The sequence below is a fragment of the Leguminivora glycinivorella genome, chromosome Z (assembly GCF_023078275.1).
Source record: "Leguminivora glycinivorella isolate SPB_JAAS2020 chromosome Z, LegGlyc_1.1, whole genome shotgun sequence".
Taxonomy (NCBI): Eukaryota; Metazoa; Arthropoda; class Insecta; order Lepidoptera; family Tortricidae; genus Leguminivora; species Leguminivora glycinivorella.
The window spans coordinates 41,579,418-41,681,455 of NC_062998.1; the positions used below are offsets into that span (position 1 = coordinate 41,579,418).

Sequence of the window (102,038 nt, forward strand, 5' to 3'; positions counted from 1 at the left end):
GGTTGTAAGTAACCGAAGTTTAATATGAAAACTTGACTTCTTTTGTTGCTCTGCTAAGTAGCTCTCGCTCTCGGTCGGCGCAGTCACACATTCGTTCTCGATCCAAACCGCTCGCGCTCGCCGATCCTATACTGAACTAAATGAGCAAAGACCGATTCTCAGACCACGGAAAGATTCAGTTCATTTCGGTCATTGATGGGATTTTATTCCTAATTAACAGACCTAATAGTTCATAGTTCGTGAACGACATAAGCCTAACGGACAATATTTACCTATAGTCCCCTGCTTCCCTCGTGGAACTACGCACTATAGGAAAATAACGTCTGACAAACGTGTTTCCGCTCCAGTTCTCACTCTCGCTCTATTAACTGGTTGGGGAACGCGTCAGCTTCGTCGTCATTGTAAAAACTCCGTAAATACAAGTTTACGTACCCGTCGAATAGGCTTTCCCTTCACTCCCCGCGCACCCCCGCTACAACTGGCAGCCCAACGTTAGGCGTAGCGAGCTGCTCACGCATAGTGCAGGAGGTGCTGTGACATGAAGAACAAAGCCAAGGACGTCGTTCACCACTTGCTGGGATAACTACACCTGCGGAACCAGAAGCCAGCCGAACGGCCCAAGTCAACCAGGAATATGGACCCTTATACAGGATTGATCTTGCGCCAGTCAAGCGCAAAACATACGACGAACGGAACGTCGTCGCATTCGACGGGCACCAACTGATAGAAGATGCCCTTTTCGAGGACGCGTGCCGCCAGATCGAAGAACAACAGGTTACGCTGTCTCCTGACTCAGCGAACTTGTTCCCGAACTCCTCGATCTGCGAACTCGACATCTCCTCTGAAACACAAGTCCAAGCACTCATCGAAGCCATGGAGCACTTAACGCTCTCGTAGGCTCTTCCCCTGTAAAGCCCGGCCAGGAATTCAACCACCTCAACTCAGACCACATTTCGGTTCTCTTCGCCGGGTCGCCTTCAGGAACCGAGGGGGAGTCTGTAACACCAACAAAGCATGCAGCGAACGCAGACCTACTAGCACTAGCGTCCAAGACGCCGAGCGGAGACACCGGTTTAGTTACCAAAAAACCCGCTAGATGGCGCTGACCGCATCCCATAGAATTCGTACATCGCGGTATTAAGATTTTTCCCGATTTGGTTAGGCTCGCCGGTTGAAACTTGATATGTATCGAATCATAGATACGGACAAACGTGCTTCCGCTCCAGTTCTCACTCTCGCTCTAACTGGTCGGGGAACGCGTCAGCTTCGTCGTCATTGTAAAAACTCCGTAAATACAAGTTTACGTACCCGTCGAATTGGCTTTCCCTTCACTCCCCGCCGCGCACCCCCGCTACACTATTTACTTCTCGTGTGTTAAAAAACTCGCAAGTTCAGGATTCTATTCTCGAACCAATCGCTTCGCTCGTGGTTCAACTATAGAATCCTTTCACTTGCTCGTTTTTCAATTCCACACACGGCGTTAAAATACAAATGCCCCCTTGTATAACAAATAACTATTATTCTGATAACACTGTCTAGCTCTACAAACATACTAGCGTGTTTTAGATCTTTATTATTTTATTAAAACCTGACAAATTAAACGACATTAGGTACATTATATGACTCCTACCGGTACTCTATTCATTTCCAAGAAAAATTAGGCAGACCACTCATTAGGTATACTATACCTATACCTATATCCCTTTTATCCCTATTATGAATATGTTGTCAATTTTCTTTCAGAAATATTGAAGTGAATTGTTGTTTCAGTACATTCCTTTATTTTCTCCTCTCCCTGAAGTGGTTTCCGCGTTAGAGTTCCGGCGCCGCGTGGCGGTTTTCCCACGAAGTTCCCGAGGGAACGCGCCTAAGCCATTATTTACCAATTACGCTTTCCAGCCAAGTGTTCGTACAGATATTTTCATTCATTCGCAAGACAGCGCGTAGTGCACGAAAACTAAGAATAAGAAACTTGCCTGGAGAAAAAGAGAAGAAAAGGAAAACTTATCATTCGCGTATGTAAGTTACTTAATAGTTGTCACGATATCGCCCCTATTCATTTCTACTGTTTTTTTGCCAGGCTGTACTGTACCTAGTTACTTAAATTAGAATATTTGCTTGAATTATATTTCAGAATTTCAGAACACTTTACGATTTAAAAACTCTTATTCAATGATATGTTAAGTATGTATGTAATAAATAAAAAACCAGAAGTAATTACCTACTTATTTTATTTACCAAACAATTAAATAAAATTCTAATCGCTCACCATTCCTACAACGATTTAGGACACAGAATTACTGTAATACTGAAATGTATGGAACTGTAGTTTCGTTTTTAGTACTATCGAATAAAAATGCTGGATGAAGAAAAAGTGATCTAATTTACCAGCCTCTATTAAAATAATATATGGTGCATTAGATATCGTTTTGTGTCATGGCATTTTAATAACAATGGTTTCGGGAATATCATATGGCGTGCGCCAGTCACGCGTCACTATTTAGTGTCATAATCATATCGATATCGGAATATCGTTCGTAACTAATTGTCAGCGAAATGTTAACATGTTTTCGTAAACGTAGCGTGACTTTAGCCCACAATTACGCCGTATGTGATGAATTGCGGTAAAATACAACCCTAATGTCTTATCACAGTCGTGTCAAAGTTCCAACCCCATTGACATAAAGTCGATTACCGCTTGATCTAGGACAGAGATAGGCGGTACAGTGTTCGGTGGTTCGAGATAATTATCTATTCATGTGACGCGTGGCGGGCCGAAAATCAGGTGAATGACGGAAAATAAAGGAAATGATAGATTGCGGGATTGCCGTATGGTCGAATATCTGTACTGTTCGATTCATATTATACATTTACATGAGCTTGGTGATTCAGGAGACATGAGCAGGATTAAGCAAGCAATTTTATTTTATTTACAAAATGCATGGTCACGTCACGGCACCCTAACTGTTATTAAAATACTTCCGTCAAATACTTTTGACAAGTGACGCTTATTCTGAACCACTCGCTACGCTGGTAGTTCAATATGGGAACATTCGTTGCTCGGGTATCAATTCAATTGATATTGGTACGTGCGGTTAACCAATAACTTTGCCTCCTTGTATACCTATGTTATATTTAGAGCATAATTTCTCATTTAAATTATCAGGAAATACATAGCAAAATATAAAACTGAAGTAATTACGGACACTCAGACGATAAGCAAGCAAAGCGTAATTAGGTAGTAGGTACAAGAGAACACTTGCCAAGTTGCCAGCAATTAGTAACGTAACGTACCAACCACAATTAGGGCTCGTCTAGCAAACATATTGTCGGAGTTATTAAATCGCTGCACCTATTATTATGGGAAGGGTCCCTCGCGTGAGGGCGAAGTCAAAGGGCGATCGAGCGGCTGTGACATTAAGGTTGAACCCCGACCCTAACGCCACAAGCCTATGGAGAGGTAAACTAAACACAGACTGTGCAAGCAAGAGAAGGTGCTGTCATATTATGCAGGTTGTTATACTTTGACATTTCGCCTACGATACCTATCTTCACCAGGGTGGCTAGCCGAATGGCACAATCGCTCACGAAACGCTCACGAAACGAAGCGCTAGTAGATATCTATCTCTATCGCGCTTGCGTATTGGCGCGACAGAGCCAGCGGCGTATCGCTTTCGTTTGGCGTCGGAGAAATGCCATTCGGCTACGGGGCCTGGCCTTTTAAATGTTGAAAATATCGTTACCGCCAAGCCAGGTTCCGCAAAAACTACTAATTCAATTTAGTAGTAATAGCGTATATTATATAGAATTTACAGTCTCCATACTAAGAATCGTACCTAATTTTTTTAGCGCCACCTATTAAATACTATCATAACTATAAGTACCTACACTGATGATGCCTACAATATATTTTTTTTTCAAAATGTGTATTGACGTGATATTATGATATTAAAAAGTAATGAAGCATGTCATTTGTTCTTATAAAAAATAAAAACACTCAAAAAGATTTCGGGAAAATAAGATTTTGGCTGGCAGCGAACAGCGCCACCTAGTTTTAAGCCTAAAAGACCCATACATTTCAGGGGTACGCTTCTTTGTATGCGCTTTGTCAGTCCCGTATGGTCCTTGGTAATAGTATCACACCTTCAGTTGTCAAGTGTTCGTAGACACTTTTCGCTACACACATTTTTCCCTGCGGTATCGGTTACGCTCGTAAGCGCGTAACATGCGCTGGCAGATAACGTCGTATTTGGGCCATTTTTTCAAAGTTGTCCACCCCACTTTTTTTTGTATTTGGAAAGTTTTATGTGGTTTCCACTCAGAATCGCGAGCTCTTTCAATTCTAATAGGAGAAAAAAAGTGTCCCAAGGTTTTTTCCCATTCCGTTACCATTGTTTCATTCATTTTGTAAGGCGGTCACGGAATGGAAGGTTCGAAATAATGTATGGAAATCTTGGGACATTCTTGTTCTATCAGGATCGAAAGAGCGCGCGTTTTTTAGTATTAATCGCGTAAAAATACCCATGTTACAAAAAAAGTGGGGTGGACACTTTGAAAAAAAATTACCCATTTATTACATTTTGCAGAACCTGCACTAAAATCTAGGCAGTCTTAACTCAACATCGTACGCAACGCAGAGTTGCGGATTCTTTCAATCCGTTTTACTCCTAGCATACCTACTGCGCTCCATGGCTCTTTGGCAAACCTTCAATTTGGTCTTTCGCGCCTCGGTGAGTGACCGTGTTTGAGCACCATAGGTTAGGACAGGCAGGATGTACATGTCGACGAGTTTCCGTTTTAAGGTGAGAGCAAGGTCGCACTTCATCAGTTCCTTTATAGACCAATAGCTCCTCCACGCGTTTCGGATCCGTCTTTCGACTTGTTTGTCCTGTCTAAATTACTAATTTCTAATTTGTATGTATTGAAAATTTGTTTTTATACAAATTACCAAGGCTTTTTCTAACTGTGACAATAATAAAATTCAAACTATGAATATAGATATTATACTATACATATATAAATATTGTAGTAGTCATTACATGGGGGTAAAGTAAAGTTCCATGTCAATATTGATTATTGATGCCCAAACAAGCGAAAGATTCCAATAGTGACCCGCGACCGTAGCGAGTGGTTCAGAATGTGGAATCTTGAGCGGCGCGAGGGTTTCAAGGCAGGTTAAACAAATTTTGCCACGGAGTGAAACACAATTTTTTTACGAGAAAAATATTGACTGTAAAACATCAAACTAAATCAAATTCCGAATTTACTTTATTGATTAAATATTATTGATTAAAAATCATCATTTAAATGTCAATCCTAATAGTCAGCTTGAAGTTAAAATCTGTACCTACTTGAGATTACTTGCCCTTTTGTGGATGCAATGTATCTAAGTGCGTTTTCACATTATCTGATCCGATATCGGATGTCGGGCCGATATCCCATACATTACAGGCGCCGCCATCTTGAATTTTTTCCATTGAAATCCTTCCGACGTCCGATATAGGATCGGATAATGTAAAAACGCACTAATAGTCACTTTGCTATTCGTTTTTGAAGTATTAGGTATCAAGAGACCCTTAATTTAGTTACCAGTTGGTGAAAACAAAATGTTATACACAGTGTCTGAAATAATCACATTACGTTGGTACAGTTGGTTAAAATATTTTTGTCCTTTAATTACTCGAAAAAGTATATATTTTTTAACAAAGATTACATTTCATATTTGTTTTGTCTTCTTACTTTAGAACCAGGCGATTTCAAAAGAAGACACAATATTTTTCACGTTTGGAGCGATTATTTTCAAAAGTAGGTACTTATTCCCAGAATCAAAAAACGTTACAACAACAACCTTAACAAAGTGTTAAAGACCTATAGATTTGCTAGCTATTGTATTTAGAGCATATAAAGTGAATAAATATGTTTTTATAAATTTATATATATAAACCCTACTAGCAGAAAACAAAATACATGTTAAGTTAACATTTTCGTTAACCAAACTGAAATGGTATCTACCATACAATTGGCAAGGACCATATAATACGGGACAGCAAAGCCCGTACAAAAAAGCGTAGGTACCCCCGAAATGTATGGACCTTTTAGGCTTAAAACTAGATGGCGCTGTTTCGCAGCCAGGAAGTGACCAAAATCATATTTTCCCCAAATATTTTTGTGTGTTTTTAATTTTTATAAGAACATCATGACATGCTTCTTTATTTTAATATCATGATATCACGTCAATACACATTTTGAAAAAAAAAAATTGTGGGCATCATCAGTGTAGTTACTGATAGTATTTAATAGATGGCGCTGAAAAATGGAGGTACGATTCTTAGTATGAAGATTGTAAACCCTATATAAATATTCCTTTAATAATAGCAATCAAGCTAGCAATGTACAAGTTGGGTGAATCAACTTTTTCTTGCCTGTTATTGTCATGGTTACGGTCCCCTGAGTCACGCTGGTTTTATGCAAAGTTATGCTACCTACTTAAACTATGCAAACATGCATTTTTCTGGTGTTAACAAGCCCTTTCCTTAATTTGCCACCTATAAACATGAACTACATGTATGCTTGCATAATTTCAGTAGCATAATTTTGCATAAAACCAGCGTGACTCAGGGGACCGTAACCATGGCAATAACAGGCAAGAAAAAGTTGATTCACCCAGTTGCACAACACTCAAAATTTCCGTGAATTACTGGAAATTTCCATGAGAATATTCTCATGTACGTTGCGATTGAGAACATTCCCTTTAAGATTAGGATGCTCAACAGTTGACGATAGCTTAATTTTATGTTTGAGTTACACACTATTAAGTATACCTATACGTAATTGTAGGTATGTGATTCAAAACTATAACCAAAAATAACCAACTTTAGATACCTACCTACATTACATAGGTAGGTAATGCCTACTTGGTACAAATGTGGATAAAATACAAAGTTGTCATCAGTTTTCAAGTATCTAGAGAGGCTTTCCCATTCTATATAACTAGTTCTACCGAAATTTCAATTATTACTCGCGTGCAAGAAGGCAAGTACGGAGACCGGAACGACAAAATGGCCAACAACATGGCCAACATTTTAGGTTTCATTATTTGACAATTTAGATATCTAATATTGTTAAATGCTATGGTTAAATGTTAGATACATGTCAAATTTAGTTTATGAAAAAAAAAACCGGCCAAGTGCGAGTCGGACTCGCCCACCGAGGGTTCCGTACAAACTTTCAATAGTTGAATAATCAAATGTTAATTCATATAACTCTACAGACTTGACTAAATCCCTCAAGACACAATTTCCCCCATAACAAGTAATATTTAATATACAATTTTATTACTAAACAACGTCCAAAGAAAATCAAGACAATTCGACTTCAATAGTTTACGTTACAACATTGTACTCAGGACGCTCCTGATCCTGACTGACCCGACCCGGAAAACTATTGAAGTCGCAATGGGGTCGCATTATAATGTATCAGGAAAAACGCGATGTAGGAAATAAGCGCTCAACGTACAGCGACATCTACCGGCAAATTAAGTAAACTAATGCGCGCGAGCTTAAATATGGAAAATGATTTTTATGGGATAATGATTTATCGCATGAACCGATTTTAATAATTTTTCCTCTATTTGAAAGCAGGTACTTTTATTATTATTCTGTATACATTACAGGTACAATAAACACCCGCAAGGGTGGTGAAATTGAAAATGAAAATCTGAAAAGTTTTTTATAAATTAAAAAAAAAGTTTTCAAGATACGTATACGATTTTATTTTTCCTGTAATAATAGCCATATTTGGTAAAAATTTCATAAATTTTCTTTGGTAAACTTCGGGGGGGACGGTATTTTTTTACATTTTACTTCAAAAAACGATTTTTTCCGCAACAAAAAAATATAAATAGTTTTGATATGTACAGTTTGAGCTCTTTCTAACGATACCCCCTCAACCTAGTAACTTGACATTTATAGTTTGCCCCCCTTTCATTTTAGCCATTTTCTATAATTAATATTAATAAATTAAAAGAAATAATTATTTCAGACTGTAGAGGTTCACCATGTTCATAAATATTCCGAAGTTCAAGTCGATATCATAAGTAGTCCTCGCGATCTGCTCGCGATATTTAGAAATGTGACAGACAGACAGACAGACGGACAGAGCGTCGCCATAAGGGTACCTTTTGTACCTTTTTGGTACGGAACCCTAAAAATGAAGTTGAGTTCTCAGTATGATATTATGACCATAGTATAGGTCATATCGGTCGGTCCCAAGATACGTTTGTAACGATTTTCACAGCCTCGCCAGTGCAGATGTTTTTTTAAATGTCAAACTTTGATGAAATTATGACGTTTACTTAACCCTTGCAGAGGCCCATTCAAATCTTTGCAGACTTATCTTGGGCGGACTCTATAAAATAACACGTCGGTATAAATCAAAAAGAAATTCCGACGTTTTTCCAACATTCGAGACTTCATATACTTATATACTCGTATTTTATATTAGTTGTAATACATTGAATTGTATAAATAATTCGTTTAAATAGTACCAAAAACAACTAAGGTTCCAGATTTGTAAGTTCACATTTTTGACACATTTGTTTTGAAGTATGTTGCGATGTGGCTAAGACCAAATACTATATAAACTCTAGAGTTAATACGTGCAGCTTCTGACGTTTCCCATACAATTGAGCGGCAACAATTTTACTAGCGCCATCTAGCGGTTCGAGTTGATCAAAGTAGTTGTTCAGACTTTTATTTGAGTAAATTAAAATAGAAAATGCTATTACTTGATCTACTTTAACATTTTTAGACGGAATAAAACAAAAAAATAAGAATTTGTAATTTTTTTAAATTTTATGCTGTATGAAACTAAACTATTTTGATCAACTCATGCCGCTAGGAGCGCTGGTGTGCATGTTGCCAACTTTGGCACCGAGCTGCACGTATTAACTCGTAGAGTTTACATAGTATTTGCTAAGACGTATCGTATCGTAGACGTATCGGTTGCGCGAGTTTACGTATTGTGGACGCTGTCATGTGTCAAAAAGAGGTTCTTACAAATCTGGGACCAATAGTTGGTAATACACGAAATAGGTACCTATTACATAAAACTCACGTTCTGCTCATAATTAATTATACAATTACTATTTACAGCGAAAATTATTAGTTTTTTAAAATACTTACCAATTAGGTGTCCTCTATGAAGGTAGAATTTCACACGAATGTACCCTTAACCGAATGGAGACTCAATGTGGGTGGCCAGGGTAGTGGGCGGAGCATCCGCTCACCCCGTAGCGGCGGTTATCATTGGCTTCCTTTCGCCGGTAGGCGTGGTCCACTTTTTACTTTTACCACTCAGTAATACTCAAGTGATCAAACAGCCTGGCCAAAAAGAGTAGATATTAAACAGTAACAACCTTGTAGTGCCGTCCTGTTTTTCTACACAGTCATATTAATTTGAAAGAGACACTGCAATATTGCCACTCTTTAAAGCCAGACTGTTGATTAGTGTTTCGACGGAATTTTATAGATTATAATAACATAAGTAACTCTGTTATCGAGTCTGCTATGACAAGGCGAGACTAGTTAGGTCGCTGTGATTTACCGACAATTGATTTGATGACGTAAATTGAGCGAAAAATGCTCAAATAATAGAAATTGCAGGCCTTGATTGTTCTTAGATTTTGCAGAAAAGAGAAAAATCCAAACGAGTGAGTCGAGTGACGATAATAAGCACGACCGAAGGTTTAGATCGACTCGACTATTAATTAATGTAAGTATAGTACATTACGATACAAGTGCGTAAAAAAAACACGTATCACTACTTTTTTCAGTACAGATGGCCCTCCGAAGTTTCGACCTGACATATAATGAACCACTTCTCTCATAGTGCCTAAAAAGTAGGTACCATCTGTCCTACTGAAAAACGTCATATGTGCGATACACGTGCGAAAAGGAAATTCGTAACTCGTGTCAATTTAAAACACTCCCTTCGGTCGAATCGACACCGACAGAATTTATCACCACTCGTTTCGAATTTGCTTTTTTCCGCACTTGTAACATAATGTAGGTATTTCAGTACAGATGGTGCTTTATTTATTACAGTACTTAGGTACGGTGTTTTTTCTGGTATTAGTACTAGTTCACAAAGTAGTACATACGTATGTGGTACATTTTTAAAGTGGTTAGCGCTTGCATAAAGATTTGTTTTTTTTTGTGGTTTATTAGCACTATAGAATTTGATTGCGGCATCTGTACAGACGTAGTGCGGAAAGAGTTTCCCTCGTATTTTCCGGAAACGTTCGTATTTGTCATGCTAGTTCAGGCAATGTCAGGACATCTTGTACTGAGACCGACTGAAATAAATAGCATGACACGTTCGTACGTTTTCGTAACAATACGAAAGCAAATCTTTTCGCTGCTTTTCGCACTACTATATATATACAGATGTATCTTATACCCAAGATTAGACCATAGATTAAATACTTAGACCCTAGACAGACTCGTCTGTTCGTAAGTTGGTAAGATAAGTCGAGCAGCTGGCTGATATTTTTTTTTTTCATCATAGCATAAACTTCAATCAGTTCATTTAAAATTAATGTCATCACCAGAATTTTTTATTCTTGAACTTTTAGATGATTAAAAACAAGTTGGAAGTGAAAAATTTATAAATCATCATTGTGTAATATGTAATTATTACTATTTTCGATATCATCGCTAGAGTAGGTTCACCGGTATAGCCAGTTTCCTACGATGTCCTCCTCGTATTTATGACAAATAAATTTACTGTCTTGTGGATGTACGGTTTAGAGGGAGCCAATTGTTTTGTATTGGCCGACTTGTCTGGTAAGAATAGTACCTACCTATGTTATTATTACTTATTAAGACTCTATTTCGGTCATCATATAGATACATGAGTGGTTATTTACAATTTAAACTTATATTACTGTTAGTATTATCAAAGAGGATAGAGTATTATAGAGAGTTACTGTCGAAGTAAAATGTGTAATCACAGTGCAATAGACGGCCATGGTCAAATATTAATATTAGCGCCATCTCAGCTGAGCGTACCCCAAAGGTGTAATGCCGTCTAGGTCACCGTACCCTTTTCTGTATGGTACTGAGGTACGTTTTTTTCTTAGACTTTATCTGTCTATACGGAGTTATATATGTCTTTGGTATTATTTAGTATTTATACTTATATTAATTCATTACCTCGTGTTGTGCCAGCAATATTCATATTAATTTTATTGGTAATAAATAAATTACTTAACATGTCAATTACAAATACAATCGCAAATAAGTATAGGAACTAGGTATCAGTAAAGAAAGAATTATTTTCAGTACATATGGTGTTTTTTTACGCACTAGTGCGAGAAGTGGTTCAAAAAAAGCGCTGGTAGCCTAGTGGTAAGAGCGTGCGTCTTTCGATCCGGAGGTCGCGGGTTCGAACCCCGGCTCGTACCAATGAGTTTTTCGGAACATATGTGCGAAATGTCATTTGATATTTGCCAGTCGCTTTTCGGTGAAGGAAAACATCGTGATGAAACCGGACTAATTCCAATAAGGCCTAGTTACCCTTCGGGTTGGAAGGTCAGATGGCAGTCACTGTCGTAAAACTAGTGTCTACGCCAAATCTTGGGATTAGTTGTCAGAGCGGACCCCAGGCTCCCCTGAGCCGTGGCAAATGCCGGGATAACGCAAGGAGGATGATGATAGTGCGAGAAGTGGTTCATTAATTTCATTATATGTCAGGTCGAAACTTCGGAGGGCCATCTGTACGGAAAAACGTCGTACGATACACGTGCGAAAAGGAAATTCGTAACTCGTGTCATTTATCGCCACTCCTTTCGAACTTCCTTTTTTACGCACTTGTATCGTAATGTACTATTGTAATCGTAGAACGTCTGCTCTATAAGCCTATTTTTAAACCTATAATAAGGTGTAATATTTTCATTTATAATTAGTTGATCATTCGTCGAGCCAAATATATACAAGGTGCTCGCGAGGAACCCGCATAACTTGAACCACGCGTTTCTGAGGCCAAAAGAAAGAAAAAATGTTATATGAATTTTAAAATTTTTCGCAAATTTTTTTTTTTTTTACTTTTTTGGACGTATTTTCACATATAAAGTAATTTTTATCCATGAAGTTGGCAATTAAAATGAGTTCCTTAATTTATTTTTCTAAAAACCAAATTTTTTGGAAGTTTTTCTTGTCACATTTTGACATCTATCATCTATCAATGACTACTGTGAGACTAAGCTCCACAACTGCGCATCAGCGCCGTTAAGAAGACCTTTTCTGAGTAACAATACGGAAATGTTTTTTTTTAATTGGCAATAACTCTGAAACTAGACGAAATCTAGAAAAGTTTATATGACATTTTAGTCTTAAAATGTGACCAAGAATATGCCGTTAAAGTTATATGGGTTCCTCGCGAGCACCTTGTATACTTATATACAGTTCTCTAAGACAATGATAATAAGGACGTGTACTAAATTGTTTTGAAATTTTGTTTGTAAAGATGTTCGTGTATCATGGACTGTTCAAGAACTAAGCCACTGGTCCCGGATATAAAAAGGAACAAAAGATAAGCACTCCCGTGCAAATAAGAGAGACACGGCGATATTGATAGCTCACAGCTGGGCGAGTAACTATGAACATCGCCGTCTCTTTTATTTACGCGGGGGTGATTATATTTTGTTCGTTTTTATAGCTGATAGCTAATATTACTAGCACGCAGTGGGACTAGTGCCTTAGTATTTAGAATCATGCACACCTTTTTGTTGCTTTACAATTTTTTTAATCTTTCTGTAATTATTTTACTCTGAATCATAGTCTTAGGCACAGTATAATAAAGAGTACTATCGTACAGTATGGCCACTCCCGCTCCCCGCTGAAAGTGCCGCCCACCCCCTCTCGGTTACCTCACAGTTACCGCCTGTCAAAAACGCGAACAGTCGACCTGTCATATTTCACACATACAAGCATAGTACGCGTTCACCTACACGAGCTTAGACTGTGTGCTAGGAACGCACTCATTCATTGATCACCTTAATAGGTGAGGTCTTAGGCTACATGGAATTCAAGAAATGAGTCCCTAATAATACCTTGTATTAAGCCGGGGTTACATTAGAGCCACGCCGCGTGTCGCAACTAGTGATATGCAAGTTGCGGGCGGAAACTTTCCAAAAAAATCTTAAATTTCTTGAAAAATTCACGAAAATAAAGGGAATTTAAATTTATGAAATGGAAAGTTTCCATCCAGACAATTGTCCATACAAAGTATGGAATGTTTCCGAAGTTTTCCTATGTGAAAGTTTCAGGATTTTGGAAACTTTCCGTCGGCACATCAGTAGTCGCAACGCAATCGGTTACATACATTTAGTATGAACTGGGTTACATTAGCTCAGTCCCGCGTGTCGCCGAGCGGCCGTATAGCCGAATACAATCCCACGCGTTGCGACACGCGGCGTGGCTCTAATGTAACCCCGGCTTTACTAGTACAACACAGACCTATCATTTCTCTTAATTTCGCTTATTCTGCCTACTTCTATGAGGCACATATAGATAGGTACATACCTATATTATGGTTTAACACATTTACTGCCATAAGATAATTACCAACATACAAAGTAACTCTGGCCAGTCTGGCCAATGTGAAAATTAATTGCGTTTCGTTCGCTGTGGAGAGTAGCCGATTGACACGTTGTACAGGCCTCCGCGGAAGTTGATTGCTTTAATATCACATTATTTGATTTGATGTAATTTTCAATATTTTTTGTACATACTTCGGGATTAACTTACTAGAAATAAATTGGGCTTTTTCCAAAATAAATCCCGAATATCGAATTTCACCAGATCTGGACGTGTCTGTGTCTGGGCTCATTCTTCTCAGAATTACGAGCTGATTCGATCCTGACGATAAAAAATGTGTCCTCAGTTTTTTTCCTTTACGTCACGATTTTAGTATGAACTTACTACGAGCGTCACGTATTGGAAACTCGAATTTTGTATGGAAAATTTGTGACACATTTTTTTATCGTCGGGATCGAATCAGCTCGTGATTCTGAGAAGAATGAGCCCAAACACGTCCAGATCTGCCGAAATTAGATTTTCGGTATTTATTTTGGAAAAAACCACCTTCCTAACACATTATTTTTATTTTTCGTAGGATCTTAGTAGTCTTCATATCGGATCACGTGAAATGAAGGTAAATATACTTATATGACAAGTGTTGAATAAGAATTTCCTTTTAGTTGGGGATATTAAGCTACGCCTTGTGATTAACCTGCCTAGCCAACTTGCGAATTGTTTACAGTCTTTTAAAATAGTGTATTTGATATATTGGTATTTGTTGGTATTATTGAAATTATTGTGAGTAGGTACCCAAAAGGGTATTAAAGTGCCAGTAACTACCCCCTTCCAATAACTGCAATCGCATGGCTGCCTACACTAATAGTAATAAACTCTGTATTATTGGTAAACAGATATCGTCACTACTTTAAAAAAAACTTGTATCTTCGTCTGTCAATGAAAAGAAAATGCAAAATGTCAATGAATTGAAGTATGTATGGAATGCATATAGACTTACTGCGTTTTAACTTTGAGAAACAGCGTGAGATACGAGATTTTTTAAAAGTAGTGACGACATGGATAGTAATAAATAGTTTATTTATTTAAACTTTATTGCACAATTTTTAAAAAGTACAAATTAAGCGGACTTAGTGCCTTCTTAAGGCATTCTCATTTCTCTACCAGTCAACCATAGGGCAAAAGGGAAATTCACTTATGTGGGTGCAGAGAGAAAAATAAACTCTATGGGTGAAGAATTGAAGATAATTCAATTTAGGCATAGGGTGCAGGCCAGTTCTTGGCCGCTGGTCAGTTACTGGCAATTTAGCCTATGTATAGGTAAAGCAATTAGTTAGGTAAATAAATAATAAAATAATGTGGATTAATTTATTAGGCACTTTTAGTATCATTCATGTCTTCGCAGTCTATCTACTTATATTGCGTTCTAGTACCTATGTCCACAAAATTTTAAGATTTGTAGATGTATAGTTTTATTTCTAACAGATTTGTTTATTTTATAAGAGAAAAATAAATCTTTTTCATTTACAGTAATAACAATGTCAGGAAATTTAAGCACTGGAAGGTATTGTAAACATGAAAATACAACAAAAAAGTTTCTTGAGGAAACCAGTACTTTGATAGAACTTTGCAATTTTATGGAGAATGTAAGACTTGGAAAGATAAAACTTTGCAATCCTTGCATTTATAATGAGAATATTGAGACATGTAAGAATGAAGAGCAGGCTGACAAGCGCGCCTTCGCCGCGTTGCTGCAGTCGGACGCTCGGCGGCAGCTGCCCCGCCGACTCAGAGCCGCTTCGAGCCGCTCGCGCGCCGCTGAACGTATAACAAAAACCAATGAAGCGAAACCACGACAAACATTCGATTTAAAATGTCTGCACTCAGAGGTCAAAGATACTAATTTAAAACGAGAACCAATACAATGTTCCCCTATAAGACATAGTTCACCACCATCTTCCAAAAAGGACAAATACGTATCTACTAAATCCAAAGAAACACGAATGAAAAGACAAATAGAAGCATCTAATATAGACACCGCCAAGTGTTTGCAGTACCTTCTAAAAAAAATATCAAGCCATGAAAAAGCTGGAAAAACGTCAATTGCTCTATTACCGAAGAAATATTACTCAACGCGCAGCTTAAATACTTGGAAGAGCTTTAGCTCTATTTCAGACACATTTTTGTTTAGTAAAGCATGTATGAAACAAAAATCTAACAAGAGAGATACACTCAGAGAAAGACAACTTATAAAAGACGCTGACTCAAACCCGTCGCTAAAATTAAAAATGAACTCAAAACCGTCACTGCGATTAAAAATGAACTCAAAACCGTCACTACAATTAAAAATGAATATTCAACTAAACTCAAACTCTAACAGCGTGAATTTTAAAATCAGGGGCTGGTCGAGTTCAATGGTAACTGATCGATCAGCATCAACTCCCTCGGCGCAGACCTCAAACGACCGAGAAATACATCTTCTGAAGCCATATGCGAAAACGCATGCTGTGTATGTTTGCGCATGTGAGCGACCTTACGGTAAGATGAAAGGCATTAGGTCGCATGTAACTTTCAACGTCAATATCGGCGGGTCCCCACCGCAAACCCCACGAAGTATGCATTCAGACGAAGCGCGCCCGTTGACTGCACCTCCATCTGCTAGATTAGTAGGCCGTCGTCAAGCTCTCTACAATACTAAAGTCAATTTTGATAGGGGATCCACTTCCTTGCAACAATCTTTTTCATTGGGTAGGAGCGGTCCCCAGTCAGAGAGTCCTTATGAAACAGACAATTTTTCACGTGGCTACTGTGAGTGTGCTAATAGTGATCGTACCAGTGTGGCGGACACGCAACAAGTCCCGATATGTGAACATCCATGCTGTCAAGCAAACACGCTTCAACGAACCAGGCAACGAATTATGGATCGAGTCGGAACCGACCCTTATAGAGGCTCAACAACTTTTTCACCGTTCGGATTTCTCAAAAAATGTTATGATAAATACATTTGCAATAAGGAAGAAGAGCAAACAAGAAGTGTGGGGAGTTGCACCTGCAGTCCTTTCATGGAGACTGATAAATTTAGTGTTGAAGAAGCAGATGTTAATCCTGATTGTTCTTTTCTCAAGCGGATGTTTGGCCAGTTACTTTACAACGACAAGTGTATAGTATGCACTCAAGAAAAAAGGGTGGGTACAAAATACCACCATTTAAAACCTTATGAGTGTGAACCGGGCACATGTGAAGAAAAAAAGGACCTCTTCGCTTGTATCAAAAAGTATTGTGATAAGTGGAAAGCCAAAAAAGCTAAGGAAAAAAAGGCTAAGGAAAAGAAAAAGAAGAAAGAGCAACGTTTAAAACAGATAAAGAAGAAGAAGGAACAAAGACAGCGTGAAAAACTACAAGGTACAAGGCGTTCGAGTTTTATTACTTCAATATTTAAGAGCCAAGAAGAAGATGACGATAGACAAATGTTGTTGCCCGATGAAGGTAAGCTTTTTAATCCGCTGCATTAAAACGTGCCTTGCATACAAGTACCTATTTATACAGTTTATTTAGAGTAAGGTCAATATGAGTAAGTGCATCATACTTTTAAAAAAGTTAACTTGAAACAGATAATAAACTGAAACAAATCAAAAAATATCTCATAAAATAATTTTATTTGTTCCCTACATAGAAACAGACAAATCAAGATCATAAAGTTGTATTTCGAGACGTGTGTTACCTAAAGCACCATACAGTTAATATTTAACTTTAGCTAGAAACCATCTTTTTTTATGTTATTTGATACTCGTAAGTAAGAGATGGTATTTTATGTCCTAAATTAAAATAGCGTTAGTCACACTTAAATGGAGTACTTAAAAGTGTAACTTCATTGTAAATGAACGCTAGGCAGACATTTAAAATTTTATGATGTCATAATCTCGATAGGTACTAAACGAGGATAATTCCATATTTTGTACCTATAAGATCTAATGTACTTAAATAAATAAATAAATAATAATAAATATTATAGGACATTGTTACACAGATTGACTGAGTCCCACAGTAAGCTCAAGAAAGCTTGTGTTATGGGTACTCAGACAACGCTATATATAATACTCGTATACAAATGAAGGCATGTTTACAAAAACAACATAACTACACTAGACATGAATTTACAGGAAACGAAAAAAACTAAATGTCTTCTTGTATATTAGCTATTGGACATAAACGTTGTATACGTTATTTAAGTAAGTGGCCATTAGTTCCGAAACACACGATTACACATCTCAAAGACAATTATTTTTGGAAAAAATATGAAAAATAAGTTCGTCAGTTATGGTGTTTTTGTAAAATTTTGTTAGTTATGTTCTTTTTGTTAGAAAATAAAACAAGTTTCTATAGAAATTATGTTTTGTATTCTATCATTTATCTTACTAAACTAGTGGATCTACTTTAATCTTCACATCCGCTGCTGTTGTCATAGTTATCTACCTCCAGAGACGACGATTCTTGACACGTATTATACAAAATTGATTGGTAGAATTGATGGCTCGATGGTTTGACCAAAAACTGCATCAATTTTCTCAAGTCGCCTACTTTGTGAGGATTAAGGGGAAGTGAAGACTCATAAGCACGTTTTAAATTGATGTTCTTGGTCATTTTCTTCCTATTTCTTATATCAATAGTAACCCAAGGTCCCGTAAATGAATAGCGGACCAACACATATTTCGTGTCTTTTTCTATTTTTATCATTCTCACCTGTTTTAATTTCATAGCAGGCTTACTATTGCGTAAAAAGTAACCTGATACTGCATGTTTTATATTATGGAATGATTCATGGGTGATTTTTTTAATCATAAATCGTGATGGGCGTTCGCGAGCATTTGCCATTATAGTATTCCAGTCATCGGGCACTTCTGGAGAACATGTCTTCTTTTTGAAATGTTATTTCCACTCATTTTTAAGATGTGAAAGAAACTTCTGGATAGGTTACGTACATCAAACGCGATAGTTTTGTTTCCATTTTTAGGGTTCCGTAGTCAACTAGGAACCCTTATAGTTTCGCCATGTCTGTCTGTCCGTCCGTCCGTCCGTCCGCGGATAATCTCAGTAACCGTTAGTACTAGAAAGCTGAAATTTGATACCAATATGTATATCAATCACGCCGACAAAGTGAAAAAATAAAAAGTGGAAAAAAATGTTTTATTAGGGTAACCCCCCCTACATGTAAAGTGGGGGCTGATATTTTTTTTCATTCCAACCCCAACGTGTGATATATTGTTGGATAGGTATTTAAAAATGAATAAGGGTTTACTAAGATCGTTTTTTGATAATATCAATATTTTCGGAAATAATCGCTTCTAAAGGAAAAAAAAGTGCATCCCCCCCTCCAGCTTTTGAACCATATGTTTAAAAAATATGAAAAAAATCACAAAAGTAGAACTTTATAAAGACTTTCTAGGAAAATTGTTTTGAACTTGATAGGTTCAGTAGTTTTTGAGAAAAATATAGAAAACTACGGAACCCTACACTGAGCGTGGCCCGACACGCTCTTGGCCAGTTTTTTTACAATCGTACACTTATTTGCCTGTTACATAACCTAAAACGTTACGTAAACTAAAAAGAGTTTGTATATATTTTATTGAAAATTAAGTTTTTTACGTGAACGATATTCAGTTATGTTCCTTTTGTAAAAAACAATGTAGATATGTAGTTTTTGTAAAATGGGTATATTTTTGGGGACTGAGTGTGGACAATTGGAGTCATTTTTGGACACTATCTTTTGCTCTACGTATAGATCCTGCTTAGACGAATGCTATGATACCAAAAACTCAAATCCGCAAAAAATGTTAGTTATGTTGTTTTTGTAAACATGCCTTCAAATACTTAAATACATAGAAAACATCCATGACTCAGGAACAAATATCTGTGCTCATCACACAAATAAATGCCCTTACCGGGATTCGAACCCGGGACCGCGGCGCAGCAGGCAGGGTCACTACCGACTAGGCCAAACCGGTCGTCGTTGTAGTATCTATCTACCTAGTTATGATAATTTATGATACTTATGCAGCATATATCTTCGTAGCCAGGGCGGAAAACCTTTTTTAGTAAAAATACATTTATGCATTAGGGCTTAGAACAAAACAAGGACAAAAAAAAACCAAATGTATTCTGTAGTTACATCTATATTGAAGGGCTCCCTTTCTACAAGAAAGCTTTAGAAACTACATTTTTTTGTGAATGTCTGACGTGATAGTGCTATTAATTAGCCGAAGTCATAAACGTACTCTAAAGTTATCAAGCCGATATAGTTAGTTCGTCCCTTTCCTACGGTTTGGTGTAATAGAAAAGGACAAACGAACTTTATCGGCTTGATAACTTTAGACTACGTTTATGAATAAGGGGGTTAGTATTTATCAACCCACAAGGAACAAAATTTAATAATTTCCTTTTTTTGTACCTCGAAACGAAAATCCTTTTAAAATTTAAACTTGACGTAAAACCTAATCAAAATATTATACAGTTTTCAAAATTACGATAGTTTCTGAATTGCTTGAAAATGTTACTTGAAGTTACCAAATTAGAATAAACTTTTTTTTATTAAGTCATGACGGCAGATCATATCAGTATTGAATTATCAATTAGTTAACGTAACAAGAAGGTTAAGTTACATTTATCCCGTCGCAACACTTACCCGTATTGACCTTACCTGCATACGACTCTATTAAGAGTAGGTACTTATATCAAATAATACCGTCATATTACGAGTAGGTACATATGTCAAATAATAATTGGGTAAATTGTCTAGTACTGGTTACCTTCTCATAGCTGGACATCATGTAACTACCTACTGGCTGGATAAGATATCTATTTATTTCTTTACACAATTCAAGTAAGCCAAATAACTCTTATGTACTACTGAATATTTTCTTGAATTGTGTAATTACTAAACGTAGGTTTTTTAGTAAAGGTATCCAGCTATTGCAATGTGGCCAGTAATAAACGATTGACCCCAGTTACAATAATTCGAGTTGAAAGCGTAACAACGTTTAAGTACTTAATTTAAAAAGCTTACTTTATATTTTTACTTGGTCATTTTTCACATGGTAGATGGTATCATACGTAATTCAAACTCCTGTCAAAAATAATCTACCTACGAAAAATTTTAAAAAGTAGGTACTACATACACCTACTTACGAGAAAACGATGATTAAATCTGTCACCGCTAGATGAATCAGAAAAAAAGCACATTACTACTTAGACTTAACTCCAACAGACTTTTTTTGTGGTGTTAGGTATTTGAAAAGGAAGGTGTACTCAAATAATCCGGCTACCACAGCATTATTAAATGAGAACATTCGCCAACAATTCCGACACATGTCTTTCAAAATTTACAAGCAAGGCTGGAAGAGTGCCGCAACCGCCATGGACAACATCTTGATGATTTAATTTTTAAAACGTAAAATTTATTTTCTCAAACATGGTATGCAATATTGATGTTATGTGCCTTATAATTGGCAGTGAAGTATGACGTTGCAGGTGCGGCTAGGACGATTGATAGATAATGGAATTTCATACAAACCTTGCAGGCCAAGGCCGGCAAAGTCCTCTTTTTAGGGTTCCGTAGTCAACTAGGAACCCTTATAGTTTCGCCATGTCTGTCTGTCCGTCCGTCCGTCCGTCCGTCCGTCCGTCCGTCCGTCCGTCCGTCCGCGGATAATCTCAGTAACCGTTAGCACTAGAAAGCTGAAATTTGGTACCAATATGTATTTCAATCACGCCGACAAAGTGCAAAAATAAAAAATGGAAAAAAATGTTTTATTAGGGTACCCCCTACATGTAAAGTGGGGGCTGATATTTTTTTTCATTCCAACCCCAACGTGTGATATATTGTTGGATAGGTATTTAAAAATGAATAAGGGTTTACTAAGATGGTTTTTTGATAATATTAGTATTTTCGGAAATAATCGCTCCTAAAGGAAAAAAAAGTGCGTCCCCCCCCCTCTAACTTTTGAACCGTATGTTTAAAAAATATGAAAAAAATCACAAAAGTAGAACTTTATAAAGACTTTCTAGGAAAATTGTTTTGAACTTGATAGGTTCAGTAGTTTTTGAGAAAAATACGGAAAACTACGGAACCCTACACTGAGCGTGGCCCGACACGCTCTTGGCCGGTTTTTAATTTCCAAACACAGATGATTGTGACATAACATCCAGGTATTTAGCCAATTAAAAAAAAACTATGAGGGGCTTTATAGACGTGCCGACTGCAACTGGTACGGGCCCTAGACAATATTTGATTTTGGGTGCGTTTTCATACAAAAAAAATTTTTTTCGTTTTTTTTTTAACTTTTTGTTTTTTTATAAGCTTATACGGGATATCAAAGGGGAACGAAAATTCGATTATTTTTGCGCTACGACGCACCGTTTAGGAGATACAGCCATCCAAAGTTACTATTTTCAGTAGACTTTATTTATTTCATACCATGTTTGAGAAAAGCACTATACATACCTCGACGGGAAATGGGGTTGCCCGCCTCAGACCTATCCGTCTTCTATATGTCTTCGGCCGGCAACCCCCTTTGTCCCGGCCTCTGTAGTAATGTACTATTATTTGACATACTTTCTAAATATACTTTTTATATCAAAACACATTGAATTTTTAGGGTTCCGTACCTCAAAAAGGAAAAAGGGAATCCTTATAGGATCACTCGTGCGTCTCTCTGTCTGTCAGTCACAGGGTCACAACCAATGTTCTCCGAAACTACTGAACCGGTTAACTTGAAAATTAAAATTTATTCTTATAAAGCGCCTTCAGAAGTGGAGGCGCTTAAGCCCTTCTTGTGATGTACGGAAAACTTGCAACGCGAGTACGACTCGCACTTGGCTGGTTTTTTTTAATGCATTTATCATTGGCCCACCTCCACATCTATCCTCGTAGATTGACCATCGTTTTCTCCACTATTTAAAAAAAGTTAAATATTACTATGAATTGGCGTACAATTTTTTTTATTTGAGTTCCGTACGATAGAGGCACCGTGTTAGAAGATAAATATAAAACACAATTTCCTATTTTCCATAAGTACTTAGGTACCTATATCAGAAATTGATAATCGTGAAACCAACTGTGTCACTTAACTTCAAACCTGCACGGGAAGCATGGTCGCGTGATAAATGATAAAAACATCTGGCCGTCCCTATCGCACTTACTAATAATGCGATAGGGACGGCCTGATATTTTATCGTCTATCGCGCGACCATGCTTCCCGTGCAGGGTAAATCCATTCTGCTTTAAGGTTGAATATATAAAAAATATAATATGATCTGAAAGATAATCAACCTTGTAGCAGAATGGATTTACCTACTTTTGAAGTTAAGCGACACAACTATGCTCCAGTGAAGTTTTAACAGATGTTTAAAATTGTGGTTAAACGGAAATTTACGAATGTTATACTATTTCATTTCAGTGTACTGAGTTAAGGTGCGACCACACCGCTCTTAATAACAAAATTAAAATTTTGAAAAAACCCCCGAACGCGACATAGTGGACCGATTTTCATGAAACATCCCCGAAGAACACTCCCGACTAACTCAGCTTTCAGACAAAAAAAACTAAATCAAAATCGGTTCATCCGTTAGAGAGCTACGATGCCACAGACGGACACACACACAGACAGACACAGACAGACAGACAAACAGACAGACAGACAGACAGACAGACAGACAGACAGACAGACAGACAGACAGACAGACAGACAGACAGACATACACACAGACAGACACGTCAAACTTATAACACCCCGTCGTTTTTGCGTCGGGGGTTAAAAAACGGCGAAGTACGGAATCGCAGTAACGCATCGTATCTGTACCGTACCTATTTACCGCATGCTCCCCACACCGCTGCTCAAAAACGGCGACGGTACGCGCACGAGCACGACGTGTCCCATACGAAAGTCACTGCGTTTCCGCACAGAATAAGTAATAGGCTTTAATGTTGAGATTAAACAGAAAAAAAAAATTGTGGACAATCTATAGTCATTTTGTTATTATACTTATTACATTGTGGACATTTTGAATTCGTTATCGTTAGCATGCGGTAAAAACGGTACGGATACGATGCGTCACTGCGATTCCGTACCGTCACCGTTTTTAAGCAGCAGTGTGGTCGCACCCAAAGGCCGGCAACAGACAGTCTTATTTCATAATCTTAAAAAATCATAATCTTATGAAATCAGATTGAGTGCACGGATTCCCATACAATTTCGCAACTGTCCACACACAGTCTTATTTTTTAAGATTATAATTTTTTTCAGATTGATCTGACAGATTGCGAATAATTTGAATTTTAAGAATGTGTGTGGCAACGCAGTCAATCTTATTTTATAAAAATATGATTTTTTATGATTATGAAAATTGACTGTCTGTTGCCGGCCAAAGAGTATTGAATCACTATGCCGCACCTTCACTCAATACTCGTAAGGTCGTAACGTTTCCGAGAAAATATCAAGTTAAATGTCGTTTTGTATTACAGAAGGTTTCTTATGCTTCATGTTAAATAAGGCCATTAACAACTGAAATAGTGTTACAATGATCTTTACTGCACATAAAGCTTAAGGGACGTTTCTACGATGAAAAGCCCATAAAGATAAATGCACTATGAGGTACAACTTCGTAATACAGCTATATTTTTTATTTTTAGTAAAAAAAAGGAAACAGAAAGATAGGGACGAAAAAGAAGGAAAAGGGAAAGATCGAAAAGGGAAAGGGAGGGATGAGGGCACATCGGAGCTTGGAGATAAGGCAAAGAAAACATTCGCTGTTACAAGACGTGGTTATAGGAGGCTTACCAGAAGAATTAGAGAGAGATACTATCGTAATAAGAAAATGGCTGAGGAGCAAAAAGGCCAATATTCATGCGATTTCTATTTGATGTCGCTGAGAACCAAACCATGTTTGTGGGTGTATTACATGTGTCCTGTATGCTACCCGTACTGTTTGCAAGTGTTGAATGTTTGGAGACAAGTGTCGGACCTTCTGCTGTTCTTCGTGGCTATCGTAGTGTGGAGCCCGTGCATCTTGTGCGCCGAGTGCCTGAAGGTAATAGTCTGTAACATAGCCGTGGTGTAACTAAATTGTCCCTTAGTTTTTAAATAAATTTGGTGATTTTTTTTATATGTTTGCAGTTTTATTTGTCTTTCCTGCATTCGTGTCATTACAAATATATACGTTATGTATGTCACAGTTTCAAGACCCGTAGAGGTATGTTAGGTATCCCCGAATGGCCGAAGGCCAAACTGCACAGAATAAGGCTTTAAAGTTAAGAGTAAACAGAAAAAAAATATTGTGGACAATCTATAGTCATTTTGTTATTATACTTATTAGGTATGTCATTTCAACATTGTGGACATTTTGAATTCGTTATTTTATGTGCGTTCCTATTGAGTCCACGTTAGAATTTCGAGCTTTTGAATGTGTCAGTCTTTAGTAAAAGTTCTCAAACGATTGTAAATTCAACCAATAATTTGTAAAAGTAGGCACTCAAAAGTTACATTCGGTTAAAGGTGGACCCTCAGTTGTGCATATCAGGTATCCATATTTCGAGGGTTTACTGGTGAAACAAGATAAATCGAGATAATTTGTCCTCGAAATAACAACATTGTGGAAATTACACATAGTTCGAATTTCCAAAACCAACAATTGACAACGTTTCAAAATTTTCAATGTCCCTAAATTGAAAACCATTTCGAGGTATACGCCTGTAGATCACAAAAATATATTTTTAAATATTTTTTTTCCTTAATTTTAGTAAAAAATTCTTAAAAAAAAAAACATTCAGTTGAATTGAGAACCTCCTCCTTTTTTTGAAGTCGGTTAAAATAGTAAATTTATACAATCGTGATATAATACAAAGCTTTTCAGTCGAGTACCACGAAGCTTGCTGAGTGGACTAATAGTACGGTACGAGAGTGAAAAGCTTAATTATATCACTATTGTATACAATATTTTTCTACGAGTCATCATCTTCATCATCAATGGATGGAAATTCATGCAAGTTAAAATTCAATCAATCAATCAATCAATCAAAATATTCTTTATTCAAATAGGCTTACAATAAGCACTTTTAAATTGTCAACAGTGTACAATATTCATCTTATTCTAAATATCAGAGCAATTTATTGGTGCAATAAACAATATTGTTTTAAAACTACATTGATTTAATAAAATGATATCAATCTAAATTGTATAAAAAAATACTAGTATAAAAACTTCTAGAATAAATTCTAAATGTCAAAAAATTGTGTAAAAATACATTGAATTATCAATATCATCATTAATAAGCTATATAATTAATGGTTTTCAGCAATACTTGTATCCCACAGTGTTTCATCATTCATGTAGTCTTGTGTGCTATAGTAGGCTTTAGAGATCAGTATACGCTTTACATAATGTTTAAATCGATTAAAAGACAGTTCAGTGATGGCATTAGGAAGTTTGTTATAAAATCTTACACAATTACCCATGAATGATTTTTTAATTTTATGGAGCCGAGTGAAGGGCACTGCAAGCTTATGCTTATTTCTAGTGTTTATATTATGTACATCACAGTTTTTCTTAAATTTACAAATGTTTTTATGTACATACATAATATTCTCATAAATATATTGACAATGCACTGTCATTATATTAATGTCCTTAAACTTATCTCTAAGTGAGTCTCTATGGTTCATTTTGTATATTGCTCGAATAGCCCTCTTCTGCAGAACAAATATGGTATTTATCTCTGAAGCACTGCCCCATAGTAAAATACCATATGACATAATGCTGTGAAAGTAACTAAAATAAACTAATCGAGCTGTTTCCACGTCTGTTAACTGACGGATCTTGCTCACTGCAAATGCTGCAGAGCTCAGTCTATTCGAGAGGGTAGCAATATGGGGACCCCACTGAAGTTTAGAATCTAAAGTTATGCCAAGAAAAACTGTACTATCTACCAGTTCCAATTCCTCATCCTTCACAACGACACTTGCTTGTTCATTTTTAGCATTACTCGTTACAAACTTAATACATTTAGTCTTTTTCTCATTTAACAATAAGTTATTAACACTAAACCAATTAACTACTTCGGAAATAGCATTGTTTACATTTTCACAAGTTTGTTGCTGACGTTTGACTTTGAAAATAAGGGAAGTATCATCTGCAAACAATACTATATCATGGTGGGTCTTTACAAGATATGGCAGGTCATTAATGTAGATAAGGAACAGGAAAGGCCCCAATATTGATCCCTGCGGTACACCCATAGAGACTAGTGACCCCGGTGAGCGCTGTCCATTCACGTCGACCCTTTGTATTCTATCGTGTAAGTAAGATTTGACTAAATTCAGTGCCGATCCTCTCACTCCATAGTAGTGCAATTTCCTGATCAGTGTTTCATGACAGACGCAATCGAAAGCCTTAGATAAATCACAGAAGATACCCAAGGCATCCTGTGACCCCTCCCAGGCATCGAAAATCTGTTTGATTAGCTCAACACCAGCGTCGGTTGTTGAGCGACCCCGTGTAAAACCAAATTGTTTATTGTGCATTAGATTATTGATGTTAAAATGTTGCAATAGCTGAAATAACACTAACTTTTCAAAAATTTTGCTGAATGTCGGTAACACTGATATCGGTCTAAAATTAGTGGGGTCGGATGTGCTACCAGATTTAAATAATGGAATGACTTTACTGTGTTTCATAAGATCAGGAAACTCACCACAATCAACACTGTTATTAAAGATAACTACCAAGTCAGGCGCTACAATTTCTATTAAAGATTTAACACCATGGACAGAGACTCCCCAAAGGTCACAAGTTTTTTTAACATTAATTGATTGAAATGCCTTAATTATATCTGAGGTACTAACATGTTCAAATACAAGGTCTCTACTACATTCTGTGACATTATCTTCTAACAATGTAACGGCAGATGCAGGTGATGAATTTAAGTGCCTAGTTGTGGAAACTGGTATATCAGTGAAGAACTTTTCAAATTCTGTTGCTACTTCTAAATTGGAATCTACAATTTTGCCATCAATTTTTAATTTCAGTTCATTTGTTCTTTGCTTTGATCGACCAGTCTCCACGTTAATTACTTTCCACGTTGCTTTAATTATATCGGAACTACTTTTAATTTTCTTGCTTAAATAATTACGTTTAGCGGTATGACAATCTAATTTAAACTGTTTCGAAAATTGTTTGACATGTTCTTTAAATTCATCACTCGTATTAAACCGCCGTTCCTCATACAAGGCATACAATGCACGTCTTCGTTGATGTAACTCTGCAGTTGCCCACTCACTAAAAACTGATGCATCACTAACCGTGACCGTTTTTGTTGTAAATATCGTATTATAATTTTCCATATATGTGTGAAAGAATGAATTATACATATCATTAGGACTCATGTTTGGAGACAGAACGGGTAGCGCCTGAACTAAACTCTGTTTCATTCTTTCCACGCGGTCCGAGGTTACTGGTACAAAAGTTAACTGTTTTTTCAAGGTATTTTTCCTAGCAGCTTCAAATACCATTAATTGACCTAAATGGTCGGACTCTAAATTGCTGATTACATTTTTTGTAATAGGAAAAATATCTGTGAAAATATTATCTATACAGGTTGCACTAGTAGCAGTCACTCTAGTAGGCTCCATAAAAATGTGGTTCAGATTACATGATTTGAAAAATTCAACAGCCTACAACTTAATGTCGAATTTTCTAAAATATTTACATTAAAGTCGCCGCAAATAAGTAATTTCTTGCTGGAAGGCGATATTTTCAGTAGCACAGATTCCATTATGCTTTCAAATAATTCAAAATTACTTAATGGCGGCCTATACACGCACACAACAATAAATTGCTCCAATTCTACTGCACTTAGTTCTATAGTCCGTTCAACAGACATGGACACAATATCCTTGCGTTCCTTAAATTTTAACTGATTATTTATTATAATTAACGACCCACCATGTATGGAACTATGCCTGGTGAACGAACTTCCTACCTGGTGATTAATAAATTGAGGCATTAATTCATTATTTTTTAACCAGTGTTCAGTAATACATAAAATATCTATATAAAAATCCTTCATAAAAAGTTCAATTTGTAAATCTTTACCTCTAATACATTGAATATTTTGATGCACCAGGTGGATATACTTCCCTTGCTTACAGTTTTTTTCCTTATATTTACTTAAGTCTAGATTGCCAGAGACAGAATCTTTTGTCTTAAAAGCTAGTTTAAATCATTGGTTATGACTGGAACCAATTCCAAGTTCATACTTTGCTGCTCAATAGGAGCAGAATTGTCTGCCAAATTTTTGGCAGAAATGTCAAGTAAATAGGATAGCGATAATGCTATTTGTCTTTTGTAATAATTTGAAAGGTAACAATTACCTTTAGTCAAAAATACCATAGGCATATGGTATTTACTAACAAATTTGTTAGTGTCAATTATGCTAACCTTACTACTATATGTACAAAGATTATATAAAGCTATATTTAACTTATGTCTAGTGTTATTTTCTGCCTCTGACATTTGGGAACAGTAGGGGAATGTGAAAAAAATAATTTTATGCACTGCCATTGAGTTTAACTGTTCAAAGTATTTGACCAAATTATTTTTGTTCACATTGCCCCTATTTCCCATAAAGATAAGCAGTGTCGTCTGAGAATGAATATCACTGTCATTTAAAATTTGTTTTAAAATATTTTCAAAACTACTATGAGGCAAACAATGGTTGATTGTACTAAGTCCCTTTAAGTAAAAGTTTAGAAATGAGCTCATATCGCTTCCAATTTCATCACAGTACATAATAACATTAGGCTTAGGTATACATTTTAGAGAAGTGTCGAAAGAGCTACTACCACTTATATGCTGTTGTTGTAAACTGTCATACAGGCTTGGGTAGAGTGTGCTGGTTGACAAATCCCCGGTCACCTGCTTACATGCACATGACTGGGCATTGGTCAACGACTCAAAGCGGTCTGAATTATGCTTTATCTGGGATATTAAGTCATCCATAGCCAAAGAATATTCATTAATAACTTTTTTGAACTTTCATTTATGCCTTCCAAAGATTTTATTGAATCCTCCAAAGTCTGAATTTTTGATTTTAACGCCTGTGTGTCAGTTTCATACTGTAATTTACTATTTTCTAACTGAGCAGAATACAAATCCAACTTATCCACTAAGCCTATATTAACTTTACAATATTTTAATTTTTTAAAAAACAATTTATTTATTTTTGACAGTTTTTCTTTTTTTCTAATGACTTTATTCAATTTAATATATTTCTTTAGTTTGTTTCCGCTGCAATTTACTAACCTTGGTGTGGTGGTATCATTGGCTAAATCTGTAGTGACCAAAGGGATTTCAATTGCTGCGGTAACCAACTGGGAGTCAGGCCGGACCAGTTCCTCGAACAAGGTCTGAGTGTGTGCCGCAGCTGCTTGGTTTTGGGCCTCCCGTAGCTCGTAGATTTGTTCGTGGGCGTCGTGCAGTGCTCTCTCCAATGAGTCGATGTCTTTCAGGGCCTGTTCATATGCAGCATTGCACTCCATAAACCTGTCAACCGTCTCCTGAAGCCGGGCCCGCTCTGAATTTACATTATTGTAATCACTCTCTAATGAACACAGTTCCTTTTTCAACTTATCGTTCCTATCAATTACTAATAATAGCTCTTTCTCACTGTCTTCTCTTTCACTGAGCAATTGAGCACTAAATTCCTTGGATTGTTTTAATTCCAGCAAGGTAAGTTGGAGCTTATCACACTTTTCAGGCTCCTGCTGGAGAGCCGCTGCTGCGGCTGCTGCAGCTGCTCTGCGTGTTTGCATTGTAGATGGGTTTTTAATGTACTAAACACTAAAACAAAGCAAGAAATTGCTTACTCAAGCTCAGCGGTTGCAGGTAGGTACTTACATGAAATAATGACGCTTAACTATGTCTACACTTGTTCTAGCCTTGTACACACGTTAACACTGAATTGAAAAACACAATTAACAATAACTAGTGACAATACGACCTAGAAAGTGTACAAAGGCGAACAGATATTTCAAATTTATAACCTATAACGGCTACAAACCTGATACATCAAAGACACTGGTAAACGTCACTAAAACACTTCACTTATTATATTTATACAAAACTTAATGTTAAATCTACTTAGTTTACACTTAAAATAGTAATTATTACACAAAATATCCTTAAAAAATAATTATTTTAAAGGGACCTAGCAAAATCAGCTGCTTATCGTTTGACAGCCGGGGTTGACATTAATGTTAATAGAGTCGTTCACCGGGTTTATTAAATTAGTTTACCCTTCGGGTTGGAAGGTCAGATGGCAGTCGCTTTCGTAAAAACTAGTGCCTACGCCAAATCTTGGGATTAGTTGTCAAAGCGGACCCCAGGCTCCCATGAGCCGTGGCAAATGCCGGGATAACGCGAGGAGGATGATGAGAGTCGTTCACCGTTGTAACAACATAGAATTACCTAGCAACCAATTGTTTGTAATAACCGTCTCTGATTGGCCGATAACGCGACAGATAAAAAAAAATGAAGATAAAAAGAAATGAAAAAAACCGGCCAAGTGCGAGTCGGGCTCGCGCACAAAGGGTTCCGTAGCAGCAAATATAATAAACTTATTATGTCAATTTATACACCTGCCAAAATTACAGTTAAATCAAACTATCTCAAAAACTATAAGAGATACTTTGATCAAACCAAAAATCGTTGAAAGAGTTAATTAGCATGCATCACCTCTATTTTTTTTAGAATTTTATACCCCGTAGTTATAAAAATAGAGGGGGGGGGACATACTTTTTACGACTTTGAGAGCTGATATCTCAAAAACCGTTCACTTTAAGAAAAATGTTTTTTAGAAAACTTTATATCATTTTAAAAGACCTTTCCATTGATACCCCACACGGGTATGTACATCGAAAAAAAAAATTTTCATCCCTCAGTTACATGTATGGGGGCCCCACCCCCAATTCTTTTTTTTTACTATTTAGTGTCATAATTTTGTAGCGGTTCATACAACACATATTCCCATCAAATTTCATCACTGTAGTACTTATAGTTTCCGAGTAAATCGGCTGTGACAGACGGACAGACGGACAGACGGACAGACGGACAGACGGACATGACGAAACTATAAGGGTTCCGTTTTTGCCATTTTGGCTACGGAACCCTAAAAAGATGCAGGAAAATTTGCCAGGTATCGCAAATTAATGTAGAAATTGTATGAAGTTCTATTTTTGAAATTATTACAGTTAACTAAAGTCAACTATAATGAGCTTATTATAATTGAGTCGGAACTGCCATAGAGTATCCAACACTGAAAAGTTAGCACTTATAGTTTAGTCTGTGGTGTCTTAATTGACAGATTACAGTCGACAAGTAGAAAAAAATAGTTTAAAGGGGAAGTGACGTTACATAGTTGAGTCAGACTATTCAGAGCTGCCACTATAACCAAAAAAATCTTCCGGTTGGGTTGGGATATCAGTTGAGTTTCACTATGACACTTATCATCGCTAGTAGTATGGAGATTAGAGGTAAGGAGCGAAAGCTTTAAGTTTCAGAAGTGCAGATATAAAACCAGGTGGCGCTGCATATGGTACTATTTTTTTCGTTTAATTAGACAGTAATTAATAATATAAGACATACTTTGAAAAAGGGTCAAGTAGCCTATTGCAGGTACATAACACTGAAATAGGAAACCTATGGAAGTGAAACATCAACAAAAAACGCGTGCCAGTGTGACGTCATCCGGCCGCTAAACATGGCGGTTTTAGTGCTGCACATAACATTTTACTGTAATTAGGATTTATCGATAAATCGATAAACTTTGTAACGTTCTCGGCTGATTTCACATACTATTCATTCTTTATAGAATTAATATTTTAATGGAAGTAAGTTATTGAACTGGAAGTATCCATTTAAATATTAATTACATAAGTTTATTGCTGATGTTGCCGAACGTAACAGCCCGCACCCTCGTTAAGCTCTGGCAACCTTACTCACCGACAAAATACGTTTAAATTATTAATTTAAGATATTTTTTTGGTTTTAAGCGGAGTAGCATGATGAAATAAGAAAATGGTAATAAGCAATCATAGAAAATCGATATCAAAGTCGATAAAAAATGTACAACCCTAGCTGAAATGTTTACATTATTTAAGCCTAAAAATATAGTAAAATAAGTCACATCTCTTCATAACTTATAGCTGCACATAACAACCTTACTAATTATAATGTAATACATTCTTCAATTTACCAGCAACATTAACAATAATCAATATTTTTGATGTAAATCATAGCGTACCTGTGTAAGGTCAAAAATGACTGATTTGGTGTCTTTCTTATGCCGCAGCCTAACACACTACACACTGGCATATTTTCACCGTAATTATTTACATTTGACTGCAAATATATTCAGTTATCACGCAAAATATTTAAAGATAATTAAATTATTTAAATTTTCCCGCGACGTTTTGACGGGACATATACCGTCTGAACTCACTGACAATGACATTCAGGCCGCTAAACATGGCGGATTTTCGGCCGCATTAGGTATTTACGCATATTCATGTTACACTTTTTGTACGTACTGAAATACTGTCATATTCTTTTGTCATCGGTTATAGTGCTGAGTTAAAACGAGATAGCGATATGTTTATGCGTTCAACGTCAAAATGGGTGCTATTTATATAAGCAATTGTATGTACAGAACAACATGTCTTGTCCCTATATATAGGTCCATGGTACATAAGGGTTTGACACGTCATTTTCGACTGTTCTACTTTGACAGATTTTTCTCCTTATACTTCTACATTCCATAGCTCGTAAACTAAAATCCATAATCCTACGGACCAAATTGACAAGTAAGTGTGAACAAATGTTGCCACAATTTGGCTAGTGTCGTTCTTATCGATATTAAAATTGGCAATTTGATCTTTTAATCAATATACCAACTTTTTCTGTGATTTCGACAGATCAAAAGGTCTGTAGACCCCTAATTAGATATAAAATGTTAATTTCAAACCAGCAATAATGTAAATGATATTTATTATGATAGTTTATTGAATCTTTACAAATGAATTATTACAATTATTGTGTTACAGCCGAAAGATGAAAAGATTGTGTAAATCACATAATAAAAACCGAGGACAAAATGTTACAACTCGACCATTTAGTGGACAATGTCTCGGATCGTTTTATTGTAAATGTAACTGATGATGATGATGATGATGAAGATGACGATATAACGGTGCCTGGGAATGAATAATATTTTATAATAAAGACTACTTATCGTCGGACAACATATTTTTTTTACTTACCGGTTCGGATACCTTTTTATGCTGTAAAACTAGTGGGTAAAACGCATTTTATCCATCCACTACCTCGAAAACCGAACAAACCAAAATTTTTACCTTTTATTTAAAAGTATCATACGTATTTTTGATTTAAACTAGTCTGTTATTTGTACTTTACAACTTGTCGATATATTGTTATCGACATATACCCTTCACTATTTTTATTTCACTGTTCCTGGTAACATTTCATCTGTCAGTCATTTGTCAATTTAGTCCGCAGGATTATGAAGTTTGGTTTAGTTATTCAATATTTGTTGATAGTGACACTTGACAGTCAGACATCTCGGACTGTTTAAGCTGACTGTTAAAACTTTTTAGGAATGATTTTGTCGTTTTCTTAGGTGTATGAAACAACACATGTGACGTCATAAAGCTGTGTTTTGACGTTTGTAACTTACGCTCTTTCTGTTCGAAGTAGTAATAAAAAGGGATTTTCGCATTAAAATAGCAGTTTTTGGGAAAAATAAAAAAATACGTGTATCTTTAAATATTGAATTCTTTCAAACCAAACAATAATAAGTAGTAGTCACCACCAGTAAACCCTCGATTTGAGCAATTCCCGAAAAGTTTATACCAGATTTCTATACATTTTCGGTAACAAAAAGGAAAGTTTCATACAAACAACCTAGGACATTTTGGGAAACCTAGTGGATCTTGCTCAGCATCATCGACTATCAGCCTACCAATTTTTATCAAAATCCGAGACGTGATCCAAATGTACAAACTTTTCGGGAATTGCTGATTTCATAATCCACTTCAAATTTACAACTTCTGTAAATGACTACTCTTAGTAAAATATTTGTAAAACTAATTTCATTAATTGTGACTCCTTTTCGCCAACTCAATACGAAAAAAACCGGTCAAGTGCGAGTCGGACTCGCTCACCGAGGGTTCCGTACAAACTTTCAATAGTTGAATCATCAAAATGTTATTCAAGACTCAATTTCCCATAACGAGTAATATTTTAATATACAGTTTTATTGTTAGACAACGTCCAAATAAAATCAAGACTATTCGACTTCAATGATTTACGACATGTCGCAAGGACGCTCCTGAACCGACCTCATTATATCAGGAAAAACGCGATGTAGGAAATGAGCGTTCAACGTACAGCGACATCTATCGGCAAATTGAGTAAACTAATGCGCGCGAGCTAGTATGGAAGATGATTTTTATGGGATAATTGTTTATTGCGTGAACCGATTGTAACAAAGCATTTGAAAGCAGGTAATTTCAGTGTTATTTTGTTAAAACATACAGGTACAATAAACATCTGCAAGAGTGTTGAAATTGAAAACGTAAATCTGAAAGGTTTTTATAAATGTTTTTATTTTTATAAATAACAAAAAAGTTTTCAAGACACGTGTACGATTTTATTTTTCCTGTAATATTCATTATAATAGGCATGTTTGGTGAAAATTTAATAATTTATGTTGGTAAACTTCGGAGCGGACTTTTTTTACATTTTCCTTCACAAAACATTTTTTTTCCTAAACCAAAAAATTATAAAAAATAGTTTTGATATCTACAGTCTGAGCTCTTTCTAACGATACTTCACTTGACCTAGTTACTTGAAATTTACAGTTTGCCCCCCCTTTCATTTTGGCCATTTTCTGTAATTAATATTAATAAATAAAATAAAAAAATACCTTCAATTTGTAGAGGTTAACGATGTTCATAAGTATTCCAAATTTCAAAGCAAATTTCTAGACAGACAGACAGACGGACAGAGCGGCGTCATAAGGGTTCCTTTTGTACCTTTTTGGTACGGAACCCTAAAAATGGCATGCAGAATGTGGTCCCTCAATCGATCGCGATAAGTTCACATTAAGTATTTAAAATATAGGTGAGACTGAGAGTTAGTAAAAATACTCGAATCATTGTAAATTCAAGCTTTAGTTTGTAAAAGATGCTATTCAAAAGTTTCAATCGATTAAAGGTGGTCCCTCAATTGAAACGTTTGTCATAAAAATAAATCAATTGACGTAACATTTGGTTGTTAAATAAACAATTGCTATTGGCTACGTGCACGACAATTACGCCCACTACCATGTGAACCTGAAGTGGAAAATGTCAAAAAATGACATGTAAACAAACATTATATTTTAACGATTTTTCGTTAATTTTAAATACATCGAATTGGCAGGGTGCAAAGCGGGTGGAGGGGGTAGCTAAAACGATCACAGCGCGCACTACGGCCAAAATTGACATCTTGGTCGCTGACTTACGCTGTCAAATCCATATTGCAGTGAACATTTTCATATCGTTTTTGAAATAAATTTAATATGGACCTAGTAAAATTTGTTATGGTGAATTGCAATAACTCCAAGAAAAATAGCGGCTAAATTCTAGCAATTTCCAAGACCGTGGTGGAAACGAAACCACCGTTTAAGTGGATAATTGCCGTAAGAAGAAAAGTGTCATCTCACCTCTGAAGTTTTATTTAAAGTGCGTGATCATTTTATACAAGTATTGAATTTAATTTACGATGAATGTGAGCGTCAGAATGGCGGGTGTACATCAAGCAATCCTGGTGTGGTATACGTCAGGAGTTAGTGCTAGCAATGTGCCAAATGTGCGCCAAAATTCGAGCAATGTGCTCTTTGAACTCCAGAGATATTTAAGAAATTAATGACACCCGCCATTCTGACGTCAGGTTGGCGGGTGTACTTCCAGTTCTAGCTAAATGGCTGCTTACTCGAGGGTGAAAGTACTGCCTAAGGTTAGTGCTCGCAATGTGCTTCCACATGTATGAAACACACACTAATTCAGAGAGCCGTTGAAGAGTAATATGGGATTGAATAAATATATCTATAACGCCTGCTGAAATAAAATAGCAATGTTCATTGCCTGCAATGCAGCATTAACATGCAGGCGCTTTTCACAAAAAAGTGATACTCATAGATATATTTATTCAATCCCATATTACTCTTCAACGGTTCTCTGAATTAGTTTGTGTTTCATACATGTGGAAGCACATTGCGAGCACTAACCTCAGGCAGTACTTTCACTCTTGAGTAGGCAGCCATTAGCTAGAACTGGAAGTACACCCGCCAACCTGACGTCAGAATGGCGGGTGTCATTAATTTCTTAAATATCTCTGGAGTTCAAAGAGCACATTGCTCGAATTTTGGCGCACATTTGGCACATTGCTAGCACTAACTCCTGACGTATACCACACCAGGATTGCTTGATGTACACCCGCCATTCTGACGCTCACCGATGAATTTGTAGTGCAAACTTTATTGGAGGTAGAAAATCCAATGTGGAAGCCAATCCCATTCCCAAAATTATTTTGGAACATAATTATGTTCCAAAATAATTTGAGTTGTTTTGTCATGTGTGCTCCTGTGTACAAATCGAAACGGATTGACGAAAATGCGTAAATATCGAGGTTTCAATGCGACGAAGGAGCAAGAGAACAATAGAAGTATAAGAAATCCACTGAAGGCTTATCACATTTTAAATAAAATTCCTGAGAACTTAGGTATTTCATCGCATTGATGATTACATATTTGATGTGATATCTGGTAAACCTCCAATATTTTCAAGTAAATGAAACAAGTTTTTGTAATGTATATTATAATTAAAAGTTATTATAGAGTTTGTTTTTATTTTACAATAAACCCTGTACCCTGTAAATGATATTTATAATACCTACAGTTAAGTAGCCTATGAAAATGACATGGCATAGCAGTGAACTCATCAACAATTTCAAAAGCCAATTATTTATTTATATTTTATTGCACATAAGTACAAATGGTGGAATAATGTCTTGAATCTCTAGAAAATGCCCAGATAGCACCAATTTCTTGCATTTATTATCGTCTCTGGTTGGAAAATGATTTCGTGAGTGATGGCACGAAACCCCGGTTTAGTCACCAGTTTGTTAATTTCTCACTGGAAACAACAATTTTAATATTACTGGCGATAATGTTATAACCACCATCATCCAAAATTGTCTAATATAGTAAAATAACACAGAATTTCATTAAATTTTTCACACTGTTTACTTATTTCTCGCTTGACAGCGGCGGCAATATTGTCCATAATGGTCACCTGTCACGTGGCGTTGTCGTCGTGCACGGTCCCAATAACAAGAGCTACTATTTCAAGTGTAATTTAGGTAGATAGATTATAAAGACATGGATATAATACCAAAAATCAGTTTCCAAAGCCATTACTCACGGTATAAACTTCCAACCCCAGACTACAGAAAGAGTCAATAAATTGGTGCTGGCAGGGCATATAAGGAATCTTGAAGAACATAGGAGTAATGGTACAAGTTCTTCGAGCTAGTGATATGGTATTCGCTAAACCTCCGTCCCGTTAATGCCATATAAAACAAATCTAAACGTAAGTATCTAGTCACGTCCGCGGCCGCAGAAATATCCGACACGGGCCTATTCCCAGGCTAGGCCTGAATCTTTAAGCATAATCTTTTACGGTAGGAAAAATACTAATAGCGTATTGAACAATATTAGGTAAACAAAGCTTTAAATATAATTTATTATAATGTTTTGTTTTGACATGTCACTTACGTTTTCTTTTCACCATTTAGTTCTTTGATCCAATTTCCAGTGTGCTCTAAGAAACGCATAGAACGTGCAACGACTATTTATGCCATTATTTTTACAATTAACAACGAAACAACATTGATGCCCCATATCAAACATTACACATTGTATTTTATGAGTTTTGATAGATGACAACCACAATCAGTGTCGATTTTGACCACCGCAAGCACTGCGATCGCTTTGCTTACCCCCTCCATGCACTTTGCACGAAGCCAATAGTCTACAATTACGCATACTTCGACTACATGTGGTCAGAAAATTTAATTTGTATTTAGTGTAATTAGTTTATACTTATTATATTAAAAACAGATATACAAGCTATGCAATACATCATGTTTTTATAGGATTTGCTATTTTATTACTTTATTTCGACTTTTCGAGCAGTGACCCAGTGGACATAGCTGTCCCTCACTTTTGTATGAAAAAAGTGTCTCTTCCACTGGGTCACATATAGATTAAGGGCCAGTTGCATCAACCACATTTGACAGACACATCATCGTCTCGCAACAGACTACTATGGAACTTCCCATACGATAAAATTTAACGAACGCTTTAACAGTGACAGACGGTTTGATGCAACCGGCCCTTAATTGTAAATGTTTTTTTTTTAATTATTCCCTTAATGTAAAATAAAAATAAGGATCTTTATTCACGATGGCCAGGTTAAAACTCACAAAAGTAGAGCTAATAATAAGTATGGGCAGTTCTTGCAAAAAGCAAGAAAAAGTTGATTCACCCATTTATTGTGGTGTAGGTGCACGCTTTAAAAAGGCTAAATCACTAACAATGTGAAAGAAGTCATGTCACAAGAATGAAATCTTTCTCAAAAGGTCGCGCTTTAACTTTGTCGTGACCGTGTATAAGTACAGTAATTTTCAAAGGAGCTGTTGAGCACACATAGAAAGTCTTATCTTGGCTTGAATAGTTAAATGAAAGTATTCACATAATACGTATTCATGACAGTGGAAACCTCAATGTAGAAAAAAAACAAATGTATTCATTTTGTTTCACAAACCTGTATTTGGGATTAAATGAAAGGGCATCATTATCTCTCCACAGAATAAGAAGCGGATCTAGCAAAAAAGCAGTACAAAAGTAGGGTATGCTTTAACTATGACATAATAAAATTATTATTAAAGATAGATCTGTTAACTAATAATACAATAAACTTAACTACATTACGTATGAAAATTTGACTTTCTGAGAAGTAAGTAAACATACAGAACGTGATAGAGTATACATATTGGCATGTAGAGTACATCAAAGGAGCTAAGATTTGTAGAAGATACTTATTTGACCGACTGTCTTGAATTTTACGCCCGCTCTATAGCCTGGTGGCAGTAATATATCACTACTTTGAAAAAATGTCGTATCTCACGCTGATCCTCAAAGTTAAAACGCAGTAAGTCTATATGCATTCCATACATACTTACTACAATTTTCTTTTCATTGACAGACGAAGATACAAGTTTTTTTTTAAAGTAGTGACGATATTACATAACGAAAACCGCAAAAATATCCGACACGATATTATTTGTAGAGCTATAAGAGCGTGTCGCATATTTTTGCGGCTTTCGAAGAATAACATCTTATTGCAGGCGTTGACTCGAGACAGATCAAGATCGAATGTGTAGGTGCAAACGGCTCTATTCTCGTCAGCTCATCACGCTCTTGTCTCGTCTCGCTGGACTAGATTGAGTTTCTCACAGAGTGTGTACAACTGTACAGCCAACGTTATATAGGGCGAACTACAAATAACGGACTTCCCTTCCAATAACTGGTCACCTTGTACTAAAAAAGAACATGGTTTACAGGTAAAGATAATTCATTTTTGGTATAGTACGGCCTGTTATTGGATTGGACGCTGGCCCGTTATCGACAATTTAAGCTAATTGCACTACTTGGTTTGTTATTACTTATTAAGAAAGAACGCGGACACCCGTCATGCTGAAGCTAAAGACTGTATCGTTAAGTATAAATACAACTTAATCCTGGCATCATAAACTATCCAGAGCTTTATAGATCAGTCAATGAATGCTCAAAAGGGGGTCTAGGTGGAATGGCCGAAAGCAGAAAGTTTCACTACGGGATGTTGTTAGGTATAGTTAGGAGACATACATACTAAAAGTACTCGGGCTTTGGACGTGAGCTCGGAGGGGAGGGGGAAGGGGGTCGGTGAAAAAGGTCCCATTTTTGGTTTTTGCTCATATTTCAAAAACTATGCGTCATACGAAATTTTGGTTTACTATACTGGACAAATGGTGAACTGTAAAAGGTAACACGTAACGAAAACTAGCATAAACGGAAGGGGTCAGTGTGGGGGCAGTTCAAACTGCAATTCATAAGTACGGTGAAGACTGTACTTTCAGTGACCGACAACGACCAGGGCAAAAACCAGGTCCATCCAACCCAAAACTGGACCAAAAGATAGTAAAGGCGTGGCATCTAATATATATCTATCTGTTCGAGACATCGCAAAAAAATTGAGAACGAGTATCGGAATGGTCCATCGTGCTACAAAGAGAAATAATTTAGTGATCCAAAAAATAGAATTAACTGAAAAGGAGCGATAAGCGCAATGCATCTGTCAAGAAACATGTCCGGAAGGTGTATGTACTACTCAATTTTGTCTAAAAATCACACCTGTGTTATAATATAATGGATGACGAAACTTACGTAAAACCGGACTACAAGTCTTTGCCAGGTCCCCAGTATTACACAGTTCGCGAAAGAACAGAGGCTTCCCAACCCTGAATTTTAAGTCAATTTGTGTCGAGAAATTTGGAAAAATAAATATGGTTTGGCAGGTCATTTGTGAATGTGGACCGAAATCGAGTGCATTTTTTACTACTTCACCTATTGACGCCGACATCTACAGGAAGGAGTGTCTCTAGAAGCGAGTGTTGCCTATGATAAAAAAGCACTACTGTTAAACTATATTTTGACCTGCCAGCGTCTTGCCATTATGCAGCGAAGGTACTAAAATGGTACAAAGACAATAACGTGCGTTTTGTGGCCAAAGAACTTAATCTGCCAAATTGTCCCGAACTTCGCCCCATCGAGCACTACTGGGCTATAATGAAAGCCAAATTGCGTAAAACAGCCCGCAGTGCCGATACAGAGCAGCAGTTTCGATCAGACTGGACCAAGGTGGCCTATACTTTTGGTCAAGCGGCTGCCGGATCTTTAATGAGCAACATGAGACAATAAGTCAGAAAACTGACCAGAAACTAATCAGTTTTATTTCGTTGTAACATAATTTTTGGTTTGTGTGTTATTTATCTACATAGGCAATTAGATATATTATGAAAAAAAATACAAAGTCGAAAAATATAGCAATTGGTTTTTATATATTTATACTTGGATGCTGATAAGCAATAATGTGTCAACCCACACGCCAACCATTTTGAGAAAATGGCGTCTAAAGATTTTTTCTCATTTTTTTGTGTTTCTCTTAAAAAAAAATTGTTTTTATATAGATTGTTGTGTTTTTCAGCTATAATACGTTCAGTAGTAGTGATTATTGTAGCTTAATTTCAAAACAAACTTCAATTTGACGAAATAATGCCCTTTTCTTTTATTGCGAATTGTTCGACGACGTCAAACTTTTTCAAGACTGTGTTATGATACTTAACCCACTTTTGCTAATTGTTTAAAAATATCTATGAGTCTTAAATAAACATGTTAAAGCACATAAATTGTTGTTGTAAAATACTCTACCTATGCATATTTTTAACTTTATAAGTGTTAAGTAACATATCAGTCATGGTTCACTTATGTTATTAGGTATGTAGGAATCAATACATTTTTTATTAATCAAACCTTTTAATGATTGTTCTACTCCCGAACTGTTATTCGTCATTTACAGGATTGTGCGTATCGAAAAAACTGAAAACGCATTGTTTGGTTCTGTAATCATGGCAACGCATTGCATTAACGATACTGCGTGCGTGCGCGGGAAGGCTTTGGGCAGCTGAGCTGACAGTGCAAACCTTTGCAATACAGGAAACAGTGTGAATTTCGCGAGAATTATTTAAAAAAAAACTATTGAAAACTAAGTGCATGGTCGTTGTAAAAGTATTGTATGCAATGGTGTTTAACTGACTCCAAAATACTCGTGGAAAGTACGCCACTCATATTTCTTGACCTCCTTTAAACCCCTGTTGAATAAAATACTATAAATTAACTATTAGAGTAATGATCATTTCTAGACACATATTTAAATTATCTGTACTTTTTCAACAAAAAATCGTTACAAAAACCAAAAAGTCATCTTTAAAAAAAAATAAACTACTTATCTAAAATATACAACAAAATATTTTTTTACGCTAAGAAATAGACTAAGTCATTTAAATTATGAATAACTCATGACTTGTACAAGAACAAAACATAAAATATCTTTAACAAAATAATAAACTACCATTCAGTAAGTATTCAAAAATCAAACAATATTTTTATGCATACATTAACACGTCTTAATGTAATTAGTAATTATAAAAAAATAGTAGCTTATATTAGATTTTTATATAAACACGTACTACTTGTAAAAAATGTTTGCAAATTATAATAACGAATATGTATATTCATGACTTAAAATGTTCAATTTCGTACTGAATTTACCATTCATGTGCAAAAATATACTAATGGACTAAGTCATAACTTATTCAAACATAAATTAATATGAACAGTTATATTTTACAATAGAGTGTCATGGTACTTACACCAAAAACGAACAATTTATGACCCGAATATAATTTAACAATAATGACTTATGTTTTATAACACGGGTCGTAGCATAAAACAACGAATAAAATATCATTTTGCAATAATCATTCAAGTCTCATAGTGGGTAACTATGTCATTTTTTGCGTTTTGCAAGAATGAGTCAACGGTAACGGTACAGTCTTTAGACTGAATTGTATAAGCATATGATCTCTTGCGCTAACTTTGTCTGTCACTTATAAGCAGGGCCCGTAACTTTCATATCGATGACATCAATTTGACGTCACGCTGCATATAGGATTGATTCAAATAGTTTTACTGTAATAATTAATCATTATTAATTAAATCATGTACAAATAACTTCAAAAGTTAGCTATTCATACGTGGAATGTACATATTATACATATAATACCTACTCGATATGTGAAACGAAAAGGAAACAATTTGTTTTGTTTTTACAATTTATTGAAATAAATGGTAACAAAAGTATTTAATAAAATGTATGTATAAACATATAAACAAATAAATTAATTTACTTTTCACGTATCAAGTACGTTTTAATTATTTCACGTATGAATAAATTAGTTTTGAAGTCGTGATTTAAAACGATTTATGAATAATGATTAATTATTAAATAAACCTCTTGAATCATATTATATGCCTGACGTCAAATTTATTGCATCGGCATGAAAGTTACGGGCCCTGGTTATAAGTCTTATATTATAACAGTTATAAGTGTAATAACAAACCAATAAAATGGAATACTTTTACAATTGAACCAATCAACGGTTTATCTTCGAATTCACGAACTGTACATTTGCCTAAAATGGGCAAAGAACAACTTTACCTCTTGGATTGTTGATCAGAACTATAATATGTATGGTGGCTTCAGTTATACCATTTTCACCGAATCTATGCGGAAAGAGAAGAGTCGTATACGATATGTAAGCATTGACATCCAATAATCTAAAGTTTAAACTTGTATATATAAACTAACTGTTGACGTGTAATGTATCTGTGCATTTACGAAATAAATGGATATGAATATGAATACATTCCGACTATTCTCTTTCCACACATATTCTTTCCATCCATTTCTTTATAAATTTAGGCTTGTTCATTTACTGTATTTAACATCCATACCTATGTTATGTTACATTTAGGCCTGCCTGAGGTTTATTTCTTTTAACTGCGCATGGATGCTTCCAGCTGGTTTAATAATTCTAGTTTTATATAAACAGGTTACATTATTTCCAAAAATATTCACGAAATTGAACTCATCGATCAAACCGAACTGTCCCTGTAGCTTGACGCTATAATAGTATAGTGACACGTGACCAAAAACACATATTTACGAAGAGTGCTTTTAGTAAATCCTAAAAGACGAGAAGGATTTTAAAACTTTTACGTTAAAATCTTCAGCATAGTGATATAGCATAGTGATAGCATACTTCGGAAAGAAAAGCCCTTTTTCGAATAGGTGTTGTAAATAAAATAATACTAAGCCTGTATCTGATTATTGACACGTGTTTTTCGGTCATTTAAATGTACTTAAAATATAAATTAGGTATCAAATCATATAGAAGATACTATTATTTTACACATCAAGCTACGACGTTAGTTTTATTAATTTTAATAAACGGTTTTCACGCCACAAACAAGGTAATACAATATATACCGATCGAGATCCAATAAGACATTGATGTTAATAATCATAATATTCATAATCATTGTCATATACAGTAGAACCCGCTTAAAACGATTCTGAGGGGACCCAGCCAAAAAAGCGTATAATACGGGAAATCGTATTAAACGTGAAAAAATTGTGTTTCATCGTAAACTTTTAATATGGTTACTTTTTCTTGGAGCGATAATGCTTTTCTTCTTATTTTGACATCACTGAACCAAAGATGGGACAAAGAATTCCCAAGAAGAAACCCAACACCGCAGCAGTGATAATGAGCGAAGTGTATGTATGTAGGTACGAACTATCGCACTAACCGCTGAGTTAAGACGACAAATTAGAAATTTATCTTTACGGGTGTCGGTGTCGCCAGAATGGCGTAATTAGTACAGTACAATTAGTTCCGATTTTTGTCACCCGCATAAATAAAGTAGTAAAGTAATCCAAGGTGGGTGGTTTTAGATGGTGTATTAAGCGGGGACGCGAGTCGTATTAACCGTGAAAAAATGTCTGAAAACAAGTCTCAAATTGTAGGGACCGGCGTAAAATGGCGTAATATGCGGAAAATCGTATTAAACGTGATCGTTTTAACCGGGTTTTACTGTACATAAAATGCTAATAATCTTGGTTAAGTGGCACAGATGTGTGATTGGTTATCTTTCCTGGCGGGTGTTTCTGCTATGACACCGTCAAATATTACAACTTTTTCCATTTAACATAGCTTCCCCTTTCTCAAGCAGAATAAATCACAAGGAATCCAATACACGTCCACAGATAATATAGCAATATCGAATAGTTAGCATATCTGTACTTCCGTAACTATTTTTATTAGTAATTTTTACGTTCAGTTATTTACTGAATTGTGTCGCGATTTGCAAATCTATGTTGAAAGGGCAAAGTTGTAAAGTCGTACGGTACTAATAAAAATATATATCGCCACTGCTGAAAGCAGACTAGATTCATTTATACATATTTAGCTACACTACCATGTTAAAACATTTACTGTTCCTGTTTTTTTTATTTCTAACTAATGACTTGTACAAAACATAAATTTGTACATGCAGCCTTTTATAAGTCCTTAGCAATTCCTGGAATATAATGTGTTTCGATTGTATCGTGTTTGTTCCAGTTCAGAAAAAAATGCTTATAACCCGTTGCGGTTGAAATTTATTTTACTCATGCCGAAATTTATAAAAGACAGGCGTACAAAAGTTACCAACAGTATAAATAGTTTTGCAATAAGCATCATACAATCGTTTGTTCAACAGAGGTGTGACTTACACCATCACGCCACGTCAGATCTACGCAAGTTACGCAGGACATGTGGACCGATTGCGGATACCTGAACCTGATATAGGGTCAGTTGGTAAGAGCTTGGACTAATGGAACAATTTAGTATCCGTGTGTCATTCGAAGCTAATCGAATGACACACGGATATTTTCAATCACTAGATTGTTCCATGGCAGCGATTTTGACAGCCCAAGTGCAAATGGTATTTCCAACATTAAAGATGACGTTTACTTAACCCTTGCACAAGCCGATCTATCAAAATTATTGCCAAATTAGCAACTGTCTGCCTTTATTACATTAACTAATGACATGGTGTATCTTGACAGTGCTGACTTGGATGCGATACCTTACCGCAGATTATTTTCAAGTAGATTATTTTCGAGCTAGTAAGCTATGAGCTGTTGACAATAAAAACGAACAAAAGATAAGCACTTTTGATACCTCAACGCTGGGCGAGTAACTATAAACATCGCCGTGTCTCTTTTATTTACACGGGAGTGATTATCTTTGTTCGTTTTTATAGCCGATAGCTTATAGTTTACTAGCATGCGGTGGGACCAGTACCTCAATAACCAACGGTCCACTTGACACTGTCCTAGAGAATTTATACATAATTATATATCCCTGTCTTTAATTTCCTAGCGAATTCGAAAGAAAACGAAAGTTTTTCGTTAAAAACTTAGCTAAATTACCTATAAATCTTTTTGATTTTTATATGCTATCTAACATTGTCTGATATAAATTATAATAATAATTAAAACATTACTTATTAAAAAGAGAAAACTGACAGTCTAGGGCGTGTATTTCTCGAATTACTGACATTAACGCGATACTTGTACTTACGTCGTTACCATTACCACAAGTATTTTTTCTAAAACATAATATTTAAGTAGCTGTCAATTAACTCTTCCTGATTCTGGATAAAACATTGTATATATAATTGGAACATCGAAATCAATTACGTCTTAATTAAGTGATAGCGGAGTTACAAAAGTTTTGTGTACAACTGAATTAAATTAATACTTCAAAACGAATGAGGTATAAAGATGAATAAGAGTTGCGATTTACAGCGTATATTATGTTACATATATAGGTGGGAAAGCCAACAGATACCTGTCGGCCTAGTAAACTTGCCAATCGCTTGCCAAACGATACCCATCTGTTAATATCGCAATCGGACTAAGAGTGATAGAGAGACACGATGTATTTCGATGTCGTAGAGAAAGCGATTGTCAACTTGACTAGACCGTCAGGATATCTGTAGGCACGGAAGAAAGGTTCTCAACATTCATACGATATTTTAATCGTAATCTGCTGCTGACTGTTATTTGATTCGGTAACGGCTTTCGGCATGCTTGGGCTACTTGGAGAGAGCTATGTAAATTCTGCTAACCCGAAAGCCATTGCGGTGCTGTAAGTCGACGATGCTTGCTTCACTTCACCAGTGCACGGTTTCAACTACATTAAATATGTAAGGCAACCAGCGCAACCAGTAAGGCGATTTGTAATTTAAGTTTGAACTTCTCGGCGACTATTTTCTTATCTTTGGCTAAATACCAAGACATTGGTGTTTGTCATATAAATAATTTAATAATACTTACTAAATTATAATACATGATTGGAACTTTTAATTATTTAATCTATACCCTACACTATACAAAGACCGCGAGGCATTGATGACCCCCAAACCCTTAGCACCATTATTTTTAAACAAATACACTTGCAGTCAAGATCACCGGCACCAAAGCAAGCGTGGAATATATTTATTTTTGTACAAAATGGCCTTGTATAGAAAACAATCTTTAATCTCATCTGTTTGCGTGTTTTGGAGATAACAAAATAGTAAGGTAGAAGTATTAGTGCTCGACGCTGCACTAGTATTCGACAGGAGCACTTAACACCAAAGTGACAAGGTTTAAATTCGAATATAGAAACATATTCGATGTTCAAATTTAGCCTTCGTGACCTTGAGATAAAGTGCCCATCGAATATTAATACTTTTATAAGGTAAAAGTCCCAGTGCGTGACAGTGACCCAGAAGAAGCAACTTTAAGTCCTAAGTCACTGTCAATAAATGTGACAGAAGGGTGTCATCTACTGGGCATTAGCGTGTCGAGCACTGGTAATATTAGCTTATTTGTGCCAATCCCCATTATTTATTTATTTTTTTAATTCATCACAAAGGTAAGCACCATAACAAAGTTTTCATCTAAAGTATCAACTGAAATTTAAATATGGATGCCACATTTTTCCAGGGTATAGCCGGGTACACACGAACTATTTTGAACACCTGACTGAGGACCGCCATCTTGCCGAGCAAATTGGCTCCGGTGAGTCAAACGTGCGCGCACGAGCACGGACAAGCGTTAGGGCCTATTTAGACGGTACGAGAACTCGCATACGAGTTTTATTACATTGCGGTATTTGATGGCTGTGCAAACTTGTATGTAACTTTAACAGCCCGCAATGTAATTAAAATCGCGTGCGAGTTCGCACTCAATCCTAATCAACTATTGATATCTGCGCGAAGCCTATTAATGTTTTGTCGTCAAATTGTTCATTAGGTACGGCTGAATTCTGAAAAGAAAAGATAAAAATATATCAGATAATGATTTGACAAGTGAAATGCACGATAAAATAAATAAATAAATAAATATTTGTCCACAATATTCCTTACACAGATCAACTTAGCCCCAAACTAAGCAAAGCTTGTACTATGGGTGCTAAGCGACGATATACATACTTAAATAGATAAATACATACTTATATACATAGAAAACATCCATGACTCAGGAACAAATATCTGTGATCATCACACAAATAAATGCCCTTACCAGGATTCGAACCCAGGACCGCGGCTCAGCAGGCAGGCTCACTACCAACTGAGCCAGACCGGTCGTCAATGAGTTCCAACATGCTTGAAATATTTTATTTGGTCTTGGCAAAAGATTTACGAATTCTTATATTGTAATGCAATGTCGATGAACTGGTTCAATAAAGGCCGAAATTATCTAACACAATCTTGTGTGTTTCAAGTATTTTTGCAGCATTCGAACTGTAACATATTATTACAGGACTGTACAACTTACTACAATATATGTATATAGGGGTCGCTCTGGCCAATATAAACAAATTAACGATACTAACTTATATTCTGACCAAATACTTGGCTATAACCGACAATTTTCTCTTTACTATTCCGACTAAGAATAGATAGGCACTTACCAGATGGAATGTGACCGTCTTGGGCGCGGCGGGTGCTATCGGCGCTTGCGAGTCCGGCAGGCTCTCCAGTCGCGAGGGTCCAACAGCCCGCCGAGTCTTTGCCTATTATCAACAGCCCGCCGAGTCTTCGCCTATAGCCTTGTCATAGAGACTCACCAGATGGAATGTGACCGTCTTGGGAGCGGCGAGTGCCAGCGGCGCCTGCGACTCCAGCAGGCTCTCCAGGTGCGTGGAGATGGGCACAGAGTCGCGCGGGTCCACCAGCCCGGCGCCGATCAGCTCGGCCGCGATGCCCTCCGCGGAGTCCTTGCCCATCACGAACTCGAACCGGATGTCGTTCAGCTCGCGACGGGAATTTCTGCGCGTTTCAAATAAACAATAGGTGGTGCGGTCCAATGAGGGTATTCTGAATAGTTGTTTACGCAAGGCGGCGATATACTAAGGCGTCAGGTCTTTCTGACGGCAAACTCAACATTCAAGCATATTAAATCGAAATTTTTTAATTGATTGGTGGAATTTGAATTTTGTTGTCAGATAAACCTCTGTCTTTTTATAGTTCCTGTGACTAGCGAACACCGATTCAAAACTCGTAAACAAATTTCAAACAAAAAGTACGCGAATCATGGGTAAAAACGATGCGACATATCTAAAAGCAAGTTTAAGCGTATTGGATTGGTTTTCGGCATACAGCCAAAATATTAAATTTAAAACAAGACGAATGATATGTCGTATAATCATATATCAATATTATTATCATCTGTCATTTAAAATGCTTTGAAGTACAACATACGCTTGTATACAAAAGAAAGTGCCAAGGGAATAGTGTTGCTAACTGTACATAAATTAAAGTTACCTGAGCCTCAAAACCAGGTTGATAGTGGGTGGTTCCTCACTAGCGGTCGTGGCCGTGTCGGTGGTAGCCGCTTTAGTCGTTGGCTCCTGCAAGTGATACAATATAATAAATAACTACTTATTAGCTTTTAATAAACTATTTAATAGATAATGATAACTATCTGGGGCTGTACATTTCAATCGCCTTAATTTCCAAAAGCCACTTGTAAAAGGCATGAGAAGTATTTTAGGTAAATTGGCGTCAATTTGAGTGTTGCTACATAAATATTCTATCTATATCTGTCGCAACCAATATTGATCATAATATGTAAGTTCTTCCGTTTCGCTTTTGAATAGAAATAGAAATGAAGTGTCACGTGGATCATTATGGCGGAGTCAAAAGTCAAATACAGTTATTCTCCTCCACTGGAATCACACGGTTGCAGCCGGTTCATGGGCCGCGGATCCGGCGCGAGCGACGACTCGTCCTGACTCACGCGGGTCCCGTTCCCATAGGACACTGACTGAGGACCGGTTGGATCAAACCGGCTGTCACCGTTAAAACGTTCGTTAAATTTCGTGGGAAGTTCCATAAACGTCTGCTGCTTGACGATGATGTGTCTGTCAAATGTGGTTGGCCCTAATCTTCACCTCCTCAGAGTCACTTAATGGGCCGCGGATCCGGCGTGGGCGACGACTCGTTCTAATTCACGCGGGTCCCGATTATAACTCTTACCTCCTCAGAATCGCTGCTGCTAGAGTCAGCCGGCTGCAGCCGGTTCATCGGCGGTCCGGCGTGGGCGACGACTCGTGAGGCGCCGCCTCGTCCACCTTCAGATGTGTCACTAGTAACCTACAGCACACAGACTAAACCTCACCTCCTCAGAGTCGCTGCCGCTAGAATCAGCCGGTTGAAGCCGGTTCATGAGCCGCGGATCCGGCGTGGGCGACGACTCGTTCTAACTCACGCGGGTCCCGCTCCTATAGGACACGGACTAACTCTCACCTCCTCAGAGTCGCTGCCGCTAGAGTCAGCCGGCTGCAGCCGGTTCATAGGCCGGCGGTCCGGCGTGGGCGACGACTCGTCCTAACTCACGCGGGTCCCGCTCCTATAGGACACGGACTAACTCTCACCTCCTCAGAGTCGCTGCCGCTAGAGTCAGCCGGCTGCAGCCGGTTCATAGGCCGGCGGTCCGGCGTGGGCGACGACTCGTCCTAACTCACGCGGGTCCCGCTCCTATAGGACACGGACTAACTCTCACCTCCTCAGAGTCGCTGCCGCTAGAGTCAGCCGGCTGCAGCCGGTTCATAGGCCGGCGGTCCGGCGTGGGCGACGACTCGTCCTAACTCACGCGGGTCCCGTTCCTATAGGACACGGACTAACTCTCACCTCCTCAGAGTCGCTGCCGCTAGAGTCAGCCGGCTGCAGCCGGTTCATAGGCCGGCGGTCCGGCGTGGGCGACGACTCGTCCTAACTCACGCGGGTCCCGCTCCTATAGGACACGGACTAACTCTCACCTCCTCAGAGTAGCTGCCGCTAGAGTCAGCCGGTTGAAGCCGGTTCATGAGCCGCGGATCCGGCGTGGGCGACGACTCGTTCTAACTCACGCGGGTCCCGCTCCTATAGGACACGGACTAACTCTCACCTCCTCAGAGTCGCTGCCGCTAGAGTCAGCCGGCTGCAGCCGGTTCATAGGCCGGCGGTCCGGCGTGGGCGACGACTCGTCCTAACTCACGCGGGTCCCGCTCCTATAGGACACGGACTAACTCTCACCTCCTCAGAGTCGCTGCCGCTAGAGTCAGCCGGTTGAAGCCGGTTCATGAGCCGCGGATCCGGCGTGGGCGACGACTCGTCCTAACTCACGCGGGTCCCGCTCCTATAGGACACGGACTAACTCTCACCTCCTCAGAGTCGCTGCCGCTAGAGTCAGCCGGCTGCGGCTGCAACCGGTTCATAGGCCGGCGGTCCGGCGTGGGCGACGACTCGTCCTAACTCACGCGGGTCCCGCTCCTATAGGACACGGACTAACTCTCACCTCCTCAGAGTCGCTGCCGCTGGAGTCAGCCGGCTGCAGCCGGTTCATAGGCCGGCGGTCCGGCGTGGGCGACGACTCGTCCTAACTCACGCGGGTCCCGCTCCTATAGGACACGGACTAACTCTCACCTCCTCAGAGTCGCTGCCGCTGGAGTCAGCCGGCTGCAGCCGGTTCATAGGCCGGCGGTCCGGCGTGGGCGACGACTCGTCCTAACTCACGCGGGTCCCGCTCCTATAGGACACGGACTAACTCTCACCTCCTCAGAGTCGCTGCCGCTAGAGTCAGCCGGCTGCAGCCGGTTCATAGGCCGGCGGTCCGGCGTGGGCGACGACTCGTCCTAACTCACGCGGGTCCCGCTCCTATAGGACACGGACTAACTCTCACCTCCTCAGAGTCGCTGCCGCTGGAGTCAGCCGGCTGCAGCCGGTTCATAGGCCGGCGGTCCGGCGTGGGCGACGACTCGTCCTAACTCACGCGGGTCCCGCTCCTATAGGACACGGACTAACTCTCACCTCCTCAGAGTCGCTGCCGCTGGAGTCAGCCGGCTGCAGCCGGTTCATAGGCCGGCGGTCCGGCGTGGGCGACGACTCGTCGTCCGACTCGTGAGGCTCCGCCTCGTCCTCCTCCTCGCTCCACACCCACTCGCCGGTGACGGTGCGGTGTAACCGCCCCGACGTCCCCGGCTGCCGTTTGCTGGCCTGCAAGGTTGAAGCCACAGATGTAGGAAGGAAGGAAGGAAATCGGGCATGCCGGGCTATTTGTATTGAATACGCATGTCGCAAGTTCTTGAACCCACACACGTTTGTAGATGGATGCTTCTATTGGGCTATCGCGCAATACATGCGCATCATTTCCGTGCCTAACTACATGCGAACGAACAGCGAGTTGTGTCACCACGCACGCACACAACGACAACTATATGTTCAATGAGCTAACAATTGCGATTTTCCCACCGACGGCTTGTTCGCTCTCTAGTATTATATGCTCTGAGATTGAGGATGACCGAGGATTGAGACATATTTTCAATCACGGAAAATGGTCAGAAAGCCATATTATTACAGTGATCCTGGTTTTAACAGCAAATCCTTAAAGTACTTGTCTATGTATTTAAAGTATAAAAAATAACAATAAATACTAATGTATTTTTTTTGGGTGATAAAACTTATTTTTCAAATAAAACACATGCAGATTTCATTACTGTATTTGATATCATACAAGTTAACATTCCCTCCCACACTACTATGCACATCATAATTGTTAGTCCGCTCCGCGCGCGACTTGGCGTTGTACCACGCCAACCGGCTGGGACACACCCTCCTCAAATGTCCCCCTGGTAGCAGTTGCCACAAATAAGATTTTTGAGCCAGAGCTCTTCGACTTTGCTCTCGTTAGACGGTAAGGGCACTGTACGGTTAGTTTCTTCGCTTTTGCCTTTCAAATTTTCTAACGCCGGAGGCTGCTCTTCGTGCAATATTGACGGCGCTTGCAAAATTTAGCACTTCTTCGGCGTATAACCGGCGCCAGATAGCGTCACTACGCAAGCCGAAAATGCGAAGCGAGTTTCCGTAATTCCCGTACGTATTTATTTATTTATTATTAGCGATAAGCATCGGCAACCACATTTCTTCTTTGATATTGTTTACCTTGAAAAATATCTCCAAACGTTCAATGTATAGGGATAGGGTCCAGTTTCCAGTGGTTACCGAAAATTCACCAATATTTCCATAAGTCATTTTATTGAATTTAATATTGAGGTAAAAATATGTAATAATAGGCTAGTTTCCTACACTTAAAATAAAATATTTTATGCAGTGCACGAAATAAAGCACCACAAAATTAGAAGAAATATGTTGGACAGTAGTTATGTCTGAACATAATTTCTATTTAATAAGTCAAAGAGAAAGATATAAAGTAAATGAATTGACCGTGACGTCACTCCTCAGTATTTCATAGTGATTCCATATTAGTAAATCGTTTTGACAGTTCTTAAAACGAAGCTGATTTGACTAGTGGGAAACTAGCCTAATATGATTTTGATTTTATGTAAGGATTAAGGCAGTGGTCCCACTGCGAGATAGTAAGCTATGAGCTATCGGTTATAAAAACGAACAAAAGATAAGCACTCCCGTGCAAATAAAAGAGACGCGGCGATATTGATAGCTCACCGCTGGGCGAGAGTAGTTTACTAGCTCGCGGTAGAACCAGTGCCTAAACGTCTTAAGCCTAAGTTGTACAGAGTCGAAATGAGGAAGTGCAAATCTGAAATGGCAACAGAGGCCAAAGGGCATGTTATTATATGTATTCTTTAGTAAAAATGCACATATTTCATACGACTCATTCTCTAATCAGTAATCAGATAAGAAAAGTTTAACAAAAGGCACAAAATAAATATTTATAATCTAATAATGTCTTGTTTTATTATTTATACGACGGCGTGTAATTAGAGCTGTGGGGTGAAAAGGCAGTATGGATGCCAGATTGTTGTACTTTTCTGATCACCGGTGGGTAATTCCTACGTCCAGTAAGTGATACCATAGTACAGTTATTGTGTTTCGGGTCAGTTCTTTAAACCACGTTTCAACTTCTTTGTCAACTCCTGTTTTCTGGAAACTGAGGGACTATACGATTGAGAGGGATATAATGGGATTACTTACTTTATGAACTCTTGTTTCCATACTAGGACCAATCGCGACTAGAGTCTGGGTCAGGTACTTCCTATCCTTGGCCTTCTTGAAGAAGGGGTGTTTAAGCAGTTCCGTGGCGGTGGGCCGTTTGGAAGGATCTTTTTGTAAACAATCCACAATCATTTTTCTGAATGTTTTCCCATAGGCCTTGTACTGTTCCTTTTCATCTGCACCTAAAAAAGATTCAAAATATTTTTTTACACAAATTGATTCAATCACACGCGGATTATTTTCTCTATCAAGACAAGAGATGAGTATAAGATATCATCAAACTCGATCGTAATTCTTGCCCCTTTATTTAATAGTATGGCATATAGTATGAATTTTTTGAAACGAACGTTTCTAAACAAAGGCATTTTTCCTTTTGTGTTGAGCAAGAGCTTCTGTTTTACGCCGCGCTAAGACAACAAGAAGCAACTGTATCCTGATAATTGTATGGTTCAAATCTGTGCAGCAGCAAATTTGAGATAGATTGTTTTGGAAATGTGAAGCGATAGACCACACCGGTATAGTTGCAAGTACACAGCGCTTCTAATACTTTGATACTTGGTGGTGGTGGTGTAAGTAATGAAACACGTAGGTATATCACTGTTATTTTTTATTAATGATTTTTTTAACAATCAACAATTGTATATAGCAATATATAAATAATAAATTACATAAATATTAGGTACAAGTCTATAGACATACACATTTTTTTCGTACTGTATTATTTATACTTTGAAATTTAGATTTATTGTAACTAAAGTATTTATTTTATTTGTTTTTTACAGTAGTTATTACAATTTAAATATGTTTATTGATTTTTTTATATTCCTAATTGTTAGACAAACATTCCTAATAATTTAAATTACGGTTTGTTTAGTTATTTATGTTATTTTATGTATCAAGACTTGTACCTAATATTTATGTAATTAATTATTTATATATTGCTATATACAATTGTTGATTGTTAACCAAATCATTAATAAAAAATAACAGTGATATACGTGTTTCATTACTTACACCACCACCACCAAGTATCAAAGTATTAGAAGCGCTGTGTACTTGCAACTATACCGGTGTGGTCTATCGCTTCACATTTCCAAAACAATCTATCTCAAATTTGATGCTGCACAGATTTGAACCTTACAATTATCAGGATACAGTTGCTTCTTGTTGTCTTAGCGCGGCGTAAAACAGAAGCTCTTGCTCAACAGGAACAATGCCTTTGTTTAGAAACGGTGGTTTCAAAAAATTCATACTATACACAAAAAAAAGCAGTTATATGAATGTCAGAGAATACAAATTAAATTACAATTAAAATTTAAACTAAAAGTCACTATTCAGTGAGCTCAGCCACACTATTGCGTCGGGTGTTAGGCGCAGCAGGTCTTTTGGTGGTCCCGAGTATGAGTCTATTGCCCCTTAATGCCCTAGCTACCTGCTACTAAATATTGCAGTGGCTTCATAGCCATAAAGATTCTCAAGTGCGATATCTGTATAATTATGAATTACAGAGATAATAATATGCGTGTTCAGGTCAATGAACGAAGTTCTCGCGGGTTATGCAACAACCCCTTATAATTTATTGTTCTGCTACGTAACTTACAATCCAAGATAGTGCCCAAGGCGTTCATTATATCGATAACCATTTCTTTGTTACGTGCTATAATTCAGTAGCTTCCTCACATACTCTTATTGCCCATTTGCAGTCAACCAATTCGAATCCTAGGCCACTCTACAACCATGTCAATATGACAAGCAGTAAGAGATTTCTTACAATCTGATTTATAACGTAATTATGACATAGTTCTACAGTGACCTAGGTTTCTAATTGGTTGACTGTACATGGTGCGAGTTTATCGTATCAAACATAGTATTATAGTAGTAGCCCTAGTAAATCAATGTATCGTATTGTAAACTATACGTACGAATATGCGCGAGAAAACTCGCCTCGCCTTTGATGACCGTACAATGTGTGTAAACATTTGAATGCAAGAATCGTATTCGTGTCTATGCGCTATTTAGTAGCCATCATGTATCTATGCACTGCGGGATTACTGATTGTACCCATTTTTAGGGTTCCGTAGTCAACTAGGAACCCTTATAGTTTCGCCATGTCTGTCTGTCCGTCCGTCCTCCCGTCCGTCCGCGGATAATCTTAGTGACCGTTAGCACTAGAAAACTGAAATTTGGTACCAATATGTATATCAATCACGCCGACAAAGTGCAAAAATAAAAAGTGGAAGAAAATGTTTTATTAGGGTAAAGTGAGGAGTGATTTTTTTTTTCATTGCATTCCTAACGTGTGATATATTGTTGGATAGGTATTTAAAAATGAATAAGGGTTTACTAAAATCGTTTTTTGATAATATTCATATTTTCGGAAATAATCGGTCCTAAAGGAAAAAAAAGTGTGTCCCCCCCCCCTCTAACTTTTGAACCACATGTTTAAAAAATATGAAAAAAATCAAAAAGGTAGAACTTTATAAAGACTTTCTAGAAAAATTGTTTTGAACTTGATAGGGTTCGTAGTTTTTGAGAAAAATACGGAAAACTACGGAACCCTACACTGAGCGTGGCCCGACACGCTCTTGGCCGGTTTTTACAAATATAAATTACTAATGAATAGGTGTAACTACTTATTTGAAAATTTTATGTTTTTTGTTTTGGATCAAAACTTTAATTGCTAACAAATTCACAGAGAGAAAGAATAAATCTATTCTATATTGGCCCTGATTGATGTGATACTCGCACGTGCGTGAATAGAATACCTATCATACGAGGACCAGTTCAGATGAGTCAAGTGTAAGCAAATTTAATATTTGTTTCAAATACAACTCTCCTGGTACTCTTATGTGTCTACTTACTTCACCACAGTAACATGGTATTGCAATATAGGAAGATAGGAACAATCGATAGTCGGGCGCGGACTATTGAATATTAAAGCACAGAAACGTAGGTAAAGATGAGTAATTTTTCATTGCGGGGGTTTCAAACAGCCACAAACAATTAGCCGTTCCACTTTGTGTTAATCACCAGGGCAAGACGGCTCTATTGATTTTGCCGGACGATACCTCATTGACAGCATTGACGTCAATTATTTAACCAATTGCCGTCGCGACTGTACTCGCATCGAACGCGCGTTTGCTTATTTTCAAGAATATAGGTCAGACCTTTCCCATTTCGATCTTACGATATGGACAACAATGAAAATATATTATTTACTAGCAAAGGCAGAAAAGATAAGCCTGTGACAACAATGCCGATATGATTCAAAAGAAGTTTGTTTCTATCAGGTATTAATGTTTACAATGATGTTCTCACGTGAAATGCACTTCTAGGGTTAGATAAGAAATCAACCAAACAATGCACTTAATAACTTTCGATATCTCGTTCAAATGTGTTTAATATCGTCAAATATATCGTGACGGCTAAAGCGCCAAATATATCGTAACACACCTTTGTTAGCATACTAATAAAGATCTGTTCCGGTATATTTGGCGCTTTGGCCCTCACATCACAGTGTGTTTGACGCTGACTGTCCAATGCGAAATTTATTTCTTGCAAGACAATATAGTATTACAGATATTTTCTAAATACTTTTTTATGGTTCTGCTGTAAGAACCCTTATTAGGGCATAGACCTCCTCCAAATCCTAATTCACCTAATAAAAAACGTTTGTGCTTAAAAAGATCTTAAAACCAACATACCTGTGTCAATGTTAGGGGGATCATTCTGTAGAGTAAGCATTAGAACTTTCATTGGAGGATACTTGTGGTACGGAGCAGTGCCGGTCGCCATCTCTATGGCCGTTATGCCGAATGACCAAATGTCAGCCTTGAAATCATATCCATGATCCTAAAATAATTCACTTAATTACACATACATATTCATAAATAAGGTACTGCAGCCTAAGATGGACCATTTTCAAAATGTTATACCTACTTTTGTAATAAGGGAAAGGGATATAATTGTATAAATACATTTTTAGATAGTCTAGGCGCCATGGTTTTCAGCACTTTCTTTAACATTAGACTGATAGAATTGACCAACCGCATATATGGCTATGTGAAAAAATATGTGGTTGGTCGATTCTATCCTGAACTAGCCCATCTATTGTAAAGGTATACTGAAACACACCCAATTTGTCAGTAGAAAAGGCGCGATATCTAAATACTCTAAGAGAAGTCATCTTTTGACACTACATTAATTAATATGCTACCTTTTGTACTGACAACGTTGCTATACCAGAGTATATCATAATATCAAGACCTGAATTTCCTGCCCTATACATTAGAAGTGCCATTTCAAAAATTTCTACATCTGCAAATGTAACTTTTTGCCTTTTACTCACTTGTTCCATAACTTCAGGGGCCATCCAGCATGGGGTTCCCACAAAAGTGTGCCTCACCGGCTGTCTCGAGAGGTCTCTGTCAGTGGCCAACCATGCTGAAACACCGAAGTCTGCTATTTGCACTGTCCCATCCTCTCCTAGTAAAATGTTACCAGCTTTTATATCCCTGCAAATTCAGGTTAATATTTCATTACTAATACTAATTATAAATTGACAACGTTTCAAAATTTTCAATATCCTTAAATCGAAAACCATTTCGAGATATACGCCTGTAGATCACAAAAATATATTTTTTAATATTTTTTTTCCTTAAAAATTCTGAAAAATAGTTTAAAGGGGAAGTGACGTCACATAGTCAATTCAGACTATTCAGAGCTGCCACTATAACCAAAAAAATCTTCCGGTTGGGATGTCACTTGAGTTTGACTGTGAGTACTGTGACACCTATCACCGCTCGTAGTATGGAGATTAGAGGTAAGGAGCGAAAGCTTTAAGTTTCAGAAGTGCAGACATAAAACCAGGTGGCTCTGCAATTGCAGGTACATAAGGGTATGACACGTCATTTTCGACTGTTCTACTTTGACAGATTTCTCTCCTTATACTTCTACATTCCATAGCTCGTAGTTATTCAATATTTGTTGACAGTGCCACTTGACAGTCAGACATCTCGGACTGTTTAAGCTGACTGTTAAAACTTTTTTTTAGGAATGATTTTGTCGTTTTCTTAGGTGTATGAAACAACACATGTGACGTCACGAAGCTGTGTCTTGACGTTTGTAACTTACGCTCTTTCTGTTCGAAGTAGTAATAAAAAGGGAATTTCGCATTAAAATAGCAGTTTTTGAGAAAAATAAAAAAATACGTGTATCTTTAAATATTCAGTTCCTTCGAACCAAACAATAAAAAGTAGTAATCGAAAATATGAAATGTTGTCAATTACAACATAAATTTACTTTGTCATCACAATTCATATTTTTTACTGAGTCTATAAGTTTGTGTGAGAAGCTTAAGGATTAGAACAAGTTAGTTTTATCTGCATTGCCGAAATTGGGTTTTTCTTATTTTTAAAATTCTCTATGCCCTTGATTTAAATCTGTCTTGATATTCATATTGTTTAAACATCATATGCTTAGTCTTTAAGAACTTTAAACAACTATAAACATGTAAAAATGCACTTTAAAACAGGTCAACCACTGTTGTTTCAATTTGTAATAGTATTTGTTACTGGATAGCTATATCATTTACGTGTTGCTATTTTTAACAACAAACGAACCTACTTAGACTACAATGTAAAACTCAGCAAAAATCAATGCTGACATGAATACTCAGCATTTATAATAGCGGGACATACAGTATTATAAATAAATTCGCGTAAGCAGCTGAGCTGGTGATGATGTGAAATTTGTAATAAGTTGTTATACAAATGCCTTCGCTTAGCTTTCTATATTTTTATAATTATGTTTACCAAGTTTAACCTCAATCTATGATCAAAGGTCGAAAGAAATACTAGAGATGCTGAGCCAACAGAATGTTTGGAAACATTGACCATCATACTATTATGAATAATATAAAGCAAACTTCGTGTTCATCTTTGAAGTTACTAATGTATTACATACATATAATCACGCCTGTATCCCATAAAGGAGGAGGCAGAGCACATGAACTACTAAGTTTCAGTGCCACTCTTGGTAAAAAGGGGGTGAAAGAAATCCAAATTGTGACATTGCAGTGACAGGTTGCCAGCCTACGCCACAATTTAACCCATATCCTACAGTCGACTTCTACAACACCCACAGGAAGAAAGAGGGTGGTGAAATTCTTAACCCGTCACCACACGGGGTATTGGTTTCCGAGTAGGTATAATTTTTGATAAAATATAAAGTAAACATAAAATGAGCACAGAAACAACTATTCGCCATGCTTTTCAAATGAAGTACACAATTTTCACATCTTCAGGCCAAATATTATTTGTCATCTAGAATAACATTGAACTGCAATAGCAAAGCCAGATTATTAAGCTACTTAAAACAAAGATCAGCTTACATCAAGGGAAATAATTATAAGAAGGGGATCCAGTCATTATTATGGCTATTCCATTAGTATTTTGTGAAGTATTAAAGAGCATAGTATGCCATAATAACTACTCTTATTATCATATTTACCAAAACATTGGTTGTAGTAATAAACTTGTCAGGAATGAAGATAATGCACTAATCACTTCTTTAGATAGATTGCAACAGTCTTTTGTTTTTGTGTGAAAATTCATGGTTGTCACAACTGCCTGGTCTTTTTGTAGGATATTCTTACACAAGTTGAAGAACCCAGGACCATTGGCCCAGCAATCAAGTGTCCCTATCAACTAGTACAAAATAATTACACAAAACATGACTGAGCCATGGATGTTTTCTATGTATACATATAAGTAGTTGTATATTATATCTTTTCTTTATTTATCACATGTACAAGTGGCAGCACATAACTTTAGCACTGAAGTCAAAAACAGGTCTCTCAGGGGATTACAGGGGGTGAAAGATATGCATCCCCATGCGCAGCTCTCCCCTCCACATTTCACTCATCACTAATCTTATGCGCCGCCAGTTGTACTGATGTCCTTTAATATGTATAATGTAAAATTACCTGTGAATCTGTCCATTGCTATGGAAGTACTCCAATCCTTTCAATACTTCCTTGAGTACTGTTGCAATAGTTGCCTCATCGAAAACACCATGTTTGCAGTTTGTCACCTTCATCTTGTGCTTTATTACATCCAAGAGACTTCCTCCTACAGGCATTTATTATTATTATTATATGTGTACAGTAATACCCCGCTTTACGCAAGAGATGAGTTCTAGGGAAAATCGCGTAAAGCGAATTACGCGTAAGGTCAGTTGGGGTAAGAGAAACATACTTTATTTAAAATAAAATATAAAATCATGTAATTCGCTTCTAAGACGTTCATTCATTTTGATGATAATTGGATAATATTGCCGTAATACTCAGCTTATCTGTACATTTTTTTTAATAAACTGCATGCACTGCATAAGGCTCAAATCATCAACTAAGTAGCACCGCGCAGAACAGTTTCTCTTTCCCGGTTTTTGGGGTAAGTGAAACTGGTTCCATTTTACGTGCTAATTTGACGTATTATGAAATAGTTCACGCTTAAATATTTTAAGTTTAGTTCAGTTAATCCAAAATAATATTTAACATATTAGTATAAGGTTTAATTTTGGAATTAGAGTGACATTACCGAAAACGGGGCAAGAGAAACATATGGGATGTAGTCAGACGTGTAAAACAGTTGGTTCGAAATAGTTCAATAGTTTCTTTTTTTTAATTATAGATACAAGTGTGGGAAAGAGGATGTACGAAACGAATGGAGTTAAAAAGTAGTAGGTAGTTTCAAGTTCATTAATTGCAACACAACCGAAGGGGATGTTTTAAATTGACACAGGTTACGTTTTTCCTCTACGCATGTGTATTGTACGACGTTTTCAGTAGGTAAAGAATACACATAGACCTTTATTAATGTTTCGACAAACATAAAGTACAATTTCTCGCACTAGTGTGAAAAATTGCGCACTAATGTGCACTGAAAGATTATTCTGGAAAAGCAGAAATCGATATTAAATTTTTTGGACAACAACATATAAAACAAAAAGAAATATTTTTAACCACACCAACTGGTAAAGGCTTACTAGTGAAAAATAAACTAAATAAATAAATTACTATTCTTCAACTTCTTACAAGAACGAGACTATAAATGTTTGTAACTCCTGATACCGGGAAAGAGAGACATATGATTCACTTTCCCGGTGTTACCAGTTTCTCTTTCCCCACTCGGTATCTTACAGATGACGTTTTTTTAAGCCATCATAACAGTAACAAATTGACGAAAATTTTAAGAAATGTGGTTATGCGGATAAAGTAAAAACTGTTATATTGCACTACCTTGAAAATCAGTCTCTGAGCACTTATATTTATTATTTTATCGCCGCACGAAAAACCTCCTGCCAGCTCGAGTTCAAACAAGAAGCCAACGAATTTTTTTGTTGCACCCTCAACAGTCACATATGTGATCTACCCTCATCTGTGTTAGATAATTGGAATTAGTCTATGTATACTGCTTTACTGACACAGTAGCCACTTGACTGCATCGCATAGTTTTTAGTTTATAGCATATAGATTCTCTTTCCCCATAGATTCACTTACCCCAACTGACCTTATATGTTATGTATTATGTCTATGAATAATTTATTTTGTGTTATTCGTTTTAGGTTTAAAATTTCTTTTAGGAATTTGAGTATCTAAATAATTCCACGTACCTTCAAGCAGTCTCAGCACAAGCCACAATTCGTCGTTCACAACGAAACTAGTATAGTAGGTCACTACATTTTCGTGGTTACAGCTTGACATAGCCTAAAACAATACCAAGAGTTATTCAATAGGTTCATAATTTATTCTCGACACAGTGTAAAACATTAAGGTTTGTATGGAGACCTGTATTTCTTTAAGGAGTTCATCCATTGACGTATTCCATTTCTCCAAATTGATTCTCTTGATGGCACATTTTTCTTGACGTGGTATGCAAAAGGCCCCATACACAACGGCGGTCGCACCGACACCTTAAATTAACAACACTATTATTTATCTTCAGTTTATGAATTTAATAGCTGCATAATAAAACATCTGTCATCTAGCAACTGCAATTTGACACGAATAAATTAGGTTAAGAATATCAGGATATTGGGAATTACAAAAATATCAGCTGAACTATGTTTTCCTATATTTATTTCATAGATTAATTAAAACAAGAACATTAAGTAGTACTTGAAATTTAATATAACAATAGCAAAAAAAGTTTCTGAATCATATGGGACTAGATCATTTGACAGCTCGAGATATCACTTGCCGACAACACAGAATTGTGAATTTATGAAACAATATGGTAATTGAAAGATCTTAAATAAACATTACTGTTCAGGTTATTAGAAAAATGCTTACCAATAACGTCTCGCAATTCATAGTCAGCCTGACTATTCGGCCACAAACTTGAGCTATTTGCACTAGCCGCCATTTTGCGATTGAATAATGTGCCAAATTTCGTTGAGGAAAGGCGCCGTGCAACTCGCGCATACGATGACAGTGTGCGTGACAGCGACGAATTGTGCTGATCACACGATCCAAATGATTTCTGAAATTGAGTGCTTATTTATTATTAATCATGAATCAGCAAAAAATATTAAAAATATTTATTTACATTTTAATGTATAGCCAGGTTTAGACGAGCAAGTTCTTGCTGCAATAAGTTGAGCAATAACTTGCGTTTTTGTTTACAATACATGCAATTTTTGTAGCACAAGTTACATCTGCAAGCTGACAGACAAATTCTTGCTGGAAGATTTTGCAGGACTGTTTAAATTAGCAATAACTTGTGGCAACTTTTGTTGCATCAAATCGTTGATCTGTTTAGACTACCTGCAATTTTTCTATCGCAAGTCTCTTTTAGAAGTACGTGTTTAAATGGGACAAGTGTGTTGGCAATTATACCACAAGTATTTACAAATTAAAAATGCCCGCTCATAGTAAAATGCGTGCAGCTGCAGCGATAATAGTAGTACTGGGGAAGAAAACACGGAAGAATCGAAAGTGGGTAAAAAATTGGATTTTAAGACGAGATGTTATAGGAATACAACGCAATTTATTAATGGAACTACGAAAAGAAAAAATCTTTCTAGTATAAAAAATTGTAAGAATGAGTGAAGAAAACTTTAATTTTTTGCTTGAAACTATTAAATCAAGTATTGAAAAACAAAACACCAATATGAGGGCTGCTATTCCACCTAGGGTGCGACTTTACGTCACACTTCGATATCTAGCGACAGCTAGGTAAAGGACGAATGAGAACTGCAGATATATATACATATACAAAAAATAACAGTTTTATTAAACTATTTATGGGTAACAATAAATGTGTTAACATAATCAATAAATTTAATTACATAAGTACCCATATGAAGTGAATTAGGTACGTAGTTTTTTAAAGTACCTTCATAACTTAACAATTCAATTAAAATGGATATGAGGGTAGTTGTAAAGTTACCATGGATTTTTCAGTCGCAGCAATGTGTATGTTTCCCAGTAGTAGATTTTAACAATGGAAACTATTCCTATTTGCTCGTGTACACTTCATTTGACCCTTGACCGCTTTTACGTTGTTGCTCTTTTTTTAATTCTTGACCAAATTGGGTTTTAAAATTTTGCAACTTTTTGTTAATTTCAATATCCGTAGTATTGAATTCTACGGCTAGATTGGCCATAGCTGCATTTTTCTTAATTTTGTTTCGGTAAGCTTTCCTTCCCATAATTCTCCATGTTGCTCATAGTGCGATATCAACTTGACGACTTCATCACGGGTCCAAATTTTTCTATCCGACATGCCAGCAAGAAAACTTTATTCCGTCGACAAAATAAATACAGAAGTTATTGCAGGGATATCTAAAATGTGTTTACACGTTGTACTTGCGGCAAGTGTTGCAAGTTGTAAAACTTGCAAGAAGTCAACTTGCCGCGACTGTTTACATATGGACATTACATTGCGGAAGTATTGTTCTGCAAGTTTTATTGCTCGTCTAAACGTGCAAGTTGATCAAGCTACGATAATTGCAGAAGTTACTTGCCGAGTCTATTTTTCGATGTTTACACGCAGAGCTTGCAGCAAGCTAGCGGAAGTTGAAAAAATACAGAAGTTAGCTGTTTACACGACGCAAGTCACTTGTGGAAGTCAACTTCTACAAATTTAATTGCTAGTCTAAACCTGGCTTATGATTACATGAATTTAGAAATGTACCGCTGCGCGTTAAAGGATAGACCAGACGGGACAATTTGTCGGACACTGATCAAATTGTTGTGACCAAAAATTATATTTGCTTTGCCAAGCTTTGCTCACCGATTTTACTAATAGGCTAGTTTCCTACTAGTCAAATTAGCTTCTTTTTAAGAACTGTCAAAACGATTTGCTAATATTATGGAATTACTATGAAATACTGAGGAGTGACGTCACGGTCAATTCATTTACTTTATATCTTTCTCTTTGATTTATTAAATATAAATTATGTTTAAAAATAACTGCTGTCCATATTTTTCTTCTAATTATGTGGTGCTTTATTTCGTGCACTGCATAAAATATTTTATTTAAAGTATAGGAAACTAGCCTATTTTGCTGTTTCGTGAATATTGTGTGTCTGTTTTGTTTGATGATTGGAGGTGCGGACGCGCAAAACGCAAATTTGACGTATAAACGTCAAATTTGCGTTTTGCGCATAAGCCTTGCTTTCACAGAAGCTTGCACAGAAGTTAAGCCACAGAATATATAATAGTACAAGTACAGAAGGCCCACTGCTTTGATGTTTACAAAATGCCGCCTTTTTAAATGCCTACAAAATTCTAACAAAGAAACGAGCCGCACGTGCGCAGCGTCGGACGATAGGGTTGCTTATGGATTAAAAGGAATTAATACTCAGATAAAATGTTATACTATTATAGTCAAGTTTTGGGTAGGTACTCTCTAGGTATATATACAGTATTCATATATTTTTGTTTAAGTCCCGACATCGCAAGCCTTATTGAACTTTTCCATGGGACAATCAATAGTAGATCTATGTAAGATTGTCCTATTTTATTCATGATATCTATTTAACTAAACATCATTAGCATTAGCCATTCCACACGCGGACATCCCATATGAACCTTAAAAAAGTATTTGCGACGTAAAGTAACAACGGAAAGTACGAACGTGCGTTCCGTGAGAACGCGCGCCACCCCTGATTAGGCCGCGAACTCGCGGCCGCCAGCATGTACTTGTAGCGCGGCGATAGAATCGCGGAGTGAGCGACCCCTGGTTAAGCCTAGGGCGGCATCGGCAAGCATGAAGAATAGAGATAATACCTCTATTCTCCATGGCGGCAAGTTTTAAATTCGAAAGCTCAACTGTCAGGATCCTAGTAATCAGGTACAAACAAAAGTAAGTAACTTATTCTTTGATCAGCGCGGGAAGCATGGTCGCGCGATAGACGATAAAATAGCAGGCCGTCCCTATCGCACTATTTGTAAATGCGATAGGGACGGCCTGATATTTTATCGTCTATCGCGCGACCATGCTTCCCGTGCAGGACAAACTTTTAAATTATGTATGATTATTATTGACATAGTAGAAACGTTCTTGTCGGATCAAAGTTGGTAGCTATTTAGTTCTCTCAAAACCACTGCACAAATAGTTGCTCCAGCAGAAGCTCAAAAAATGATGAAGTTACTCAGAAGTGGAGCCGGCATTGGCGGCCCAATATTTTTGATGGTGGGGGTAAAGGATTTTTATCGTTGGCGACGTCCAAGTTTTAATTAAGATTCTGAGTCAAGTACCTATGTGATTTTTAGGCACAGAACACCCCACTAGAAGCCTAATGCAAGCGATATTGTTCGAGACGCAAATCACCAATCCTTGCGGGGTGAGGCGGGAGCGCACGGTGATGCCATTGGTCGTTTCTAATAATGGCGCGCCTTTACGCTTAGCCGTAGGGATGGGAATGGGACATGTCTATTATAGACAATGTTACCGGTACCAGTACTGTGGTGAATTTGTTTTGCAACAAATTATAATATTATAGCAGTTTTTCTAACTTATTTATATTTCTTCAGTTATAAAGTATTATTTCTACAAGTAATGGTAAGAAATGCGCAAGTTAGGCGTTTTTGCAAGCTTTTATTTAACTTGCAATGTTAGTATATTCGGGTGAAATCATGCGACTTTTAAAGCAGATATTTTTAACCGATTGAGCTGAAATTTTGCACACATAATTGTGTAAATCACGTGGCGATGCAATATTATGGTATCATGGAGCTGATCTGCTGATGGACCAGAAACGTGGCCATAGATTAAATTTCATATCTGATTATGATGTTGACCTCAATTCCAATAAGGCCTAGTTACCCTTCGGGTTGGAAGGTCAGATGGCAGTCGCTTTCGTAAAACTAGTGCCTACGCCAAATCTTGGGATTAGTTGCCAAAGCGGACCCCAGGCTCCCATGAGCCGTGGCGAATGCCGATGCCGGGTTAACGCAAGGAGGATGATGATTGTGATAGCACCTCAATAAAAATCATTCTACTAACTAATAACTAAACTGTGCATTATTGGGGGGGTGTTTTTTTATGATTGAGTTGTTGTATTTTTTTTATTGTATAAGTTTTTTTGAAATATTTATAGTTTAAGTTAGTTTTAGTTTAATATTTATTATGTTTTTACTTACGTTCACTAAGTTAAATTACCAACTAAATATTCTAATCAATCAACTAAATAACACTACAGACTCTACAGATTCTAGATAATTATTCACAATTACAAATCTGCTTTCTTTTATATTTCATAAAATGGTAGCACATGTTACGAACGGTAGTACGAAGTTCCCGCAACAGACATAAACTAACATGGCCCCATCCCTAGTCGTTTACGTGAAAGGGATAGCATATCGCATTGTTAACTAGGCAAAAAGGGATGGACGCGCCTCGGCGCCGCTCAGTACAACCATATTGACCAGTATAAATGAACTCCGCGGATAATAAACAATATTCAACAAAATAATTAATGTGACTTAACTGTGGAATGTTATTGCATCTTTTTTATATGTGGAAGTGTTAGAAGACTTGTCACACCACTTTATGCTGCAAGAGACCATTGTTTGCAACCAAATTTAATTATTTAAGATTTTTTCCCGAGCGGACACGAACACTGTTAAGGTGGTTTTCCACCGGGAGAGCGTGAATGGGCAGAGCGGAGAGGGAATTGAAATATGTATGGCGAATTTTAAATTCTCGCCCAGCGCATCTTTGGTGGAAATAGTAAGGATTGACTTGGATGTGCGGGACTTTAATTGAGATATTTGTTAGTGTAAAAATGAACTGTATTGCTTCCGATTTAAAGTATAAATTAACTCTGATGATAGTTTTCCGCCGGCAGGGCGAGACGAGAAGTGGCTTAGCGTGGAGAGGAGTGGATTGACGCGGATGTGCGGGACGTGCATTGAAATATTAGTTAGTGTAAAAATTAACAGTATTGCTTTCTATTTAGAGTATAAATTAACTCGAAGGTGGTATTCTACCGGCAGAGCGCGACGAGACATGGCGAGGCGCGGATTGAAGAGGATGTGCGAGACTTGAATTGAGATATTTATTAGTGTAAAAATGTACCGTATTGCTTTCAACATAGAGTATCGTATGAAACCTACAATCTGCGGCAGGCACGCGCAGGCACGCGCGGGCTCGCGCAGGCCCGCGATGGCTAATTAATGGCATTTTTTAGTGGAAAAGGGTCCGGGCGATTTCAATTCCCTCCCCGCTTTGCCCATTCACGCCCTGCCGGTGGAAAACCACCTTGAGCGGGTCGTATACTTGGGCGCTACTGATCGGTGTCGCGCGCGTTCAAACTTTTATACTTACACCTGATTTTTCGTATGCTTGGTGACCGCGAGTCGCCCTGTAACGCCGTGTCTTGCGTGGGCGACGGTCGCGCGACCGTCGCCGTCGCGTCTCATACTTCCATATCGATAAGGTTTGATTTCGTATGCGTCGCATCGCCGTCGCGCGACCATCGCGCGACCGTCGCCCACGCAAGCCACGGCGTAAGGGCCGTCTTGTTGGGTTGGTCTGTGGCAGGAAGGCATTTTTACATTTTATTTGTGTGCAGGCAGAAACAACCTCCTCACGCTACGCGCAGAGACTGACTGAGTAACATAAGTCCATGGACTCATGTTCGTAGTGCAAACTTTTTGTTCGCAGTGTCCTCTCTAGTATTATACCTCAATGGTTGTACCATTTGTCTTTTTGTGTTGCATAGCAATAACGGATTATGTTCCTAGACATATACCAAGATGAGTTGGTGGCGATTTTGACAGCTTCGTTGGTGCAAATACATGTTATTATTATTAATGTTGTTGCCCTTGCATAGGTGAGGCTTTCAAAATCACTACAAACTTAACTTGGAGCTACTGGCTCTACTAAAGATTTACTTACAATTATGTCTAGGGCCGCTACATGGCGACCACGCCACGCAAACATCGCTATAAAAAGCTGAGGGCCTACCGCGGATATCGCAAATTACGGACAGCTTTCTCTGTCTGTTATTTTTTATCCAAGATTAGTCTCGTAGCGTACAGTGTCTGAAGTAGGTACATATTGTACAATAGGCTAGTTTCCTATACTTAAAATAAAATATTTTATGCAGTGCATTGCACGAAATAAAGCACCACATAATTAGAAGAAAAACATGGACAGTAGTTATGTTTAAACATAATTTTTATTTACAAGTCAAAGAGAAAGATATAAAGTAAATGAATTGACCGTGACGTCACTCCTCACGGCCCAGCCACGACATTGGTCTAAGCGCGACAGCGATGAGCGGCGGCCATACATTGGAGCAAGACGCAGCGATGGGACTTTTCATTCGCACGTATGGCTGCCGCTCACCGCTGTCGCGCTTAGACCAATGTCGTGGCTGGGCCGTCAGTATTTCATAGTAGGTACCTAATGCCATATTAGCAAATCGTTTTGACAGTTCTTAAAAATAAGCTGATTTGACTAGTAGAAAACTAGCCTATAGTGGATTGTGTCTTAAGGGAGCAAAATTACATATTTACAGCGAGGGCGTAAATTGAATCCTGGGCGTAGTGAGGGATTCAAGTGTCAATACCCAAGGTGGAAATAATTTTACTACCATGTGAAACATATTGCTTTTCACTATGATTGCTTTGCTATGAGAAAATCCCAAAATATGAATTATCGCTGTTGTAAAAATATTACGCATTTAATCGACACATTTTTTTATAGATTATATTATGTGGAAACTCTTTTCGTTGTGTTAATGGGTATTTTATACTGGCAACATAAAGTCCTTGAACATAGAGTCCTTGAGCAGAAAAGTGCACTTAGCTCCATCTTAAACTAAACAGGGAAGAAAAGCACCCGTTCCGAATGGGTGATGGGAAAATTAGTACTTATACTTCACATAAGTACAGTCAACCAATTGGAACCCTAGGCCACTCTACAACCTTGTCAAAATGACAAGCAGTAAGAGATTTCATACAATCTGATTTATAACGTCACTATGACATAGTTCTACAGTGGCCTAGGGTTCCAATTGGTTGACTGTACATACAACTATGTTTAGTTTAAGTAGGTACCAAGTAGGTACATCAAAATCTTAAAATACCTGTCTGAATACTCCATAGACCCCTGATGACACTACTTCTCCGCAGACGCTACTGAAAAAAAATAGGTAAGTAGGCAGAGTCAAAAGCCAAAACATCATTCAGTTAAAATACAAGTCAAATAGTAGGTATCGCTTCAAGATCCATACTAATATTATGGGAAAGTGTGTGTGTCTGTTTGTTTGTCCGTCTTTCACGACAAAACGGAGCGACCAATTGACGTGATTTTTTAAATGGAGATAGTTGAAGGGATGGAGAGTGACATAGGCTACTTTTTGTCTCTTTCTAACGCAAGCGAAGCCGCGGCCAAAAGCTAATACATTATAAACCCACGTGCTAAGCCGGTATCCACGATTACTTTCGAGTATCAAGGTTAATTAAATTTTAACAAAAATAAAATAAGGAATCGAAACAAACAAAAATAATTAGGACTTTGTTATTCTTTTAAACTAAGTAATTCGGCATTACACTGGCTTTGATTTCATTTAGTTAATTGACTCCTCAATCAGTTTTATTCATCTAACGAGTTGGCGTTTGATAGCGGATTGTCGGGACAATTATCATGATAACGCTCAGCTAATCCTGCTGTTGTTAAATCTGTACACTAATAAGCGAAATTGAACTTGTTGCTCGACGTCAACATAGGGTGGATAAGGTTTGTCATTTGTTTAGAAATAATTGAAGTATTACGATCTATTTGTTCTATTATTCTATAGGTACGGTAGGTAATAATGGGGTTAGGCTTTAATCAAGTAAACTACCTATGAGAATTATTTTATACCTACATTTAAATTAGGTAGGTACGACCGCAACTACTCCCACCGCAACCGCAACCACCTTTTACTCTGTTTTATATCTTATTTTGTTATAGCGGCAACAGAAATACTTCATCTGTGAAAATTATAAATGTCGAACTAAGCATGAAATACAGCCTGCTTACAGACGGACAGAAAGAAGGAAGAATGGACGAACGCACGGACAGCGGTGAGGTGACTCCCGGACAGTGGAGGATCCCGTTTTACCCTTTGAAAACACTGAAAAGTAAAATTGGGAAAGCAAGAAAGTAAAACGTGTAGTACGTATTATGTACGTACGTTGTAAGTACCATGTATTTAATTAATGTCTAAACTTTTCTACGTAAGTTTAAGTTAGCTACCACTTGTACTTATCCATACTATGTCTAATGCAAGGATTAATTCCAATATTAATGAAAACACTCGGACTGTGGTATGGATTTCTGATAATGCTTTGTAATATAAAAAGGCGCCCTGCCTCGTGCCCGTCATTCATAACGGCATCCCAGGCTAGCCCGCACTGAAAGTTTCATTATTTTTAAGTTTAGCGTCGCAATGTCTACAGCAGTTTACGTTTTGTTGTTGAAAGTAAGTTTCATTTATTTCTTCTTTTGAGAAAATATCTGTTTGTTGTCATCATCCATTTCTTATTTCACAATCGCTTCATTCAAATTCGATATAACTACACCTACCTACATTTTTTATTGTATACACCGTGGGCCTGAATAACCCGAAAGATTTTAACAGTGTATCGCCTAGTTTCAGAGTTATTACCGATTGACTTAAAACTAGCCAAGTCAGACCTCAGGCTACATATTTTATTCTAAGTAATAAGAATAAATGATATTTTATGTTGTTATAAATAAATTTCAGGACGGACCATTGAACTTGGCACCCATTAAGATTTCACTTCTTTTTTCGTTGAAGTCAACAACCAAGGCATGTAGGTATCATATTATTGAACTTGGCTCTCATTTCCCATTTATGTTTTTGATGGGATATCATTACTTTTTGTAGATAAATTATATGCGCTAAATATTGAAACAATAATTAATTCTAAATCCCAGTTAATAACGTAATAAATAGGAAAATCGACTATACTCTTAGTATTAAAAAGATTTATTATTAGAAATAAATACATACTACAAATTATACTATTAAAATTATACTAGACAGAAAACTAAAACTACAACTATCTAAAACATATAAATACCTAAAAGTCTAAACCCTGGCTTCTCGGCAAAGTGCTCATCACGCAGGCAGCATTCCCGCGCTGTATTGCAATTGCAATTCTTTGCGCGAGAAAGCTGCCGGCGCGAGGGTCACCTGTTGCTTCCCTTAACCGCTTCCCCAACTCCCTGAGAAGCCCACGCGCTCCTTTACCCCACGGTCCTAGTGTCTCGACGCCAAATGCTACGAACTCATAGTTGGCGCCGAGACAGCTATATTTGTTGGCCTTAAACCGCTCCCGTGCGTCAGCCGCCGCTCCGCCCTTTTTGCTGGCTGCCGCAGGTAGCGTCCCATACCAGCGCGCGGCCCTTTCTCCAAGGGATTAACGACATCCCGTCCGGGCGCTTGCCATCGTCCCGTGCGATCTGGGGCTCCAGAGCTGCAGGGACGTTAGCGCTGACGAGAGCCCTTCTAAGGATGTCGTTAAGGGCGGCATGGCGAGAAAGGCGGCCTGCGCCCGAGGAGCAGGAAAGGCCGTGGTGGCCCAGCCGGTCTACTGGGGCCCCACAAGAAGCACAAGCGTGGTCTGTGCATATGTCTACTCCAAGCCGGAGACCTACGGCTATGCGTAAGGTACTTGGGTTAATTAAAGTACCGGTATTGGGCGAGGGATAGGCGTGAAGCCACTGAACAGATTCCGATTTGGACACGGCTAAAAGCCTCGTGAGGTCTTTGCCTGATGAAGAGGCCACGAGTGCGTTCACTCTTAGTTGTAAGCTCTAACACGGGAATATACGGACTAAAAAAGAAATTTCTAAATTTACCATTTTCTGATTTTTTCCCGTGTTTTTACCTAATTTCCTATCTGAATGCCAAATTTGAACTTTCTAGGTCACCTGGAACTGGGTTAGAATTTATGTCTATAGGTATATAAATATATGATAATAATGACGATTTTTAGACGTTATTATCTAAATAACCGTTTGAGATGTGTTTATAAAATTTAGAGCACATATATTTCTCGCAAGTCTAAATATATGAGCCAAATTTGACACGTTTATGTAAAATAGTTTTTGAGTTATGAGGGGGTCAAAAGTGGCTCCAAACGGTTCGTGTAATATTACACACGGTGCTGCTCGCCAGTTCTGTTACTTGAACTTGGCTTGACACGCTACCGCGTGTCTAGATAGTATCTCCTTTCAATTACACGGCTTATCTGTTTCGGCACATAGTTACAGTTAAAACCTTAATGAAGTAACAGAAAATTGACTTTAAGTACTTAGTGGGTAAACATGTTAAAGCCACTTAAACTTAAGTGGGTATATTAATTTAGGAAATTTCATTTTACTCAGTATTAGATACGACTTAAATAATATCGTAGTTTATAGAACTACCCACAGATATATCAATACCTATCAGACAAAAAAAGTCTCATATGCGATCGAATTCAGTCAGGTGCTCAATATTAAGTTACTTAGCTTTCGTTTTATGAAGACTATAAATATCCTTCAGCTTCAGACATTAAAGAAAAACTACTTGAGGCCACGGTTTTAAATGTATTTCATCAGCATGACTCTCATTTTCAACGCATGCGGTTCAACGAGATCACAATGCCACCGCCACTGTATTATGTAGTGGTTTTTAAGTGACAGCACTATGCATATCTATCATAGAGGTATTGTACAAGGTTAAAGACATCCAAATGCCTGAACGTGTACCTAGCGGAGTGTAAATTTGTAGCCAAATGTAAGAACTTTTGCTTCGCTTTGTACTCGTACGTTCAAAAACATCGTTGGTTTCGTATTCTAAGCAAGAAAAATTTAAAGAAAAAAATATACCCAAAATAATTTCGATGCGTGTATTGCTTGAATTGGCATTCCTGCTCCATAGAAAAATATAGCAATAACTAGTCGTATTTTTTGTCTACTTTTTCTTAATTAGAATACGATGAGGATGACCGAATCTGTCAGTTAGTTTTCTTTTTTTCTTTTTGTGGTCCTGCATGACCCGAAAAATTTTAACCACGCGTTTTTGATGTAAAAACAAGCATAACATATTATATGATTTTTGTTAATTTTTGAGAAAAAAAAATTGATAATAGAGGTATTTAAAAAAATATACTTTTTTACTTTGAATATTTTTACACGGCCTTGTAAAAATTTTGTTTGAGTGTTTTTAATTTTTTTTTTGAGTAATACGAGTACACTGGTCAAATATTTCGGGTTGTTCAGGCTCACGTTGTATAAGTGAGTTAATTCACCTGTCTCCAAAGTGAGTGTTTTTGAAAAGTTGTTCGTTTTCCAACACGGGTTCCATTTTGAAGTAGCCGCGATGGCGCCTGCGCACCTCCACCCCTCGCGCCCTGCTGAAATAAAAAACAAAACAATATTTACATTTCATAAAATAATCTCATTTAAGTAGGCCAATAATAGGAATATGTACATTTGTTATTTAATCAGTTGTTGTTTCTAGTTAAATAATACACACCAGTTCCACCGAGAACCTACCTTTAAAATCTATAACAATATGTGGTTCATTCAGGTTCATTAATTTCTCGTAATATGTGGGTAGGTAGTAGAATTGTAATTACACTACAAACATTGTAAAATGTCCGAGACGAATGTATTATAGGTAAAGTCATTATAAGATTAATACGCGATGTATTATATTCAATTTACGTAGTATTATTTCTCATACTTAAATATAACCGAAATCGGAAACTTCGACCATATTACCATTGCTTCGCGTGAAATAGTTCATCCGAGAAATTTATATACTTACTTAGGTATTTCTTTGAAGAAACGTTACTTTTGTCACTAACAGGGTATGTACTTATGTAGCCAAATGCACAATCGCTCACGATACCTAATATTGTTTTGTCAGTACAGATGGTGTTTTTTTACGCACTAGTGCGAGAAGTGGTTCATTATATGCCAGGTCGAAACTTCGAAGGCTCATTTGTACTGAAAAACGTCGTACGATACACGTGCGAAAAGGAAATTCGTAACTCGTGTCGATTTAAAACACTCCCTTCGGTCGTGTTTCGAACTTCCTTTTTTACGCACTTGTATCGTAATGTACTATTATAGCTATATATCTCTATCACACGACAGAGCCAGACTGCCTTTCGATTGGCGTCTAGCGTCATACGATTGTCATTCGACTAGGCCGGCTGATCATCATAACGCGATCATCCGAATCCAACTCATGTCTAAGAAGTATCGTTCGAATGAGGCAGTCAGGGATTGGTTCAATCTAGAGATAATAATAACATGAAGGAATCAGAAATAAGTACTAGATCAGAGCTGGGTATCTAAGTATAATTACCTAAATTGAGTAATATTAACCTACATTGAGAGACGTGGTGGCTGTCGAGTAATATTATACCGTAAGTGCGTTTTCACATTATCCGATCCGATGTCCGATGTAGGGCCGATATCCCTCATATTTACGCCGCCATCTTTGATTCTTTCCTTTGAAATCCTTCCTACATGGAAATCCTTCCTAATGTTGAAGGATCATTATTTGTCTACTTCATAAACTTTCTGTTTTCCAAGAAATTTCATGTCGTTGAAATGGTCTCCATAGTTATATCTCATATATTGTTGTATTTATTAGTATATGTAGTCTATCATAGTTTTTATATTTGTAGTATATGTATTTTATTATATTGTACATTTAGGTACTAGCCTTCTGTTATTCTTTTTTGCACCACCCGTAAATTTTATTCCGATCGCCACTCGACTATCTGAAGGTTGTCTGTAAGAGACCGCTGTTTTAGCGATAAGACCGCCTGTTGTTACCTACCACGTTGTATCTGTTCTGAATTATGTTTCTTTTCTTCTGTAGTGTGCAATAAAGTATTTTATTATTATTATTATTATGTTTGTTCTTTACATATCTCGGGACCATGGGGTCCCGGACCTTTGTAAGGCATACGTGGGGCCGAAGCCAACAGCGCAGTGGCCCTTTAGAACAGTTTAATCTAAATGTAATGTGACACAAACCAGCGATTATCCCTGTCCGCACTATAGTAATGCACCCAAGGACAAGCCCCGGTTAGTGTAGAACTATTGTAAGATAAAGGTACAAAAAGAAACCGGGCTATTATGTTGAGTTGCTAGTGAATTCGTAACCGGTGCTATTGGAAAAACTATGGCACCTGCCTTACTCATATGTTACAAAACATGACAAAATAGGCAGGTGGTGACTCGCCAACTCACTATATGGGTCCCCGAAAACGGCCGCTCGCACGGAGCGACAAGGGCACAACATAGCGTGAGCGGCTCAGGGTGTGGAGAGGTGTGCGCCGCTTTCTACCCAGTCTGTACGAAACAGCCACTGTGCCAACTCGCGTCTTATGCATATTTCACTTCCACCCTGCAAGCATATAGCTCTGGCACCCCACTCTGGACGGCCGGTTAAGGCAAGCCAGAGGTGAGAGTCCTGCGACCCCTGCTCAGTGTTCACTCCGGCCGGCCAATGAAGGCAAGCCGGAGGGAGGGATCTGATCGACTCTCGGGGGCATGGGACCCAAGGGACGCCACTTCCCATTCAGCTCGCCACAAGCTGCCCTGGGGGCTTATTATTATTATTATTACATCCGATATCGGATCGGATAGTGAGAAAACGCAGTAGTAGATGTACACCTATTAGACTACGGGATTTACCTATCTACTCTAATTTCGGTCGGTCATTCGAATTATGCCTTTACGATTTGTCTGACATACTGTGGCCTGGTGGGTAGTGACAAGTGACCATCATGCTACGTCTATTGTAGCAATGGTCCTAGCTGGGTTCGAAACCGTAAGTACATTTATTTGTGTAATGGTGATGATTCATGTGTTATTTCTATGTATATTATATATTTGTAAATTATATAGACACTGACAGATCGATATCTTATCACTCTCGCTGTGACATCGTATACGTATTGTTCGAATACGACCGTTGAGTTATTGGGTGTTTTTTAGGGTTCCGTAGTCAACTAGGAACCCTTATAGTTTCGCCATGTCTGTCTGTCCGTCCGTCCGTCCGTCCGTCCGTCCGTCCGTCCGTCCGTCCGTCCGTCCGTCCGTCCGTCCGTCCGCGGATAATCTCAGTAACCGTTAGCACTAGAAAGCTGAAATTTGGTACCAATATGTATATCAATCACGCCGACAAAGTGCAAAAATAAAAAATGGAAAAAAATGTTTTATTAGGGTACCCCCCCTACATGTAAAGTGGGGGCTGATATTTTTTTTCATTCCAACCCCAACGTGTGATATATTGTTGGATAGGTATTTAAAAATGAATAAGGGTTTACTCAGATCGTTTTTTGATAATATTAATATTTTCGGAAATAATCGCTCCTAAAGGAAAAAAAAGTGCGTCCCCCCCCTCTAACTTTTAAACCATATGGTTAAAAAATATGAAAAAAATCACAAAAGTAGAACTTTATAAATACTTTCTAGGAAAATTATTTTGAACTTGATAGGTTCAGTAGTTTTTGAGAAAAATACGGAAAACTACGGAACCCTGCACTGAGCGTGGCCCGACACGCTCTTGGCCGGTTTTTGTGGAATACGTACCGAATAATTTTACAAGCATATGGAGACAATTAATGTCTCGATTACGTATACTTTTATTTTAAGATACAAATATGACAGGAACAATTGTACAAAAAGTAGCCAGTAAGCAATTGTAAAATAAGCCAAAATCGTATGACCTAACCTAATTAATGAACGCCCCCATACCTAGGACGAATTTTTGAATTTACCTGTCTCAATTTGTACCTAGTTATTTATGGCAATGGCAAGTTTGAATAAATGTAAGTACCTACATATGTGTTGAGTACCGTACCTATACAGTATGTAAACTAACGAAAACCATTTACTGTAACCCGTAAATGTCCAGGTGATACTGAGAAACTTTTACTATGGGATCAACCCCGAAATCACGAAAATATCATCTGACAGTTTCATAGGTAGTTTTATTTTATAGTAAGTATTTCCTATGGGAGAGTAAATTTTTATTTCGCGTTTTGGGTGTTGGTCCCATAGTAAAAGTTGCTCTGTGTAACTTAAATATTAACAGGCTTCAGTAAATGGTCTTCGTTGGTTTACATACTGTATAATTATATAATTTTGGACAAAAAGTGTTTTAAAAAGGTACGATTAATTAAGAGTAATACATTTTGTAAATTTGACCGAGCAGCAATGTACGCCATCCAACTTAATTTGACATGACATAAACGTCATGTGGTAATGACTTTTAGGCATTTTAGGTAGGTACGCTAATTGATGTGGACATAATTAACATAATACATTGCGTCCTGAATTATTATGTATGAAAAAAAAATCTCATCTATTTAAAAAAAAACATATAGGTATGGTCCTTAAGGTCCGATATTAATCGTTATTAAGATATTCGCCCGTATGGAATACACACGCTGTATAGGTCATATTATATTGTGGTAGGTGCCAAACGTGCCAAATTAAAGTAAACTTATATGTCTAATATTAAATATAAAAAGTATAAAAACGACGATCCCATTTTCCCAGACGGTATTACACGACCGAAATCAGAATAGGTACTATTCGAAAGTACCGTTACCTACCCGAACGCACGAAATAGATAGTTTCACTAAGTATAAAACGTACCTAGTCGCTTCCCGTTGTCTGTCTGTCTGTTACCTGTTTATTTGTACTCATCATCCTCCTTGCTCCAAGCGCTGGTGACCTAGCGGTAAGAGCGTGCGACTTTCGATCCGGAGGTCGCGGGTTCGAACCCCGGCTCGTACCAATGAGTTTTTCGGAACTTATGTGCGAAATGTCATTTGATATTTGCCAGTCGCTTTTCGTCGAAGGAAAACATCGTGAGGAAACCGGACTAATTCCAATAAGGCCTAGTTACCCTTCGGGTTGGAAGGTCAGATGGCAGTCGCTTTCGTAAAAACTAGTGCCTACGCCAAATCTTGGAATTTAGTTGTCAGAGAGGACCCCAGGCTCCCATGAGCCGTGGCAAATGCCGGGATAACGCAAGGAGGATGATGATGATGATCCTCCTTGCTCCAGCATTTGCCACGGCTCATTGTGGGTGCCTGGGGTCCGCTTTTACAACTAAATCTTTTAAACTTCGCAACGACTTTTGATGCTGTTTTTTTTAATAGATAAGTAGATTGATTCAAGAGGAAAGTTTACGTATAATTTGTTGTAGGTACCAAATTAGGTATATATTTTTTTATTTTTTAAATAAAAAAAACTTAAGAATAATAAAATTAAATATGGACTGTAAGGGTTCGTGATTGATTGTAGGTATCATGTGGGTGTCATGATCTAACCCTCCGTCTCGCACGTTAGTAAAACTTATTATTAATCTGTGTTCTCGCTAACGTCCGTCCTGTGACTCTTGCGTTCCTGGGCAAAGCCTAGGATTTGGCCACGGGCCACGAGACCCCTGAGAACCGAACCTGAATTCGCCCTTATTCGGTCGTCCCTTTTTGTAATTCCTACGTTTTGTTGTGCAGAAGTCTCTACCAAAGGTCCTTGGTAGTCGTCCCTACAATTTGCATGCGTCAATGTGCTCTATATTTAGCTCACGCAGGACCTTAGTACTTGCCACAGGATGCGCCAAGGCGACGACAATTACGTCCGATCTGATTCACAGATCAATATTTATTGCCCTAAGAAATACAGGGTGTTAGTTACTTTGAGTCCGATCCGGATATTTCAATTCACAGTTAATCATTTAACAGTTTTTATTAATTATTTAATATTTTTCCAAAAAAAAAGATACTTACGACCTCGTCAATTATGAATAATTTTTTGAGTTTGTCAGTTTCGACGTTTCGAAGTTTTGGTCCCAGAAGGAAATCTTGAAAGGCGAATACAGTATTGCCCATAAGAAAATCGTAATGGATACCTGTATCCTACATAGTCTAACTTACGGAAGTCAAACTTGGACATACACAGATAAAATACGAAATTCTATAACGGCCTGTCAACGATCTATGGAATATACTCCTCATATTGAATATTAGGAAAATACAGAAAATTAGAAACGAAATAATACGTCAAAAAACCAAACTTACAGATGCTCTCCAACAATGTCTTCATCTAAAATGGCACTGGGCAGGTCATGTATCCAGATATGGGGACAAAAGATGGACCCTAGAAGCAACAAAATGGACCGGACCCGTAGGACGGAGACGCCCAGGAAAACCACAAAAAAAGTGGATAGACGATATCTCCGCTGTTGCAGGAAAAGATTGGCTCCGGAAAGCCCAAGACAGGGACAAGTGGAGGAAAAACGAGGAGGCTTTTACCCAGCAGATGGGATCTACAGTCAGTCTAAAAAAAAAGGAAAAATAACACACAACCAGACTGTAGAAGAAACGAAGCTCAAATAATAATAATAAAGTTTCGACGTAACGACGTATTTGTACATTAGTACATTACTCAATACTTAGCGTAAACAATTGTATGGAAAAAGGGAACAGCGCCCGAAACGGCAACTTACTAGAATTACGATAATTAATAAAATTACGCTATCGTGTAATGTGTTTTAAAAGTAAAAAAAGTCAGAATATCTCGGTGGAGGTGTAGAGCATACAAATAACCATTCAAGACAACCAATGCAAGGAGGTAGAGAATCCTGTTACCAACCCATCCTTCACGTCAGTGAGATCCCGGGAACACTCGGGCCTAGCACAATACATAGTGGGCAAAGTAGGTAAGGCCCGGGCCATGCCCGGCCCGCGAAAGGAAATTTATCCCGCTCGCCTCCCAGTCCTTCAAAATAGTGTGTGATGTGGCCAGCACCCTAGCAAAAATGCATTGCTGGTGTAAATCCGGCCCGCCTCTAAAACTCCTCCTAATCCCCATTAAAAAAAAAAATGTGCCCACCACTGGCTAGCAGCTCGAGACTGACTACATTTTGTATATTAAATTATTACATGTAGACATTTTAAAGACTAAGGTCATTTTACTATTCTGTATCTAAAGACCTTGTGCTATAACCTAGGCATCAAAATTACGATCACTCGGAACGTTAGAGATTGCGATGTAGTGTCGAAAATAAACCTGACCATGCCAAAAATAATGAATTCGTTTAAAAAGAAGGCTGACGGGTAGGTCTTAGGTCTTGCATAAGAACCTAAATTGCTAACCAGTCGTGTGTCTTAGATAAATATGCTAATAAATACGAAACACCTAGATTATTAGGTAATAAATGATTTCTATAAAATGAATGTGTTTTCTCTTTTTTAATATTATATTTAGGTAGTAGTTTCATTATATAAATATAATTTGCAGTAAGTATATACGGTGTTTTAATTTTTCGGAACACTTGGGGCGCAAAGTAGACAGTACTTTCCTCGTCTATGTCTATGTCGAAATTTTAAAGGTCCATAATACTTAATGTTAAAGTCTGACAATACGTACACGTTGAAAACACTCCCTGCGGTCGTGTTTTAATTTATCCCCACATATTTCAAACTTCCTCTTTTCAGCACTTGTATCGTGATGTACTATTGTTTACATTTGCATATAACATATTTTACACCAACACATCTAGGTACTGAATACAATTTTCGCAGAAATAAATAATTGTTTGTTTGAAGTTTAAAAAACTTTCACTGACAGGTTATCAAAATCGCCTATTATTGAGTTGGTATACTTGTACTACCTGTAAACATTAGTTTTTTTCTCTAAATAATTCTACGTTTAAGACGATACAGGAGGGGTCAATTTTTCATACAAACGCTCTCGACTATATCCTCCTTGGTTTTTGAAAATAGAGCAATGATTCAATTTTCAACACAGATTATTATTATTTTTATCTGTGTCGGACCGTTTTGATTTTTTGATATTCTTATTTTGAAAGTCGCTAGAGCCCATCAAAAACTTCCAAAAACGTCCTTAATGATTATGGCGCAAAAAAAGGTGTGGTATTCAAAATTGCTAAAAACTAGCCAAAAAATTATTTCATTGTTATTCATATTCTCAAATTTCGTTACGATTGATTAAGTTTTGAAGGACGAAACAGTCGAGAGCGGAACGTCGATTTTAAAGATTGTTTCGCAATATCTTTTAACCGACTTGTTCTAAATGGCATTTTTTTCGATAAATCTAGTATATTTACGTAAAATTCCCAAATTGAAAGGGGGCTCCTTTCCATTTTAGCATTTTCGCTCCTGAAGCGTAAGAAATGGGTTATATTTTATATGTTAGCTAAAATAATCTTTATCTAAATAATTTACATACGCTTTAAATTTTTCATCGATATTTGTCTTGTCTTTGCTATATGTATAGCAGGACTATGGCGATTAAAGGGGATGTTACGTTCCGCCCCATATACCTATAAAGTTGAGAAAAACATTCTAATGACTTATTCGCAAGAAAGTGCTCTCTTTATAACGAGTAGGTACATCGCTCATACTTTGCAAAGTGCCATATAAACAAGAGCGCCCCGTGAGTATAATTAACAAAATGAAAATATTTACCTAATATCCGAAAGCATGGTGGGTTATTTTTTCTCACGTTTTTCACACTACATTATAAATACATTTAAACCTCATCTAATAACATATATCAGTTCTTCCAGAGGATAAAGTCACGTATTTCACGTTCACCTATGCAAGCCGACTAGCAGGGATCCACAAGGATTGGCAATCACAGTTCGTTAGCGTCAATTGAGCGTTAATACAGCGAATGTTACTTTAACTCCTGATATCGTCCAGGAGAATATCAGGATTTAAATTGAACTATACATATCAGAATATTGTTATTTAATTATTCCTATGTACGTACTTATATTTTATGAACTATGTAGTAGTAATATCTCGTACAAGGTACTAAAAGTTTTAAAAGTTAAAAGAGAGATAAAAACAGTAGGTATTAGTTATATTACTTGTTACAGTTTCTATACCTATATTATAATATCCCGTTATTTTACGTTTAAAACATACTTAGTTACGCGTCATACTACATAACCGGCAGGCCACTGCCGGCCTAGCTGAGGTGACAATAGTTGACTTTGGCCACACCACAGAGAACCTCCTATAGAGTAGCAATCTTGTATATCTTGTTCGCGATACGAGTCACCAGTGTTTGGGGTGCGAAGAGCGGGCGGGGAATGTGTTAAGCGCGCTGTGATTGGCCGTTTCAAGGACGGCGGGCAGTCGCGCCAGATGAACAGGGACAGAAGTATGACTGTCCCTCTACTGACGCGTAAGTGGCCAATGTAAGTTGACCTATGCCGGCTCTGAATAAATTATAAATATGACTTATTTGTGGAATGTAATGCCGTCTGTTTTTAAATTTGAGCTTCTTGTTACCTTTCCACACCATTTCACACTACAGGTGGACATCGTTAAGGCATCAAAATACACTTTTCCAATTTTTTAGTGCGAAAAACACGCGCTGCTTTCGGGTCTGTTACTTGGTCGATACTGATCGGGCACGGCGAGCGCCGCGCTTATATCAGTGCAAATACTAGGAAGGCTGGCGACCGCGAGTCGTCTTGTAATGGATGTCTATAGGGGTTGGTCTGTGGGCCACACACAAACACAGCTGGCCCCGTAGCCGAATGGCATTTCTACGAAGAGAAACGAAAACGAAACGTCGCGAAAGGTAGTCTGGCTCTGTCGCGCCAATACGTAAGAGCGATAGAGATAGGCATCTATACGAACGTTTCGTTTCGTGAGCGTTTCGTGAGCGTTTGTGCATTCGGCTACGCACGCTGGTTCTGTCGCGCCACAGCAGAAGGGCGATAGAGGGAGCTAGCTGTTCTTACAATACGCTTACGAATCTGATGTGACCTTGGCTAAGTACCCTGGACGTGGGCGACCCCACTCCATGTGCCTGTTCTAATTTCCATGTGACTCAATTTTACTAAGCGTTCTAAATTATCGCTGTACAGTGACAACGTGTAAAAATATGGGTGTACACTGTACAAGTGTACACCTTGGTAACCTACACATCTTACTCATACGTCCCTTCCCTTAGCATCTTAATTCGTTGTAATAAGAGCGTAGTATCAAATTTACCATATGATACTCGTTAATGAGTATAAATTAAAATATAATTTTATTTATGTGATTATACAGGGTGTAACAAAAATGGTGGGCGTATTCAGTATCGTATTCTCATCAGGAAAAAGTAGGATAAAAAATTTTTTACGCAAAAAATTTTTTTATCTTTGTATGGAGATTCGACCGATTCGCGCGGCCCGGTTCATACAAAAGTGAAAATTTTTTTAGCGTAAAAACAATTTTCTTCTACTTTTTCCTGATAAGAATACGATACTGAGTACGCCCTTAAACGGATCACCACCATTTTTGTTACACTCTGTATGCACACAGATTGCTTCAATCACTAATTTATTGAATTGACAATGCAGTTTTGTGTCAATACTGAATATGATTACTTTCTGAACACTAAAAGATGACTAAAAAACTGTAGGTGTTGTCTTACAAGTTCTAGAGATCGTAGCCAATTTTCTGTCATAAAAGTAGTAATAGTTATTTGTTATACAAGGGGGCAAAGTTATATTTTAACGCCGAGTGTGGAATTGAAAAATGAGCAAGTGAAAGGATTCTATAGTTGAACCACGAGCGAAGCGAGTGGTTCGAGAATAGAATCCTGAACTTGCGAGTTTTTTAACACACGAGAAGTAAAATACATTTGCCCCCGAGTGTAACACAAAACTTTTCCCCTCACTACAGCGAGGAAACTACAACGCAAAAAATGCGTTTATCGCTGCTTCCAATAGTTCCACAGGTGGTAAATCATCTTTATTACTAGGTTCACCTACTTTCATCAATTTTAAAGCAGTTAATTTGACTTTATTCAAGGTCAAATTACTTTACCCACTAGTGGATAAAATGCGTTTTTACCCGCTGGTATTAAAGGACAAAACACGTGTTTCCGAGCTAGTGAGGGGAAAAAGATTTATTCATCTGCAGGTTATAAAAATTGTGTAATGAGAGACCAAATGAAATTATTGTTCATATCATAACATAATACATTGACGTTAATTACCTTTATTTTATTTCTAGCTGTTTCGAGCCCGCGTTCGTAATCTTGGTTTTCTATAAAAATTTTGGATACCCATTTCATCCCCTTAGGAGGGGAATTTTGAAAAAGCCTTTCTTAGTGCTCCTTTACACCTTGTAAAGAACCTATACGTGCCAAATTTGGGATCTCTAGGACCAGCGGCTTCGGCTGTGCGTTGATATGTCAGCACAGACCAACCCCTATAGACATCTATTACAAGACGACTCGCGGTCGCCAGCCTTCCTAGTATTTGCACTGATATAAGCGCGGGCGCTCGCCGTGCCCGATCAGTATCGACCAAGTAACAGACCCGAAAGCAGCGCGTGTTTTTCGCACAAAAAAATTGGAAAAGGGTATTTTGATGCCTTAAAGATGTCCACCTGTAGTGTGAAATGGTGTGGAAAGGTAACAAGAAGCTCAAATTTAAAAACAGACGGCATTACATTCCACAAATAAGTCATATTTATAATTTATTCAGAGCCGGCATAGGTCAACTTACATTGGCCACTTACGCGTCAGTAGAGGGACAGTCATACTTCTGTCCCTTTTCATCTGGCGCGACTGCCCGCCGTCCTTGAAACGGCCAATCACAGCGCGCTTAACACATTCCCCGCCCGCTCCTCGCACCCCAAACACTGGTGACTCGTATCGCGAACCAAATATACAAGACTGCCACTCTATAGGAGGTTCTCTGTGTATGTCAGTCAGTCAGTTTCTTCTTTTTAGGGTTCCGTACCAAAAAGGTACAACAGGAACCCTTATGGTGCGACTCTGTCCGTCTGTCTGTCCGTCTGTCACATTCCTAAATATCTCGAGAACTACTAATGTTATCAACTTGAAATTTGGAATAGTTATGAACATTGTAAACCTCTACAAATAGAAAGTATAATTTTTTTAAATATATTAATTTTAATTGTAAGATAAGATGAAAGAGAACAAAATGAAAGGGGGGCAAACTGTAAATTTCAAGTTACTAGGTCAAGTGGGATATCGTTGGAAAGAGCTCAAATTGAATGTAAACAATCTATTTTTTATAATTTTTTTGTTGTGGAAAAAAAAAGAATTTTGAAGGAAAATGTAAAAAAAAATACCGTTCCCCCCCTTATCTCCGAAGTTTACCAACGAAAAATTATAAAAATTTTAGTAAACATTGGTTTTATGCTAAATATTACAGGAAAAATATAATCGTGTTTGTATTTTGAATACTTTTTTTTTCATTCACAAAAACTTTTCAGATTTTTACTTTCAATTTACCCACCCTTGTGGATGTATATCGTACTTCAAATTGATACGAGATGTTACGTAAACCATCTTCTGTCCAATAAAGTAAAAACTGTTTAAATCGGTTAACATTATAAAGAATTATCCCTGAAAAACCAAGTCGCGCAAATTAGTTAGCAAATTGACCGGGAGATGGCGCTATACACAATAATACTCATTAGTGCCTATACTTTTGTCTTCTAGTCAAGTCATTAGAGTTATATGATAATATGAGATTATTTTTACTAGGTAGTTTGAAAGAAAGTTTGTACGGAACCCTCGGTGGGCGAGTCCGACTCGCACTTGGCCGGTTTTTTATTTATATTTAGAAAAGCTATTATTTGCTACAGGTACTCTGGACGTTATGTTGGGCATCGTCGCTCACAGGCCCCGAAGAAGCGCGGGGCCTGGCCGAGCATATTCTGGCTATACCCAACGCGGAGAAGGTGCTCAACTCCGTGCTGGGCCAGCTGGAGTACAACCTGCATGTGGCGGACCAGCGGTATCTGCAGGACTCCGATTGTGGGGAGGTTAGAACGCTTGTCCTATTGCCCATGAAGGGTGAATTAAATATTTTTTAAGAAAAAAAAACCGCCTTCCTTTGGGGTTCTGGTGATAAATACTTTCAAATGATGGATTATGTTATCAATTCGTCTGTATATTTTTTAATATTTGTTATTAGATATCTCCGTCATTTCTGAACAAATTTTGAAATTTGGATGATTCTGAAGTACTTACAGATAAGAATGATTATTAGAACGGAACTCTAACCAGGGGCGGCTCACTCTTCATCAGCAGTTCCACTGCACCAAATGTCACTGTTCTGGACGTAAGTGCATGCTGTTCTTATAAAAATACCAAAGTCCGTTCAGATTTGAGGAGTTCCGTTCTGACCGTCATCAGCAGTTCCACTGCACCAAATGTCACTGTTCTGGACGTAAGTGCATGCTGTTCTTATAAAAATACCAAAGTCACTATAAGTGTGCCGTTCAGATTTGAGGAGTTCCATTCTGACCATCATTAGGAGTTCCACTGCACCAAATTTCACTGTTCCGTACGTAAATGCATGCTGTTCCTTTAAAAACACAAAAATCACCATATATATGCCTTTCAGATTTGAGGAGTTCCCTCGATTTCTCCAGGATCCCATCATCAGAACTGGGTTCTGAGAAAAATGGGACCAATCTGTATACATTTATATTAAATCAAAAAAAAATTTCAAAATCGGTCCAGTAACGACGGAGATATCGAGGAACAAACATTAAAAAAAAAAAAATACAGACGAATTGAAAACCCCTTCCTTTGAGATTTGGAAGGCGGTTCAAAAGGACCAAACTTGCATAGTGACTTTTGAGCGCAAAACAAAATAAACAACTTTATTACTAGGTGCGACAAATGCTGAAATCGCCAAAAAAAGATTGGCTGTACCATTGAAATAAAGCGGCATCATGACAGTCGAAATGTATTGGAACAGCCAATTTTTAACCGTCGCCTCTTATCTCAAGAAGGACGGTTATCAAGTCGTTGATTGAATGTATATGCATACAGATTGGTCCCATTTTTCTCAGAACCCAGTTCTGATGATGGGATCCTGGAGAAATCGAGGGAACTCCTCAAATCTGAAAGGCATACATATGGTGATTTTTGTGTTTTTAAAGGAACAGCATGCATTTAGGTACGGAACAGTGACATTTGGTGCAGTGGAACTGCTGATGATGGCCAGAATGGAACTCTTCAAATCTGAACGGCATGCTTATAGTGACTTTGTATTTTTATACGAACAGCATGCACTTTCGTCCAGAACAGTGACATTTGGTGCAGTGGAATTTCTGATGATGGTCAGAACCGAACTCCTCAAATCTGAACGGCATGCTTATAGTGACTTTGGTATTTTTATAAGAACAGCATGCACTTTCGTCCAGAACAGTGACATTTGGTGCAGATGATGGCCAGAACCAAACTCCTCAAATCTGAACGGCACGCTTACGGCCCAGCCACGACATTGGTCTAAACGCGTCAGCGGTGAGCGGCAGCCATACGTGCGAATGAAAAGTCCCATCGCTGTGTCTCGCTCCAATGTATGGCCGCCGCTCACCGCTGCCACGCTTAGACCAATGTCGTGGCTGAGCCGTTATAGTGACTTTGCCATTTTTATAAGAACAGCATGCACTTACGTCTAGAACAGTGACATTTGGTACAGTGGAACTGCTGATGATGGTCAGAACCGAACTCCTCAAATCTGAACGGCACGCTTATAGTGACTTTGGTATTTTTATAAGAACAGCATGCACTTACGTCCAGAACAGTGACATTTGGTGCAGTGGAACTGCTGATGATAGTCAGAACCAAACTCCTCAAACCTGAACGGCACACTCATAGTGACTTTGGTATTTTTGTAAGAAAAGCATGCATTTAAGTTCAGAACAGTGACATTTATTTAGTTATGTTTGTTAAGCATATTGAGTTTTGAAATCAAAGTTTGTCAAGCTTCGATTTCTTATAATATTGGGTTGGTAAGAAAGTAATGAGCGAATCATAACCAATATTGTAATTTTTATTTAATTTATTATTTTAACCATTTATCAAAAATATAACGGCCTTCGTTATCTACTACTTGTCTCCATCGTTCTGGTAAAGAATGAATAGCATCGGCGAAGAAGTTCTTAGGTTTAGATTCAAAAAACTCAGCTATGTACTGTCGTAGATGGGCTTGATCATCGAACTTTTTTCATTCAAGGCATTGCTTAGCGATCTGAACAATGCGTAATCCGTAGGTGCCAAGTCTGGAGAGTACGGTGGATGAGGTATCACTTTCCAACCTAGCTCCAATAGCTTTAGCCGAGTCACTTTTGCAATGTGTGGGCGAGCATTGTCGTGTAAGAAAAAAACTTTAGCATGCTGTGGACGATTCTGACAGATTTTTTGCTTTAAATTTTTAAGCTGATTACAGTATACTGATGTGGTAATAGTCATTCCACTTGGTAGAAGTTCCCAGTGAATAATACCATGAATATCCCACCAAACGGACAGCATAACTTTTTTCGGGTGAGGCTCTGTTTTTGGTGTCTCTATTCCTTTTTCGTTTGGAGCTAGCCACTGACGTTTGCGTGTGTGATTTATATATAAGACCCATTTTTCATCTCCAGTGATAAGATGGTCCAACCAGTTGAATGTGCGGCGAAAAAACAGAAGTTGTATGCAGATATCGGCACGGCGGTTTAGTTGATCTCTATCAAGTTCGTGCGGTATCCAAACACTGTATTTGTAGTTTTTCCCAACTCGTGTAAATGTGTTTCTATGGTGACATGAGAGCAGCCTAACTCGGTAGCAAGAGTACGACTCGTTAGCCTCAGATCTCCTTCAATTAAGGTTTTTAATTTGGCTACATCAATCTTCACCGGTCGACCAGACTTAGGTTGATCTGATAATGAAAAGTCGCCACTACGAAACCGCTGGAACCATCGTTTCGCCGTGACCTCAGACACAACTTCAGGAGCAACACGCTGACATATATTACGCACTGCTTCGGCGGCTGAATGGCCAGACTGAAATTCATATAGTAAGCAATGCCTTACATGCACTTTTAATTCGTCCATTTTCTTCCTTATATTAGCTCGGCGACAGCTAGTGAATGACTGACGAGAAACTGTGCGACTCGCCCTTTATATACTTTCGACCATAGAAGATTCTAGAACTCTCTCAAAAATTTTATGTGGAATTCAATCGATCGCTCATTACTTTCTTACCAACCCAATATAATCGATTCATGAGGAATTGAGGAAACTCCTCAAACCTTAACGTTATACGTATATTCATTTGTGATGCCATCTAATAATTAAAGCATTAAAAGCAGTTTTAAAAAATACTTGACACATTTCTACATAATCCAACATTCGCAAGTAGCTTTCACCAGAACCCGAAAGGCGACGCGACGGTTTTTTTTTTCTTAAAAATTATTTTGTAATAAATCTAGTTCATTATTTTTTTAGACGTATTTATTTGTTTAAACATATAAGTATACATCACAATCAATTACCTGCTATAGGCATTGCCTGTCACGCAGGTGGCCCAAATCATAAAAATGTTTTTCTACTCGTCGACTTTAATCTGTCAATTACGACAAGACTAAACTATACGTGCCGACTTTTCAGTGTTGGATATAGTCTTTGACACTTAGTCAACTATAATATTTCATTACACTTCACTTTAGTTAACTGAAAAAAATTCAAAAATAGAACTTCATACATGTTCTATACTAATTTGCGATACCTGGCAATATTTTCTGCATCTGAAACACATTTTTTTTTATCTTTTAAAATTAATTTTAACTTGAATGATGATATATTTCGTCCAACGAAGTAAGATTAACAATCGCTGGTGAAAACCGACTGTGTTGAAGGCACTGGAATTTTAAATATATGCAAAAGGACCGTTCAGTCTTTTTTATTTCACCGTGTATAGGTACTTGCTCTCCAGCTTTAGCTGCATTTACTTGCAAGATTACTTACTAAAGAAATTTTAGATCAGAGAAAAATCAGCGGGCGTAGCACATTAGTGTGATAAACTTTATGGCATCGGTGCGTCTCTATCGCGCTTACGAATAGTGCGAAAAGGACGGCCTGACGTGATAAGGTTTATCGCGCGAGTGTGACAGGGTGTGTTTCCAACACTAACCGCTTGGCGCGATGTACAAAATCCCATTTTACAAAACGAGGGTTAGCGCCCGGTTAGCGGGTCATTTTTTCAAATGAAAATCTCTAACCTACTTAACTTTTTAGGGATAAGTAATGAAGACTTTTTTTTTTTTTCTTTCCTTTAACGTTTCCAGGATTCACTCCTAATTTTGTTTACAGGTTCTACCGGAGTACACCGAATCCATACAGGACAGCCGGGAACGAAGCTCGCGCCAACTCTTTCAAGTGTGTTGACTTATCTTTAATAGATTTTTTTTTAAATAAGCTACTAGTTAATAAATCCAACTGGCATGGTGCAAATTCAGTTAAAAAAAAAAACAATCGACACAGAGCTTTGAGCGTTTGACCCTATCTTTAACTAGAAATTTTGCTTTAAAATGTAAGTTTCAGGACATACTGATTCTTATTCAACAAGTTACCTAGCATAAAAAATAATAAAAATATTTGTGTATTTATTTATCTATTCCTTATCCACGTGTAAGTATGTATGTAACTAGGGGTGACACTGTGCGAGGCCACAAAATAACTTCGTATAGTTGCGTCAGCAGCTTCATAAATTTGTATTTGTTGTTATAGAAACATTCACCTTTGTGCCAGTTGGAAAAAAAAATCCGGAAACTCACTACGACTGAGTACGAATACCGGCCAGCTTACTACGAGGAGGTCCGGTGTGTTTCGGGAGAGGACGGCGGGAGTGTCTCCAATAAAGTAAGCTTTTACTTCCCACTAAAATCTTTGGCAGACTCTATTGTCCTCTTATAATCGACTTACTTCAAAAGATAGAGTCTCCACGGTTCTTAAATTTGTCAATTGAAGTAGGTTTGTATTAAGGCTGCTTTCAAAAAAAACGTCAAAAGAATGTAAAATTGATAGTTTTAGTCGGTGAAATACTACACTTTCCGGTATCCAATAGATTTATTTAATTCAAGTTCCAGTTAGAGCATCTTATTATCTTGATTTTTATAAGACTGGATTTTTGAAAACTAACTCACTAAATTAATTATGAATTTTTCTCTAATGCACGTTTAGAAAAACGCACGTATAGAGCTGAATCAGTCGATCTTATTTGTAAAATTTGGACAATTTTGAATATTAAAACGGGTAAATTTATAATTCGTATATCCTGTACCACAATCATTTCAGGCTAGATTTTTATTTTAAGTTTTTGAAAAAGAGTAAACTAGCCTAAGGCGAATTCAATTTTTTTCAGAAATTACCTAAAATTAAGTGACAATTTCTTTGAAAATCTACATCACATCGAAGTAAGTTTCGTACTAAATTAATCTGCAACGTTTACTTAAATTGCTGTTATGCCTTAGTGATTATAAATTGCTATTATTGATTTTTGCCAATTTTTTGAAAACGAGCCTTCACCGGTACAATTATTACCACTTTTGGACATTTTCTCATATTTTGTTAGACCAAGTAGAAAAAGTCCTATAATGTGATATATATTTATAAACTACTCGCAAAGCCCTTTAATTTGATACTACACACGGTATGATCGAGCGCTCGGTTGCGATTTCACTATTTTTAACACGAAAGCCCTCGTAAGTAGGTACTTACATATTTTTAACGAACACCCCATGGTCCATGGGGTCGAAAAGTGCTCGCGTGGAGACCACGAACTAGCAAGCGCAGCGTAGGACGTCCACCCACAAGATGGACCGACGACCTTAGAAAGATCGCTGGAAGACGCTGGATACAGGTCGCTTCCAACCAGTACACATGGAGGTCTAAAGGCCTATATTCAGCAGTGGATGTCCCGGCCACTGCTGAATATAGGGGCGGGGCGGGGCTAATATGTGATGATTATGATGAATTCAGTCTCCTCTATATCATCAAATATCTTAAGACGCTACGGGAGCGAAAATGCTAAAATGGCAAGTCCCCCTTTCAATTTGGGAATTTCAGTTAAATATACTAGTGTTATTAACTATATTTATCGAAAAAAAAATGTCCATTAAGAACAACTCACTTAAAAGATATTGCGAAAAAATCTTTAAAATCGAGGTTCCGCTCTCGACTGTTTCCTCCTTCAAAATTTATTTAAACGGAACGAAATTTGAGAATCTGAATAACAATGAAATAATCTGTGTCGGACCGTTTAGATTTTTTGGCTAATTGTTACCGATCTTGAGTAGTAGTATGATTGAAAAAGGCCGTTTTTAGAAATTTTTGATTGGCTCTAGCGTCTTTTAAAATAAAAATAGCAAAAAAATCAAAACGGTCAATAGTAATCTGTGTTGAAAAAATCATTGCTCTATCTTCAAAAACCAAGGAGGAAATAGTCGAGAGCGTTTGTATGGAGAATTGACCTGACACCTGTATCGTCTTAAGGTTCCGTTTGTTTCAGATATGTTCTAGTCTCGGCTTGTCTTGTGTGCAATGGAATAAAACTATTCACTTGACTAGGAGACGATATACAAGGTAATACTTTTACGAGTATGTATTCATGTCTGTAAACAAACGAATAGCTGAAGCCACGGTTCTTATACTATACCACACTAAAGTATCTCTTGACCACACCAACTAGTAAAGACTCTCTTGACTTCAAAAGCGAATGACAAAGTTGCATTTTATTCACAAGTGTGCAAAGTAATTTAAACAAATTTTAAATTGATGCCTAAAGCTGAACTGACATTTAAATGATATATGATTATGATTTAGTTTGATAGTTTACAGTTACACTTCTACAATTACACTAATTAATTAATTCCTTGTGTTGATGGTGTAGTGAAATAGTTATTTGTTATACAAGGGAGCAAAGTTGTATTTTAACATTCTTAACGCCAAGTGTGGAATTGAAAAACGAGCAAGTGAAAGGATTCTATAGTTGAACCACGAGCGAAGCGAGTGGTTCGAGAATAGAATCCTGAACTTGCGAGTTTTTTAACACACGAGAAGTAAAATACATTTGCACCCGAGTGTAACACAAAACTTTTCCCCTCACTATAGCGAGGAAACTACTGCGCAAAAAATGCGTTTATCACTGCTTCCAGTAGTTCCACAGGTGGTAAATCATCTTTATTACTAGATTCACCTACTTTTATCAATTTTAAAGCAGTTAATTTGACTTTATTCATGGTCAAATTACTTTACCCACTAGTGGATAAAATGCGTTTTTACTTTTTACCCGCTGGTAACAAAACACGTGTTTCTGAGCTAGTGAGGGGAAAATTATTATGTATCACTTAAATAAGGGCTTTGTTTCTTTAACCTTCGTGCTGCTCGGCTATCAATATTAGCACGAGCGCTTAAACAACAAGCAACGTCCGTTTGTATAACTAATATTAAGTTAAGACGCTACAGGAGCGAGAATGCTAAAATGGAAAGGAGGCGCACAGTGCACCTATTAACTATATTTATCGAAAAAAATTGTCCATTCAGAACAACCCAGTTAAAAGATATTGCGAAAAAATCTTTAATATCGAGGTTCCGTGCTCCACTGTTTCCTCCTTCAAAACTTAATCAATCGTAACGAAATTTGAGAATCTGAGTAACAATAAAATAATCTGTGTCGGACCGTTTAGTTTTTCTGGCTAACTATTTACTGGCTACCAATTTGGAATACCACACCTTTTTTGCGCCATAATCAATAAGGCCGTTTTTGGAAATGTTTGATGGGCACTAGCGTCTTTATAAATAAGAATATCAAAAAAAATCAAAACGGTCCGACGCAGATAAAAATAATAATAATCTGTGTTGAAAAAATCATTGCTCTATATTAAAAAATCAGGGAGGAAATAGTCGAGAGCGTTCGTATGGAGAATTGACCCCTTCTGTTTTAAATAACTACCTACTAACTACTTATTTTCAGTGACTGTTGGGAGACAAGAACCCTTATTATTCCGGCCGGGTGCGAATGTCTCTGGCCAAATCAGAAGCTCGGCGACATATCTCTACACATTTGAAAATTACAATCAGTGCTGCTTCTTGCATGATGATGCTCCTTGGGATCTGGATTATTAAAATAAGCAATGAAGTCAAATAAATACATACGTTTCTACAACGTCATATGTGTTTTTTCATTATTTAGTCAATATCCTGAAATAATTGGTGTATTTTTTTTAATACTAGTTGGTGGCAAACAAGCATACTGACCACCTGATGGAAAGCGGTCATCGTAACCTATGGACGCCTGCTCAAGGAGTGTCACATGCGCGTTGCCAACCCATTAGAAACTTGTACAATCCAAGTACAAGTTCGGATTGCTGACGACTCAAAGGACAATAGACGGAACAAATTAGTTCCGAAGGTCCATCCGTCGCCAGCACACCGCACCCTCGTTGAGCTCTGGCAGCCTTACTCACCGGCAGGAACACAACACTATGAGCAGGGTCTAGTGCTATTTGGCTGCGGTCTATCTGTGCTATTGCAGCTCCACCACGCTCTAGGAGTACACGTTTAGACGTTGCCTTAAAAGTTATACAATTTATTATAATTGAAATATAAACTACCTAAGTACCTACCTATATCAATACATAATTATACTAAGCGAAATTAGGTTTCTGAATAATGAAATTCTAAAGAAACAAAATAATAATAAATAATAACAAACTTATTAACTGGTTATTTTTACCAATTATTCATATAAATTTCACGTTAAAAAGCACTGGCGGCCTAACGGTAAGACCATGTGACTTTCAATCCGGAGGTCGCGGGTTCGAACCCCGGCTCGCACCAATGAGTTTTGCGGAACTTATGCGCGAAATGTCATTTGATATTTGCCAGTCGCTTTTCGGTGAAGGAAAACATCGTGAGGAAACCGGACTAATCCCAATAAGGCCTAGTTACCCTTCGGGTTGGAAGGTCAGATGGCAGTCGCTTTCGTAAAACTAGTGCCTTCGCCAAATCATGGGGTTAGTTGTCAATGCGGACCCCAGGCTCCCATGAGCCGTGGCAAATGCCGGGATAACGCAAGGAGGATAATAAATAATATCTATCTAAATGTCGCGCTATGATCTACGGCGTAGCAATAAGCTACAGCAATAATAATTAAGCTACAGTTAATAATTTACCTTTTTAGGGTTCCGTAGTCAACTAGGAACCCTTATAGTTTCGCCATGTCTGTCTGTCCGTCCGTCCGTCCGTCCGCGGATAATCTCAGTAACCGTTAGCACTAGAAAGCTGGAATTTGGTACCAATATGTATTGGCTTCGTGCGAAGTGCATGGAGGGGGTAAGCAAAGCGATCGCAGTGCTTGCGGTGGTCAAAATCGACACTGATTGTGGTTGTCATCTATCAAAACTCATACAATATAATACAATGTGTAATGTTTGATATGGGGCATCAATGTTGTTTTATTGTTAATTGTAAAAATAATGGCATAAATAGTCGTTGCACGTTCTATGCGTTTCTCAGAGCACACTGGAAATTGGATCAAAGAACTAAATGGATAGCTACGGTGAAAAGAAAACGTAAGTGACATGTCAAAACAAACCATTATAATAAATTATATTTAAGCTTTGTTTACCTAATATTGTTCAATACGCTGTTAGTATTTTTCCTACCGTAAAAGATTATGCTTAAAGATTCAGGCCTAGCCTGGGAATAGGCCCGTGTCGGATATTTCTGCGGCCGCGGACATGACTAATAGGTACTTACGTTCAGATTTGTTTTATATGGCATTAACGGGACGGAGGTTTAGCGAATACCATATCACTAGCTCGAAGAACTTGTACCCTGCCAGCACCAATTTATTGACTTTTTCTGTAGTCTGGGGTTTGAAGTTTATACCGTGAGTAATGCTTTGGAAACTGATTTTTGGTATTATATCCATGTCTTTATAATCTATCTACCTAAATTACACTTGAAATAGTAGCTCTTGTTATTCGATTTGTTTAAAATTAACGAAAAATCGTTAAAATATAATGTTTGTTTACATGTCATTTTTTGTCATTTTCCACTTCAAGTTCACATGGTAGTGGGCGTAATTGTCGTGCACGTAGCCAATATCAATCACGCTAACAAAGTGCAAAAATAAACAAGAGCGTGTCGGGCCACGCTCAGTGTAGGGTTCCGTAGTTTTTCGTATATTTCTCAAAAACTACTGAACCTCTCAAGTTCAAAACAATTTTCCTAGAAAGTCTTTATAAAGTTCTACTTTTGTGATTTTTTTCATATTTTTTAAACATATGGTTCAAAAGTTAGAGGGGGGGGACGCACTTTTTTTACCTTTAGGAGCGATTATTTCCGAAAATATTAATATTATCAAAAAACGATCTTAGTAAACCCTTATTCATTTTTAAATACCTATCCAACAATATATCACATGTTGGGGTTGGAATGAAAAAAAAAATATCAGCCTCCACTTTACATGTAGGGGGGGTACCCTAATAAAACATTTTTTTTATTTTTTATTTTTGCACTTTGTTGGCGTGATTGATATACATATTGGTACCAAATTTCAGCATTCTAGTGCTAACGGTTACTGAGATTATCCGCGGACGGACGGACGGACGGACGGACGGACGGACGGACGGACGGACGGACGGACGGACAGACAGACAGACATGGCGAAACTATAAGGGTTCTTAGTTGACTACAGAACCCTAAAAAAGATGAAATTAATACAATTTAAATATATGTTATTGAACCATAGAATGCCGTTCGCTAGTTTGCAGGTGGTACAGCGACATCTAACGAAAAATGTGGACATCAAAAAATACTTATACATTTTACGAAAACAAGTCATTGCCCAGTTTGCGGGGGTAACAGTGACATCTAGCGAACGACAGCGAACAACTCTATCGTTGAGTTTCCTAAACATATCCTAAGTACATTGGGTTTCTCAACAATAAATAAATAAATAAAATTTACTGTTTCTTTTGACTGAAAACACCGTGTTGATAACCTCTCTCTCCCTCCCTTTCTTCCCTTGGCTTCTGGCTGGCTTCCTAAACTTTGACGAGCCATAACATAATATTAAAAATGTAGGGGCTAAGTTTTGATTCCCATAGAAAAATTGAATTACGCGCCATTTCCAGTGCCAAGTTTCGATTGATCGTCATAGTTGACAGACGTCAAATATAACTACAACGTTACCTCTTTAGTTTTCTAACAGATGGCGTTAGTTATACAAAATAGTAAACGATGTTTTCTTACTCCTTAGAGTCCTAACTCCTAACAGATGGCGTTAGTAGTACAATATTGAACACAAAACTGAGATTTGATTTTTTTTTAAATGACAATAAAATAATATTTTTTTACAGATATGAAATCTAGATATGAATATAAATTACTATGTTTAAGCACAACTTCATAGGCGTGATAGTTTTTTCAAAAAATGTACCACAAGGTTCGGAACTTTGTCGACTATAGGAGGGCTTCGCTGCCGCTCGCCCTGATAAGTAGGATACTGAAATCTTCTTTCTTCGTTGAGCCATCACAGCTAACTTTAACTTACAAACGGTCTTAAGCACCTACACTTCTGAAGGCGCTTAAGTCATTTTTGCTAATAAAAAAAACCACAACGTTCTATGAACATTGGTCAAGTGCGAGTCGGTTTTCGACTTTTCCATACAAAGAACTCATGAGCGCCTGAACGACTATGATGGCAAAGTTAACGTTTAGAACTTTCAAGACTTTACGTATATATCTCGGAAACGATAAGAGATAGAGCAAAATGGACTTCAGATTTGGGCTTTCGGTGGCACAAATTCTATGTTTTCGTCAACAGACACCTTTTTTGGACCGATTTGAATAAAATTTTGCTCAGTCAATTTATAAACGGTCTTAAGCGCCTCCTTTTTAGTAGGAACTTAAGTCATTTTGTACAAATGAAAAAAAAATTGAACAAGTTCTAAAAAGAAAAAGACAGAAATGAATTTCTTTATACCTGTCCAACTCGATTACACAATTTTAAGACGTTTAGTAACTACTTGCAGCGGCAGTGAGTGAAATTCGTAATCTGAGTTTTTTCTCTTAAGTCCGACTTACGCTTGACTGTAGATTTCTAATAGGTTTTCCTGTAATCTACATGGAGAGGGCTATCTCGTGTATTTTTTTGAAAATTTTACGCTAAGTAGTTTCGGAGATAAGGGGGGGAATGGTCATTTTTTGCTTATTTTCTTAAATTACTTCTAAATTACCAAAACAAAAAATATAAAAAAAATATATTTCAGATGCTGATAAAATGCTCTTTCATTTGATATGTAACACAATATAGTTTTAATAACTTTGATTTTTAATTTTCAATTTTACCCCCCAAAAATGACCCCTGTGATTAAATTTCATTTAATTAAATTACATGTCCGTCTTTGGGCCACAGGTTTACATACGTGTGCCAAATTTCAAGTAAATCGGTCCAGTAGTTTCGGAGAAATCTGCTGTGACAGAGGGACAGACAGACACGCGAGTGATCCTATAAGGGTTCCGTTTTTCCTCTTTGAGGTACGGAACCCTAAAAATGGAAAAAAATGTTGTATTAGGGTACCCCCCTACATATAAAGTGGGGGCTGATTTTTTTTTTCATTCCAACCCCAACGTGTGATATATTGTTGGATAGGTATTTAAAAATGAATAAGGGTTTACTAAGATCGGAAATAATCGCACCTAAAGGAAAAAAAAAGTGTGTCCCCCCCCCCTCTAACTTTTGAACCATATGTTTAAAAAATATGAAAAAAATCACAAAAGTAGAACTTTATAAAGACTTTCTAGGAAAATTATTTTGAACTTGATAGGTTCAGTAGTTTTTGAGAAAAATATGAAAAACTACGGATCCCTACACTGAGCGTGGCCCGACACGCTCTTGGCCGGTTTTTATATAGGTAATCCCACTATATAATTTTATAAAATTTGCAACATACTCAAGCATACAATTTTAGAAAACCATATACCTCCCTAAATTTTCTAACTATTAAAATCGATTCTAAATAGAATCGAATCGAATTTTCTAAATAAAATTTGAAAACTACATTGTCTATATTAGGTACGTCGGTCGCAAACATTCACCGTAGCCTATGGACGCATGCAACTTCATGCGCTTTATAGACCAACACACATCACACCCTCCTTGGGCTGAGGCAGCCTTAGTGCGTTTTCACATTATCCGATTCGATATCGAATGTCGGAAGGATTTCAAAGCCAAAAACCAAGGATGACGGCTTAAATGTATGGGATATCGGTCCTTCATCCGATATCGGATCGGATAATGTGAAAACGCACTAAGGCTGCCTCAGCAGGAAGAAAACAGTAGAATAGGGTCCAGTGTTAACTTTGCTGTCTTCTAAGTAGGTATGGGAAGCACACTTATACCTACTTACAAGACAACAAAGTTAACACTAAGTAGACCTTGCTGGACCCCGTCTGGACTTTGCTGTGCATAGGTCTGCCATGCCCTACCACACAAACCGATAGACATTCACAGTGCCCATTTCTCTCTTTTGGACGTGTAGGTATACATACCTGACTAGGCGGACTATAATCCTTATTATGGTTTTTC

At 37.6% G+C, this 102,038-nt stretch overlaps 3 protein-coding genes across 3 annotated transcripts; 2 read left to right on the forward strand and 1 right to left on the reverse strand.

The window, feature by feature from the left end:
- Positions 1-16,793: 16,793 nt before the first annotated feature.
- Positions 16,794-24,754, forward strand: LOC125241830. The gene is made up of 2 exons (XM_048150474.1): positions 16,794-17,081; positions 24,280-24,754. The coding sequence occupies exons 1-2, from the start codon at positions 17,063-17,065 to the stop codon at positions 24,705-24,707; spliced, it is 447 nt and encodes a 148-aa protein (XP_048006431.1). The 5' UTR covers positions 16,794-17,062; the 3' UTR covers positions 24,708-24,754.
- A 24,016-nt stretch (positions 24,755-48,770) lies between these two features.
- LOC125241579 (serine/threonine-protein kinase OSR1-like) lies at positions 48,771-84,155 on the reverse strand. The gene is made up of 14 exons (XM_048150127.1): positions 84,086-84,155; positions 75,863-75,967; positions 71,641-71,692; positions 64,388-64,577; positions 63,884-64,008; positions 63,709-63,802; positions 62,021-62,165; positions 59,384-59,549; positions 58,740-58,887; positions 55,015-55,217; positions 52,873-53,058; positions 50,347-50,432; positions 49,650-49,851; positions 48,771-48,845 (listed from the first exon to the last, which is right to left on the reverse strand). Exons 1-14 carry the CDS (start codon positions 84,100-84,102, stop codon positions 48,771-48,773), a joined length of 1,794 nt encoding a protein of 597 aa, XP_048006084.1. The 5' UTR covers positions 84,103-84,155.
- On the forward strand, positions 72,939-96,610 carry LOC125241580. The gene is made up of 6 exons (XM_048150128.1): positions 72,939-73,020; positions 88,250-88,429; positions 92,753-92,818; positions 93,170-93,301; positions 94,950-95,023; positions 96,414-96,610. The coding sequence occupies exons 1-6, from the start codon at positions 72,988-72,990 to the stop codon at positions 96,505-96,507; spliced, it is 579 nt and encodes a 192-aa protein (XP_048006085.1). The 5' UTR covers positions 72,939-72,987; the 3' UTR covers positions 96,508-96,610.
- Positions 96,611-102,038: the final 5,428 nt, after the last annotated feature.

What these genes read in the sequence shown, in the direction of transcription:
- LOC125241579 (XM_048150127.1), bottom strand. An exon ending in TGAATTGCGAGACGTTATTG is followed by an intron (nt 64,009 to 64,387) that starts GTAAGCATTTTT and finishes TGTTAATTTAAG; the next exon opens with GTGTCGGTGCGACCGCCGTT. An exon ending in AGCAATGGACAGATTCACAG is followed by an intron (nt 59,550 to 62,020) that starts GTAATTTTACAT and finishes CTGAATTTGCAG; the next exon opens with GGATATAAAAGCTGGTAACA.
- LOC125241580 (XM_048150128.1), top strand. Translation starts at nt 72,988, where the DNA reads ATGTCTACAGCAGTTTACGTTTTGTTGTTGAAA. An exon ending in GCTCGCGCCAACTCTTTCAA is followed by an intron (nt 92,819 to 93,169) that starts GTGTGTTGACTT and finishes TTGTTGTTATAG; the next exon opens with AAACATTCACCTTTGTGCCA. An exon ending in ACTAGGAGACGATATACAAG is followed by an intron (nt 95,024 to 96,413) that starts GTAATACTTTTA and finishes ACTTATTTTCAG; the next exon opens with TGACTGTTGGGAGACAAGAA.